The 144,179-nt window shown below is 36.4% G+C and overlaps 2 protein-coding genes across 5 annotated transcripts; one reads left to right on the forward strand and one right to left on the reverse strand.

The window, feature by feature from the left end:
• Positions 1–27,159: 27,159 nt before the first annotated feature.
• On the forward strand, positions 27,160–108,509 carry LOC142345726 (uncharacterized). Of its 4 annotated transcripts, none has more exons than XM_075398009.1 (10): positions 27,160–27,735; positions 46,328–46,488; positions 52,492–52,939; positions 80,526–80,689; positions 83,293–85,287; positions 91,575–91,718; positions 96,612–96,638; positions 102,038–102,052; positions 106,872–107,171; positions 107,696–108,509. In XM_075398009.1, exons 1-10 carry the CDS (start codon positions 27,195–27,197, stop codon positions 107,960–107,962), a joined length of 4,062 nt encoding a protein of 1,353 aa, XP_075254124.1. In that variant the 5' UTR covers positions 27,160–27,194; the 3' UTR covers positions 107,963–108,509. The 4 variants fall into 4 exon arrangements, with proteins under 4 accessions (XP_075254124.1, XP_075254127.1, XP_075254125.1 ...); XM_075398012.1 differs by having other exon boundaries at positions 80,577–80,689; XM_075398010.1 differs by lacking the exon at positions 102,038–102,052.
• Positions 108,510–133,409: 24,900 nt separating this feature from the next.
• Positions 133,410–134,705, reverse strand: LOC142346179 (uncharacterized protein F54H12.2-like). Its single transcript, XM_075398689.1, has one exon. It carries the CDS (start codon positions 134,703–134,705, stop codon positions 133,410–133,412), a length of 1,296 nt encoding a protein of 431 aa, XP_075254804.1.
• Between the last annotated feature and the right edge of the window lie 9,474 nt (positions 134,706–144,179).

The following is a 144,179-nucleotide window of genomic DNA, read 5'->3' on the forward strand; positions in this document are numbered from 1 at the left end:
TTCTTAGATGCAAGACCTCTTGATGCTAATAGACATACTCAAGAACATCTATGACGTTCATTGTGTTAATTGCGCAAGAATTATATGCGATGCGTACGACAACACAAATCAATTTTAAGTAGGTGAGCTGCCAACAGTATAAAACAGATTGATGAAGACAGACAAGAGGACTGCAGTGAGACTAACAATTCCACAGGGAAACTCTATTGCAGATGCTGAAACTGTAACACTTTTCACTAATTCCATTCAAACTAGACATTGAACAATAAAGAGGGAAAGTACCTTGAGCTCATGATCTGAAACCTACTCTACTACCACTATAATTATAGAAAAAAAACTTTTTAGCAAACTGACATAAGGCCATTATTGTTTGTTCGCAGTTGCCTTAGCAGCTACTATTATCCTAGTTTTATTCATGAGTTGTCCAAGCTGACGCCTGTGTTTCTCAAAGATATTGCAATGTTTAAGAAATTTTAGACATAAATTTTAACGTATGTAAACCATGTACAAGCAACAAAGGTGTCACTATTCATGTCTCGTACAAAAAATTAACTCGTCATTAGGTCCAATAAAATTGCTCATCTTACACTCCGAACAATCTTAGATTTTATGTACATTAGCTTTGCAAGTTTTATTCTTTGGAACTCACAGTTATTGCTCCTATATCATCAAAACCTCCAGTAAATTGAAAAAAAATCCAACAAAACTTCCCTGAAATGTGATTTTTCCTTTTTAATCTTATATTTGAACAAGGAGGCTCGTTAATGTGCGTTCGCACATGATGTTCCGACCCGAGCTCATCTACATTTTGACTTAATTGTGAACCAAAAGAAGAGATAAGAAAAATAGATGTTTTAGTTTAAAACAATCGTTACACAACCTATCTACTCATTGAATTACATAATGCCATGCCTCATTACAGCGGCAACGAGATCTGATATTAAAAAGACCACGAGACACAAAAAACAAACAACAAAAATAGCAAAAACAAAAACTTCAAAGCAAAAACTAAATATGTAAACTTAAAAGCACATAGTAACAACGTCAAAATGCAATAAAAAACCTTAACTACTCAAATATAATTTCTTCTAAACATACAGCAGATGAAAAGTGTTCTTAATTAGACTCTGTAATATGTCGACAAAGAGAACGCACAAGGAGGCGGAATTCAAAAATTAATCAACATTTTTTGAACAAAAATTTCAAAAGTCATTAAATCATTGACTATTAAAAACATTATATAATCCTTGATAAATAACTTAAAAAAGTCATTATAAAAACCAAACCAAAAAGGACTTGTCTTCTGTTAGACGAAGCCATAGAAACGAACTAATGAAAAACCTCAAAAATTACAAACGATTTGCGAAAACACAAATTATTTCTACCAATAAAATCATTAGCTATTATCTAAAAATTATGTATTTTTAAATCAATTTTTATTTCTACAAATTCAGCTGAAAAATTCATACTAAGATATAAAATAAGTTTATTTGGGCCACATCTGAAAACCATTGGGGTCTGTTATTACGCGATTGTTCTGAAAGAAGAGAAAAAGAGACCCAAAAATTGACCACTCAAAAACCATTTATAGAAACGCAAAAGTGTCCAACAAACAAAACAACAGTGACAAATAATATCAGTAGATATTATATTTTTTGAAATCCAAGAAACTGGATGGGACCTTTCATTGATGAAAACAAGTTAACAATTTGACGAAAAGAACAACAAAACTGAAAAGTTTGAAAAAAATTTGAAAATGTATGTCATAAACTTTACGACTATTCGCTATAAACTGACTGCTTCACGCAACATTATTCAGTGATTCCTCAATTACAAGCTTAGGATCCCTGTCAGCAACTTACGTCTATATAAACAAAAAAACCTGGCAAAAACAGCAAATTCGAGAAAAAAATTGAGCGAGTAAAATGTCGAAGGCACTAAAAAATTATTTTTTCACCAAAAATTTGTATTTGTTCAGTTGATTTTTCAAGACCGATTGGATTCCTCTTTTTAATCATTATGAATTCAAAGAATCAAATATGAACAAATACAGTAGAATTACGAAATTTTTGAGAAAACTCGTATCATTAAGGCCATTAAATTCATTAGCTTTTAACGGAAGCCAGTAAATACGTAAAATTATGCTTCGATAGGACATAAAAATTGTTTGTGAATCGTATTTCATCAATAGGACCTTACAAGAAGTTTTTGAAGATGAAAACAACAACAAAGACGGGTAAAAACCAAAAAATCAGTAGAAAATTTCCAGAAGAAATTGTCGAAGCAATTATAATCATAAGCTCTTCTCTGAAAAATTTATCTATGATCCCTTTTTCTAAACCCACGGATTTTATCAGTAATAGGATAATGTGATAACATTACAACAGGATCGAAAAAAAATAAGGAGTCGAAAATTAAAAAAAATAATAATAAATCTCGTGGAATTGAAGTTTTAAAAGTAACAGGTAGAAGATAAAACCGCTAACCAGACTAATTTTGGCTAGTAGTGCGTAAAAGGATTCTGTTAGTACTGTGACTGACTAACAGTTCACGAAAACAATGAGGATTGGTTAATGTTCAAAAAAAAAATTTCGAAAAATTGTTTTAAAAGTCTTAACTGACATTAAACTCAACAGCTTTCATTTGAGGACAAATACTACGCTTAGAAAAAACCAAATCGAATAATTTTTATGCATTGATAGTCAATAAGACATCACAAAAGGTCTTATGGCTGTGAAAACAAAAAAAATGGCGAAAACCAAAATTCAGTAGAAAAGTGCGAGAAGAAAATGTCGAAGCCATTTCAACCATTAGCTTTTCTGTGGAAACTTTATCTGTGATCCATTGAATGTCTTCTCCAAACCAATTAGATTAAAATATTTTATGGATAATGTGTATATTTGTTCCATAATGTGATAAGAGTTCAAAAGTAACCAACAATACGAAAACATGCAAAAAATTTTTTTACAAAAACTTTGAAATCTTGTGTCACTGAAGTCATATAACTGATAGTTAGAAGATAAAACCACTAACCAGATTTATATTATTTGCAGTATGTGTTTCCTGTCAATGCAGAGACTGACAAATAATTCACGGAAAAGTTTAAGGATAATTAAGGTTCAAAAAAAAATTTTCGAAAATTATATTTATATTCTCAACAGCCATTAAATTCAATAGCTTTCAACGGAAGTAAAAAAAACACTCAAAGATTCCTCCATGGGAGTGAAGGGCTGTTTGTCATGCATGGTTGATCTATTAGACATCACAACAAGTCTTATGATTATGAAAACAAAAACAAAATCAGGCAAAAACCAAAAACGCAGTAGAGAAGTGCGAGAAGAAGATGTCAAAGCCATTTGAACCATAATCTTTTCTCTGAAAATTTTACCTGAGAGCCTACTGAGAGTTTTCTTTAAGCCAATAGGAGCTATCATTTTTTGGATAATGTGATAAGATTTCAAAAGTAATTAATAATACGGAAATATCAAAAAAAAATAGAAAATTTTCGAAATCTTGTGTCATTGAAAACATATAACCAAAAGTTTGAAGATGATACCACTAGCCAAATAAAATTTGATTGCAGTAGGAAGGAGGGTGCTGTCATCACTGAGACTGACCTAAATTTCAAGATAATAAGTTTAAGATCGGTTAATGTTAAAATTGTTTTTCGAAAAATCATTTTTAAATTCTCAACAGCCATCAGTTGTGCACTGAAAGCTCTCGATAGGTTCACTAAATTCTTAATACACAACCTATTGCACTGTTAGTCGACGAGACTATGCCATAAGAATCTAAGAAATAAGCAAAACATCAAAAAGCAAATCAAAATTACATTTAAAATTTCGAAAACTCAGAGTCGAAGCCAAAAAAACATGAGCAATTCATTGAAAATGATTTTTGTGTTCAATGGGCTTCATTTTACTGTAAAGGAGGTTTGCATTAAAGGAACTTTGATATGAAAAGCGAAATGTCTCTTGGTGACTTAAAAAAGCGAAAAATATTTAAAAATTTTTATAAAAAAAGAGAGCTCTCAATTAGAATTACATTTTTTTTTGATAGTGAACATCCTTATGAGACTAGAACCAGTCTTTTTTTATCACCTTTAGTCTATTAAGAACACAATATTGATTCATTTTTTGGCGTGAAATTTAATTTTGAAGTACAATTTTTTATAGAAAAAATGTTAATTTGAAAAAATAAAAGTGAACAAATATCCAGTGTTCATACAAAACTTCAATTCTCAATAACTCCTCGAAGAAAATGAACATCAGAAAAATCTTTTTAATTTTGAATTCTACGCTGGACCAGCTTTTTAAGGATACCACTCACATTTCTCTGCGAGGAATATACCGATCGGCCAAAATTGTCTGAACAAAAAAACCCCATTGAGTATAAAATTCCTCCCCCACAAGTGGGATCGGAACAATTACTGCATCTATGATACAGCAGAGATATAGTGTCTGCATTATTCAGTTCTTTAATTGACAGAGTTTGAGACACGCACTACTTTTTTATTTTGTCAGTGTTCAGTATTTTTTCATACCTGCAATCGCAAGAGCCCCTGTTTAGTCTCCATGTGCATTGTCCGATGGGATTGACATCAATTGGAAGAATTTGAGACTGGTCAGTCTCTCTATATGCCGCTCTGGTGAAGTTGTTCGTGCACTTGCTCCTAAAAATGCTCCAATTATGTTTGCCAGTTTTCTTGTTCTTGTCCCACATTCACCTTCCTGTTTCTGCTTTTTGAGAAACCGATTACAGAAGAATATGGAGTTATTGAGTCCTTGAGATCTTTACAGTTCAAAGTATACAATCGTGAGTAGCTGAAACGGTTCCTAATTTAAACCGGAACCACTCAAGTGGTAAAAAATATACATATAATGTCAAAATGAGTTTGTTATCTAGTTGAGGGCACGCCCAGTGGAGTTGTTGCTCCTTGTCATTAATTGTCAAAGGCCCAATTTTTGTTGTCCCTGAAATCGCAGCAGCCACGGTATTGTCCCTAAGTGCATTGTTTGCCTGGAAGAAAAAAACTGATCAACCCTTACTTTGGACGGGTTGGTAAAATTTCTTGGAAGATTGTTCCTAGGTATAATTGAAGAAAAATTTAGAGCTAATGTCAATATTAATTATATATTTAAATGTGGACCCGCCCCGTGGAGTTGTAGTTTTCTGTCATCTGTTGTCAAGGTTCAGTTTCTTGTCGTATTTGAAATCGCAAGAGCTTCAGTACAGACTACAAGTGCATTGTTTGTCTTAAACGAACTTCAATTTGAAGAATTTGGTATCAGTCAGCCTCTCCTTTCTTCGGTTAGGTAAAAATTTTTAGACGGTTGCTCCCTGAGAAGTTTGCAAAGATATTTACCAGCTTCCTTCCCTTGTCCAAAAATCACCTTCTTTTTTCTGCTCATTAAAAACCCAATTACTTAAAAGTATGAATTTAGTAAATTAATTGAGCAGTTTACAATTCAACGTATACAATCATGAAGAATCATGAAGAGTTCAAATTTTAATGCAAAACTATTCAATTGGCGTGAATTAAATCTAATGGCTAAATTAGTTAGATAGTTTGTTAGTTTGTTGACCGGATTTAGGATAGTTGTAGTTCCCTTTCATTTGTTGTCAAAGTCCAGTTTTTTGTTACCTGAAACTGTAGCAGCCACAGTTTAGTCTCCAAGTGCATTGTCTTTCTGAATCAAAATTAAATTAGAACAATTTTAGATTGATTGGTTTACATTTCTGTCTGGCTGTAAGAATTTCTGGAACGCTTGCTCTTAGCAATGTTTCAATGATGTTTGCGATCTTTCTTTAATGCAGCTCCTTGTCTACAATTTATCTTACTGTTCTGCTTATTTTCAACCGTATTACTGAAGTTTATGAGTTTATAAAAAGTTGAGCTGCATTAAATTCAAAGCCCACAATTGTAAGTTATGTAAAAGAGTTCGTATACCAAACAAAAATTAATCAAGTGGTGAAAAAATAAAACTGGGTCTTTAATGACCGCTCCACTTTTTTGGGGTGTCTGTAAATTGTTACTTCTGTTTCATTCCAAATTAGCTATGAAAGTGTGGAAAAGTTTCTGTCAAAAGAAATAAAATTATCTTGCTGATCTGCATATCACGCTTCAATGGGAAAATAAAAGAATTTTTTGTAGTGTTCAAACTTTTCAACAGTGAAACACAAAAATTCAAAAAGTTAGAAGCAATTTTTTGGTGTATTTGAAAGAATTTAATGAAAATAGTAATTATGTATTTTTTTCAGGATATGGTAAATTTTGTAGAAGACGTGTAGAAGAAAGTGGTTCGTATCTTTTCTTTCTTTTTGTGAAGCGTCAATTCCCGTCACAACATTTCCTGGTGTGCGTTGAATCTTAAATGGTTTCTTGCAATATGAAGCGGTTCAAATATTAGTAGTTTGCCACTGAGGGTGCATTGTTTGAACTCTATTGCGGACCCTGTGAACGCAATCAAATGCTGCCCCCGTGTTTAATTATACGTCTGGTGTTCCGAAACCGTCGGTAAATGGAAGCTGCCTTCTAGGAGTTTCGGAAATTGGAAGATAGAATTCCCAATAATCCCAACTATATATTCGTGGTACTGAGATTCCGACCCAATTTATGAATAGTCTTAAAAACGCCCGATTTTATCAGTTCTCACCAGTTTTTGGCCCGAAAAACTCTGTGGACAGCGCCTTCAATGATGTTTTTCTGGTGCTCTATTGGTATACACTATCCATAGTTGAACTACTTTTTTTTAATCTTGTACCATTTACAACAAATTGTGTTTTCTTGTTTCACATTAGGAGTATTAATAAAATTTGATAAAAGTTCGATGTGTCACTCAAACCCAAATTTGGTCTACATCTTTGTTTGTTAGTCCGCACACAATATCTCTTTTACATGGATTGCAATTTCAAAATATACACACATTACGCCATGTGCATTTTTCATTGAAGTTAAATGAGGTTACGAAACGGAAGACTTGGGTAAGATTTGGGTATCATACTTTTGAAGAGATTGTTGCTAAATTTTGGTCTTCTAATTATAATGTTGTGAAGTAATTAAAAAGGAAAAAATGTTGTATTCTGGTTTTTGTGACCTGTTTTTTTATGTACAAGCACAAAATTTGAATCTCGTGTTCCTTTAGTCTTTCAAAGAATATCAAGTTTTTCTTCAAAATCCATTTATTTGCCCTCTTTTGCGGCCTTCATATTGTGTATTTGAGCGTGGTTTGGACTTCAAACGTGCAAACTAAATGTGGCAATTGGCAGAACGTAGCCCTATAAGCGTTTATCTTACTTACTTTTGAGTTTGGTTCTGATACAAAACTGCTATCTTTTTCCGAAAGCTTCCAAAGATTGAAAAGTAAGTTCAATTTACTAAATGTTGCTTCGTTGATTAAATTTCCAAAAAAATATTTGGCGGTAAGCGCGCTCTCCTTCTGAAATGGGACAGATATATTTGTATATAGCTGAATCGGCAACATTCAAAACTATCAGCCACAAAACAGCTAAGATCGTTTTTCATTTCCCTATAGGTTGTAAACGTTTTCTTTCTCCAGAGATGACAACAATTTTGAATTTTCAATACTATCCCAATGCTACAATGCAGTAATTTGTTTGGTTTTAATCTAAACGTTTTCTAAAAAAAACTGAGAGTTGAGCCATTTGTACCACTCTTTGATCTTAAGCGTTAAGGATTGAAAAATTCCTCAACAATGAAGAATAAAAAAAATCTATTTCAATCAGATTTGTTAAACACAAGTTTATGATTATTTCTAACTAATGCTTGGGTTTTATGTACACATTTTATATGCTTACAACGAGGTTGTGATCAAACTATTGTACACTAACTTGTTTTTGACTGCCTGGAATTAAATCTTGATTACAGTCCTTATTAAATTCATATCTATTTCCGAGAGCAATGTCTAATTTGGCATCAAAAAAATTGAGAGGCATTTTTCAACTGAAGTTTTTGAATTATTCGTTTCAAGTTGACTTGCAGACATCATTATCGTCCGACAGAAGCGGCTGAAATCAAAAACAATAGCCAAAATTATGGTGTTTGCTGCCAATTGTTGTTTGATGAAATACACTCCTCAGTATTTCATCAAAGTTGCAACTACTATATCCTCTTGCGGAGAGTGTTTACAATAAACAATATTACTCACTTTTTGAATGAGCAACTTAACGACGGTATATCAGGCCAACTTTAATTCGAGATCGATATTTTTTCTGGATTACTGAGTGTCTGATGACATTGTCCACTCCAACGAGCTTGTTCCTAATTTTTTAGAATCCCTGTCTCTAGTATATATAATACATTGGACGAAAATGAGCTTGATTTAGAATTTTGGATTTCCAGGTATCAACAAACCAGCTCTCAGTGAAGCAGACAAAATCGTATCTTTTGAGACTTATGATGATAGAAAGTTCAGTCCTCTATTTAAATCAATCAAACTGCTTACAATTCGTAATTCCTCAAATGCGTTGTGAACGTATGTTATGAAGTCAAGTGATTTAACAATATTTATGGAGAAAATTATTTTAGTTTGAAGCTTTTGGAGCTCATCGATTTGCAAACTAAGATCGTTGGCTTTAGTTTTCAGTCTTTCTTTTTTGTTGGTAGAAGCATTACAGATGTGGAGTAATTTTTGTCTAGATTGTTCAGGACATCAATTGAGCTTTTGTCGAATCCAGTTCACTCGGAGGCTAAATGCAATAGCTTGCTGCGAAAAATGAGTGGAAATTTGCCCCGTTCTTTTTTGCATCATAAGCATACCAGTTATCCGTATCTTGTTTTCTTTTATTATCAATGGAGCTCATTATTGGAAGTGTTCCGCATATAAAAATTGAAGAAGAAAGCTCCTTTGTCTTTTGCATCGAGGAAAGTAACTCCTTTGCCGATGTGTTTTTTTTTCTAAAACAGATTTATGTGCACAGATTTGTGTGAAATGAATGGGCTTTCTTCTGAAACTTCTTTGTTTTCGGCAGCCGATTAAATTATTCTAAAACAACTTTCTAAGGTTTGGGCAAGGTGGTGATTTCTGTTTTGTGGTGCTTTGACTGCAGAAGCCGGGTCGAGATCACAGCGTCGTTTCAGCGCATTATTTGGTAAAGATTGCTGTATGTGCTTAAATAATGTAAGAAATGAGCTGAATGCGCTCAAATGCGCCTAAATGAGTTGAAATGCGCTGATTGTTCAAATTTTAGCGCAAAAATTTTCCAGAATATCACGCTGAAGTGCGCTGAAGATTTATACGAAATGTATTCTATTTTCAGCGCATTTGTTACATTTAATTAGTTGACTTAAACGCTTTTTGACAAAGATTCTTCAACTTTGAGCCGTTTAAATTGCCCTCACGCTAAAGATTAATTTTTAATTTAAAAATCGCTAAAGTGCGATGAAAATATGTAAAAAATGCGTTGATTTTTCAGCGCAGTGGATTGAGTGAAGTCTACGGCACAGGAGCGCAGGTTTGGATTCTCAATGAGCCCTATTTTTTGAAAATTCATGAGTTTTCAGCGTGTTTCCTTCAAAGTTTCAGCGCGTTTGAGCACATTGCAGCAAACATTTATGGAAGGTTTTTGTTTTTGCGCTAAAATTTTTGAAAATTCATTGCAATTCATACATAATTTTTCTCGACACGGGAAGCGGTCACTTTAAATGCTTATTGTTCATTGGAAATTTGACAACGAGTATCATGATGACAATGTTTGCGTTACGCACACTATGCATATAATTCCTGCTTACTTCTTTTTTATGTCATAATTGTTCTTGGTGTTCTTGCTGAAAAATATTTGTCCATGGTTTATTTCTAAACCATTGTCCCATTAGTTCATGGATTGATTTCCAAATAGTTTCTTCCGATATAATTCCGGATGATTGACAAAACTTGTCTTTTCAGTTCAGTTTGATTTAAGATATCGATGTTGTTTCGTGTATTGTTTCTTTGTCCACATGTCTTGAAGATCAATTCACCCCGCATTTTTTCAGTTCTGGGTTTAGTTAGTTTGAAAATTTTACTATTACAAGGGGCGAGCGGAGTTTTTGGAGGTAGTGAGATGAACTGTAGTGGTGTGATCTGAAAGATGTCAGAGAGTAGAATTATATCGTTAATTTGTATGAACATCGGTAATAGTAATATAATGGTTAGCCGTGGGTTTTTTCTACAGGACTTATAAGAAGAACCAATAATCCACTTCACTGCTCGCTTCTGAAAAAATTTCTAGACTTTTCATCATTCCTCTTGAGACATCGGCGCAGAATTAGCCATAGAGCAGAACTAAGAGAAGTGGAATTTTATGGAGCCTAATTTCACAAAAGTTTCGACTTTATGAGCGACATTTCCGTTAGAAGAGTACAAAACCTTGTTTTCTTTTTCGAGACGTTGTGCGAAAAGACTATTCCAACTTAGGTCAGATGTAGTTTTTTTTCTCCTAGATCTTTGATGTTTTTCACGCTAAATAAAGTGAAGCTTGTGAGTGAGAGGCTCATGTTGTTGCCGCAGAGTTGTAGTTTAACGCCTTTGTCGATAGCAAATAACATTTTGTTTTCCGCAGACCGTCTTTCGAGGGCTATCAGGTCCGTCTCTATATCATGCTGGAACCTGTTTGCTGCCAAGATTTTTAGACCATCGGCAAAAATGAAATAGTCGTTTTTAAACTTACATAACAGGAGCGGGCATTGAATAGAGCCTTGCAGAGCACCATTTTCATTTGTGACGTTCATTCTGGTGGAGTTGCTATTGTCAGCGCGTACATCTTGAAATTGGTCCTCCAAGTAAATAGACAGAATCTCCAACATGCAGCCGCCAAGCTCCAACGCCAAGCGCATCATTCTTCTCGATAAGATCAATGTGTTGGAAACGGTCGAATGGTTTTGAAAAGTCGGTGTAAAAAGCCGCTGCATCCTCTTGCGAGTTAATATTCCTTGCAAAGTGGATACTCTGCAGAAGAGGGAGAAAGAGAGCATATTTGTCCGCAATGACCTGTTTTTCACAAACTCCAGTCGCTCTGAGGTCAAATGAAATGCATAGAATTTGTAGAGAATCGTAGATGCAGAGTTCGAAAACTTGTTTATCAATGTCGAATAAAACTACTGGACGGCTGTTGCTGACCAAGGTTTTGTCTTCTTTTCATACATTGGTACAACCAGTGCTTCCTTCTAAGCTTTGGGCAGTTTTCTTAGTCACTTAATGTTTTTAAAAACTATTCACGATGTTCATTATTTGTTGCCTGATAGAAGATGAGCGGAACGCTTGGACCCCTAGCCTTACTGGTCACGAACGCAAGGAGAGGTTCTCGGGTTTTGAATATGGAGGTGCTGAAAATTGAGATTTCGGGGTTGTCACACTTCAAGTCCTGCATGTTGAAGTTTTGCTTAGGCGACAATAGAGAAATGAAATTGCTGTTTAGCATGCTTGCCTTTTCTGCCTCTCTCTCTCTCTCTCTCTCTCTCTCTCTCTCTCTCTCTCTCTCTCTCTCTACTTTGTTGATCATTTGTCATTTTCTCCGGTATGGAAGCAATTTTTACCAAGTGTCTCAAAAATTTCTTGTTGCCAGAATAATTTTTTGTAATCAAATCTGTCCGACTCACAGAATTGTAAAACTAAACCTCGCATCTTCGCAACTGATCGTTCCCGGTGGGAAGTCCGTTTAGGGATGAGGAGTTTTTCTTGTGTCCGAAAATTTTTTGAGCAGATTAGACGTGGAAGGATCGATCCACGGTTGCACCTCCTGACGTTGTCTTGTCCTCGGGAAACATCTTGAGATGATTTCTTGGAAGTATTGTTCAAGTTCTTGATACATATTGTAGATATGAGGGAAGCACATATATAAAATTTGCAATCTTTTCATCAATTTGGTTTTTTGTCGTTAGTTTTATGAACGTTCCTTGCAGTGTCCACTACAGTATTCAACATATGGTATACTACCTCGAGGGCAACATTGAAAGCTCTTTGGTCAGTGCAGTCGTTTTTTTCGCAGAAGTTTTCATCAATATCAGCAAAGATATTGCGCCCTTTGTGATATACTGAGTCTAATAAGTTTGAGTGACATGTGGGAAATCTATGGCTTCTTCCAGCACTTGTTTGTCGAAAATCTCAAGGATTTACTCTTCTTCAGGGTCTTGTGTATCGCAAATGTTCCAATTGATGGAGACAGATTAAAGTCTCCACAAATCAGTTTTGGCCCAGTTTTGTCAGGCTAACGGTGATGCTTCTGTACTCCGTTGGAGGAGAGTTGTATCTACTAGCTTTGGGAGGACTATAGAAAAGAGCTAATTAGAATCCTTCACCACTAACACAGATTTTACAAACGACAAAGCCGTCTGGGAGAGAATAGCTGAATCTACGAAAATCAAGATGCTTTTTGACGCTAATAAGAGTCACTACATGTGTCGATGTATTCCCAGTGAGGAGTCTACCAACTGGGTAGATGTCGTAATCATCAAAACAAAATCTCCTTTTTTTCTATGTTCTAACGTTACCAAAATCAAAAGACGCAACATAGATTACTGTATTCTAAAAACATAAGAGCGTTAGATAATTAATCTCTTCTTTCATAATTCACGCAACTTCTACCATTCAGTAACAATATGTTTAGATAGAATAGTCTTCACTCTTTTCCTCGGCTTTGGAGTTTGGGTTATGTTTTACTAATCGGTTGTCATCGAATAGCTCAAAATTTTGAAATTTTAACTTCTCCCGAGGAACTCCGCTGTCAATCTCTTTTCTTATTTTTTCAGACATAGATTTTCTTTAATTGAATGGGCTTTGTTCAGAGCAGGTGAGAGATAAATACTAATGTTGTTGTTATTGTTGTGTAGTTCCCAGGGGTTTGACACCAGAGGAATTTCTCCCATAAATTCTGATTAAAACGATGTCCAAATGTTGCGACAGTAACAGCAGTCGCAACATAGTTGCCATGTGCAAGGGTTGGAATCAGAGAATCTGTTGTCGAAAAAATTTCACATCAGGTGGATTATTCGCAGTTTTAGACCGACAGGGTTGGCAAACTGAATTTTTTCGTTTATTCTGTGAATGACTCTGCATGTCCGAAAGACAATTTCTCCGTGAGTCTTTTCTTTCTCGCACTTCTTTAGCTTGAAAAACATCGTGGACCTACCAGATTCAGGGTTAAAAGTGGAAATGTTGATGTTCTGTTCTCCATCAACAAGTAGTTTGGACATGAGCAGAATGTCGTTGCATTGCATGGAGAGCAGAAGTGGTAGTATGTTGAGGAGAGGTAGCTGTTGGAGGTTGCTTCGATTGGAGTCATAGTAGACCCAGTTCAAGGCATGTTTCTGAAAGCTCTAAGTCTCTTTTTGAACCAGGGCTCAACCGTACGCAGTTCATTCCGTAGAGCAGTATTGGCAGAAGAATGGATTTATATAGTCCGAGTTTGACATTGACAAACACATTGACTTTCGGCGAAACGTTTCTTCGAAGCAGGTAAAGAGCCTTGTTGGCAATCTTGAGTCTATCGGAGATGGGTAGAGACCAGGTCATGTCTTTAGTTACAAAAACACCAAAATCTTTGATGGAGTTAGCGTTGTGCAGTTGACTTATGCCTAACATCAGTAACATCAGATCTCCGGAGTGGTGGTGGATCCCTTTTGTTGTTCTTTACCAGTGCTGAATGCTGTTCAGGTCTTCTTGGATTTGCCTGTCGGCTTTTCTCGTGAAAAGGAGCTTTAGGTTCTCTGCAAAGATGAATGGTTCGGTGAACTTCACCAAGTCAGGTAGGTCGTTGATGAAGATGCAAAATAATAGGGGCCCGAGCAGGGAGCCCTGCGGGACACCGCTTGTAACTCCGAGAGTTGCAGGGGAACAATTATTCGATCGAAAAAAACTGTTCACTTCCAAACAGTTAATCATGAAGGGTTTCGAGGAAGCAACCACCGACTTCAATTGAAGCACACTTCTCTAGTAATATACGGTGCTGTACACGGTCAAATGCCTTTGAGAAGTCGGAGTAAAAACGACTACATTTTCATCCTTGATAAACTCCAATGACTGATGCACTCTTTGAAAAAAGTTTTTTCATGTTGCTTAATATCGACCTTTTGCGAACAAAATCGTGCAGATGATCACTCATGGTTTGCACAAAATGAGTGTAGAGAGGCTTATACATGCATCTCTCAAAGCATTTGCTGTCTATGTTAAGGAGGGATATACCGCGATATACCGCGATGTTTATCAGTTTCCTGTTGCCTATTTTGTAGATGAGACTAACTGCGGCCACTTTCCACTTCTTGGTCAATCTTTTTAGTCTCTTGATGTTTTTGAAAACTTTGTGGAGTGTTGAACTCATCTGCTCGGACGTTCGCTGGTACATAATTAGTGGGATGCCAATGGGGCCTCGGGTGTTCGTTATAATTAATTCTATTAGGATGGACTTGATATTGGCTTTCGAGATGCTGAAATTTGTCAGCGTTGGATTCTCTACTTTAATATCTTCGATTCTGAAGGATTCTTTGTCTTAGAACACTGAGTTGATGAAAAGATTAAAAAGAGAGGCCTAGTTTTGGGTGGTATTTGTTGATGTTCTGTTTGCAGGTCTTGCAGTTGCGAGTCATCTTGATGTCGTGGAAATCTAACTGACCCTGGAATTAACCGGTTCAGAAAGATTTACACGATCACAAGATTGCAGGAAAGAAAAGAATAGACTACCTAGTTAACAGGTCTTGCTAAACGTCTTCGCTGGGTTGAAGATGCTTGTTTGTTTTTTCTCTTGAATCCAAGAAGATCATCTTCAACCCTCTTAACAAGAACCACGAATTTCAACTCTAGTGATGGGCAAATATGGAGAGCTTGCAATTGAGCTGCTATTGTAGTATATCTCTGCTTCCTTTTTGACAACAGATTTCTCGAAAGTTGAATGACAGGAACACCAGATTTAGTCGCTAGGTACTGGTAAAAAACAAGTGCACCGTTTCTTTGCACGTAAACAATTCCAGAAAAGTTGCGGATCTACAGAAATTCGAAGGTGAGTTCTTCCTTGGAGAGCAGGGCACATCTAATGCGGGGATGATGTTTAATCGAGTTGTTTATAACGTCGTGCCAGATGATAATGTTCTCGTCTTTGTGGACACGCGATCTCAGAGGGTTGAGAACTCTTTTTTCGGGGTCGGCTCTAGGGTTCAATCTGAGACCTGAGATTGATTTGACTCCTGGCTGTGATCGTGGTCTGATGTTCTCCTACTTTGCTAAAGCTCTATGAAGAGAGGAGGCAGAAACAATAACAACTGTTTACTGAAGTTGGGGGGCCACATTGGCTGACGCACAGATTTTTTTGTCTGAAGAAAACCATTTAACAACAACAACAACAACATATAGTATTAAAGGAGGAAACAGAAAATTAGCGTTTCTTCAATTGGTTTTTTCCATGTCTTTTTAATCATCTCGCTTTTCGAGACTCTTAGCTATCACCAGTCTGGCTTCGTGTTCGTTGTTCAGGGTCACTAGTACCGTTCGGGGCTTTGGTCTGTCCTTGGAAAACTTTTTGAGACTTTTTGGGTTGTATTTGCAGTACTGCCGTTGTACTCCATTTCAAATGGAAAGTTTGAATCCTTTGTCACGCTTTTGAGATGCTTAAAGATCAGTCCGGTTATTCGTGATCCTAGCAAACGATTCTGATATTTTTTAAGATCTTGTTCGATCAATTCAGATACCAAGTGTTGAAGTTCAGCTACGAACGCTTTTCGATAGCTTATGGGTCTCAAAACAAGCCTCCTTTTTAGGTCTCTAATTTTCGTAACAAATGCGACGTGCTTGGTTTGATCCAGGGAGGGAGACATTGACGGTGCCTAGTTCTCGATTAGACATTCCTGCGTATGAGGTTCGCCTTGTGTTCTTCGAGTCCATCGTAATAGTTGTCAATGTTAGTGAAACATGTTGGCAGGAAAAAAATTTGCTCCATCTCACTGGCTATTTTCTCAAAATCAGATGAACCAAAACTCGAATACAATTCTCTTGCACTACTTTGACCTATATCTTGTAATTAAATTCTGCTACTGATCCCAATGTGGTCAGAACAGTTGAAAACTTTCGTAAAGGCATCTGCATTCGTTGTAAACACGTTGCAATTTTGGTGGAATACGACATCAGGAACGTTTTCGCTACAGGATGGGAAGTCAATCGATTGACCGAAGAAACTGTTTTCGGAGAGTTCAATTACTGTTTATTCTTCAGAGTCAGTATTGGTCCAGTTTGTCCAATTCGTATTGGGGAAGTTCAAGTCTCCACAACCGAAGGCTATGCAGTCTTTTGGGATGCAAGATGAAATTTTCTCAAAGTCCTCGATTGATTATCGATAGGGGCTGGTCTTCGGGGGGTTGTAGAAGGAACAACAAAAAATTTTGTTCTTGTTTACTGAATTTCGCAGATAGCGCAACTGTCGACGTCATCCAGTGCCAATCGACGACAGTTGAGGGTACTTTGGATAGCAATGAGAGTGCTGCCATGTGGAATCTTGTCTTCAGTGGATTTTCTATCTGAGCAAACGATTAAGTAGTCATTCAACAGTAGTTCTCAATTGCGAATTTTGTTATTGAGCCATGTTTAACAGATACAAATCACGGCAGGCTGGTATAAAACTGATGGCATTTGATGGAAGGAAGGGTCTTCCGTAATTCACCAGGCTTCGTGCGCTGACCTGCAAAACACTCATGTGGTGCTGTCACGAACTTACTTCAGGACCTACGGAGTCTTTCGACTCAAGATCCACCTTGACGTTATTGCGACGTTAAAGTTTCTTATCTTAAGTTTCTCTCGATGCACACCGTTTGAGGTAGCTCCCTCCTGCGTTTGAGGCAGAGACTTTTTTCATTGGCTTCTTCTTAAGTTAATGCGTACGTGAGATAGACATTTTTGTCCACGAGTTTGTCTTGATTCTCAAAACTTTTTGCTAGGACCATTCTGCCTTCGTGTTCTGTTAGTGCGGTAAACAGAAGTGTTCTAGGTTTTGCACTTTCCATGCTAATTTTCCCGAGTTTCTTCATTTCCACTGTCTGAGGCTGGACGCCAATAACCTTCAGAACATCGTTAATTTTTTCAGTTGTGGTGACAAGGTTCTCACCACGTGATTTTTCGACATCTTCGTGGATACCTTGGATTCGGAAAATCTTCTTGATGTTGTGATTGTCTTATTTATTGTCTTTTTTTGAATTGCTTGTATCAATTTTTGCAAATCTCCGGGCAACAATTTTTGCATAGCTGTCTTCAACGTTTGCGGTAATGATTTTCATCGCTTTTTCAACTTTAATTTCTATTAACTCGGTCAAACTCGCCTTTAGCTGTTCCATTTTCGCCTCGAATTTGATTTGCTCAAATTTTTCTTGCAGTTTACCACTCGTTCTGCCCGTATGAAGGCCACGCATTTGTTGCAAAGGAGCATAGCGTCCATTCCAAGTTCTGCGATGCCGTTGACAGCAACTTGTGTCAGACCAATGCATACTGATGTCAAGTGTATGTGGCAATCGCAAGCGACACAGTGATAAGTTTTGTCGCTGGGATTGATGTTCTGTTTGCAGGTCTTGAAGTTGCGAGTCATCTTGATGTCGTGGAAATCTAACTGACCCTGGAATTAACTGGTTCAGAAAGATTTACACGATCTAGATTACATGAAAGAAAAGAATAGACTACCTAGTTAGCAGATCTTGCTAAGCGTCTTCGCTGGGTTGAAGATGCTTGTTTGCTTTTTCTCTTGAATCCAAGAAGATCATCTTTGACCCTCTTAGCAAGAACCACGAATTTCAACTCTAGTGATGGGCAAATATGGAGAGCTTGCATTTGAGCTGCTATTGTAGTATATCTCTGCTTCCTTTTTGACAACAGATTTCTCGAAAGTTGAATGACAGGAACACCAGATTTAGTCGCTAGGTACTGGTAAAAAACAAGTGCACCGTTTCTTTGCACGTAAACAATTCCAGAAAAGTTGCGGATCTACAGAAATTCGAAGGTGAGTTCTTCCTTGGAGAGCAGGGCACATCTAATACGGGGATGATGTTTAATCGAGTTGTTTATAACGTCGTTCCAGATGATAATGTTCTCGTCTTTGTGGACACGCGATCTCAGAGGGTTGAGAACTCTTTTTTCGGGGTCGGCTCTAGGGTTCAATCTGAGACCTGAGATTGATTTGACTCCTGGCTGTGATCGTGGTCTGATGTTCTCCTACTTTGCTAAAGCTCTATGAAGAGAGGAGGCAGCAACAATATCAACTGTTCACAGAAGTTGGAGGGCCACATCGGCTGACGCACAGATTTTTTTATCTGAAGAAAACCATTTAACAACAACAACAACAACATAAAGTATCAAAGGAGGAAACAGAAAATTAGCTTTTCTTCAATTGGTTTTTTCAATGTCTTTTTAATCATCTCGTTTTTCGACACTCTTAGCTATCACCAGTCTGGCTTCGTGTTCGTTGTTCAGGGTCACTAGTACCGTTCGGGGCTTTGGTCTGTCCTTGGAAAACTTTTTGAGACTTTTTGGGTTGTATTTGCAGTACTGCCATTCAACAGTAGTTCTCAATTGCGAATTTTGTTATTGAGCCATGTTTAACAGATACAAATCACGGCAGGCTGGCATAAAACTGATGGCATTTGATGGAAGGAAGGGTCTCCCTAATTCACCAGGCTTCAAGCGCTGACCTGCAAAACACTCATGTGGTGCTGTCACGAACTTACTTCAGGACCTACGGAGTCTTTCGACTCAAAATCCACCTTGACGTTATTGTTAAATAACTCAAACTTCTTATCTTCAGTTTCTCTCGATGCACACCGTTTGAGGTAGCTCCCTCCTGCGTTTGAGGCAGAGACTTTTTTCATTGGCTTCTTCTTAAGTTAATGCGTACGTGAGATAGACATTTTTGTCCACGAGTTTGTCTTGATTCTCAAAACTTTTTGCTAGGACCATTCTGCCTTCGTGTTCTGTTAGTGCGGTAAACAGAAGTGTTCTAGGTTTTGCACTTTCCATGCTAATTTTCCCGAGTTTCTTCATTTCCACTGTCTGAGGCTGGACGCCAATAACCTTCAGAACATCGTTAATTTTTTCCAGTTGTGGTGACAAGGTTCTCACCACGTGATTTTTCGACATCTTCGTGGATACCTTGGATTCGGAAAATCTTCTTGATGTTGTGATTGTCTTATTTACTTTTGATTGTCTTTTTTTGAACTGCTTGTATCTTTTTTTGCAATTCTCCGGGCAACAATTTTTGCATAGCTGTCTTCAACGTTTGCGGTAATGACGACAGTAGTTGTAGTTTGGTCTGTCCTTGGGAAACTTTTTGAGACTTTCAAGCTCCACGATTTTGCCTTGGACGCCATGAGCTTGTAGCATTGAGTTTATTTTCTCATTGGTAGGGAAATGTTTTAAGATTTTGATTTTTCTGGATCCTCAGGATTCTTTAGACGCTGATACTTTTTGTGATGCTATGGCAGCCACCCGTGCGCAATATTTATTATTTTTAGTAATTGAGCGTGGTACTTGTTCAAAAAACAAGGATTGAAGTTTAATCAATAAGTAGATAAAAGCTGAAGAGAATGATTTCAATTAAATGAAGATCTAATAGAGTGATCAACTCTGAAGGTAGGTTTGGTGTTCAATGAATGAGTTTTGACCTCAGTTTTGTCGGTACCCATTATCGGTTCTATCACCGTGGTAAATTAACCAAATAAATACTGATATGTCACAATTGTTAATATTGCTCGAAGCCCGCGCTTTGTCTATTTCAATTTGGCGACACCTATCAAGATTGTGTCAGTCATTAATCAGGTAATAAATTAAAATTTAAACTAAATCTTTGACCTTGAAACGCAAGGTTTTTAGTACACCTTTTTTTATATACGTGTGACACTCACACTGCCCCCCCCCCACCTCAATAAGAATAGAGTGTGCCACTCACTCACATAAAAATGAAAAGAAATTTACAGCTCTTGATGCATGAACGTTTTAAAATACGAAAAGTTTGTACTTTTCAAATAAAAAGTTTAGGTATCAGTTTTCGTCATTCATGACTTTTTCTGCCTCGTCCAGCCCGAAATTGTTGTACGCTTCTCACGCCCCATCCTTCATCAGTATTTGGTATGCTCGATTAATGGTCTTGAAAAACTCCTCATCTCCACCAGCACCAGGGTGCTTCAAGAAGCTCAATTTGTGGTAGTGTTTTTTTGATCTGATCTTTTGAAGCACTTTTGAAGCAGAACTTTTTACAAACAAAATCTTGTTCAAAGTCGCAGGCCGAATCAATACATTTTTATTCCGAATCTCGAATAAACACTATACTGTCGCCTTGGTTTTGGCCTTCTCGTTTTTCAAAGATTGTTATTGTCTACCGATTATAGTGTCTTTCCTTCGGCACTCACTCGCCAAGTACTGGTTATAGTTTTCCAACTGCCGAAGCTCTGACCTCAATTGATCATTCTCTTTCTCCACTTTCTCCATGGCTTCGCTCATTTTATCAGCATTGACTTTTAGATCGGCCAACTCCTGCTTAAGTAAGTCGATTGACTGCTCTTGTTCGGCATTTCTAGCTGCCACCGCCTTTAGGTTAACTCTTAGCGCCTCATACTCGGCGCTCAGTTTTCCCAATGCTTCTCTTGTTGCCTTTTTGGCTTTGTCGCAATGTTTGTCTGATTTTTGTCGAAGCTCGACAAGGTCCTTTTGGAGTAAAGAGTTTGTACTCTTCAGCTTCTCTAACTTCGCGCACTGGTTTTGCAGTTCCACTTCAGTCTGCAGAGCTCGGGACCGAATATTGGTGGGTGCCAGAAGTTCTAGTGTAGACACCTTCCGAGTCCGTGACAGACAAGATTCCACTCGGTACACTCCCGGGAAATTCTCCGAAATAACTTTCCACAACTCCGGCATATAGTACACATATTCACCAATTTGTGGGGTCTCGCTGCGTGCTATGTTTAAAAGAAACCATTTTTGCTTCTAAAGTTTCTCAAAATTTTCAGTCTTGATCTCAAGACTTTTCCTTTATTTTTATTGGTCTTGACCTCAGGACAACTCTTTTTCATTTTTTTTGGTCTTGAACTCAAGACAACTCATTTTCATTTTTTTTGGTATTGAACTCAAGACTGATAAGTTTATTTTTTTTTACACAACCGACTCTTTCAAGGACTCTTTCTCTTCAATCATTTTCTTTTGTTCTCGGCGCTCATTAATTAATTTTAGTAGTTGATTATACATACGTGTTCCCTTTACAGGGTCGAGATTCCGCAACAGTTGTGGCCAGGAAGCTCCATTAATGACTAATCCTAAAAAGATGAACAACTTAGGAAATTTTTTCACAAATTGGAATATGAGATAGACTGTTAAGACTGAAACAGCAATGTCCTTAGCTTTTAACCAAACGTATAAGCTTTCAGTTTTTAAGTTACGAAAAATTGTTATTTCCTTTGCTAAAAAAATTTCTTGTTGAAACTGGTTGTTCCAATGTACAAAATTGTCATGATTGTATTTTCGATCCAAGTCTAGGAACGCTTCTCGACTGATAATTCCTTTACTATTGTGGCGAATTGTTCGAGTGACTTGACTTTTTTAAAATCTGATGTGGAAAAAAAGGCTACGATGTAGATTTTGATCACTAGAATTCAAGTCATTATTCATCGGCCATCGATATATTTCATGATCGAATTTCTTCAGTGTTTCTCCATATTGTTGAAAACTGCCGTCTTCTAATTTGACGACATTCGGGTGCAGCGGGTTACATGCAGCGATTGTATAATTATGATACAAAATTTTGGTGAGGGGTTCCAATTACCTAATAGAAGAAAAATTTTGACCTTGTATTAACACCAGAACTTCCTCTGTACAAAAAGGAGGCTTAGTTATTGTTGCTGCCATCTTTGCACATTTAAGGACATACAAAACAGATCCTGCTCTTTCAACGTGAGTTCCTGGCTCGAAGAGAGTTACTGAAGGGCTCACAACGTTTTTGATAATTCGATCATAGTTTGAATTCTAAGTCGTTGAATTTCACATTGCAGCGTTCTTATTTTCATGAAAAAAAGTCCCCTCTCTTCGAATATTTCGAAGTTAAAGCTGTCGATAATGCTTGACAGAAACATTTCCCAGGTTACTTTTAGATTAACAGTTGTCAGTTCTGAACTTTTTTCGGAGTAAAAAGCACCTGAGACTCCGGTTACTTTTACCTGTTGTCCACACAAAATTGTTTTCTCCTCTAAAATTTCCAATGCAAAGTCTTCATATTTGTTTTTGTGTAAAATTTTTCCGCTCATAAATGTGGTCTTGTTTTTACCAAAAATTTTTGCAGGGACCTCCTTGTTAAATTGTTTAATAGTTTGACAAGTTTGCTTGCCTTGATTTTCGAAAAAAAATTTACTAAGTCATCTTCAAAATGTGTGGTTTTGATGAAAACAGTTTTTGAAAAATCTAGAGGATCCTTAAAGTATAAGAAGTTTCTTTTCTGCAGCTTTCCCCAAATTTTTTCTATTCAAAGTTTTGCATTGATCATCACATTTCCAATAAGTTTTACTCCTGTAGCTGAAACCCACTCTACAAGCTCAACATACATAGCACCTTGACGATTATTTTTTTCTTGAAGCCATGGCTATGCTCCTCAACATAAGTAGTTTCACTTGCTTGTTGTAAAATTTTTTCTGTTACTGAATTGTTGACGTTAAAGGTTTTAGCTCCAAAACCTGGTAAAGCAAAGTTTTTTTACCAAATGCTTCTACAGGTTCCCTCGTTTAATGGATATTTGGATTTTAGAACTCTTGAGTTTTTGGTAATAAAGACAACATCGTCATATACATTGCTCTTTTTAAGTGTAGACACACCATATGTCACTTCATTCATGCAAAACTTTAATTTTATCTCGGGCTGAACCTCAGCATATATCAAACTACCTTCTTCTATTGTTCTTGATACTCGAATTTTGTTATCACAGTTTGTACTGTGATCCAGAGAATATATCTTTGTTGATACGATATTGTAACAAATCATAGCCGTATAATTTAATACAAAGTGAAGGAGAAGCAGAAATGGCTATCATTGCCAGATACAAACATAGTGATACTCCATCACACGATGCTCCGGATGAACTTGCATTTCTTTTAGATTCCATTATTTCTTCCTGAATTTTCCTGAAACAAAAACATCATCAGCTTCCTCACTGCTAGAATACTCATCATCTTAATCAGTAAAATAATTCTTTGGTTTCTCAGGTACCGATTTTAATCGGCTGCTGGATCTTTTAGCCATTTTTGGTACATTTGGTTCACTATTAACCTTTTCCTCAGTACTTTTTTTACTACTACCTTCCAGTGGCTTTTTTCCGCTTTTGGAATTTTTGTTTGTGCTGATTTCCTTCCAGCTTTCTCTTTAGGTTCTGAGGAGGATTTACTTCTTCTTTCGGCAACTTTGTTTGCCTTCTCTTGCCCTTCTTGCTCTTGCTCTTTAGTTTCATTTTCAACCGTGTCATTTGTAAGATTTAGTGAATTGTTAACATTCTCAGCTTCAGATTGATTTTCTGAGTTCAGATTACTTTCATTGTCTGTGGATGATTCTAATTCAATTATATCATCGTCCTCTGAGCTGTCCAAAAAGATGTTTTTGTCCGCCTTAACTGTTGTTTTTTGTTTTGCCTGAGGCTCAAGCGTAAATGGTTTTTCTCGGGTTTTATATTTTTTAGTCGGTCAGAATGGATCTTAATAGTCTCCCTCGTCTTTTTAACTAACAACCTGAACTTCAAATCCTTTATGGATTCAACAATTGTGTATGGTCCTCTATAAAAAGAAGTTAATTTCCGTATTTCTCCCTTTTTTACCTTTGGGTTGAAAATTAACACTTCTTCTCCTACCTTATAGTTTGTTCCATACTTACTGCGATCGTAATAGGTCTTCTTGCGTTCTTGTTCGACATCCATACTTTCTCGCATCAGCTGATGCGTTTCCTGTAATTTTTGTTTCGTTGAGTAAACATAGTCACTTGGTGTTGCATATATTGCAGTTTGTGGTGTGCTATAGATGCAGTCTATAGGCAGTGATAGTGGAAAACCCAATACCACATACGCTGGGCTATATTTTGTTACACAATGGATTGATGATCGATAAGCCATCATTGCTAAATGTAGAAAATTTGTCCACTCGTGTTGGTATTGTCCTATATATTTGGAGAGGCATTGTTCTATTGTTCGATTTGTTCGTCCAATCATCGCGTTCCCTTGTTGGTGGTAGGATGTTGTTGATGTCCTCTGTATTCGTAGTTCACTTCAAAGACTACAAAACATTTTAGACATAAAGATTGAGCCTTGGTCACTGTGTAGGTTGACTGGACAGCCGAATCTCACTATCCAGTGCTCAACAAACGCTTTTGCCACAGTTTTTTCCTCTTGATTGTGTAACGCTACGGCTTCGTACCACTTACTGAATTGATCAACGATAAGCAAAAGGTAATTTTTTTCCTTGGGTCTCCGGAAGTGGACCCATGATATCCATTTTGGCAAGTTTCGCTCGATATCATGGGTCCAAATTTCTCTCGATATCATGGGTCCACTTCCGGAGTCCCACGGAAAAAAATACATTTTGCTTATCGTTGATTAATTTGGCAAGTTTTTCTCGATATCATGGGTCCACTTCCGGAGTCACAAGGAAACAGATACATTTTGCTTATCGTTAATCAATTCACCAATTTTCCATTTTATGAGTGAATGTCGTTGTTTCTGTTTAGTGCCTTTCCTTTTTAGGCACGCCTCACAGCTTTCTATCCAATTTCTTACGTCCCTTCTCATGCACGGCCAACAAAACCTTTCGCAAGCCCTTTTGTACGTTTTATTTATACCAAAATGTCCTGCGCTAGGCGAATCATGCAACAGCTCACGAACGTTGGACACTCTACCCCAGGGTACTAGCATTTGGTAAAGAGTTTCAAAGTTAGGTTCTGTTTGGTGTTTTCGATACAAAGTCCCTTCTATGAGACAAAGATTTTTATATTGAACCCAGTATTACCTTCGAATCTCCGTTTCTCATTTTTCGTTGTTCTGGTCTTTTTTTGTTTATGACCCATGAATATACTTCTTTGAGTATTTTGTCACTTTGATGCGAATCTCGCAGTTTTACTCTCTGTAGTCTGTGTAACTGCCAACCTCGACTACTATAGTCGGTATCATCTTGATCTACGTCTAGCGCAATAGCGTTAACGAAAGCTGTTTGTTCCTCATCTTCTGTGTTTATGCGCGAAAGACAGTCAACGTGTGGGATTTCTTTCCTGCTCTGTGCTTGATGTCAAAATTTAGTTGTCCAAGCTTCTCTATCCATCTTGCGACCATACCGTCTGGTTCTTTAAAACTATAGAGCCGATCCCTGTCGCCACTAGAGCAGCCAACCGTGAGCAATATTTTTTATCTTTAGTAATTGAGCGTGGTACTTGTTCAAAAAACAAGGATTGAAGTTTAATCAATAAGTAGATAAAAGCAGAAGAAAATGATTTCAAATAAATGAAGATCTAATAGAGTGATTAACTCTGAAGGAAGGTTTGGTGTTCAATGAATGAGTTTTATCCTCAGTTTTGTCGGTACCCATTATGGGTTCTATCACCGTGGTAAATTAACCAAATAAATACTGATACGTCACAATTGTTAACATTGCTCGAAGCCCGAGATTTGTCTATTTCAATCTGTCGACAACTATCAAGATTGTGTAAGTCATTAATCATGTAATAGAATAAAATTTAAACTAAATTTTTGACCTTGAAACCCAAGGTTTTTAGTACATCTTTTTTTATATACGCGTGACACTCAGAATGCCGAGATTCGTGCTGTTCTTCTGGTTGGTTGTTTTGGACGCTTGCACCGGGCGTGGCACAGTATCCTTCTTTATGTTCTTCAAGGCACCTGCGACAGTACTTTCTGCAATTTTCTCGCTAGATTTAAACATCTCTTCGTTTCTATTATTTCAGTTACTTTATTCTCATTTTTATCCGATTTTTTTCACAAATTCAGCTTTTCCATTTGTTCGTCAGCTCTAACAATGTTCTCTCTCTGATGAATTCCTCTGGTTCTTTATTTTCGATGCAGTCGTTGCTGATGATCATGCAGTTAAGACCTAGTTCTGTGATCCCTTCGACGGTGGCTAGTGTCAGCCCAGCACAGACTGGATCAAGATGGAGATTTGTGTTGCATGCTACACAAACGAATATTTTTGATTAGCAATCATGTTCTGTTTGCAAAATTTGGAAATTTTTCGCATGGCTACGGAAGGAGAAAATAATCAGTGACCATCCCTACAAACTACAGCTTGGGAAATTTGACAAACCTGAGAGGTTCAGTTACTTACTTTTTTTTAGGGCTGCTCTTTTCTTTTTTGAGGGGTTATTTCTTTTTCTTGATTGTTCGGAGGCAGTATTTGTATCAACTAACAGTTACGAGATTGTCTATTTCTAGCGTAGGTGGCTGATGTAGTCGCAGGTATTACCGCAAAAGTATTGTCCGTTTGCTTCCGTTCTGAGAGGTGTTTGAAAATGTTTAGAATGGGCAGGTTGAGGAGTTCAGAAGTTGAGGTTGGGAACACTTTTTCAGCACCAGTTCTCACACAGTATACAATGCCCATGATGGACGGAATAGATTTCAGTTCTGCGACTAGGTCACTTGCTGATAAGGGTTGGCGGTGATACTTTTGGTGACGCGATTTTCAGTTGCTAACCATATCGTGCCAAATGATAACTTGATCTTCTTTTGGGTAAAGTTTCTTCAGAATGTGCTGGACTGTTTTATTTTTGTTATATCAGGTGTTCAGATTTGCACCAGGAATGGCCAATACCTCCTGACCACACCGATTTTTGATGTTGGGCAACTTGTTGAGGACAATGTATAAAGAACTTGCTCCAAGAAGTAACACCAGCAGGGCATCACCACGGCTGTCCCGTATTTCATTGACATCTGAAAGTTTTGTGCGAAGTTTTGTGCAGCACATTTGCGAAGTCTTGTGCAGCAAAATTTTATCATCTGATTGAACGATTTCTTAAATTAGAGTGTCCTCAAAAGACAATTCAAATATCAGATTCGCCTCCAGCGATGCAACCATTGCCAATCCATCGTTATAATAACATAATTTGGAGCCCCTTAGTAATTCTGTCTGAGTAAGGTTAATTTAGGGTAATGTTAATTTAGGTCTTGGGTTCTAGATCTAGATCTTGGGTTCTGTAATTCTATGTTTATTGATTTCAGGCAAAATGTTCCCGCCGCCGCCGTCACGACAAATGGGTGGCGGCTGGAACTCAGGGCAATATAATACGTCATCGTTTTTGCAAGGCCCTTCTAGTCATCCAAGTTCCGGCTCTACCGACTGGAATAATCATTCTGTACAAAATGTAAATCTTGAGAATCATACCGTTGCTTCTAGTTTTAACCAAGTTCATTACTCATCAAATTTTGGAGCCCAACAAAATAGAGGCGTGGCGCAGCAAAGTGCTGTTGCTTCTCAGCAAAATCGGGGACCTCTTTCCTCGAACTTTATTGGGGGCAATGTGACTATTTTACCTGTAGGGGCAGCCTCTCATCCAACATATCACAACTATCAGCCTCAATCAAAAGATGCTTTTACTCCCACTGCAACCCAAATATCATATCCTCTTCCTCCAAATTTACCTGGTGCACTGTCAGATAGCAGTGGCAATGTGCAACTAACATCATCATATCCTCTGTGGACGAAACAAATCAACAGACTCCCTCCCATCTACAGAGATGTTATCAAGCACTCAATTTCGCCAAACGGTAAGCCGAATTGGAACGGTTGTCTGACTTAAACTGGGCAGAGTATTTTTCTGGGCGCTTTAGTCATTAGGGGGAAGAAAACATCGTTCATCTCTGTCAAAATTAGTAAATGAACGAGTTCTGAAGCAATTATTCGTACTTGCATCTTTTTTAATGCAAATTTTTGCTTTACGTCTTCTGTTTCAAAATGTTCTCTCACTAAATTGAATGATTCAACGTTTCGTCAAAAGCAACGGAATGCACTGGTAAAGCCCGAGGGCATTGAGCCTCCGTGTTGTTTGTTTCGATCTTTCGTAGGTTCTAAATATACGATTAACCACAGCTGCAGAGGAAACAGAAATTCATGGATAGAGCACTTTGAATAACCTTATCTTTAATATTTTGTTTCCAATGTATCTTCTTGAAACTGCTGCTTTTTGTTGTTTTACGTATATTGTCCCTTGCTTAAGTTGACTACTGTCATAATTTGTACAATTATATAGGAGTTGAGTTACTGCCCCGAGTTGAACGACCTGAAGGGGCCTTTCTTGTTGACCTTTTTTGTTTTAGGCATTGAATACTAGAGTTTGAGATGAAAATAAATGATCATGGTGTTTAACGAGAACAGTTCTGAGGCGCTTTCCTAGTTTTTGTAAACAAGCATTGAACAGAATACTATTCCGACAGACAACCATTCAGATACTCTTGAATACAGAAAAGGGGCTAATGACTACTGACACTGCTGAAAAGGATAGGCCAATCTTAGCAAATAAATCATGTGCCCGCATTAGCGTTTTCATAAAGTTTTCGTTCAAATGCGTGCATTCATTACTTGATGCGCTTACTTTTTTAGTAAAATTTTATTGCAGTTGGCAAGGACACGAGCGTTTCAGCGGCACTAAAAGATGTTAAAAGTTTAGAATTACTGAAAGACTAGAGCTAATCTATGCGAAATAATCGTTGCCAACTGATTAATCGAAGCTGCTGAGGAAACAGGAATTAAGAAGTAGTTTGCACTGCTCGCAACATGGATTCAGACGAAAGCGATCTGTCATCACTCAAATGCTATTCTTTCTTAACCAGCTCTATAATTACTACGACGGCAGCGAGAATGAACTGTGCGTGTTATACTTAGACTTTAGAAAAGCATTTGACAGCGTTCCTCATAGGCCACTGATAAATACAGGGATTTGGTATTGGAGGAAACGTAGAATATTTTCAAGTTACTTGAAAAACAGAAAGCAATATGTAAAAGTTAGTGAATTAAACTCGGAATCAACTGAAGTACCACGCGGCGTGCCCCAAGGATCGCTACTTAGGTCTTTACTTTTTATTATCTATATTAATGATCTACCGCAACAGGTAGAACAGTGGGGACCATATGACTACGCTGACTATTATAACTTTGTCGGAACCAATACAGCAAAACTCCCAGCCGATATTGACAGGATAAAAAAATTGTGTAGAGAACAAGATGACATTAAATGAACAAATGTTACCTTTTACCCATTAAAAAAACAACTGTAATCTTATTGCTGAACGGCAACCAACTCGAGTCGAAAAATGAACAGAAAGATTCAGGTGTGGTAATATCAACCAAACTCAACTGGAAATCTAATTGTGAAAAATGTGTTCGAAATCCTGGAAAACGTACTTTTACCTAAAACGAAACGTCCGTGGCAAGTCTAATTCTAAAACCAAATTATATACATATGTGGGCTATGTTGTACCAGTGATAGGCTACGCGTCCCAGGCCTGGTGTACAAATGAAACTGAAATAAAGGGTCTTGAAAAAGATCAGCGCAAAGCTACAATTTCGATTTTCGATAATTGGAGGGAGCAATAATAATAAGACCAGACTGCAAAGGCTCAAGATCTCACCACTTGCAATGTATTTCGAATTTCATGACCTCTTTCTTTTACTGTCTTTCTTCAAGGAATTTTGATATCGATCTATTAGTAAGAGTAAAATTAGAGAAGAATATAACAAAAACGAGACAACAGGATTTTATAGAACTACAAAAATTACTGGAAAATGGCTGACGAGAACTAGTGGACAGGATCTAGCCATGTTTTAAACACGGTTTCTAAACAGACATGTACATGAACAAGCAAAGTCAACAAATGTAATTGAACCAAGATCTACTGGATTACTTTTCATCAGTTGCCCAGACGTAAGTTCATGTTCGTGGACCTTCATGTGCAATTGCCGACATTGCAACCCAATCAAGAAATTACATGAACTTCGTGAAGTGACGGGCCCAAGCCTCGAATCAGACTGACTCATAGCCTAAACTACTAATACATGATATGAAGGGGAAATTTTCATCAAAATTTAGTGATCGCAAATACCTGACCACTAATATCCCGATTTCGCACACTTTTGCCTCCACTAAATAGTGCTCCCTTACGTCTGTTAGCTAACGTAAGTTAGCTAGAAGCGAAGTCAACCGCCGTTTGGTAGCAATTCATCAGAGTGTAGTCGGTCTTGTTTTAAAAAAGGTTTTACTGTTATGTGCCTTTTCACTTATGTGCATCTCCTTTCTAACATTTTCTCTATTTAGTTTAGTTTTCAATATAATTCAGTAAAAATTGATATTATTTTTTTTTGCATATCGCCCTTGTCAAAGGTGACTATTGTAATAATTTGTACCTTTATAGAAAGGATGTGCCATCTCCAAGTTGAGCATCTATCCTTCTATAGGAAGGGCCTTTTGTTTCATTTTTGATTGCTCCCAGACGAAGTTTGTAGCAATTATATTAGTATTGTCGGTCTTTCTTTATTGCGATTGTTCGCTTGGCCGATTTTTCTTCTGACGCTTCTGACTTTTCGTCCTCAAAAACGGGATAAACAGGTAGTGCCCAGCGGGAATTAAGTTCTCGTAGAGCCTTTCAGCTCTGTTCCAGCTCAAACTGTTTTGGAGACTTATACTTATGGTGTGAAGGGCGGTTCTTAGAGGTTGAAGACAGCCCACCCCCACTGTTGACCCCCCCCCCACTATTGCCCCCATCCCCCACCGCCGCTCTTGCCCACTATCCCAATGTTGCTTAACCCACCCCCTCCCCTTCAGCCCCCAGTGCACCCCCCGCTGGCTACTGACGAACAACCCATCGCTAAAAACGCGCAGTTTTATACTAATTTTCGCAATTTTCTTCAAGCTTTTTGAAAATTTTTGTCAGTTTTTGAGTTCTTTCAGCCCTGGGCGTCAAGAAACCTCCTCTAGGGTTTTATAGTAGGTTACTGCATAGTTTCTAATGGAAGTGCAATTGTTTCAACAATTTTAACATCACGAATTTTAGCATTTGACAAAACGTGCAAATTTTTTCAATTTTTTTCATTCATTTTTCATTATTCACGTCTTTCCGGACGCAAGGGGCAGAAAACTTCCTTAAGGGTTTGATAATAAGTTACTGAAACGTTTTTAATTGCCATGTCATAGCTTTAAATTTTTTATGACAAATTTAAGCAATTTTTTTAAATAAAACTTGCATTTTTTCATGTTTAAAAATTTTTTTGTTTTTTTTTAGGTTTTCCGGTCACAAGAGCCAACGAACCTCTTACAGGGTTTGGTAATAGGTTACTGCATTGCCTCTAGAGGTAATAGAAGGGTATTCAGCGTTTTAACATCACGAACTTTGGCAATTTTTTTATGAAACTTGCAATTTTTTTTCAAATTTATAAAATTTTTTAACCTTATCACGTTTTCCGAGACCCAGGAGCCATGAAGTCTCCTTTAGTTTTTGTTAATAGGGTATTAAAAGTTTTTATTGGCCATGGAATGGTTTTCATCATTTTATTATTACAAATTTTAGCAAAATTTTGATAAAACTTTCAATTTTCTTCAATTTTCTTCAACTTTTGTCAGTTTTTAGGTTTTTCCAACCTCAGGGGCCAACGAATCTCTTGCATGGTTTGATAAAAGGTTACTTCATAGCTTCTAGTGGTAATAGAAGGGTTTTCAACATTTTAACATTACGATTTTTAGCAATTTTTTTGATGAAACTTGCAATTTTTTCAATTTTTTAAAATATTTTTAGTTCTCTCCAACCTCAAGGGCCACCCAACCTCCACCAGGGTTTGATATAATGTTACTGCATAGTTTCTAGTGGTAATGGTTTGGTTTTTCAACATTTTATCTTCACGAATATTAGCATTTTTTGACAAAATCTGCAATTTTTCAAGTTTTTTGAAAGTTTTTCATTTTTTAAGTTTCTCCAACCTGAAGGGCCAGCGAATCTCCTTGAGCGTTTGATTATTACTGCATAGCTTCTAGATGTAATTGAATGGTTTTCAAGACTTTAAAAATCAACAATTTTTTAAAATATTTGCAATTTTTTTCAAGTTTTTTGAATCGTTTCGAATTTTTTATCATTTTTCCGGCACCAGGGTCCTAGTTCTCCTCCAAGGTTTGATGATAGGCCGTCGCATAGTTTCCGGAGTTAATGGAATGATTATCAATATTTTAATGACTCGAGCTTTAACTTTTTTCTAGCAATTTAATTTTTGTCAAACTTTCGGAAAATTGTTATGTTCCCAATTTATGGATCTTTGAGCCAGTGAACTATTTAAAGCTGAAATAGGGATACTGGATTGTCTTTTTGAGACAATAAAGTTTGAAGATTTTAATATTTTGAATTTTAGCACGATTTTGGTAAAATTGACGATTTTCAAATTTTTTGAATATTTTGGTCCTACGATTATTACTGGGCCAACGAAGCTTTTCAAGTCAAGCAGATGAGTTACTTGACATAAATCCAGAGAAAAAATAGTTTTGAACTTTCTGTCTGCAAAATCTGGAAGCTTTTTTAAAATTTTGCAATATTTTGCAGCTTTTTAAAATATCAGTTTTTTTGATTTAACTAAAATGGCTAGAAAACTAAAAGATACGGAGTCGAATCGAGCTAAAGCTAGCCTCACCTTTGAGAGCAATTCGCCCGACGTTAGTCGGTTATGTTTTTGTTTTACTTCATCGAATAAAAATGTGTTTCGCTTTACGTCATTTTGCCCCTTTTTGGCATTTTGCAAGAAATCGTCTTTAGGCTAGTTTCATTCTTGGCTTATTCTTAAAGTGGTTCTAAACGGCAGTTGCTAAGCAAAGCAATTTTCATCGAACAAAATTATTTCAAAAACTGAAATCATAGTTAGAAACTGAATAAATCCTGAAGGCTTAGTTGGATACCAGCTACTTGCGCTTTGTTTTTATAATTTCAATTACCATATCAAATGCTTATTGGTATTGATACTCTCACCTGTATCCTCTCATTAAGAAGTAACCGTATGTCTTTCAACAAAAATATATCAAAATTGTTCGTACTTTAAGAAAATGTTTTCAAGTTTTCTCTTTGAATCCTACTCAGGGTTATGGGATTCAATGGTGGCTATTTTCCGGCGATCTGCCAAAAATGTTCGAGTCTCATGATTGACAGTCTCTCACTTAATTTCTAACGAAGTGTACCGTGACCTACATTCTGTTTCCAGTTAACATTTTATGGTATTGATTACTTTGAAGCAATTAGTTTTTGAAAAATTTAGTGAACATTTGAGTTTTTACTGTAATTGTTGTTTTTGTTATTAGTTGTATCACAGTGTGGGCAATGAGGAGTCTCGCTGATTTCTAAAGTGTCATTAATGAACCTAAATATTGGTTGGAGTTCATCTTCATTAGTTCACGACTGTGACACTAATTGTTTAAAATGTATGCAATTTTTGTTTTTCTTACCGTTTTTGCTGATTTTTTTGCCTTCTCTTATATTCACTGTTTAAAGTCGTCATCGTTTTCTAATTTTTGTTTTGAGTTAAAACCTAATTAAATGCTGTTGAAATGTTTTTTAAGCATTGATCCACAAATAAATTTTTGAAAAAAGTTCTTCGCTCACTCGGTTTTGCCAAGGTGTCCCATGAAGCATCGTTCAAATTAGTTAGTGATTGTAGTTCTTAGCTTGCTATAGAAAATGCTATACTAACGGAATGCTACAGGTTTTTGAAAAATTTGATGTTTTCTCTGAATCTCGCTTTAAGTTATTCTTTTGCTTTGGTGTTAGTTCTGTCATTTTGTCTGGTATTGGAAATGTGAATTGAGGTGTGCTATTTTCAAATGTTGATAGTCTTAACATATTTTTTCCTTTTTTTTCAAAAACTTTTTTCAAAAACAAATTTTCAGAAATGATTTTGATTTCAAGTTTTCCTCATCGTCATTTTACTTGTGCTGAACTCCAAAAGCGCCTGTTTTGAATCTTTCCTAGAACCAAATTTTTGCGATGAACTTGGGTTCTCATTTTTCTGCACTTCTGTTTCTTTCCACATTTGTCGGTTTGTGTTATTTGACAAATTTTTTGCTAGATCAATCATTTGATCAGTCGCACACGCAATCATGACTCATTCAACTAATTACTAACTACGTCACTATCCTGATTATCCAGCTTAGGTGACCACTTGAATGATTCTCATGTGCATTCGCAAGTAAGATTTATAATTGTGTGCAAAGGTCAATTAATTGATTTCTGTTATGCTTCTCAATTCTGATTTTTGAATCCGATCGAAATTAAGTATAAGCCTCGCAGGCTTGAAAATAAGGACTTTGTTAACTAAACGGCATCGTTTTCTGGATTTCTTTTTTTGTTCATTAAAATTAGTTGTTATCAACAAAATTTCATTAGATTTGATTTCTTGTCTGTCACTTCGCTTGTTCTACTATACTAATGAAATAAAGAAGTTTTCATGCTTGCCTTTTTCTAGATACACTTCTGTCCTCTTTTGAGGAATCCCCCAAAATGTAAATGACACTCGCACCCAGTAGGGCTAGTTCTATGTTTAAGCTGACAACTAACAAAGTGAGTGCAATCGTAAGTTGGTTTTAAATTTTGTAGTTGTATTATCTAGCTAATGTTAGCCATCGGAAATTAGCAGCGACCAAAGAAAACCCCTCGCCTGTTGTGTGATAGCTTTTATTCCAACAGTATTTTGTACTTTAGCTTGCGTTATAGTATCATTGGCTTTTTTAATGATTATTACTTGTACATAGGATCTACCTTGCCGCCGCAAGTTGGTCGTCTAATTTTTTTAATTGACTAGAATTTGAGTTTTGGAAAACTAGTAATTGGATTTTTGAGATGAGCGCCGCATTGAACAGAATGATTTTCCAGACGTCGAAAAATAGTTAAATTCTCTTATGTTAGATAAAATTAAATACAGGAAAGGGGCTGATGATAATCGACACGGCTGAAAACTATTTGCCAATCTTAGCCATTTCTAAATGGTTTTCGTTTTCAAATAATTAGTTTGCCTTAGAATAATAGTAATTCAAGTTTTTGTATTCAAGTGCTCGTTCAGTATATTATGCTAATTTTTTGGTCTGTTGCTAACAGGGACAAAGACTGCAAATTTTAAGTTTATAGCTGACGAGGACAGGATCTCTTGAATCAACTAAATACGAGGGCTAATCTATGCGCATTATTGCTTAATCGCAATGCGCTCCTTTTTAAAAATTCGGATCCGACAAATTGACTCCAATTGCATGTGAGTTTTTGGTTCTTAAGATGTTTAGTTTTTACTCTTCTAGCTTTACAAAAACGATTGAGGTGATCAGTTTCCCAAAATAAGGAGTCGATTTTTAGGAATGAGGAGGATGTCATAATTGCTTTGTAACATGACTAATGTAATTCGAGCTATCGTTGAAAAAAGCGCCCTTTCCGAACAACAATTAGATTAATTTAATGAGCCGGAACTGATCGCTGTTCTTTCTTGCTAAGTGGTATCTAATGATCTGCTCAGGTGGAAAGTATTTTAAATGAGCTATCAGCGTCTTTCAATAGACAGAAATTTGGCACCTTGGAATTTTGGTGTTTTTTTTTGTTCAGGCACCACTTTTGTGAGGGGAGAAATTATATTATCAGCTCGTTTTTTTGGTTCAGTCAATTTCGTCTGATTGTTATATTTATCGTAGAGAAATGTGAGTGGTATCATCAGAAAGCTCCTCAAGCTCAATTGTGTTACTTATTTTATTATTTCAGCGCTCTAGTAGACGTGCGGTCTTTTTTCACGTGCGGCCTTTTGACTTCTGTTATAGCTTCTCTGTTGTTACGTTCTTTCAAAGTATAGTCAGGAAGCTGCAACTAATTTTGTATTGATGGCGAATAGATACTGCTTTCAGAAATGGTCTGTGGGCAACTGATGAACTTTTGATTTTGACACTAAATGTTTTCCCTAAAATTTTGTGATCTTTGACCACTTTGTTCTTCATGTTCTTGTCACTAATAGCTGCCCTCATCTCAGCAGTCTATTTTTGTGCTTCTATTTTATTTTTTTTTCATCGAATAAGACTGTGTTTCGCTTTACCTCATTTTACCGCAAAAGTGATTCTAAACAGCAGTTCCACAGCAAAGCATTTTTCAGTGAACAAAATTATCAAAAACTGAAATAAAATTTAAAAACTGGATAAATCCGGAAGGCCTGGTTTTGGATACCAGGTACTTGCGCTTTGTTCTTATAATTCTTAGTTACCATATCAAATGCTTTTGGTATTGATACTCTCACCTGTATGCTCTCATTAAGAAGTAACCGTATGTCTTTCAACAAAATGAAATCAAAACAGTTCGTACTTCAAGAAAATGTTTTCAAACACCGATTTTTAAAATAAAAATTTTCTCTTCCAATCCTACTCAGGTTATGGGATTCAATGACGACTATTTTCCGCCAATCTGCCGTAAATGTTTGAGTCTCATGGCTGACAGTCACTCACTGAATTTCTAACGAAGTGAACCGTGACCTACATTCTGTTTCCAGTTAACATTTTATGGTATTGTTTACTTTGAAGCAATTTTTCGAAAAATTTAATGAACATTTGACTTCTGACTATAATTGTTGTTTTTTGTTATTAGTTGTATCACAGTGTGGGCAATGAGGAGTCTCGCTGATTTCTAAGGTGTCATTAATGAACCTAAATATTGGTTGGAGTTAATCTTCATTCGTTCATGACTGTGACACTAATTGTTTTTAAGAAATTTATGAATGCATTTTTTGGTTTTCTGGCCGTTTTTACTGATTTTTTTGCCCTATCTCTTATATTCACTGTTTGATATTTTTGCCTTACCTTTTGTATTCTCTATTTGATGTCTGCATAGTTTTTTAGTGAAGCATTTGTGAACCTAATGTTTGTTTTGAGTTCATGCCTAATTAAATGCTGTTAATGTGTTTTAAACGTTGATTCGAAAAACGATTTTTGAAAGTTTGTTCATCACTTTGTTTTGCCTAGGTGTCCCATGAAGCATCATTCAATTTATTTAGTGATTTTAGGTCCTAGCTGGCTATAGAAATTGATATGCTGATGGAATGCTATAGGTTTTTGAACAGTTTACTGTTTTCTCTGAATCTCGCTTTAAATTATTGTTTTCTTGTCATTAATTGTTTTGTCATTTCGTCTGGTATTGGAGATGTGAATTGAGGTGTGCTCTTTTCAAATGTCATTAACTGGTAGGAAGCTGATAAATTTTTTTATCGTTTCCTTTTTGAAATACTGCGGCTAGTAATTTTCAGAAAGTTCTGGTTTTGATTTCTGTCAAATTTTTTTTATCATTTTACTTGTGCGTTCCAAAAATGCGGGAATTGAATCTTTCCTAGAACCAAAATTTTCCTCTGAAACTGAGTTTTCATTTTTCTGCACTTCTATTTCTTTCCACATTTGTCGGTTTAAGTTATTTGACAACTTTTTTGCTAGATCAATCGTTTGATCAGTCGCAATGATAATCATGACTCATCCAACTAATTACTTACTTCATTGTCCGGTTTAGGTGAACACTCTAATTAATTCGATCTTAATTTGCATTCGCAAGCAAGATTTATAATTGTGTGCAAAGGCAAATTGATTGATTTCTGTTATGCTTCTAAATTCCGAGTTTTGAATCCGATCGGAATTAAGTACAAGCCACCTAGGTTTGAAAATAATGACTTTTCAAACTAAACGTTATCTCTGTTGGGCTAAATGAGTTTTTTTGTTGATTTCTGAATTTTTCTTTGTTTATTAATCGCTCTCAAAGGAAGTTTAGCAATTTTATTAGTCCTCTTGGTCTTTTTTAATGCAATTTTTCGCTTGACTCATTTTCGTCTGACACTTGACTTTTACTCCTCAAAAACGGGATAAACAGGTAATGCCCAGCGGACATTAATTTTTCTTAGAGTCTTTCAGCTCGAACTGTTTTGGAGGCATATACTTATGGTGTAAAGGGTGGTTCTTAGAGGTTGAAGACACCCCCACTGCTGACCCCCCCAACTATTGTCCTCCCAACGCGCTATTCTCGCCTACTGTTGCGCACCTCTCCTCCCTCCCCGTCAGTCCCCTGATGCGCCTCCCCCCCCCCCCCCCCTCCGTAGCTACGTTCGAACAAACCATCGCTAAAAACACGCAATTTTATACTAATTTTCACAATTTTTTCTAGCTTTTTAAATTTTTTTGTCTTTTTTGAGTTCTTTTAGCCCTAGTTGTCAAGGAACCTCCTCTTAAGTTTCTCCAGCCTTAAGAGTCACATAATTTTTAGGTTTTGATTATAAGTTAATGCATAATCTCTGGGTTTAATGAACTATCTTTAAAGATTTTAATATCAGCAATGTTGGATTTTTTTGGATCTTTTTGAATTTAATCATTTTATCCGGCAACAGGGTCCTTGGAACCTCATCCAAGGTTTGATGATAAGCTGTCACATTGTTTCTAGAAATAATGGAGTGGTGATCAATATTTTAATGTTTCCAGCTTTAGCAATTTTTTGATGAAATTTGAGTTTTGCCTTTTATTGTTGTTTTTGTTATTAGTTGTATCACAGTGTGGGCAATGAGGAGTCCCGCTGATTTGTAAGGTGTCATTAATGAACCTAAAACACTAATTGTTTTTAAGAAATAAATGTATGCATTTTTTGGTTTTCTGACCGTTTTTACTGATTTTTTTTGCCTTCTCTTTTATTCACTGTTTGATATTTTTGCCTTACCTTTTGTGTTCTCTATTTGATGTCTTCATAGTTTTTTAGTGAAGCATTTGTGAACCTAATGTTTGTTTTGAGTTCATGCCTAATTAAATGCTGTTAATGTGTTTTAAACGTTGATTCGAAAAACGATTTTTGAAAAAAGTTTGTCCCTCACTTTGTTTTGCCTAGGTGTCCCATGAAGCATCATTCAAATTATTTAGTGATTGTAGGTCCTAGCTTGCTATAGAAAATAATGTGCTGATGGAATGCTATAGGTTTTTGAACATTTTGATGTTTTCTCTGAATCTCGCTTTAAATTATTCTTTTGCTTTGGTGTTAGTTTTGTCATTTCGTCTAGTATTGGAGAGGTGAATTGAGTTGTGCTCTTTTCAAATGTCATTAACTGGTAGGAAGCTGATAAAATTTTTATTTTATCGTTTCCTTTTTTAATACTGAGGCTATCAATTTTCAGAAAATTCTGATTTTGATTTCTGTCAAATTCTTTTTATAGTCATTTTACTTGTGCGTTCCAAAATTGCCGGAATTGAATCTTTCTTAGAACCAAAATTTTCCGCTGAAATTGAGTTCTTTTTTCTGCACTTCTTATTCTTTCCACATTTGTCTGTTTATGTTATTTGACAACTTTTTTGCTAGATCAATCGTTTGATCAGTCGCAATGATAATCATGACTCATCCAACTAATTACTTACTTCATTGTCCGGTTTAGGTGAACACTCTAATTAATTCGATCTTAATTTGCATTCGCAAGTAAGATTTATAATTGTGTGCAAAGGCCAATTGATTGATTTCTGTTATGCTTCTAAATTCCGAGTTTTGAATCCGATCGGAATTAAGTACAAGCCACGTAGGTTTGAAAATAATGACTTTTTTAACTAAACGTTATCTCTTGAGCTAAATAAGTTTTTTTGTTGATTTCTGAATTTTTCTTCGTTTATTAATCGCTCTCAAAGGAAGTTTAGCAATTTTATTAGTCCTGTCGGTCTTTTTTAATGCAATTTTTCGCTTGACTCATTTTCGTCTGACACTTGGACTTTTACTCCTCAAAAACGGGATAAACAGGTAACGCCCAGCGGACATTAATTTTTCTTAGAGTCTTTCAGCTCGAACTGTTTTGGAGGCATATACTTATGGTGTAAAGGGTGGTTCTTAGAGGTTGAAGACACCCCCACTGCTGACCCCCCAACTATTGTCCTCCCAACGCGCTATTCTCGCCTACTGTTGCGCACCCCTCCTCCCTCCCATCAGTCCCCTGATGCGCCCCCCCCCCCCTCCGTAGCTACGTTCGAACAAACCATCGCTAAAAACACGCAATTTTATACTAATTTTCACAATTTTTTCATGCTTTTTAAAATTTTTTGTCCTTTTTGAGTTCTTTTAGCCCTAGTTGTCAAGGAACCTCCTCTTAAGTTTCTCCAGCCTTAAGAGACATAATTTTTAGGGTTTGATTATAAGTTAATGCATAATCTCTAGATTTAATGAACTATCTTTAAAGATTTTAATATCAGCAATGTTGGATTTTTTTGGATCTTTTTGAATTTAATCATTTTTTCCGGCAACAGGGTCCTTGTAACCTCATCCAAGGTTTGATGATAAGCTGTCACATTGTTTCTAGAAATAATGGAGTGGTGATCAATATTTTAATGTTTCCAGCTTTAGCAATTTTTTGATGAAATTTGAGTTTTGCCTTTTATTGTTGTTTTTGTTATTAGTTGTATCACAGTGTGGGCAATGAGGAGTCCCGCTGATTTGTTAGGTGTCATTAATGAACCTAAAACACTAATTGTTTTTAAGAAATAAATGTATGCATTTTTTGGTTTTCTGACCGTTTTTACTGATTTTTTTTGCCTTCTCTTTTATTCACTGTCTGATATTTTTGCCTTACCTTTTGTGTTCTCTATTTGATGTCTTCATAGTTTTTTAGTGAAGCATTTGTGAACCTAATGTTTGTTTTGAGTTCATGCCTAATTAAATGCTGTTAATGTGTTTTAAACGTTGATTCGAAAAACGATTTTTGAAAAAAGTTTGTCCCTCACTTTGTTTTGCCTAGGTGTCCCATGAAGCATCATTCAAATTATTTAGTGATTGTAGGTCCTAGCTTGCTATAGAAAATAATGTGCTGATGGAATGCTATAGGTTTTTGAACAGTTTGATGTTTTCTCTGAATCTCGCTTTAAATTATTCTTTTGCTTTGGTGTTAGTTTTGTCATTTCGTCTAGTATTGGAGAGGTGAATTGAGGTGTGCTCTTTTCAAATGTCATTAACTGGTAGGAAGCTGATAAAATTTTAATTTATCGTTTCCTTTTTTTAATACTGAGGCTATCAATTTTCAGAAAATTCTGATTTTGATTTCTGTCAAATTCTTTTTATAGTAATTTTACTTGTGCGTTCCAAAATTGCTGGAATTGAATTTTTTTAGAACCAAAATTTTCCGCTGAAATTGAGTTCTTTTTTCTGCACTTCTGATTCTTTCCACATTTGTCTGTTTATGTTGTTTGACAACTTTTTTGCTAGACCAATCGTTTGATCAGTCGCTCACGCAATCATAACTCATCCAACTGTTTAACTACTTCATTATCCAGTTTAGGTGACCATTTTGATGAATTTGATTTTAATTTGAATTATTCGCAAGTAAGATTTATAATTGTGTGCAAAGGCCAATTGATTGATTTCTGTTATGCTTCTAAATTCCGAGTTTTGAATCCCCTCGGAATTAAGTACAAGCCACGCAGGCTTGAAAATATTGACTTTTTAGCTAAACGGCATCTCTGTTGAGTTAAATGAGTTTTTGTTGATTTTTGGATTTTTCTTTGTTTATTATTTGCTGTCTAAGGAAGACTCCGGCTTTAGCAATTTTTTGATAATTTTTTTTCAATTTTTCGGAAAATTATCATGTTCCAAGATTGGGATACTGGATAGTCTATTGTGACATTGAAATTGTTCTGAAGATGTTAATACCACGAATTTTTAGCAAAATTTTTAAAATTTGCAATTGTTTTAAAAATTTTTGAAAATTTTTGTCCTTTTCTGAGTTTAACGATCATTACTGTACAAAGAAGCTCTCAAGTCTTGCAGATTGGTTACTTGACATAACTCCAGAGACAAAAATAGTTTTAAACTTTTTCACTGCGAAATCTTGAAGCTTTTCTGTTAAATTTTGCAAATTTCTAAAAATATCAGTTTTATTTGATTTATTTCCTAACAAAGCTAGAAAACTAAAAGTTGCCGAGTCTAATCAAGCTAAAGCTAGCTTCCATAAACCTTGGCTAGCTATTGACGAAGCTAACCGCTCGCCGGTTGTTTGAGAGCAATTCACCCGGCGTCGGTCGGTTATGTTTAAAATTAATTGTTATCATCAAAAATTCATTAGATTTGAATTGTCTGTCATTTTGCTTGTTGTACTGTTTTTGCTAGTGAAATAAGGAAGTTTTCATCCTAGCCTTTTTCTGGATGCACTTTTGTCGTGTTTTTAGGAATCTATCAAAATATAAATGACACTCGCACCCATTCAGGCTAGTTCTATGTTTAAGCTGACAACTAACAAAGGGCAACAGTAAGTTGTTTTTGCAAAGTTTTCGTACTTTTTGTTTTTAAGAAGGCTAAATGGTTGGGCATTGCGTGCTGTGTTTTGATAATGTACTTCATTGGTTGCATCTGATCTAAAGTGTGTTTAGAAAGTTTGTCGAATGTTTGAGAAAGTTTGTTCTCAATTTTTGGTGACAAGTTACGTTGCTACGGTTGCTTTCTTCAGAAATTTATTAACTAGTTTGAAGAAACCCAGATGTTAATTTTTTCGTGTTAGGCAAATTGATGCTTTTTCTGCTGAGTAAGATGAAACAACGCCATTATCTAACAGTTAAGAACTGTATTTTAAAATCACCCGCTGCTAAGTCACCCGCTGATAGCACAAGAAAGTGTAAGTATCTAGCTTGGTTTTCTGAATGTTTGGGCAATTTTTGTCATTTTCGTAAATAACTTTTGGTCACTCATGATTTGCCTGTCTCAAATTGACTTTGCTTTCTATAATAACTAGATGATTTAAATAGGTATGTTCTAATTGAAGATTGTTTGAAGACATTACAGTACAAAACTATAAAGCAATTTCAGATAGCACTTGAAGCATCATTCAAATTATTTAGTGATTGTAGGTCCTAGCTTGCTATAGAAAATGATGTGCTGATGGAATGCTATAGGGTTTTGAACAGTTTGATGTTTTCTCTGAATCTCGCTTTAAATTATTCTTTTGCTTTGGTGTTAGTTTTGTCATTTCGTCTGGTATTGGAGAGGTGAATTGAGGTGTGCTCTTTTCAATTGTCATTAACTGGTAGGAAGCTGATAAAATTTTTATTTTTTCGTTTCCTTTTTTAAATACTGATGCTATCAATTTACAGAAAATTCTGATTGATTTCTGTCAAATTCTTTTTATAGTCATTTTACTTGTGCATTCCAAAATTGCCGGAATTGAATCTTTCTTAGAACCAAAATTTTCCGCTGAAATTGAGTTCTCTTTTTTCTGCACTTCTGATTCTTTCCACGTTTGTCGGTTTATGTTATTTGACAACTTTTTTGCTAGATCAATCGTTTGATCAGTCGCACACGCAATCATGACTCATCCAACTGTTTAACTACTTCATTATCCAGTTTAGGTGACCTTTTTGATGAATTTGATTTTAATTTGAATTATTCGCAAGTAAGATTTATGTGTGCAGAGGCCAATTGATTGATTTCTGTTATGCTTCTAAATTCCGAGTTTTTAATCCCCTCGGAATTAAGTACAAGCCACGCAGGCTTGAAAATATTGACTTTTTAGCTAAACGGCATCTCTGTTGAGTTAAATGAGTTTTTGTTGATTTTTGGATTTTTTTTTTGTTTATTATTTGCTCTCAAAGGAAGTTTAGCAATTATATTAGTCCTGTCGTTCTTTTTTAATGCAATTTTTCGCTTGACTGATTTTTCGTCTGACACTTTTGACTTTTGGTCCTCAAAAACGGGATAACAGGTAACGCCCAGCGGGCATTAATTGCTCTTAGAGTCTTTCAGCTCTGTTTCAGCTCGAACTGTTTTGGAGGCTTATACTTATGTTGTAAAGGGTGGTTCTTGGAAGTTGAAGACACCCCCACTGTTGACCCCCCCAACTATTGCCCTCACACCGCGCTATTCTCGTACCCTGTTGCGCACCCCTCCTCCCTCCCCATCAGTCCCCTGGTGCACCCCCATCCCTCCGTAGCTACGTTCGAACAAACCATCGTTAAAAACACGCAATCTTATACTAATTTTAACAAATTCTTCAGGCTTTTTAAAAATGTTTGTCATTTTTTGAGTTTTTTCAGCCGTAGGTGTCAAGGAACTTCATCTTAGGTTTCTCCAGCCTCAAGAGCCACATAATCTCCTCTAGGGTTTATTTATAAGTTAATGCATATTTTTTAGATGTAATGAACTGTTTTTAAAGATTTTAATATCAGCAATATTTTCAAGTTTTTGGATCTTTTCGAATTTATCTTTTTTTTCCGGCACCAGGGTCCTTGGAACCTCATCCAAGGTTTGATGATAAGCTGTCACATCGTTTCTAGAAATAATGGAATGGTGATCAATATTTTAATGACTCCGGCTTTGGCAATTTTTTGATAATTTTTTTCATTTTTTCGGAAAATTATCATGTTCCAAGATTGGGATACTGGATAGTCTATTGTGAAATTGAAATTGTTCTGAAGATGTTAATACCACGAATTTTTAGCAAAATTTTTAAAATTTGCAATTGTTTTAAAAATTTTTGAAAATTTTTGTCCTTTTCTGAGTTTAACGATCATTACTGTACAAATAAGCTTTTCAAGTCTTGCAGATGGGTTACTTGACATAACTCCAGAGACAAAAATAGTTTTAATTTTTTTCACTGCGAAATCTTGAAGCTTTTCTGTTAAATTTTGCAAATTTCTAAAAATATCAGTTTTGATTTATTTCCTAACAAGGCTAGAAAACTAAAAGTTGCCGAGTCTAATCAAGCTAAAGCTAGCTTCAATAAACCTTGGCTAGCTATTGACGAAGCTAACCGCTCGCCGGTGTTGTGAGAGCAATTCACCCGGCGTTGGTCGGTTATGTTTAAAATTAATTGTTATCATCAAAAATTCATTAGATTTGAATTCATGTCTGTCATTTTGCTTGTTGTACTGTTTTTGCTTGTGAAATAAGGAAGTTTTCATCCTAGCCTTTTTCTGGATGCACTTTTGTCGTGCCCTTTCAGGCTAGTTCTATGTTTAAGCTGACAACTAACAAAGGGCAACAGTAAGTTGTTTTTGCAAAGTTTTCGTACTTTTATTTTGAAGGCTAAATGGTTGGGCATTGCGTGCTGTGTTTTGATAATGTACTTCATTGGTTGCATCTGATCTAAAGTGTGTTTAGAAAGTTTGTCGAATGTTTGAGAAAGTTTGTTCTCAATTTTTGGTGACAAGTTACGTTGCTACGGTTGCTTTCTTCAGAAAGTTATTAACTAGTTTGAAGGAACCCAGATGTTAATTTTTTCGTATTAGGCAAATTGATGCTTTTTCTGCTGAGTAAGATGAAACAACGTCATTATCTAACAGTTAAGAACTGTATTTTAAAATCACCCGCTGCTAAATCACCCGCTGATAGCACAAGAAAGTGTAAGTATCTAGCTTGGTTTTCTGAATGTTTTTTTTTCAAATCTATTTTTAGGTAGTTTTTTTTACATAGTCATAGAAAATCTTGTCCTGGTGTTTTTTTATTTCTTTGTCATTGTTTTGTTTACCAATGGCGTCACTTCATACCTTTTTTCACGGCATTGCTCGTGTAACATCAATTTTGACACTTGTTTGGGCAATTTTTGTCATTTTCGTAAATTACTTTTGGTCACTCATGATTTGCCTGTCTCAAATTGACTTTGCTTTCTATAATAATTAGATGATTTAAATAGGTATGTTCTAATTGAAGGTTGTTTGAAGACATTACAGACAAAAGTATAAAGCAATTTCAGATAGCACATTAATTTGTAGAAAAAACAGTTGAAAGGTTTTATGGGAGCATTTTATGAATATTTCGAGTCACATGTCTAAAGCTATCGCAGCTGTTTTCTGGCCAGCTGTCATATATGTTGTCTTTTCGATTTAATTCAAAAGGTGTTTCACTCTTTTCTGTCTTTGTGTTGTGTAGTAATTGTGTTAAAAAGTTAAGTCTTATTTTGTTCCTATAATTCTCCGTTTTTGGAAGACCGTTTTACTGACGTCGCAAGAGAGTTTTATAAAATTTTTTGAAAAAATCAAATAAGTGGCTATCATTTTACCCTTTTTTTCCCTCGTTTTCGAAATTTTTAATGATCTTTATTGCGACTGTGATTTAGTGATGTAAATTGCCTTAATTTGAATAGTTGACAAGCTGAGCTAAGTTTGTTGCGCTAATTACAGTTGATTGACTAGAAATGGTCATCATTGATTGTTTCTCAATTCAGAAACCTCAATTTAGACGCCTAGACCTTAGCCAAACTAATGTCTAGTATTGAAAACAAATATCATTAAAGATTAAAGAACTAAAGCCTCGACTCGTGCTTTGGTTAATCGTTTTTTTTTCCAGTCAGGTGAATATTGATTCTGTATGTGCTCATTTTTATGATTTCTAGATTCTGTGGTTTATATAGGGCAACATCTGGACACTGGCCGTGTGTATAGTGTGCTGATGACGTCACAACTTCCTAAGCCAACTTTGGGACACTTGTGGTCTCTGGTGAATAGAGAGACTGTTGGCATCCTTTCTGTACCTGAAGGTCTCATGCTACTGGTGCTTGTTGCACTCACTCAGGTTGGATAGCTACTTAACTTAGCTTCGGTTCATTTTGCCACCAAAAAAATTGGAATTGTTTAGTATCTTGTCATAGTTACATCCATTGTTAAATCTCGATAAATTGATTTTGGTTTACTGAAGGATCAATGTTTCTCAAGGTTAGCGCAGGTTGCGCCCAGCGGGCATTAAGTGCTCCTATAGCCTTTCAGCTCACTAGTCTCCAAGTATGCGATTCACAGAAACTGTTTTGGAGACTTGTACCTATGGCGTGAAGGGCGGTTCTTAGAGGGTTGACCCCACAACCCCCCCCCCCCCCCCCCCCCCCACATCAGCCCCCCTCTCGCGTCAACCCCCCAATCCCCAGCAAGCACCTTTCAAGTCTGTAAGTTTCTTAAACGGACCCTAGAATTTTTGGATCTACTCTGTTTTGGCCCCCCCCCCAGCATACAGCATAAATTTTTTACGACCCCCAGGCGCACGTGCTATTTTCTTACATAGTAACGTGCTATATAACAACATATAATTTGTAACTGGGGGTCATAAAAACACTGGGGGGCCGAAACAGAATAGATCGGAATTCTGTATTTTTACGACACCCACGTCTATTTTGCAGCTATTCCGGCAATCTGCGGGCTATGTTCAATTGCTCTCAAACGAAGTTTGTAGCAATTATATTAGTCCTGTCGGTCTTTTTTATGCAGTTTTTCACTTGACAGTTTTTTCGTCTGACCCATTTGACTTTTTGTCCTCAAAAACGGGATGAACATGTAGTGCGCATCGGGCATTGAGTGCTCCTAGAGCCTTTCAGCTCACTAGTCTTCAAGTATGCAATTCACAGAAACTGTTTCGAAGACTCATACTTCACCCCCCTCCCCACGCACGAATCAGCCCACCAATCTCAATCTGCACTTCGTTCAGGCCGTAACGGCCCCGTGCAGCCAAATACCTCCCTCCCACCGTTGCCCCGTCAGCCCCCGGTGCACCGTGAAACCCCCGTTGCGCTTACCTCACGGCCCTTCAATCAAGCTAAAGCTAGCCTACTAAGCCGTCGCTAGCTACTGACAAAGCCAATCGCTCGCCGCTTGTTTGAGAGCAATTCGCTTGACGTTAGTCGGTTATGTTTAAATAATTAGAACTGCTAAAATTGCTTCTTCTCTTTAACGGGTTCTTGAAAGTACGCATACTTATGTCGAGTTAGGTGTTTTGTACTAAATAATAGCCACCATCTGCCTCTCAAATGGCTATTATTCAGGTGCTCTTTTTTTCACAATTCAAAAAATTTGAATTGTATTGGGGCGCTGTCTTTTTTTAAGATCGGTTTACACATTTTCATGATTTTTGAATTCAAGTTGGAAAGCTGATTTTGGTCACGCCGAAACAGGAAGTGGAGCGAAAAAGCGAGTAATTTTGCGGCGTGAATTGTTTTAATTTAAAAGTGGAGTGAAAAAATGGTGTTTGAATGAAAGTTCGCTTTCTCTCTATTGTTTTTTTGTTCACATGCGTGGCACTTTCACTTTGACTTCTACTGTTTTTTTCGATTTTTTGGAATGGTTTTTTTCTAAATGGTTTTCCCAATCCATTCATAGTTCATTCTAAGCCTAGTGTTTTGTTTCAACCGATTGTCCATTTCTCGCTAGTGGTTATAAAAAAGAAGAAAAAAAGCGCAATCTCAAAAAAAGCGCAATCTCTCTCAAAAAAAGCGTAATCTCTCGTTTCGAACAGTTGACCTTGCTTTGTTCATGTGTTCTTAAAGAAGAAAAAAGACAAATTGAAACAGAATTTTAGCTTTTCTTTATCTCGTTCTTAATTCTTTTAACTTTTATCTGATACTTTTAACAACTTTAATAGATCTTAATTATAAACATGATGAAGTAATTATCAACATGATGAACCAAGAGGAGTTCAATTCGCATAATAAAAATGAACTGTACCGAATTTATGTAGATTTATTTAAAAAAGTTGAAGAAAAAGACTCAATTATCAAAGAGTTTGTTATTTCAGCAAGTCAATTTATGCTAAAAAAGCAGTATCCAAAGGAATCAGGTAAAATCTCGAACCAATATAACCCCCCCCCCCCCCAATCATTCAAGAGGTTCGTGTAAGACGTTTTGAGCCAAAAGAGGTTCCCACAAAAACACAAAATCTTGTTATTGGAAGCAGTCTGGTGAAAAATTTGGTCGGGGATAGTGCTATACCAGAAGATATCTGCGTACATGATTATCGAGGCTCAACAACCTGTGAAAAAATTGAAGTTGTTAAACAATTGCCCAAAACAGTGATCAAAACAGTTCTCATTCAGGACGGGACGAATTCAATTCTGAAAGAAAAACAAAAAACATTGACGAGTTGTTTGAGAAATATACAGATTTGGTTGATTTAACAGGAAACACGCTATCTCCTGAGAGTATTGTACTAATGCAAGTGCCACCAATTCGTAATCTGCCAAAAAACGAACATATTAATGAGCGCATTAAACTTTTTAATGATAAAATAAATGCATTAGCAGGTGATGAAAATTATAAAGTTGCAAATGTGTACGACCTCATGAAAGCCATGCCGAGCTATGATAGTTTGTATTATGATGATTTGCATTTCCATTACAAACAAGGTGTCCCTTTTTTTAAAAAATTATGTGCTTTCTCAATTGCTTCCCACATCCAATAATTTAGTAGCTCTGAATAACCAACGTAATCGAAACCAATACCCAAAATACCGCAATCATTGGGGACAGAGTTACAATTATATGAGAGGTCAATACTAGTCGAGATAATTGTTTTGCTGAATATTCTTAGTTTCATTTGTCTTCTTTTATTTTTAATATATCAAAATGAAGCTTCAGTTCCACTTTATTCTGCTTCTTATTTTGTGTGTAATCACATCAAAAAGGAACTGGGTCTTCACTACACCAATAAATCCTGAGAGTGAGAGGATGTCATCGTGCATGTCTAATAATAATGCGTATCCAAAAAAAATCATTTTTACCTGCCTGTTAAGGAATTTTCTTTACTCCTTGGTTGTCATTAGATTTCTTTTGTTCTTATCAGGTGACGTAGAATTAAACCCAGGGCCACCTCTCAATTACACGCAGTTTACCACCTTAATGAAAAAATACAACGATCAAGTAAAGTTTCTACATCAAAATTGTCAAAGCGTGCTTGGACAAAGGTTGCTCCTTAAGAATTTTCTATCTGACCTAGGTGACAATTGTATTTCGGGCTTCTCAGAAACGTGGTTGAAATCAGTTAACGATATTCCGTTTTGGTCGATACACTCAGAATACTTAGTGTCCTTCAGATGCGACCGACGTACTGATCTTCAAGAGAAAAATAAAGGCGGTGGTATTCTTTTGTTCGTTCCGAAAAAATTTCATCCAAAAGCACGAAATGATCTAGAGACAATGTCAAAAGACTATTTTGAAAGTGTTTGGGTAGAGTGTAAAATAAATAAAAAGCCCTCGTTGATAAATTTAGCTTACTGTCCAAAAAAACAACTAATAAATTTGTTTTTGGAAGAGCTAGCCCTGGGTTTAGATAGAGCAGCGACGGAAAATAAAAAAAATTTCTAGGTGACTACAACCTTAATTACTTTAATTGCAATGATCTCAAGATCAAACACAAAATCTTACCAGTAGAATACCTCAGAAAGTATCGGGCTATTATATAATTTATAAAGCTTCTAAAAGCAGATCTACCAGCTTTCGATGAACTCAAGTTAGCCACCCTAAGTGCTAAAATGAATCACCGTACAAACAAGCTGTCATTTGGAGCAAACCAAAAAACAAATATATTATGCAAAACTGTTTTTCAAAAAAAGCAATTGACTGGTATAACGATTTGCCTCTCACCTTGAGGCGGAATATCCCTAAAAAGCGGGCTCTCAAAACTACAATAAAAAATCATTTCTGGAATGAGTTTCTAAAAGAACCAACGGTTTCTGAATTGAATTCTAATCTCAAATCTTTCAAGTTCAATCTTAATTTGGTTTAGTTTTAGGGCGTCTTTTAGTCTTCTATGAAATGTTAATTGGAAGATTAGCAATTTTTAAAATATTCTCTTTTCTCGAAAATGTTAATTGTAGAATTAGCATTTTTAATAATTTTTCTCAATTAAAATTCATCTCTCTTAATTTGTCGATATTTTAGCACATTGTAAATTTAATACAATTTTAAACTTTCACAGTATGTGACGTTTGTTTCATTTATACTTCTTAACACTACATTGCCTTTAAACTATGTTCTGTATTTTATAGTTCATACTCAAAGGAATTAACAATCTTTTTCTTTTTTTTCTTTTTTCTTTTATTTTCACATGCGGCATTTTGACATTGATTTTTCTGTTTTTTTTAAATCTAATTTTTCTATAGAAATGGTTTTCCCAGTTCACTTTTAGTTCGTTTCATGTCTAGTTTTTTGTTTAGTTAAGGAAAATTCTTTGAATTGTACGTCAGGATTTGTCCTTCTATGCTATGTTTTTACAATTCAAATCATTTGAATTGTATTGGGGAGCTGTCTTAAAATCTGTTCACACATTCTCATGATTGTTGAAGTCAAATTGGAGTAGTGATTTTGGTCACGCCAAAACAGGAAATGGAGCGAAAGAGCGAGTGGTTTTAAGGCTTGAAATTTCTCCGCTCTAATTTTAAAGTAGATTGAGGAAGCGGTACAGTGTTTGAACAAAAGTTCGCCTTCTCGCTAGTGGGTTTTTTTGTTCATATGCGGCACTTTGTTTGTTTTTTTTTGGTTTTTTACTGTTTTTGCAGGTTTTGGATTGTTTTTTTTTGTAAATGGTTTTCCCAATCCATTCACAGTTCATTTTAGGCCTAGTTTTTTGTTTAGTTAAGGAAAATTCTTTGAATTGTACGTCAGGATTTGTCCTTCTATGCTATGTTTTTACAATTCAAATCATTTGAATTGTATTGGGTAGCTGTCTTAAAATCTGTTCACACATTCTCATGATTGTTGAAGTCAAATTGGAGTAGTGATTTTGGTCACGCCAAAACAGGAAATGGAGCGAAAGAGCGAGTGGTTTTAAGGCTTGAAATTTCTCCGCTCTAATTTTAAAGTAGATTGAGGAAGCGGTACAGTGTTTGAACAAAAGTTCGCCTTCTCGCTAGTGGGTTTTTTTGTTCATATGCGGCACTTTGTTTGGTTTTTTGGTTTTTTACTGTTTTTGCAGGTTTTGGAATGGATTTTTTTTGTAAATGGTTTTCCCAATCCATTCACAGTTCATTTTAGGCCTAGTTTTTTGTTAGAATCAAATTACATTTCTCGCTAATGGTTTTTTTCTGGCTAGCGGCATTTTAATCAAATTACATTTCTCGCTAATGGTTTTTTTTCTGGCTAGCGGCATTTTACGTCGAGTTTCTGTTTTACTCTTTTGTTTTTTGATCTGATTTTTTAGAAATGATTTTCCCAATGCACTCATAATCCGTTTTTTATCTAGATTTTTGATTTTTTTTCAATGAATATTCTTTGAATTGTACGTCAGGACTTGTCCCGCTATGTTTTTTTTAATTCGCTTTACCTTTTGATCACGTTTTTCGTTTTAAGTCCCGACTTTCACGTTTGACTTCTGACTTACCTGGCTCCTTGTTTCAATAGATTGGTTTTTAAATCCATTCACTCACTGAATTACGCAAGATAGTGGATACAGTCAAAGTCAAAAGAGCAAAATCAAAAGAGACAGGATAAACCGATAAAGCCCGGTCATTAAGTCATTGACAATTAGGGTATCCAATTTCACTAGACTGTTTGCTAGCTAACATTGGTATTAATCTTGTTAGCTTTCAGTTTTGAAGTTTAATTACGTATAGTTTTAGAATCCAACTGAAACTGCACGCCGAATTAGAACACTTTTTGACACTGAAAAACAAACAGAAAAAAATTAGGTCAATTTATCTCTTCTTTTTTTCTTTTTCTGTTGCAATTCCGATCCGATGTGCATCAAGCGTGTCAACGGTGGTAATTTTCCGGCAATCTGCCGGCTATGTTCGAAGTTTTTGATGTTGTTCGACTTGTTTCAGAGCAATAGAATTGGCGTGAGTGCTCTACATGACATATCATTTCTGCATCAGCTTCCTCTTGACCCGTCATTCCCAAACCCATCTCTCGCAATCCCGCAGAATATGGCTTCTCAAGTTAACCCAGTTCTTAGCGCTCAGCCAAATCCTGTGGATACCTCCAATTGCATAGCGACACCACAGTCAAGTAAAATAACAACTGGTATTGTCGATAAAGGAGTGGCTGCTTCATTGTCCAATCACAGTGTAGGACGATCTCATACTGGCAGTCAATCAAATGTTAATACAGCTATTAATCAGCGACACGGTGCAACAAAGGGTCTTGCTGCGTTAGCTATTGGGGATATTTACGGTGTTCAGCAGTCTGGGGGTATCAGTGGAGGAATGGGAGAAGAAAACAGTAATGAGATTGATAGGCAGTCCAGTTTCACACGCTCAGAGCATCCTCATTGTTAGTAGTTGCCGATCCTTGGAAACCTAGCTAACATTCTAGTTTAACATTTGGCATGCTTTATAAAATTTCTTTATAAGTTGCCACTATAAAAACTTGAAAATTAAGCCAAATGAAGTATTTTTAGTTATGGTTAATAGCAGTGTCAACGATGCAGTCGCCACTAAAATTGCGCTCCTCTAATTTTTTTCTCGGCAATTAATATTTGTGTTCATATTAGCGTATTAGCAACGGTCTCTGTTTGTTCAACCTAAGTTCGGTTTCTTGGCTCTTTTTGTAAAATTTGCGTTTTTGGAGTAGTTGCTCAGTGGAAAAATCAAAAGCGTACGCAGTAAGGTCGAAAAAGGAAATTGAGATAAAAACTTTTATATAATTTGGTATACTTTTGTAGCCAATGTTTATATGCAACGCTGTCCTCTAATCAGCTCCTGGCTTTGAGGTTCATTTTTCTTTCACCAATCATTAGATAGAAGACGCTGCGAGCAAACATCTTTGCTATTTTCTGATCTATCGATTTTTTGTACTGGAAAAACTTTCGATCTTTGAGTAATTTTGTTGTTCATTTTTTCATTGCCTATTAAGTTGCTTATGAGGGTTTTTACTCTAAATAAATTACCTCTTACCTTGACACATGTTATATAGGCTGGAATGGAGAAAAATTTTTGGTAAATAGTCCCATGAAAGTCCCTCGGATCGCTAATTGCGGGATCAATAGATTAAGTGCGGATTAATTGCTCACAAAAGAAGTTTGTAGCAATTATTAATTTCTCTCCAACGAAGTTTGTAGCAATTATATTGGTCCTGTTGGTCTTTTTTATGCGATTTTTCGCTTGACCGATTTTTCGTCTGACACATTTAAGTTTTCGTCCTCAAAAACCTGACAAACAGCGCCCAACGGACATTAAGTGCTCTTAGAGCCTTTCAGCTCACTAGTATCCAAGTATGCGTTTCGCAGAAGCTGTTTCGAGGAATTATACTTATGGTGTGAAGGGCGGTTCTTGAGGTTAACCCCCCACAACCCCCCACTCATCAGCCCCCATCTCACTTCAACCCCCCCCCCCCCAATTCCCCCTGCACATCGTTCAGGTCGCAAGGGCCCGGTGCAGACAAAAACAAGCCTCCCACCGTTGCCCCTCCTCACTGTCCCCTCATACACACCCCCTGGTGCACCCCTCCCCCGCATCGATCTCTTCATGGCCCTTCAATTAAGCTGAAGCCCGTCTCACTAAAACTTGCCTAGCTACTGACAAAGTCAACTGCTCGCCGGTCAATTGAGAGCAATTTGCCCGACGCTAGTCGGTCATGTTATTTTATTAGTCCTGCGGTCTGTTTTATGCGAAATTTCCCCTGACCCTTTTGACTTATCGTCCTCAAAAACAGGATAACAGATAACGACCGGAAGGCATTAAGTTCTCTTAGAGCTTTTCGGCTCTCCTGACTCTAAGTATGCGACTCACTGAAACAGTTTTACAGACAAATTTTTTGCGCGATGTGCGGTTCATAGAATTTAACCCCCCCCCCCCACATCACCCACTGACAATGTCGTTGCCTCATTGGGGTCGGGGTGCCCGGTTGTGGGCGTCGACCTGCCTTTCTTCGTTGTCTGTCTTTTGGTGATGTTTCTTAAAACCTTTGTCAATTACCTTTGTTTCTTCGTTTCCATTTGTCTTTTTGACTCCAAAATCTTGTGTTTTTATTCAATTTTTTTATGTTTACACTGATTATGACATTTTGCAGTAAATGCTAGGCGCTAATGTATGAATTTTATTGTTATCGATAACATTTTCGGGGCCTACCTAACCAACTCTGGCTGGACTGGTTTTGGGAAAACATGTGCTAATTTCACAGCTAGGCAAGTTAAAAGATCTAGAGTGGCTTTTATTTCACAAGATCTAGCAGTTTGGTCGCGGCCGGTGAACGTCCATGTCACGCGTCTTTAAGGCCAAATTCCGCTCGGAGTTAACTCCCCAACTACCCAAACGATATCGTTGACTTCAAGTTTTGATTCTTGATTGGTCAATTTCTTTCGATTGTTCAGAGGAGGCAAGTATTCTTGGGCCACCCTCTTCCATATTGCTTCCTGTCGTTGTCTGATCTGTGTCCAAGTTTTTGTATTCAAAGAGCGGTTTTCGTTACATACACAGGCTGGTATGTAAGGGAAGTCTCGGACAATCTGCAAGTGATTTGGGATTAGTGGATCCTCGATTTCGTTGTCGCTTCGGACGTGCGTCAAAGAGTGCGCATTTACTGAGCATTCAGTTTCATTTAACAAGGTTGTGAAGATGTCACAAGTCGATTTGGCGGAGCCCAGACTAAAAAGAAGAGCTCATTTTACTATCTGTACGAGCCTCTCTAATGACAATGTCGTTGCCTCATGAGGGGTGCTCGGTTCCAGGCGTCAACTTGTTTTTCTTTGTGGTCTGTCCTTCGGTGATGTTTATCAGGAAATCTCAGTCGATTACCTTCTTTTCATCGTTTCCACCTGCCTTTTTGTTTCCGAAATGGTATGTTCTGAATCAATATTTTTCATGTTCACACTGACTTTTGCGGAAATTGCTTAGCGCCAATGTACGAATTTTGTCGGGAGAGACAACATAATTATAGTTTACCTAACATGACCTGGCTGGATTGGTATTGGGAAAATATTTGCTAATTTTACAGCTAGGCAATTTAAAAGATCTAGAGCGGCTTTGAATTTAAAAGGTCTGGTAGTTTGGTCGGGGCCGGTGAACGTCCATGCCACGCGTCCTAAAGGCCAAAATCCTCTCGGAGTCGACTCCTCCTCCAGTACCCAAACGACATCGTTCACTTCAAGCTTTGATTCTTGATTGTTCCATTCCTTCGGGCGTTCAGGGTAAACAAGTATTCATGGACCGGCTTCTTCCATTTTGCTTCCAGTCGTTTTCTGATCTGTCCAATTTTCGTCTTCAAAGAGAGTTCTCGTTGCACACACGGGCTGGTATGTTAGGGATGGCTCGCTCAATCTGAGAGTGATTTGGGGCTAGTGGATCCTCGTCTTCGTTGTCGCTTCTGACGTGCGTCAAATAACTAAATATTCAGATTTTGTTGTAATGGTTATGAAGACGTCTCGAGCCAACTTGGCGGAATCTAGATTCAAAGCAGGAGCTCGTTTTACCTGAAAGTCCTGACCACCCTCTTCCATATTGCTTCCTGTCGTTGTCTGATCTGTGTCCAAGTTTTCGTATTCAAAGAGCGGTTTTCGTTGCATACACAGGCTGGTATGTTAGGGAAGTCTCGGACGATCTGAAAGTGATTTGGGGTCAGTGGATTCTCATTTTTGTTGTCGCTTCTGACGTGCGTCAAAGGGTGCGCATTAACTAAGCATTCAGTTTCTGTTAACAAGGTTGTGAAGATGTCCCAAGATTCGGCGGAGCCCAGATTCAAAAGAAGAGCTCGTTCTACTATCTGTACTAGCCTCTCCTAATGACAATGTCGATGCCTCTTGAGGTGGCTCGGTTTGTGGCGTCGACTTGTTTTTCTTCGTGGTGTGTCCTTTTGTGATGTTCATCAGGAAATCTCAGTCGATTACTTTCTTTTAATCCTTTCCACGTTCCTTGTGGTTTCCAAAATCGTATGTTCTGAATCAATCTTTTTCATGTTTACACTCTCGTTTTTGCGAAGAATGCTGAGCATAAATGTATGAGTTTTATCGGTAGAGACAACATTTATATGGTCTACCTAACCTAACCTGGCTGGATTGGTTTTGGGAAAACATTTGCTAATTTTGCAGCTAGGCAAGATAAAAGATCTAGAGCAGCTTTTAATTCACAGGGTCTAGCAGTTTGGTCGGGGCCGGTGAACGTCTATGTCACGCGTTTTAAAGGCCAAAATCCTCTCGGAGTCGACTCCCCAACTACCCAAACGACATCGTTCACTTGAAGCTTTGATTCTGGATTGTTCCATTCCTTCGGGCGTTCAAAGTATACAATTATTCATGGACCATCGTCTTCCATTTTGCTTCCAGTCGTTTTCTAATCTGTGTCCAAGTTTTGGTCTTCTAAGAGGGTTCTCGTTGCACACACGGGCTGGTATATTAGGTAAGGCTTTGTCAATCTGAGAGTGATTTGGGGCTAATTGATCCTCGTCTTCGTTGACGCTTTTGACGTGCCTCAAAGGTGGCGCAATGACTAAATATTCAGCTTTCGTTGTATTGGTTGTGAAGACGTGCCGAGTCAAATTGGTGGAATCTAGATTCAAAACAGGAGCTCGTTTTACTATCTGTACGAGCCTCTTTATTTACAATGTCGGTGCCTTTTGAGGGGTACTTGGTTCGGGGCGTCGACTTGAATTTCTTCGTGGACTGTGTTTTGGTGATGTGCCTCAAGAAATCATACTCGATTACCTTTTTGTCGTTTCCACTTGCCTTTTTGTTTCCAAAATCGTGCGTTCTGCATCCATATTCTTTAAATGTTTTCAATGATTGCGAGATTTTTGCTGTAAATGCTTAGCGCCAATGTATGATTTTTATCGATGTTTATTACGTTATTGGGGCCTATCTAAGCTAATCTGGCTGGATTGGTCTTTGGAAAATATGTGCTAATTTCACTGCCAGGCAAGTTAAAAGATCTAGGGCGGCTTTAAACTCACAAGATCTAGCGGTTTGGTCGGGGCCGGTGAACGTCCATGTCACGCGTCCTTAAGGCCAAAATCCTCCTAGTGCACTCCTCCAGAACCCAATCGACATCGTTGACTTTGATTCTGTTATGGCCTGTTTCCATCGAGCGTTCAAGAGTAGGCAAGTATTCTAGGACCACCCTCTTTCATTGTTTCCTGTCGTTGTCCGAGTTTTCCTCTTCAGGTAAAATACAGGATGGTATTTTAGAGAAGGCTCGATCAATCAGTAATCTGGGGTTAGTGGATCCTTGTTTTTAATGTTGCTTCACCTGCGTCAAAGGGCGCACTTTAATTAAAGATTCCGTTTCTGTGATAATGGCTGTGAAGACATCCCAAGTCAAATTAGCGGAACCCAGATTCAAAAAAAGAGCTGGTTTTACTGTCTGTACGAGCTTCTAATGATAATGTGGATGCCTCTTGATGGGTTAGGGTGCTTGTTTTGCGGACGCAGACTGGCCTTACTTTGTGGTTTGTCTTTTGTAGATGTTTCTCAAGACATCTTAGTCGATTACCTTTATATCATCGTTTCCACGTGCCTTTGGTTCAAAGATCGTGTTTTGAATAATTTTTTTGTTTGCACTGGTTATGACATTTTGAGGTAAATGGTAAGTGCCAATGATTGAAGACTATTGATGTCGATAACATTCTCGTGGCGTGCTTAACCTAACCAGGCTGGATTAGTTTTGAGAGATCTTGTGCTAAATTCACATCTGGGCGAGTAAAGGACCTGGAGTGGTTTTACTTCAAAATAGCTATCAATTTGGCCGGGGCCTAACAACGTTAATGTCACGCGTCCTAAAGGCCAGATTCCTCTCGGAGTACAATCCTCCAGTACTCAAACGTCATTGTCCGTGTCCAAGTTTTCGTCTTCAAAGAAGGGTTCTCGTTGAATACACAGTCTGGTATGTAAGGAAAGGCTCGATAAATCATAGTTATTTGGGGTGAGTTGATCCTGGTTTTCGTTGTCGCTTCTGATGTGCGACCAGGGTCGCGCAATAACTAAACTTTCCGTTTCTGTGATAATGGTTGTGAAAACATCCAAATTCAACTTGATGGAACCCAGTTTCAAATGGAGCTCGTTTTATCTGTACAAGCCTCTAATGACAGTGACGATGCCTCTTGTGGGGTGCTGGGTTCGGGGCGTCGACTTGTATTTCTTCTTGGACTGTCCTTAGGTGATGTGTCTCAAGAAATCTTAGTCGATTACCTTTATTTCTTCGTTTCCACGTGCCTTTTTGTTTCCAAAATCGTGTGTTCTGCATCAATGTTTTTTAAATGTTTACAATGATTACGACATTTTTGCTGTAAATGCTTAGCGCCAATGTTTGAAGATTATTGATGTTGATAATGTTCTTGGGGCCTACCTAACCTAACCGGGCTGGATTTGTTTTGGAAAATATGTGCTAATTTCACTGCCAGGCAATTTAAAAGATCTAGAGTGGCTTTTATTTCACAAGATTTAGCAGTTTGGTCGCGGCCGGTGAGCGTCCATGTCACGCGTCTTAAAGGCCAATTTCCGCTCGGAGTTAACTCCTCAACTACCCAAACGACATCGTTCACTTCATGCTTTGATTCTGGATTGGTCCCTTTGCTTCGGGCGTTCAGAGTAGGCAAGTATTCTCAGACCAGTCTCTTCCATATTGCCTCCAGTCGTCTGATCTGAAGTTTTCGTCTTCCAAGAAGAGTTCTCGTTGAATACACAGTCTGGTATATTAGGGAAGGCTCAACCAATCAGTAAATGATTTGGGGTTAGAAGATCCTCGTCTTCGTTGTCGCTTCTGACGTGCGTCAAAGGGCGCGCATCAACTAAACATTCAGTTTCTGTGATAATGGTTGAGACCATGTCCCAAGTCAACCTGGCGGAACCCATATTCAAAAGGGAAGCTCGTTATACCATCTGTGCGAGCCTCAATGACAACGTCGATGCCTTTTTTGGGGGGCGTTGTCTTGCTTTTCTTCGTGTTTGTTTTTAGGAACGTTTGTTTTTAATATTTTTTAAATGTTTACAATGATTGACATTTTTGCGGTAAATGCTTAGCGGCAATGTGTGATTTTTATCGATGTCGATAAACATTCTTGGGGACTATCCAAACTAACCTTGGCTGGATTGATTTTGAGAAAACATGTGCTAATTTCTCTTCTGGGCGAGTTAAAAAACCTAGCGGTTTTTAGTTTACAAGATCTATGAGTTTGGTCGGGGCGTTGAACGTCCTTATCACCCGTCTTAAAGGCCCAATTCCGCTCGGAGTTCACTCCTCCTGTACCCAAACGACGTTCACTTCAGGCTTTGATTCTGGACTGGTCCCTTTCCTTCGGGCGTTCAGAGTATGCAAGTATTCTCGGACCAATCTCTTCCATATTGCCTCCAGTCGTCCGATCTGAAGTTTTCGTCTTCCAGGAAGAGTTCTCGTTGAATACACAGTCTGGTATATTAGGGAAGGCTCCACCAATCAGTAAATGATTTGGGGTTAGAAGATGCTCGTCTTCGTTGTCGCTTCTGACGTGCGTCAAAGGGCGCGCATCAACTAAACATTCAGTTTCTGTGATAATGGTTGAGGCCATGTCCCAAGTCAACCTGGCGGAACCCATATTCAAAAGTAAAGCTCGTTATACCATCTGTGCAAGCCTCAAGGACAACGTCGATGCCTTTTTTGGGGGGCGTTGTCTTGCTTTTCTTCGTGTTTGTTTTTAGGAACGTTTGTTTTTAATATTTTTCAAATGTTTACAATGATTGACATTTTTGCGGTAATTGCTTATCGCCAATGTGCGAATTTTATCGGTGTCTGGCTGGATTGGTTTTGAAAAAACGTGCGCTAATTTGTCTTCTGGGCGAAAGAAGACCTAGAGCGCTTTTTTATTCACGAGATCCTGCAATTTGACGGGGGCCTTCTGAACGTCAATGTTACGCGTCCTAAAAGCCGAATTCTTCTCCGAGACCAATCCTCCAGTACCCAAACGACATCGCTGACTTCGAACTTTATTTCTGGATTGTTCCATTTCCTCCGGGCATTCAAAGTAGGCAAGTATTCTGGGAGCAGCCTCTTCCATTATGCTTCCAGTCGTTTTTTGATCTGTCCAAATGTTCTTCTTCAAAGAAGGGTTCTCGTTGAATACACAGACTAGTATGTTAGGGAAGGCTCGCTCAATCAGATAGTGATTCGGGGTTAATTAATCCTCGTCTTCGTTGTCGCTTCTGACGTACGCCTTAACTAAACCTTTCGTTTCTGTGATAATGGTTGTGAAGAAATCCCAAGTCAACTTGGCGGAACCCAGATTCAAAAGAAGAACTAGTTTTACTATCTCTACGAGCCTATAATGACAATGTCGATGCCTCTTGGGGGTGCTCGGTTGGAGTCCTCGACTTGCTTTTCTTCGTCTGTCCTTCGGTTATGTTTCTCAAAAACCTTAGTCGATTACCTTTATTTCATCGTTTCCGCGTGCCTTTTTGGTTCCTCGTGTTTTGAATCCATATTTTTATGTTTACACTGATTGACCTTTTTGCGGTGATTGCTTAGCGCCAATGTATGAAGATTATCGATGTAGATAACCCCCCTTCACCGCCATCCCCTGCTCATCCTCCCACCCGTAACCCAGCGTTGTTGACCCCCGTGCCTCTCCCGCGCTCGCCACACGCCCCTTCTACTACTGACAAAGGCAACCGCGTGCAAGTCGTTTTAAAGCAATTCGCCCGACTTCAGTCCGTTATGTTTTTACGCTATTGTTGTTGTAGCCGTCCGGGGTCGATTTTGGCGTCAGTAGGTATGCCTTTTGAGCCCGAGCAAGGACGCGGCCTCGACAGGCAGCAACCATAAGCTGTCGATCGTGAGGTGGGTGGGTTTCTTCTTGCACTCGAATGGTTTTTTTTTATGTCATGCGGTCTCTTGGCAATCTGGGCAGACGTCACGCACTTCGGGGTCGATTCTTGACATGTACGAATTCAGTAACTTGCTATAGCCACTTCGTAGTTGGGCGAGCTTGACTCTGGTACTCCTGGGAAGCTTCTTCTCCGACTCGGAAATGGGGGGTGGCGGGGCATTCAGAACCTTGTTGTTGCGCATTTTTGAGATGGATTTCCTGACGAACTTGCTGTGAAGTATGATGTTGCCTGGCTTCAGCCATTTTGGTTGGCTTCTTTCCGTGGCACTTTCAACGTCGCTACCGAATTCTTCTGTCAGGGTCTTGCGCATGTCTCTTTCGCTAACTGAGTCCTTGATTCCATGGTTTGGATGGTGTGTCGACTGTGAGGCCAAGAGATGTTGTGCTGATAGAAGCTGGCAGTGGTCTCGCACGGGTAGAATCTTCGTCTCGTTGTGAAGATCGTCTTCCATTGTCATCCGCGTGCAGCCGGTGGCGATTCTCAGGGCAGAGTTCTGGCATCTCTGGATTTTCTGCCAGTGCGAATCGGCCAGACCAGGGGACCAAACGGGAGCCGCGTAGTTGATGATGGCTCTCCCTGTAGCCTTTACGCTATTGTCGCTGCCCGTGATGAAATTTGGCACCTTAAATAATAGCGGGAATTGGTGACAAATTATTGATTCTAATTGAAACCCAAAAGTGCGTAAGTTTCATGCGTAAGTTTTCAACAAATTTAATTACTTTTATGCGTGGCAGTTCGTATGGGCAGAGTGCTGAAACCTTATACATGTATCAGTTTCACTCGATTCCACAGTCTTGTGGCTATTTTCGTTCGGCTTTCTCTCGATCAATTTTTTTAATATTTTTCGGGAGCGCTGAAAAGCTCAAAATCGCAATTTTGTCCATCCTTTGATCCTTAGAAATTATCATCCGCGAGACGTCATGTTACACTCATTAGCAGGCTTTCCCCCCGAATTGCGTGATATGTATCATAAATTGCTGTCATACCCCAAATAACGCTTAACAGTATTGTCTTTTGAGCGCACACTCAAACCTTTCAAATTCATTGAAGGACTCCTATTGAATGGAGGCTGATAATCATACGGCTACGCGAGTAAAATGAAATGAGCAATTTGATTTTTTAAAAACGATGGTCTGTAAATAGTTATTAATTGCTCTCAAACGAAGTTTGTAGCAATTATATTAGTCCTGTAGGTCTTTTCTTATTTTTCGCCTGACCGATTTTTCGTCTGACTCATTTGACTTTTCGTCCTTAAAAACGGCATGAACAGGTAGCGCCCGGCTGGTATCAAATTTCGTTAGAGGCCCTTAGCCGCGTTTAGTATTCCTTCAAGTGCTAAGTGTAGTGAAACTACTGCGAAAGCCGTAGTTTAAGGTTGAAAGGTCATTTTTAGGAGTTTTTGAGCCCAAAATGTTGATAAATGTCTTTTGCAAGACGTTATTACTTTTTATGACCATTTTAAGAGCTAATGTTTTGGTACTCCAAACAAAACTCTCAAATTTATATTAATTTTCACAATTTTTTCTAGTTTTTTGAAAATTATAACTTTTTTGAGTTTTTTCAGCCCTAGTTGTCAAGGAACCTCCTCCAGAGTTCTATAAAAATTACTGCATAGTTTCTAGTGGTAGTGGAATGGTTTCAACTTCTTAAAATCGCAAATTTCAGCATTTTTTTGACAAAACGTGCAAATTTTTTCATTTTTTGACATTTTTTTCTTTATTCACGTCTTTCAACACGCAGGGGCCAGAAAACGTTCTTAGGGGTTTGACAATAAGGTACTGAAAAATTTTTATTGTCCATGGAATAATTTTCAACTTTTAAATATCACAAACATTAGCAATTTTTGGATAAAACGTTTTTCAATTTTTTGAACATCTTCGTCATTTTTTAGGCTTCTCAATCATCAAGAGCCATGGAACCTCCTCTAGGGTTTGATAATAGGTTGCTGCATGTTTTCCAGATGAAATGGAATGTTTTTCATGATTTTAACATCACGAATTTTGGCTTTTTTTTACAAAACTTGCAATTTTTTTCATTTTTTGACAGCCTCAGGGACACATTGGCAGCGGAATAGTTTTCAAATTTTTAATATGGCAACTTTTAATAAAACTTGCTATTTTCAGATTTTTTGTCGTTTTTTGGGTTCTCCGGCCTCAAGAGCCCAAGAACCTTCTCCAGGGTTTGATAACAAGTTACTGCAGAGCTTCTGGATGTAGTGGAATGTTCTTCAAGATTTTCATATCACAAATTTGGATAATTCTTAAAAATTATTTGCAATTTTTTTTAAGTTTTCAGAGTATTTTTATTTTTTTAAAAATTTTTTCCGGCATCAAGGGCCTCAGAATGGTTGATAACAGTTTCTGCATAGTTTCTAGAGTTAATGGAATGGTTATCAATATTTTAATGACTCGAGATTTAATAAATTTTTGATAAATTTTTCCAATCTTTCGGAAAATTATCATGTTTCAAAATATTGGATCTTTTTGAGCCAGTGATACTTTTAAAGGCTTGAAATAGGGATACTGTATAGCCTCGCGAGACAATGAAATGGTTCTGAAGATTTCAATATCGCGAATTTTTGCAAGATTTTCAAATTTGCAATTGTTTTCAAAATTTTCGAATATTTTTGTTCTTTTCTGAAATTAACGATGATTAGTGGCCAAGGAAACTTTTTCTCTTGCAGATGGGTTACATGGTTTTAAAGATTTTCTGCTTGTGAGATCTGGAAACTTTTGTGTTGAGTTTTGTACTTATCAGTTTTTTATTTAATTTTTTTCAATGCTAGAAAACTAGAAGTTGCGGTGTCGAATCTCATCCCGAAAAATACGCATATCTCTCTCTCTCTATCTCTCTGTTAGTTGGAGTTTTTTTCCTTCTCTTTTCTTTCGGGTTTCATCTCTCACTCTCTCTCTCTTTCCTTTATTTTTTGTTGATGCCGCACATCAGCTGCTGTTATGTGGTGAGATAGCATCTATTACCCTCACTAACGCTGAATTATAGTTGCAATGAATGTTATCATAAATGACATTTTTAGCATTTTTATGATATCATTGTTAATTTCTCTCAAACGAAGTTTTTGTCAATTATATTAACCCTCTTGGTCTTATTAGTTTTTTCGCTTGACCGATTTTTGGTATGACCTCTTTGACTTTTCGTCCTCAGAAACCGTATAAAGAAAAAGTTCCCAGTGGGCATTAAGTTCTCCTAGAGCCTTTCAGCTCACTAGTCTCCAAGTATGCGATTCACATAAACTATTTTGTGGACTTAAAATTATGGTGTGAAGGGCGGTTCTTAGAGATTGACACTACAACCCCCCAACAGCCCCCACCCCTGCACATCGTTCAGGCCGGAAGGGCCTCGTGCTGTCAATTATTCCCCGACCAACTGTTGACCTAATGCTGGTTCATTTTAGCTAAAGCTGTCCTCACTGAACCTTGGCTTGCTACTGACGAAGTCAACCGCTGGCCGGTTGTTTGAGGGCGATTGGCTCGACGTTAGTCCATCTGTATTTTTTGCTGGATAGTTTCCACGCATCGTTTGACTTTGTGCTGGGATAAAACTTTTCCCTCTACATTCCTTCTGTTTTAACTATTGTATTTAATTGCTCTCGAACAAAGTTTGAAGTATTTGGTATTCCTTCAAGTGCTAAGTGTAGTGAAACTACTGCGAAAGCTGTAGTTTTAGGTTGAAAGGTCATTTATAGGAATTTTTGAGCCCAAAATGTTGATAAATGTCTTTTGCAAGACGTTATTACTTTTTATGACCATTTTAAGAGCTAATGTTTTGGTACTCCAAACAAAACTCTCAAATTTATATTAATTTTCACAATTTTTTCTAGTTTTTTGAAAATTATAACTTTTTTGAGTTTTTTCAGCCCTAGTTGTCAAGGAACCTCCTCCAGAGTTCTATAAAAATTACTGCATAGTTTCTAGTGGTAGTGGAATGGTTTCAACTTCTTAAAATCGCAAATTTCAGCATTTTTTTGACAAAACGTGCAAATTTTTTCAATTTTTTGACATTTTTTTCTTTATTCACGTCTTTCAACACGCAGGGCCAGAAAACGTTCTTAGGGGTTTGACAAGGTACTGAAAAATTTTTATTGTCCATGGATCTTTATGAGCCAGTGAAACTTATAAAGGCTTGAAATAGGGAAACTGTATAGTCTCGCGAGACAATGAAATGGTTCTGAAGATTTCAATATCGCGAATTTTAGCAAGATTTTCAAATTTGCAATTGTTTTCAAAATTTTTGATTATTTTTTTTTCTGAGTTTAACGATCATTAGTGACCAAGGCAACTTTTTCTCTTGCAGATGGGTTACATGGTTTTAAATATTTTCTCCTTGTGAGATCTGGAAACTTTTATGTTGAATTTTGTACTTATCAGTTTTTTTATTTAATTTTTTTCATTGCTAGAAAACTAAAAGTTGCGGTGTCGAATCTCATCCTGAAAAATACGCTTATATATATATATATATATATATATCTTTCTCTCTCTCTCTGTGTTAGTTGGCGTTTTTTCCTTCTCTTTTCTTCCGGGTTTTATCTCTCTCTCTCTCTCTTTCCTTTACTTTTTGTTGATGCCGCACATCAGCTGCTGTTATGTGGCAAGATAGCATCTATTACCCTCACTAACGCTGAATTATAGTTGCAATGAATGTTATGATAAATGACATTTTTAGCATTTTTTTGATATCATTGTTAATTTCTCTCAAACGAAGTTTTTATCAATTATATTAACCCTCTTGGCCTTTTTATTAGTTTTTTCGCTTGACCGATTTTTGGTATGACCTCTTTGACTTATGGTCCTCAGAAACCGTATAAAGAAAAAGTTCCCATTGGGCATTAAGTTCTCCTAGAGCCTTTCAGCTCAGTAGTCTCCAAGTATGCGATTCACAAAAACTATTTTATGGACTTATAATTATGGTGTGAAGGGTGGTTCTTAGAGGTTGACACTACAACCCCCCATCAGCCCCCACCCCTGCACATCGTTCAGTCCGGAAGGGCCTCGTGCTGCCAAACATTTCCCCACCAACTGTTGACCTAACGCTGGTTCATTTTAGCTAAAGCTAGCCTCACTGAACCTTGGCTTGCTACTGACGAAGCCAACCGCTGGCCGTTTGTCTGAGGGCGATTCGCTCGACGTTATTCCATCTATGTATTTTTCAGCTCGATAGTTTCCAGGCATCGTTTGACTTTGTACTGGTATGAAACTTCTCCTTCTACATTCCTTCTGTTTTAACTATTGTATTTAATTGCTCTCGAACAAAGTTTGAAGCAGTTATTGTAAACGTGCTTTCTATGCAAACACGTTTCTTTCGGTTTCACTTCTCGTGTGATTTTTTTACGGTTGACTGTTGATTTTTTGAGTGATTTGTTTTGCATTCATTCAGAAAATAATTCCTGAAATGAAACGTATTGTGAGCGACGCTCATACATGATCCTTGTAGAGTAGAGATAAATGTCCGCGATTCTCATCCGAGAGATCTTAGTTAGAACCCCTCACCCGTCAAATTTTCACACTACGAAAGTTTCTCTTGCCTTTTTATCATTTGTTAGGCTTCTCAATCATTGAGAGCCATGGAACCAGCTCTAGGGTTTGATAGTAGGTTGCTGCATGCTTTCTAGATGAAACGGAATGTTTTTCAAGATTTTAACATACGATTTTTTGCTTTTTTTTTACAAAACTGGCATTTTTTTCCATTACTTTGACATGTTTTGACATTTGGTGTCACTATTCAGCTTTTTTCAGCGTCAGGGACACATATTGGCTGCGGAATAGTTTTCAACTTTTTAATATCGCAACTATTGATAAAACTTGCTATTTTCAGATTTTTTGTCGTTTTTCGTTTCTCCGGCCTCAAGAGCCAAGGAACTTTCTCCAGGGTTTGATAACAAGTTACTGCAGAGCTTCTGGATGTAGTGGAATGTTCTTCAAGATTTTCATATCACAAATTTAGATAATTCTAAAAAATTATTTGCAAGTTTTTCAAGTTTTTAGTATTTTTAATTTTATTTTTGTCCGGCACCAGGTGCCTCAGGGACCTCCTCCATTGTTTGATAATAGTTTCTGCGTAGTTTCAAGAGCTCATATTTTGGTTATCACTATTTTCATAACTAGAGATTTAACAAATTTTTGATAAAGTTCAAATTTTCAATTTTTTGGAAAATTATCATGTTTCACTGGATCTTTGAGCCAGTGAAAATTTTAGAGGCTTGAAATAGGGATACTGTATAGTCTCGCGAGACAATGAAATCTTTCTGAAGATTTTATTATCGCAAATTTTAGCAAGATTTTCAAATTTGCTATTGTTTTTAAAAATTTTGAATAATTTTGTTTTTTGAGTTTAACGATCAATTCTGGCCAAGGGAAATTTATAGGTCTTCCAGATGGGTTACATGGTTTTAAAATTATAAAACACTTAGCAGTTTTTTATATGATTCAGTTTTTATCAATGCTAGAAAACTAAAAGTTGCAGTGTCGAATCTCATCCTGAAAAATACTCATCTCTCTCTCTCTCTCTGTTAGTTGGAGTTTCTTTCCTTCTTTTTCTCTTTCAGGTTTTATCTCTTTCTCTTTCCTTTACTCATTGTTGATGCCGCACATCAGCTGCTGTTATGTGGCGAGATATCATTTATTACCCTCACTAACGCTGAATTATATTTGAAATAAATGTTATCATAAATGACATTTTTAGCATTTTTTTGATATCATTGTTAATTTCTCTCAAACGAAGTTTTTATCAATTATATTAACCCTCTTGGTCTTTTTATTAGTTTTTTCGCTTGACCGATTTTTGATATGACTTCTTTGACTTTTCGTCCTCAGAAACCGTATAAAGAGGAAGCTCCCAGTAGGCATTAAGTTCTCCTAGAGCCTTCGAGCTCACTAGTCTCCAAGTATGCGATTCACAAAAACTATTTTGTGGATTTATAATTATGGTGTGAAGGGCGGTTCTTAGAGGTTGACACTACAACCCCCCAACAGCCCCCACCCCTGCACATCGTTCAGGCCGGAAGGGCCTCGTGCTGTCAATTATTCCCCGACCAACTGTTGACCTAACGCTGGTTCATTTTAGCTAAAGCTAGCCTCACTGAACCTTGGCTTGCTACTGACGAAGCCAACCGCTGGCCGGTTGTTTGAGGGCGATTCGCTCGACGTTTGTCTATCTGTTATTTTTGCTGGATAGTTTCCACGCATCGTTTGACTTTGTACTGGGATAAAACTTTTCCCTCTACATTCCTTCTGTTTAAACTATTGTATTAAATTGCTCTCGAACAAAATTTGAAGTATTTAGTATTCCTTCAAGAGCTAAGTGTAGTGAAACTACTGCGAAAGCCGTAGTTTAAGGTTGAAAGGTCATTTTTAGGAGTTTTTGAGCCCAAAATGTTGATAAATGTCTTTTGCAAGACGTTATTAATTTTTATGACCATTTTAAGAGCTAATGTTTTGGTACCCCAAAAAAAGTCTCAAATTTATATAAATTTTCACAATTTTTTCTAGTTTTTGAAAATTATAACTTTTTATGAGTTCTTTCAGCCCTAGTTGTCAAGGAACCTCCTCCAGAGTTCTATTAAAATTACTGCATAGTTTCTAGTGGTAGTGGAATGGTTTCAACTTCTTAAAATCGCAAATTTCAGCATTTTTTTGACAAAACGTGCAAATTTTTTCAATTTTTTGACATTTTCTTTATTCACGTCTTTCAACACGCAGGGGCCAGAAAACGTTCTTAGGGGTTTGACAATAAGGTACTGAAAATTTTTTATTGTCCATGGATCTTTATGAGCCAGTGAAACTTTTAAAGGCTTGAAATAGGGATACTGTATAGTCTCGCGAGACAATGAAATGGTTCTGAAGATTTCAATATCGCGAATTTTAGCAAGATTTTCAAATTTGCAATTATTTTCAAAATTTTCGATTATTTTTTTTCTTTTCTGAGTTTAACGATCATTACTGGCCAAGGAAAATTTTTATGTCTTGCAGATGGGTTACATGGTTTTAAATATTTTCTCCTTGTGAGATCTGGAAACTTTTGTGTTGTTTTGGACTTATCAGTTTTTTATTCAATTTTTTTCAATGCTAGAAAACTAAGAGTTGCGATGTCGAATCTCATCCTGAAAAATACGTATATATATATATATATATATATATATATATATATATATATGTATTTATATATATATATATATATATATATATATATCTCTGTTTGTTGGAGTTTTTTTCCTTCTCTTTTCTTTCGGGTTTTATCTCTCGCTCTCTCTCTCTTTCCTTTACTTTTTGTTGATGCCGCACATCAGCTGCTGTTATGTGGCGAGATAGCATCTATTACCCTCACTAACGCTGAATTATAGTTGCAATGAATGTTATTACAAATGACATTTTAGCTTTTTTATGATATCTTTGTTAATTTCTCTCAAACGAAGTTTTATCAATTATATTAAGCCTCTTGGTCTTTTTATTAGTTTTTTCGCTTGACCGATTTTTTTGGTATGACCTCTTTGACTTTTCGTCCTCAGAAACCGTGTAAAGAAAAAATTCCCAGTGGGCATTAAGTTCTCCTAGAGCCTTTCAGCTCACTAGTCTCCAAGTATGCGATTCACAAAAACTATTTTGTGGACTTATAAATATGGTGTAAAGGGCGGTTCTTAGAGTTTGACACTACAACCCCCCACCCCATCAGCCCCCACCCCTGCACATCGTTCAGGCCGGAAGGGCCTCGTGCTGCCAAACATTCCCCCACCAACTGTTGACCTAACGCTGGTTCATTTTAGCTAAAGCTAGCCTCACTGAACCTTGGCTTGCTACTGACGAAGCCAACCGCTGGCCGGTTGTTTGAGGGTGGTTCGCTCGACGTTAGTCCATCTATGTATTTTTTGCTGGATAGTTTCAACGCTTCGTTCGACTTTGTACTGGGATAAAAACTTTTCCCTCTACATTCGTTCTGTTTTAACTATTGTATTTAATTGCTCTCGAACATAGTTTGAAGCAGTTATTGTAAACGTGCTTTCTATGCAAACACGTTTCTTTCGGTTTCACTTCTCGTGTGACTTTTTACGGTTGACTGTTGATTTTTTGAGTGATTTGTTTTGCAGTCATTCAGAAAATAATTCCTACTGAAATGAAACCGATTGTGAGCGACGCTCATACATGATCCTTGTAGAGTAGAGATAAATGTTCGCGATTCTCATCCGAGAGATCTTGGTTCGAACCCCTCACCCGTTAAATTTTAACACCAGGAAATTTTCTCTAGCCTTTTGTCATCTGTTAGGCTTCTCAACCATCAAGAGCCATGGAAGCACCTCTGGGTTTTGATAATATGTTGCTGCATGTTTTCTAGATGAAACGGAATGTTTTTCAAGATTTTAACATCACGAATTTTGGCTTTTTATTACAAAACTTGCAATTTTTTTTCTTTTTTTGACATTTGGTGTCACTATTTAGGTTTTTTCAGCCTCAGGGACACATATTGGCAGCGGAATAGTTTTCAACTTTTTAATATCGCAACTTTTGATAAAACTTGCTATTTATAGATTTTTTGTCGTTTTTTGGTTTCTCCTGCCTCAAGAGCCAATGAACCTCCTCCAGTGTTTGATAACAAGTTACTGCAGAGCTTCTATATGTATTGGAATTTTTTTCAAGATTTTCATAGCACAAAATTAAATAATTTTTAAATTTTTTTTAGGTTCAATTTCAAGTTTTTAGTGTTTTTAATATTTTGATTTTTTTTCCGGCACCAGGGACCTCCTCCGATGTTTGATAAAAGTTTTTGCATAGTTTCTAGAGTTAATGGAATGGTTATAAATATTTTAATGTCTCAAGTTTTAACAAATTTTTGATAAAATTTAAATTTTCAATTTTTCGGAAAATTGTCATGTTTCATGTTACTGGATCTTTGAGCCAGTGAAACTTTTAAAGGCTTGAAATAGGGATACTGTATGGTCTCGCGAGATGAAGATTTTAATATCGCGAATTTTAGCAAGATTTTCAATTTTGCATTTGTTTTAAAATTTTTTGAAGTTTTGTTTTTTTGAGTTTAACAATCATTTCTGGCCAAGGAAACTTTAAGTCTTGCAGATGGGTTACCTGGTTTTAAACATTTTAAACACTTATCAGTTTTATATATGATTTAATTTTTTTCAATGCTGGAAAACCAAAAGTTGCGATGTCGAATCTCATCCTGAAAAATACGCACATCTCTCTCTCTCTCTCTGTTAGTTAGTTTTTTTCCTTCTCTTTCTCTTCCGGGTTTTATCACTCTCTCTCTCTCTCTCTCTCTCTCTCTCTCTCTCTCTCTTTCCTTTACTTTTTGTTGATGCCGCACATCTGCTGCTGTTATGTGGCGAGATAGCATCTTTTACCCTCACTAACGCTCAATTATAGTTGCAATAAATGTTATCATAAATGACATTTTTAGCATTTTTATGATATCATTGTTAATTTCTCTCAAACGAAGTTTTATCATTTATATTAACCCTCTTGGTCTTTTTATTAGTTTTTTCGCTTGACCGATTTTTGATATGACTTCTTTGACTTTTCGTCCTCAGAAACCGTATAAAGAGGAAGCTCCCAGTAGGCATTAAGTTCTCCTAGAGCCTTCGAGCTCACTAGTCTCCAAGTATGCGATTCACAAAAACTATTTTTTGGACTTATAATTATGGTGTGAAGGGCGGTTCTTAGAGGTTGACACCACAACCCCCCATCGGCCCCCACCCCTGCACATCTTTCAGGCCGGAAGGGCCTCGTGCTGCCAAACATTCCCCCACCAACTGTTGACCTAACGCTGGTTCATTTTAGCTAAAGCTAGCCTCAATGAACCTTGGCTTGCTACTGACGAAGCCAACCGCTGGCCGGTTGTGTGAGGGCGATTCGCTCGACGTTATTCCATCTATGTATTTTTCCGCTGGATAGTTTCCACGCAACGTTTGACTTTGTACTGGGATAAAATTTCTCCTTATACATTCCTTCTGTTTTAACTATTGTATTTAATGGCTCTCGAACAAAGTTTGAAGCAGTTATCGTAAACGTGCTTTCTATGCAAACACGTTTCTTTCGGTTTCACTTCTCGTGTGTTTTTTACGGTTGACTGTTGATTTTTTGAGTGATTTGTTTTGCATTCATTCAGAAAATATTTCCTACTGAAATAAAACCGATTGTGAGCGACGCTCATACATGATCCTTGTAGAGTAGAGATAAATGTCCGCGATTCTCATCGGAGAGATCTTGGTTCGAACCCCTCACCCGTCAAATTTTCACACCACGAAAGCTTCTCTAGCCTTTTTATCATTTGTTAGGCTTCTCAATCATCGAGAGCCATGGAACAAGCTCTAGGGTTTGATAGTAGGGGGCTGCATGTTTTCTAGATGAAACGGAATGTTTTTCAAGATTTTAACATACGATTTTTTGCTTTTTTTTTTACAAAACTGGCATTTTTTTCCATTACTTTGACATGTTTTGACATTTGGTGTCACTATTCAGCTTTTTTCAGCGTCAGGGACACATATTGGCTGCGGAATAGTTTTCAACTTTTTAATATCGCAACTATTGATAAAACTTGCTATTTTCAGATTTTTTGTCGTTTTTGGTTTCTCCGGCCTCAAGAGCCAAGGAACCCCCTCCAGTGTTTGATAAGAAGTTACTTCAGAGCTCCTGGATGTAGTGGAATGTTTTTCAAGATTTTCATATCACAAATTTAGATAATTCTTAAAAATTATTTGCAATTTTTTCAAGTTTTCATTTTAATTTTTTTTTATTTTCGTCCGGCACCAGGTGCCCCAGAGACCTCCTCCATTGTTTGATAATAGTTTCTGCGTAGTTTCAAGAGCTCATAGTTTGGTTATCACTATTTTAATAACTAGAGATTTAACAAATTTTTGATAAAATTCAAATTTTCAATTTTTTGGAAAATTATCATGTTTCACTGGATCTTTGAGCCAGTGAAATTTTTAGACGCTTGAAATAGGGATACTGTATAGTCTCGCGAGACAATGAAATCTTTTTGAAGATTTTAATATCGCGAATTTTAGCAAGATTTTCAATTTTGCTTTTGTTTTAAAAATTTTTGAATAGTCTTGCAGATGGGTTACATGGTTTTAAACATTTTAAACACTTATCAATTTTTTATATGATTTAATTTTTTTCAATGCTAGAAAACTAAAAGTTGCGATGTCGAATCTCATCCTGAAAAATACGCACATTCTCTCTCTCTCTGTTAGTTAGAGTTTTTTTCCTTCTCTTTCTCTTCCGGGTTTTATCTCTCGCTCTCTCTCTCTCTCTCTCTCTCTCTCTCTCTCTTTCCTTTACTTTTTGTTGATGTCGCACATCAGCTGCTGTTATGTGTCGAGATAGCTTCTATTACCCTCACTAACGCTGAATTATTGTTGCAATAATGTTATCATAAATGACATTTTTAGCATTTTTTTGATATCATTGTTAATTTCTCTCAAACGAAGTTTTTATCAATTATATTAACCCTCTTGGTCTTTTTATTAGTTTTTCGCTTGACCGATTTTTGATATGACTTCTTTGACTTTTCGTCCTCAGAAACCGTACAAGGAGGAAGCTCCCAGTGGGTATTAAGCTCTCTTAGAGCCTTTCAGCTCACTAGTCTCCAAGTTTGTGATCCACAGAAACTGTTTTGTGGACTTATACTTATGATGTGAAGGGCGGTTCTTAGAGGTTGACACCACAACCCCCCCATCAGTCCGCCCAATCCCCACCCCTGCACATCGTTCAGCCAGGAAGGGCCTCGTGCTGCCAAACATTCCCCCACCCACCGTTGACCACACACTCCTTCATTTTAGCTAGAGCTAGCCTCACTGAACCGTGGCTAGCTACTGACGAAGTCAACTGCTGGCCGGTACTTTGAAAGCAATTTGCCCTGATGTTAGTCTATTTATGCATTTTTTGCTGGATAGTTTCCACGCATTGTTTGACTTTGTACTAGGATAAAAATTTTCCTTCTACATTCCTTCTCTTTTAACGATTGTATTTAATTACTCTCGAACAAAGTTTGAAGCAGTTATTGTAATTGTGTTTAATAACTAGAGATTTAACAAATTTTTGATAAAATTCAAATTTTCAATTTTTTGGAAAATTATGTTTCACTGGATCTTTGAGCCAGTGAAATTTTTAGACGCTTGAAATAGGGATACTGTATAGTCTCGCGAGACAATGAAATCTTTTTGAAGATTTTAATATCGCGAATTTTAGCAAGATTTTCAATTTTGCTTTTGTTTTAAAAATTTTTGAATAGTCTTGCAGATGGGTTACATGGTTTTAAACATTTTAAACACTTATCATTTTTTTATATGATTTAATTTTTTTCAATGCTAGAAAACTAAAAGTTGCGATGTCGAATCTCATCCTGAAAAATACGCACATTCTCTCTCTCTCTCTGTTAGTTAGAGTTTTTTTCCTTCTCTTTCTCTTCCGGGTTTTATCTCTCGCTCTCTCTCTCTCTCTCTCTCTCTCTCTCTCTCTCTCTGCCAAACATTCCCCCACCCACCGTTGACCACACACTCCTTCATTTTAGCTAGAGCTAGCCTCACTGAACCGTGGCTAGCTACTGACGAAGTCAACTGCTGGCCGGTACTTTGAAAGCAATTTGCCCTGATGTTAGTCTATTTATGCATTTTTTGCTGGATAGTTTCCACGCATTGTTTGACTTTGTACTAGGATAAAAATTTTCCTTCTACATTCCTTTTCTTTTAACGATTGTATTTAATTACTCTCGAACAAAGTTTGAAGCAGTTATTGTAATTGTGTTTTCAATGCAAACACGTTTCTTTCGGTTTCATTTCTCGTGCGAAGTTTTACGCTTGACTGTTGATTTTTTGAGTGATTTGTTTTGCTTTCATTCAGAAAATAATTCCTACTGAAATGAAACCGATTGTGAGCGACGCTCATACATGATCCTTGTAGAGTAGAGATAAATGTCCGCGATTCTCATCCAAGAGATCTTAGTTCGAACCCCTCACCCGTCAAATTTTTACACCACGAAAGTTTCTCTAGCCTTCTCATTTGTTAGGCTTCTCAACCATCAAGAGCCATGGAACCACCTCTAGGGTTTGATAATAGGTTGCTGCATGTTTTCTAGATGAAACGGAATGTTTTTCAAGATTTTAACATCACGAATTTTTGCTTTTTTTTACAAGACTTGCATTTTTTTCTTTTCTTTGACATGTTTTGACATTTTTTGTCACTATTCAGGTTTTTTCAGCCTCAGGAACACAAATTGGCAGCGGAATAGTTTTCATTTTTTAATATCGCAACTTTTGATAATACTTGCTATTTTCAGATTTTTTGTCGTTCTTTGGTTTCTCCGGCCTCAAGAGTCAAGGAACCTCCTCCATGGTTTGATAACAAGTTACTGCAGAGCTTCTGGATGTAGTGGAATGTTTTTCAAGATTTTCAAACACAAATTTGAATAATTTTTAAAATTATTTTTTAGGTTTTCAATTTTTTCAAGTTTTTTCCGATGTTTGACAATAGTTTTTGCATAGTTTCTAGAGTTAATGGAATGGTTATCAATATTTTAATGACACAAGTTTTAACAAATTTTTGATAAAATTTAAATTTTCAATTTTTCGGAAAATTATCATGTTTCAAGTTACTGGATCTTTGAGGCAGTGAAACTTTTAAAGGCTTGAAATAGGGATACTGTATAGTCTCGCGAGACAGTGAAATGGTTCTGAAGATTTTAATATCGCGAATTTTAGCAAGATTTTCAATTTTGTAATTGTTTTCAAAATTTTCGAATATTTTTGTTCTTTTATGAGTTTAACGATCATTACTGGCCAAGGAAACTTTTTATGTCTTGCAGATGGGTTACATGGTTTTAAATATTTTTTCCTTGTAAGATCTGGAAAGTTTTCTGTTGATTTTTGTACTTATCAGTTTTTCAACTTAATTTTTATCAATGCTAGAAGACTAAAAGTTAAGGTGTCGAATCTCATCCGGAAAAATACTCATAGCTATCTTCCTTTCTCTCTCTCTCTCTGTTGGTTAGAGTTGATTCCCTTCTCTTTCTTTTTCAGGTTTTATCTCTCTCTCTCTCTCTCTCTTTCCTTAACTCTTTGTTGATGGATAAAGAGGAAGGGCTCAGTGGGCATTAAGTTCTCTCAGAACCTTTTAGCTCACTAGTCTCCAAGTATGCGATTTACAGAAACTGTTTTGGGAACTTATAATTATGGTGTGAAGGGCGGTTCTTAGAGGTTGACACTACAACCCCCCCATCAGCCCCCACGCCTGCACATTTTTCAGGCCGGAAGGGCCTTGTGCTGCCAAACATTCTCCCACCAACCGTTGACCTCACGCTGGTTCATTTAAGCTAAAGCTAGCCTCACAACCGTGGATAGCTACTGACGAAGCCTACCGCTGGCCGGTCGTTTTAGGGGAATTCGCCCTGATGTTAGTCCATTTATGCATTTTTGCTGAATAGTTTCCACGCATCGTTTGACTTTGTACTAGGATAAAAATTTTCCTTCTACATTCCTTCTCTTTTAACGATTGTATCTAATTACTCTCGAACAAAGTTTGAATCACTTATTGTAAACGTGTTTTCTGTGCAAACACGTTTCTTTCGGTTTCACTTCTCGTGCGACTTTTTACGCTTGACTGTTGATCTTTTTGAGGGATTTGTTTTGCACTCATTCAGAAAATATTTCTTGCTGAACGTAAACCGCTTGTGAGCGAAGCCCGTACATGACCCGTGTAGAGTAGAGATGAATGTTATCGATTCTCGTCCGAGAGATCTTGGTTCGAACCCCTCCCCAGTGATATTTTTACACCTCGGAAGTTTCTCTGGCTTAATTCTTGGTCTGTCGTTCGAGAGCATTTCTTCCATCGTTAGTGGATTTGTTTTTCTTTTGAATTGGAGACTTGAACTTTTTTGAGCTATTTTTGCCATAGTATTTGGACTACAGTCGAAAATCTGGGTTGTTTTGGTTTTGTGTCTTCTTGCAATCTAAAGAATTTGCATTGATAGACTGCACTTGTATTTTTAAGTAACATCGTCTTCAAAGATTGTTAGTCTTATGGGAATTTAAATTTTTGGTCTTTCTTTGTAAGATACACTATGGTACCAAAAAGCTACGTATACCTAAAGATTTTTTGAAAAGCAATACAAACGTCAAATAATATAACGTTTTCAGTTGAAATTTTGTTCTCTAATGACGCGTCATTACACCTTTAGCTTTTTTGACGTCTCGCAGACGTTTGGTATTGTTTTCATACAGGTTTTCACGACGTCTGCATCAATTTCATTCCAAATTTCACAAACTTTTTTTTCTAAATTTTCCCAAAAAACTCTGTTTTCGTAATTGTTGCTTCAAAATCGCCCATAAATTTTCAATAGAATTCAGATATGGACTGTATGCTGGCCATTCCAGTACCTTTCACTCGTTTTCTTGGAAAAAATTGCCGATAATCGTCGATTTATGCAGAGGAGCATTATCTTGTTAAAAAATAATGTCCAGGAAATGAATTTTTCGTAAATTTTCGAAAATTACAAATAACCGACAGCGTTTAGCTTATTTCGAGACTTAACAAGCAATTTCCGTTCATCTGATTGTATTGTACCCCAAAACATAAGTGATCGTTTTTTCGAACTCAAATTTTTTGTGTTTTTTTTTTCAAGAAATCTCGTTCCATTTCTTCGAAGAACTAACAATTCCGTCGCTGGAGATGCGCACCCTTGTTTCATCAGTAAAAACAATGTTCTGCCAGAAGGGCAACGGCTTCTTAAGCATATTGATACACCATTTTGATCAAAAACACTTGCTTTTTTTCCAACTGACTTTTGCAGCCTTTCTTGAAAAAACGACCTATTTTTTGAGAATTCGTCTTACTGTACCTTTGGAAATTGTATCGTAGCAAGAGAAAGCGTAATGAGCCACTCTAATGCGCTCCAGTGAGGTTTTGGGATCTTTCTAAACATCAGTAACTAACTTTTTTGATATTTTTGACAAATTTTGGGGTCTTCTGCTCGACTTTTAGGCCTCGAAACCGTTATTTTTCAAGTAACGTTTGTATGCATATTGTGCACTGGATCTTGACTTCAAGTTGAGTTGCTTTTGTATTTTTAGACCATGAAAATCCTACATCTGGTGGCGTAACATTTTGGCAAACGGTGAAAGAACAAAGCAGTTTAACCATCTTTTCTGTTGAAGCGGAGAAAAGGAGAATGAAATTTCTAAAACTTTCAAATTTCACGCCTTTTTTCACGCCTTAGCGCAAATCATGTATTGCTTTCTTATTGATCATTGTTGAGGTTAATTAGAATGTGACGATTGGCGGTTGTATTCCACTGAGAGCAGTTAATGGAGCAAAAAATCGAGAAATAGATTTAGTCGTATATTTGTCGAACGTTTTTTAAGGTTTATTTTTTGACCTGTTCACCCTTTTTTTGATCTTTTCTAGCCAATAAGAAGTCATATTGCAGAGGTCTATTTAGTCACGCTGGAGTAGTAAGAAGAGCGAAAAGTGAGTATTTTGAGGGATGACTAGTTTACTTTAAGCTTTTTTAAAGTGAAGTGAAAAAAATGGTGTTTAAAACAGATTTTTGGTTTTCGATGGCGAATTTTTACCTGCCGTGATTCGACTTGTATTCTCATTGTTTTCTAAAGATTTCCTTAATCCATTTAAGGGTTTAAAGTTATTGTTGATGATTTTACACTATGATTTTGACACTATTTTTTAAAAATTTGTAGATTGCTGTTGACTTTAGTGTCCGTCTTTGTATATGAATCTTTATTAGTGGAGACTGTTGTTTTAAAGTTCATAGTAGTGTTTTTAATTTTTTCAATTCTTTGACTTGTAGCTCAGGATTAGTCCTGCAGTTTTTTTGTCTAACGCTGTTTTTTCGTTTTACATTTATTCTAGAAAACTGTTTCGATTGACTTCGTTCTTTACGTGACCTAAACTGCTCTGATTCAAAATATCTTGCTGAAATGAATTGCATTGTTATATAGTCAACCAAAGGGGCCTGGGTACCTAATGTTTAATGCTTCTATTTCAAACGGTGGAGATGGGTTCGATCCCTTTTTTCTTTTAGCCAAAAACGCTGTCACTGACAAACACTTTTTGAGTTTGTAAGTTTTTTATACGGACGCTAGAATTCTTTTTTCAACTCATTTGTGTTTCTTTCTAAATATCTGTATTTTTACAACACCCACGTCTATTTCTCAGCTATTCCGACAATCTGCGGGCTATGCTCAATTGTTCTCAATTGAAATAAGTTTTTTGCAAGTATATTAGTCCTGTGGTCTTTTTAGTACAATTTTTTGCTTGACCGTTTTTTTGTTTGACCCATATGATTTTTGTCCTCAAAAATGGAATAAGCATATAGCGCCCATTGGGCTTTAAATGCTCTTAGAGCCTTTCAGCTCACTAATTTTCAAGTATGCAATTCACAGAAACTGTTTTGAAGACTTGGTGTGAAGGGCTGTTGTTAGAAGTTGACCGCCCGTCCACACATCAGCCCCCTCGCACTTCACCCACCCCCCCCCCCCCAATCCTCAGCCCTGCACATCGTTCAGGCCGTAAGGACACCGTGCAGCCAGAAACCCCTTCCATCGTTGCCCCCCCCCCCCCCCCACTGTTGCCCCCCGCTACGCTCACCTGACACCCCTTCAATTCAGCTAAAGCTAGCCTCACTGAACCGTGGCTAGATACTGACGGAGCTAACTGCTCGCCGGTCTTTTGAGAGCAATTCGCACGACGTTAGTCGGTTATGTTATATTGTATCGGTAACTCCAGATCAGTTTTTCTGTTGCTATCCAATTTCTAGGACTTTCAAGCGTTCTGCAGAGGTTTTGGTGAGCTGTCCGCTATGTGCTAATTTCAATCCAGATTTTGGTCATTTGAATCAATCGTGGATTTTTTAGGAATCTGATAAAAATCTGCAAATTTATAAAATCTGAGAAAAGTCAACAAAACCTTTGTCGCGTTATTAGACAGTGTTCTCTATGTACCGCTGCTAGTCTAATCAATACTGATTTAATAGTGAGAATGGTTTCGAGTGGCTTTTGTGTGCGGGGAATCTTAAGTCTGTTGGAAAAGCTATTTGTAACAGGTAGCTGCATGGAATCTTCTTGCGATGGCTTCAACCCGGATATTACTGTAGGTGTGGAAGTGGGGGGCGAGTTTGACGTAGAGGATGATGGGGGAATTGTTTACATTGCAGAAGATATTCTCTACTCTGGAGGCGAGTCTGAGTCGCAAGCCGACTCTTATCAGGTAGGTTTTCATTTAGTATCGAAACACATCCGTGCATTTTTTTTAAATGCCAGATCTTTGAAATGCCCGATTTTCCCATATACAGTGCCATGTTTTAAACTAGCAAGTCGTGTTTGCAAGCAATGTTACGTGATTGTGCTAAAGCTACTTCGAAATGCCAGATTTTCTCAAGTGACTTTTTGTAACCTAAACGTCTGTTGCGCAGTCATCAGTCAATAATTGAAATCAAGAAAACTTTTTAGGTTTTTAGGACAGTTGCTTGAAGCTCGAGCTGCTTTGTGATGTATTAAGGAACTGACAGGAATCTGAACCTTTGTGCAATAATGAGGCAAATTTGATTTTGGTCATTTGCTCAATATTTTTCCAAAGAGACTAACTTTTATTAATTTCAGAATTTTAGCGAATGTGCATTTTCGCCATTGCTATGCAATCGATCGTTGGACGTAATGATTTTGCTTTCTTACTACTCGAAGAGAAGTATTGTTTTTCTTGTTTTTTTAAACAGGAAGTACTGTGTCCGGGAAAGTGAGTTAAATTGCCATGTGAACTTTTTTTTGCTGAGCGAGAGAAGTTATCGTTTACGCGCTGCATCGGTTGTTTGACTGTTTTTTTTGAAAGAGTGGTACTCACAGCTAACCGTTTTTAGCCGTCTTTTGGTCGATTTGGCTCATTGTTTTTTATTTATAGCCGCAAACCGATAGCTGAGGTTATTGTTGGTCATCTATTGTTTTAATAGCTGCCGTCAGCCTCTCAACGGCTATTACTTAGGCGCTCTCATCTTTTTTCGCTTTGCCTTTTGATTACGTTTTTCGTTTAACAGTTACGATTATCATGCTTGACTTCTGACTTGCCTCACTCTCTGTTTCAACTGAATAGATTCTGAATTCTTTCATGTATTGAAATACGTAATGGAGTGAATACGTCAAAGTCAAAAGAGCAAAATCAAAAGAAACGGGATAAACCGATAAACCAGGTCATTAAGTCTTTTTGCAATATGTTATCAAAGTTCATTAGAGCGATTGCTCGCTGACTTTATTATTAAGGTTACTAGCTTTCACTCTAGAAGATGAATTTAGTATAGTTTTAGAATCCAACTGAAACTACACCGAATTAGAATACCTTTTTGAAACTTAAGAAAAAAGGTCTGTCAATTTTTATCTCCTCTTCGCTTTCCGTATCAATCCCGATGTGCGTCAACGGCGGTTATTTTCGGGAAATTGGCCGACTGTGTCTAAATGTTGTCGTCATGATTTTTATTACGGACATATAGCGTCACGATCATTTTTGTTAATTCGTTCATGCAATTTCGAATGAGTTAATTTGTTCTTGCACTTCCATTTTTCATTGTTTTTGTAAAAATTGCTCACTCTGAAGAATACTTTCTTAATTTCAAACTGACTTCTTTAATTTATTTCAAGGAGATAATTTAACCGAATGTTTGTCATTTTTGTGGAAGGTTGTTTGGAGCGAGTAAGGGAAGCAGCAATTAGATATAAATGTTTCAAATCAAAATATAACATTTCAACAATTAAGAAAAAGAAGATAATATTATTTTTCTGTCTGTTTTTTTTGCTATCTTTTTGTGATAGCAGATCTAAAGCTATCGCGGATTGTTTTGTTTTTTTGACGTCAGCTGTTTTTTCATCTTTTTGCTTGATTCACCAGGATCAGTTTCATGTGCACTGTTGGGGTTTTATCTTTCGTGTTATTAGTTAAGGATAATTCTCAGGATAATTTATTTTTGCATAATTTATTTAGACAGGAATATAGATTCACTGCTTGCAACGTTTTGATGAAATTTCTGAAATTTACTTGTTTTTCTACTTTACGTTTTTCAATGTGAAGTTTTTAAAATCATAATAATGCATTCCTATGTTTCATACAAAGTGTTCATAAACGTTTAGTATTTGGCTTTGTGATTTTTCTTGGAAATATCTATGGTGACTTGCTGCCACAATCTATAGTTTTGTTTCCTCTCAAAAAATTCCAGGTTTTTGCCTTTTTTTCAATCAATTTTCAAGTGTGGTTTTCTAATTGTTCTCGAACGTTTGAAGTAATTTTTGTAAACGTTTTGGTTTACAAAAAAATTTTTGCATGGCCGTATTGACTTTTCGGGTGACTTTTGCGCACTTGATATTTTTGGTTTGCGTTATCTGAATTTCTCTCTCATTCACAAGTATCAGCAGCTAAACACAGGTGGCGTCAGCTCACTAGTAGAAGTCGAAGGAAAATTGCACCAAAAATTGGTTTAATTTTTGTCACCTTAAATTTTATAAGTGGTTATAGTGCTATATAATAACCTCTAATAACGTCATTTTAAGCTCCTTGTAAGTGAATTTAGTAACCCGCTTTGCTCCCGACTGAAGCAGGCTGTAATAGATTTGATCGTTCGAGAGCAGTTCTTCCGACGTTCTGAAAATTTTTGGTATTGCTATTAGGATGTTTATGACTGATCTTTACTGAAATTACTGATATTTATTTTTAGGATACGTTTTTGTTTTCTACATTTTTAAGAAGTTAATACATTTAGAAAATAATTTTTGAACTATATTTTTCAGAATAAATACTTCAACATTTTTTTTTGAATTCTAAATTTGTTCTAGTCAAGTTCCTGCTCCAGTCCTGGTCAAATGGCATCAGCATACAACAGTCCGAAGCACGTAGTATCCAATAATCAAACTCCAGTTGCAGTAGCCCCACCCTTTCAGCTACCTACTGAACCCTCCACCCCAGTCAACAGCCTAGCGCCAAAGATGCAACATAGCCAGCGATCAGCCACCAATTTTGACTATGTCACAACGTCGACAAGCACATCAAGTTTTGTTTGTAGAAACCAGGGCTACCCGGCACCTTTTCATAATCGCCAGAATAGTGGGAGCTCTCTAGGGTCCCCAAAAATTCCACTTTCGACTTTGGCGACATTTTCAGCGTCGTTTTCCCCAACCGGGAGTGGAAAAGAGGTCACCGATAAAGCGTTTGTAGGGAATAAAAGTGCAACAGAGTTTGAATCCCAATCTAATTCAAAGCAAGAAAGTGGTGATGATTTTGGTGACTTTGCCGACTTTGAATCAGCAACGCCTCAACCGTCGCTCAGTCCGTACTTAGCAAACATACTTAATAACCAGAAAACCTCTACTGGGAACAGCAAGGTCAATCTATCTGACACGGTTCCTAAGTCTTCATTACCAGCAGTGACTTCAGCATTGGAGGTAAAAACTAATTGGCCGCCGAGAGATAGAACAATATCATCCAGCTCAACTATCAGCTCTCATTCAATCAAGTTGCCATCTGTGCTTCAGAGCCCAGGCGGTGCCGTTTCTCCTAGCTTGCGAGTCGTTGCGGCTTCAGCGACCGCGAATCAAAATTTAAATCAACAGAAGCCATTTAATATTACTGCGATTTCGGTAGCTACAGGTCATGAACAGCAAAAGAACACAGAAAAAGACACATGGTTCCAGAAATTCCAGAACGTTCAGCCGGACGTCCGCACCAGCGTTACCGAGAATGAGGATGATGACTTTACAGATTTTCAGAACTTTACTGAGGCGGTAGGTGACGGAATTTCAGTTCCATTGGATGCAGCAACCATTAGCAATGAAGTGAAACCTGATAAATCAAATGTCCAGCCTTTTGACAAGTACGCCGTGTTTAGAGATCTAATGCCTGACTCAGCTGAGAATGATCAAAGCAACGAAAACAACTTGGTCAACATTGTAGACACTGCAGATAATGAAGATTCAAAAAGTAAATGTCAGTTGACTAATACTAAAGGGGAAAATTTTGATATGACAGAAGTTTTTGAGAAAAAACAAACGGATGCCTTGCAAATTGTTCCAAAAGAAAACGAGTCAGATTTTGCTGATTTCGCCTCCGCACAGTTTTCTATTGCGTCTCCTGAAGTTTTCCAATCAAACACCGTTAAAGATGGGCAGTTAATTTCTAATTCCGCTGTTGGTGATAATCCAATTGACTTGAATGTTCAAACGAGCTTTGGAAATATTACAGTTGAAGAAAGCGACTGGGCAAACTTTGACTCCGCTCCCGCAAATAAATCGGAATGGAATTACGAAAAACAACCCGATAACTACGTTTTGAATAACGGATTAGAAAGCCTAAATGTTGAAAGTAGCAGTGACACTGGGTTATTTCCACGGCCTTCCTCTGATTCAGTTTCTGAAAGTATAAATGAAGCGATTACGAAAAGAGGTGATGAGGAATCTAGTTGGGCAAATTTTGAAGCATTTGGCGTGCAGACGTCAAGCGAAGAGCCCAACAATGTCTCAGCAGCTGCATTCAACAGTGACATAATATCGAGAACTAACGAAACACAAGAAAACACAGAAGTCGAGGAAATTGTGAGCCAAGTGACACAAGATCATGTAACAGAAGCGGAGACAGTTGATGAGTGGACTGCATTTGGCGACGACGAGTCCTCGACCATGAATACTGGCGCTGACGTGTCTGGACTGATCTGGGCTAAACAACAGGTCTCTGCTGATGGATTGTACGACCGGATCAAACAGACCATTATGTCCGAAGAGGTCAAAAAGCCAGCTGCCTCAATGGCAACTGTTACAAGCACAGTCAGGAGCTTTGAGGTACCTTTACTTGGATTGCTGTTTACGTTAACCAGTCAAAACTGTAATTATTATGGTAATGAATTGGTTGGAATTGTTACGCATGTCCGCATGTCTTAAGAATTATCGGTAGTTCCTGGTACAGGATGAAAAGCTCAGAAAGAATTATTTTGTTCTTTTTATAGCGGCAAAGCTGTAAACTGCGCAAAGCTATTTTGCGGTGCTCCTGCTTTTTTTCAATTCAAAGAATTTTGAACAGCAAGAATTCAAAGAACTTTTGCTGTTCAAAAAATTTGAATTGTATTGGTGCGCCGTCTTTTCACGACTCGAAGAGGAGTATTGCTGAACTGTCTTTTTTGATCGATAATTTTTTGGAGTGTATATGAAATAGGATGTAAAAGTCAATGCCGCGCGTGAAAACTTAATAATTAGGTCCAGCGGCTGAACCAATTGAAGATCAGAGAGAAGAGAGTGATTTTCAGTTCATGCTGCATTTTTGAGAGAGCGAGAAAAGTAGGTGTAGCGAAATTTTTTGATCACGTCAGGCTTTTTCGAAGCAGTTTTTTAGTTTTTAACTTTACTTTTTCGGGTAAAGTGGTTGTTCTAAAACATATTAACAAGTAATTGTTTGTTTGAGAGTTCTCTGACCATCTAATTGTTTGTTTGGGAGTTCTCTGAGTTTTAAATGCAACTGTGCGACCAGAGTTTTTATGTGCAACATTTTAATTGCTCTCAAATGTAGTTTTTAGCAATTATATTAGTTCAGTGCCCTTTTCTCGCTTAAGTAATTGTTTGTTTGGGAGTTCTCTGACCATTTCAATAATAAATTTAGAGTTTTAAATGCAACTCTGTGACCAGATTTTTAATATACAACATAGGCTATTTTTAATTGCTCTCAAACGAAGTTTGTAGCAATTATTTTAGTTCAGTGCTTTTTGTATGCGTTTTTTTTGCTTGACCGATTTTTTGTCTGACCCATGTGAAAACGGAGATAAACAAGTAGCGCTCGGAGAGCATTAAGTTCTCTAACAGCCCTAAGCCTTACTAGTTTCTAAGTATGCGATTCACCAAAACTGTTTTGAGGAGACAATTTCAGGGTGTGAGGGGGCGGCTCTTAGTCTGAACCCAGGCAAATTTTAGGGCAAGCTAACCCCTGTCACCCGCCATCACCTCCCCCACCCACTCACCCCCACCGCCCCTGACACCACATCCACCCTCCTCCAAAATGGCGTTTTTGATTTTATTGTTGTAATTATCACTTAATATTTTTTCCAATTGATGAGAAGTCTAAATTTTAACAATTTTTCCGTTTTTAAAGTTTTTTTTAATCAATTACTGTTTTTCCGCCTTTATGAGTGTTCCCTTATTTTCATTTGCTTAATTCGGGTTCGTTGTAGGGTTATTGTCACTAAGTGACACTAATTAAAGGTTTGATAGTTCATATTTTTCTAAAAATAAATAAATCAGTTCTGTAGTTTGTTAGCATTTTTTACTTCTTACTGCTAAAGTGTCGTGCAACTGCTCGAAGAGTAAGCTTAAACTAGTCCCTAAAATTCTTTCCGAAAACATCCGTTGAGACTGTACAAGTTTCAGCAAATATTAAAAAAAAAACACGTTTCTTTTGTCCTTTAGTTTTTTCTCTCCTTTGCTTGGTTTTTTGAGATGAATCGCTTGTTACGTTTTTGAATATCCTCCTCATGTTCTCAGCCTGCTATCATAGCGGCACTATTTTTTGTTGGTCGACTAAAATTTGTTTCGCTCTGCACTTAGTTCTCAGATTGTTCATGTTCAACATTTTGCGTGAAATCTTTTTGATTATCTAGGCTATTTTCATTCTTTTTTCGTTCTGTTCAAAGTGCTTTTCAGCAGCAGTTGCTCTGAAGAAATTGCTCTGATCTAGAATTAACAAATTCAGTATTGAAAAAACCAATGAATAATAGAAAAAGCTCGGACCCATAAAACCTAATGTTAGTTGAAGTTTGTATTAAATTTTAATATCTCCAATGCTTATTTGTATTGATATAGCCTCTGTATCCCTTATCAGCGAAAAGGAGTTGGTCTAACTAGGGAGTGACATCAACATAATTCACTTAAGTTTCCTTGTACAAAAAATAGTTTTCATTTTTGCTTTTAATGCCAGTTGGGTTTATGGTAATCAATGGCGGCTGTTGCCAAGATGTTTTTTTTTATCTTTTTCTTTTCCTTTCTCTTTTTTTTTGCTGTATTTGTTTTTTTCCAAATTGAATGCTATAGTATTGAATGCCATTCTAGAGTTTTCCGGCTATTTTTTTGAGCTCTGGTCACACTTTTACCTTTTCTAGTCAATGAGAAGTCGAATTGAAAAGATCTTTTTAGTCACGCTGGAGTAGTAAGAGGAGCGAAAAGCAAATATTTCTTAGGGATGACTGTTTTCGAAAAGCTTTTTTTAAGTGAAGTGAGAAAATGGTGTTTAAAACAGGTTTTCAATGGCGAATTTTCACCTGCAGTGATTCGACTTCTATTCTCATTGTTTTCTGTGCGAGTACAAATTTAAGTGGTGGTTCATGTGTTTAAATAATGTGTGCTTGCAGTGTTTTAAGCCCCTTAAAAGGCAACTAATAGTGTTTCAAGAATTGGACGCTAATATCTACGTGAAAATGTGTTTTTTTGGGGAATTTTGCATGTTTTGTAGTTTTGTTTTTCAGTCTTTTTAATGATAGTCATCAATGATCGCTCTCATTTTTGCAATAGGGAAGAATCATTTAATCCATTTAAGGGCTTAAAATTATTGTTGATAATTTTAATGACTTTGACACTATTTTTTTCAAAAACTTTCAAATTTTAGATGCGTGTTTCAATGACGTAGTGCAACTTATCTTCATTGTCATCGCAAAAGCAGTTTCTGCTAAATGTTGTTTTTTTTTGTGTGTGATTTGACCTTGTCTCTCCGTGGTTGCTTACAGAGTTGGCGTTTGCGGTCATAAATCGCTTTGTGTAGAGGTCTTTCGAAGTTTACGTCTTTGGACATAATTCACACAAAATTTGTGTTTATATTATTGTAGTTTTCTGTTGACTTTCTTGTAGGTCTTTGAATATGATATCTTTGTTAGTGGAGACTGTTGTCTTAAGAAGCTTCATAGTAGTGTTTTTAGTTTGTTCAAATCTTTGAATTGTTGTTCAGGACTTGTCCTGCTGTTTTTTGTCGTCTAACGCTGTTTTTACGTATTACATTTGTTCTAGAAAATTGTTTCGATTGACTTCGTTCTTTACGTGACCTAAATTGCTGTGATTCAAAATTGATGTCTTGCTGAAACAAAGCGGATTGTTATATAGTCGACCACAAGGTCCTGGATACCGAATGTTTAATGTTTGTTTCGAACGCCGGGTATTAAGATTGGAATCTCCCTTTTTTCTTTGTGTACCCAAAAAAGCTGCCAATGACAGACACTAAGTTTCTTTTACGGACCCTAGATTTTTTCAACTCATTGCTTTGTCTGTTTCTATCTGTATTTTACGACACCCACGTCTATTTTGCAGCTATTCCGGCAATCTGCAGGCTATGTTCAATTTCTCTCAAACGAAGTTTGTAGCAATTATAGGCCTGTCGGTCTTTTTTATGCAATTTTTCTCTTGAGGGTTTTTTTCGTCTGACCCATTTGACTTTTTGTCCTGAAAAACGGGATAAACATGTAGTGCCCAGCGAGCATTTAGTGCTCCTTGTGCCTTTCAGCTCTCTAGTCTTCAAGTATGCAATTCACAGAAACTGTTTTGAAGACTTATACTGTCCCCCCCCCCTACCCACGCACGCATCAGCCCCCCAATCCCAAGCCTTGCACATCGTTCAGGCCGTAAGGGCACCGTGCAGCCAAACCCCCCTCCCACCGTTGCCCCCTTCCCCCTCTGTTGCGGCCATCAACCCCCGGCGCACCTCCCCCCACCGCCCCCCCCCCACCCCCCACCGCTGCGCTCACCTTACACTCCCTTCATTTCTGCTAAAACAGCTTCACTGAACCGTGGCTAGCTACTGATGAAGCCAACCGCTGGCCGGTCGTTTGAGGTCAGTTCCCCCGATGTCAGTCCATTTATGCATTTTTCTGCTGGATAGTTTTGACGCATCATTTGACTGTGTACTAGGATCAAAGTTTTTCTTTTTACTTTCTTTCCGTTTGAACGATTGTATTTAATTGCTCTCGAACAAAGTTTGAAGCAATTATTATATAAACTTGTTTTCTATGCAAAAGTTTTTCTTTGACTCCTTCGATTTCTCTTCTCGTGTTTTACGCTTGACTGTTGATTTTTTGAGTGATTTGAATTGCATTCATTCAGAAAATAATTATTACTAAAATAAAACCGATTGTGAGTGAAGCCCATTAATGACCCGTGTAGAGTAGAGATTAATGCCCGAGGTTCTCATCTGAGAGATTTTTGTTCGAACCCTTCCCCAATCAGAAGTTTTTACACCATGAAAGTTTCTCTAGCGTAATTCCTCGCCTGTCGTTCAAAAGCCATTCGTCCGACGCTAGTCGGTTTGTTTTTTCTTTCATTTGAGTTGGAGACTTGAACTTTTTTTGAGCCATGTTTTCCATTGTTTTTGGACTACAGTCCAAAAATATGGGTTGTTTTGGTTCTGCGTCTTCTTGCAATCTAAAGAATTTAGACTGATTTGCTGCTCTTGTATTTTTGAAAATATCGTCTTCAAAAATTGTAACTCTAATGGGAATTTAAATCTTTCGATCTTTCTTTGTAAGATATTGCTTTCATTTTGATCATTTTCGAGGTTAATTAGAAATTGAGGATTCGCGATTTTATTCAACTGAGAGCAGTGAAGGGAACAAAAAAGCAAGAAGGATATTTTAGGCGTATTTTAAACGTTTTTTAAGGTAGACTCATTTTCACTTTTCGAAAGAGATCTTTTTTCATATGCGTTTGACTTTTTTATTCCTCTCCAACGAAGTATGGATGAACTAATGCATTAATTACTCTCTTTTCTAATGCAAAGCGTTAATTGGACCATTTTTGACTGTTACGTTCACTACTTTATAAACTACATATCGTTTCATTTTAAGCAGCTGAACTCAAATGGAGGCAGGGTACTACTCAAAGTCAATTAAGAGTGTGCCTAAGTTGGTTTCTTCTGTTTTAACTTCTGTTTTTAACAACCTCTAATAGCGTTATAGGAAGCCCCTTAGTCATTTTATTGCCCCTGTACTACGAACCATCTCCCTGAAACTGGTGAACCAGGCTTTAATTTAGTCAAACACACCGCTATTCGTTCGAGAGCAATTCATCCGAATTTGTTCGTTATGTTCATTATTTTTATTTCACAATCGATTTTTTCTCAAATGCTATTAGAAATGATTGGTTTTAAAAGTCTTGTTTCATGCATTAAGAGTTTTCAGGCCACTTTCTAAAGATTATTGTTCAATTTTGATTATTGGTCTCATTTCTTGTGGAGACATGATTGTTTTGTCATCAAAATTTTCACTGATTTTGTTGATTTTAAACCCTAGGAGGACTCATTCGTTGTGGTCATTCTTGTCAGAGTTGTCGAATGGAACGATTAACAGTTGCGAAAGGTACCTTTTTGCAACTTCCTGTCTAATTGCTTACATTTCGATTTCTAGGATTATCTCAAAACGCAACGGTCGGGCGAGTTAAGTTTTTTCTCAAAGGGAAGATATTTTTAAGAGCATTTTTGTGACAAAAAATTAAGTGCGTTAAGACATTCGTCTAGGAGACGAACGCAGAAAGCTGACAGTTCTTGCAAGTTAATTGTTGGCTTTCAAATGCGGTTTTAATCTGACCGGTTTGAGTTTTTTCCAAGAAAAAGCGGATTATCCGTTTTGACGTTCCGATTAACTGATCAAGGTAAATTTTAAAAATTTTTAAAAATACTATTCAATAAAGTTTTAAGTTTTGTCTGTAAGTGGGACAGAAGGACAAAACTTGGGAACTGTAAGTTTTGTCCTTTTCGTGCACATTAGTAGTTTGGTAGTTAATAAATTGCACAAACGTCAAACATATCTTAACTCATATTTCGAGATTATTCGGGGTTTTAACTAATTGTATTATTTTAATAAAGCTCTGCCTGGCCAGTATGTGAAACTTTCAGTCAGATAAGTGCAAAATTTTTATGGAACGCCAGTGGAGATGCCCACTTGTTGGTACTTGCGCTTCTTGAACATTGAGAGACTTTCTCAAGTTAAACTAAATTGTGCAAAGATCCGTACACACTGTAACCTTTGAAGTACTTAAGCAATCTTTCACCCATTCTCGCTTATCGATAGTGTTGCCAGCGTTTAGAGATTGCTGTCTGTTTGTGTTACCAGAAGGGTGACAGTTCAGCTGTTGGGAATGAAGTTAGTGTCGGAGGATCGGAGGGTGCAGCTGAGCTGATTAACAGTGGCGCTACAAAGAAAAGCAGTGCCAAAGGACTCGCAACTGAACGCTATATGGGGCTGGAAAAAGAATTTGTGAGTAAAAATAACAGAGTTCACAAGCCAGTGTATAACATCGTTCTTATAGCTGCGAAGTAAATTGGCGAAGTAATATTGCGGTGCTCTTGACAGTTTGTACCTGAAGTACAGGTGCCGTTTATAATTGCTCTCAAACGAAGTTTGTAGCAATTATATTAGTCCTGTCGGTCTTTTTTAATGCGATTTTTTGTTTGAACGATTTTTCGTCCTACGCTTTTGACTTTTTGTCCTCAAAAACGGGATAAACAGGTAGCGCCCAGCGGGCATTAAGTGCTCTTAGAGCTTTTCAGCTCTGTTTCAGCTCAAACTGTTTTGGAGACTTATACTTATGGTGTGAAGGGCGGTTCTTAGTGGTTGAAGACACCCCCACTGTTGACCCCCCCCCCCCTATTGACCCCCCACCGCGCTGTTGCCCCCCCCTCCGCCACCCCAGTGTTGTCACCCCACCCCCCCCCCCCCCCATCAGCCCCGGAGGACTCCCCTCCCGTGGCTAGCTACTGACGAATAACCGCTACTATTTTGAATTTTTTTTCACGCTTTTTGAAAATTTTTGTTTTTATCAGCCCTAGGTGTCAAGGAACCTCCTCTAGAGTTTCATAATAGGTTACTGCATTGTTTCTAGTGGTAATGGAATGGTTTCAACATTTTAACATCACGAATTTTACCAATCGTTTGACAAAACGGTCAATTTCAACTTTTTTGACATTTATTTTTTCTGATTTGACATTTATTCTAGACCCATGGGCCAGAAAATCTCCTAAGGGGTTTGATAATGAGTTAATGACAAATTTTTATTGGCCATGGAATAGTTTTTCAACTTTTTGATGTCACAAGTTTTAGCAATTTTGTGATAAAACTTTTTATTTTTTAGGATTTTTTAGCCTCAAAAGCCAAGGAACCTCCTCTAGGGTTTGAAAACAGGGTATACTGAATAATTTCTAGCGTAAATGAAATGTCTTGCGAGATTTTAACATCACGAATTTTAGCATATTTTTGATATTTTTTTCCAATTGATTAACATTTATAGTCATTATTCAAGATTGTTTGAGCCTCAAGGGTCAAAAAGCCTCCGTTAGGGTTTGATATTAAATTACTGGAAAGTTTTTGTTGGTCAGCAGTTTTATAAAAAAAAGTTATTGCATAGTTTACTGGTAGTGGAATGGTTTCAACACCTTAAAATCACGAATTTCAGCGTTTTTTTGACAAAACGTGCAATTTTCTATTTTTTTGACAATTATTTTTCATTATTCGTGTCTTTCCTTACGCAGGGGCCAGAAAACGCCCTTGTGGGTTTGATAATAAGTTACTGAAAAGTTTTTATATGCCATGGATTAGCCTTCAGTTTTTTAATATAACTGATTTTAGCAAATTTTTTTTTTATAAAACTTGCATTTTTTTCAAGTTTTTTTGAAAATTTTTGTCGGTTTTTTAGGATTCTCCAGACTCAAGAGCTGAAGAATCTTCTCTAGGGTTTTACAATAGGTTACTGTAGTATTTTTAAATGTAATGGAATGTTTTTCAAGATTTCAACACCACGAATTTTAGCTTTTCAATTTTTTCGACATTTATTGTCATTTTTCAGGTTTTTCAGCCTAACAGAAAATCTCAATTAGGGTTTGTTCATAAGTTACTATAAAGTTCCGCCAAGGGTTAGTTTTGAACTTATCACAAATTTTAACAGTTTTTTATGCAACTTGCATTTTTTTCAAATTTTTTGAAATTTTGTCATTTTTTTAGGTTTCTTCAGCCTCAAGTGCCACATAACCTCTTCTCTTCTGGGGTTTGATTATAGGTTTTTGCATAGCTTCTAGATGTAATGCAATGTTTTTCAAGATTTTAGTATCAGCAATTTTAAAATGTTTGCAATTTTTTTCAAGGTTTTTGGAATCTTTTTGAATTTTTATCGTTTTTCCGGCACCAGGGTCCCAGCGACCTACTCCAAGGTTTGATTATAAACTGCTACATGGTTTTTCGAGTCAATAAAATGGTTATCAATATTTTAATGACTCCAGATTAAGCGTTTTTTAAAATTATTATTAATTTTTCTGAAAATTGTTATCATGTTCCAAGTTTCTGGATCTTTTTGAGCCAGTGAACTATTTTAAGCTTGAAATAGGGATATTGGATAGTCTCTTGAGACAGTGAATTGGTTTTGAAGATTTTAATATATCAAATTTTTGCAAGATTTTGTTAAAGTTTGCGGTTGTTTTCAAAGTTTTGCAAGATTTTGTTAAAGTTTGCGGTTGTTTTCAAAGTTTCAAAATTTTCACTGCGAAATCTGTGAGCTAGCTCTAGACGGAGTTTGAGAGTATTTCGCCCGACGTGAGTCGGTTATGTTTTTATCTACAAACGAAAGTGATCTAAATATCTCTTTTGCTGAGCGAGAAAACTTCAGGTACTGCGTTGAGCGAATGACTTTTTTACGACAGTTATTATTAGCCACCGTCAGGCTCCCAACGGCAATTATATATACGCTCTCTTTTTTTGCAATTCCAAGAATTTGAATTTTGATGGCGATGTCCTTTTTTAAGATCTGTGCACACGTTTTCATGATTTGTGAAGTCAAATTGGAGTAGTGATTTTGGTCACCCCGAAACAGGAAGTGGAGCGAAAAAGCAAGCGGCTTTGCGACTTGAAAATTTTTACCCTAATTTTGAAGTACAGTGAGAGAACGGTGTTCGAACAAAAGTAATTTTTAGTTTATGCGGCAATTTCACTTTGATTTTACTGTTTTGATTTTTTGGATCGGATTTTTTTCTTAATGATTTTTCAATCCATTCATTGTTCATTCTAGGCCTAGGTATTTTGTTTGAAACAATATTCTCTTTCTCGTTTCTCCCAAGTGGTTTTTGATCACATGCGGCGTTTTAACTTGATTTTCTGTTTTTTTCTTGATCTAATTTTTTTTTAAATGGTTTTCTCAATTCACTCATATTCCGTTCTAGTTCTAGTTTTTTGTTTAATCAATGAAAATTCTCCGAATTGTACGCAATTTTTCAAATTCGCTTTACCTCCTGATCACATTTAGTTTTACATAAGTCACGATTTTCATGCTTGACTTCTGACTTACCTAACTCACTGTTTCAGCTGCATGGATTTTAAATTTTTTCACGCATTGAATCACGCAATGTAGTGAATACGGTCAATGTCAAAGGAGTAAAACTAAAATAAACTGGATGAACCGATAAAGCCCGGTCATTATGTCATAGTGCATTAGGATATCAAAGTTCATTGTAGTGGTTGCTAGCTGACATCAGTATTAAGCTTAATAGCTTTCAGTTTAGAAGCTGAATTAACTGTAGTTCGAGAATGGAACTGAAATTGTACCCCAAATGAGAACACTTTTTGGACACTATAAAGTCGGTCAATTTCTATCTTTATTTCTTTTTCTGTTTCAATCCCAATGTGCATCAAGCGCGTGAACGGCTGCTATTTTCGGCCAATTTGTCAGCTTTGTTTTTTGAATTGGTCTCGGACAAAGTTTTCATGGTAACGAAGTTGCGATTGCTCTTGAGGCAGTTTCTGTAAACATGTTACTTTTATGCAAAATTTTTGCTTGACCATTCTTGCACTTTTGTCTTAGGGATGCTGGATAGTCCCTGGAGACAATGAAATGATTATGAAGATATTAATATCACGCATTTTAGCAAGACTTGTTTAAAATTGCAATTGTTTGTTTAAAATATTTGAATAGTTTTGACCTTTCCTGAGTATAACGATCATTGCTGCCTCACGAAACTTTTTAATTCTTGCAGATGGGGTACATGTCGGAACTCCAGAGACAAAAAAAGGTTTCGCTGCGAAAATATAACTCTTCTATTGATGCTGCACTTCATCTGCTGTAATGTGGCGTGATGTCATCATTTTTTACGCTCCCTAACACTGAATTTTAGTAGAAATGTTTAATCATATATGACTTAACTATTTTTTTGGGAAATTGTTAATTGCTCTCAAACGAAGTTAAGCAATTATATTAATCCTGATTGAGATTTTTTGCTTGACCGATTTTTGGTATGACCCATTTGTTTTTTTGTTCTTAGAAACCGGATAAAGAGGTAGCGCCCAGTGGGCATTAAGTTCTCTTAGAGCCTTTAAGCTCACTAGTTTCCAAGAATGTGATTCACAGAAACTGTTTTGGCGACTTATACTTATGGTGTGAAGGGCGGTTATCAGAAATTGATCCCACACCGCCCACCACATCAGCCCCCTAAATGCCCACCCCTGCGCATCGTTCACCCCGTGAAGCCAAGGACCCCCACCCACCGTTCCCCCTACCCCACCCCCACTGTTGCACTCCCCACTGCCCCGCCGCGGTGCACCCCCCCCCCCGCTGCGCTCATCTCACGCCCCTTCAGTTAAGCTGAAGCTAGCCTCACTAAACCGTGGCTAGCTTCTGACGAAGCCAACCGCTCGCTGTCGTTTGAGAGCAGTTCGCCCGACGTTATTTGGTTATGTTTATTATAATTACTAATATTCTGTTCTAAGAAAAGATCTCATGACCTCTTTAATGGAGGGTTGGCATTTCTGAATACAAAGTGAACCGGTGAATATTTATTTCAAGAGCATCTCCAAAATGTTTTTAGTTGCTACAATTGTTGTTTTTATAATTGAATGTTTAGTTGGATCCGTTTCCTTGTACACTGTGTACAAAATGTTAATTTTCCCAAGCTTGTGTCAACTAACTAAATCGTTTTCGGGTTGACATTGGTTTGTGTAACTTACAGAGATGGCACTCAGCATTACGATTGATTGACACTATTTAACGGGTGCGAAAAAAAATCAATTATTGATATCACGATCAAGCCCGGGTGAAGTTAGGAAACGGTTCACGTTCCTTTTGTTACTTTTTGTCCAATGCTGAGCGTCGAGTCATGATAGTTATGTTTCCAGAATTTCGCATTCGACAACGTCGATAAGGTAAATTGAATTTGCTGATCTTAATCATTACATTGCACTCATTTAGTCGTAATTGTGAGCTAGTTTGTCTTTATTTATTATGCTTCCTTATGTTTGCAATTGCATTAAAGTACAGTGCTCAAATTTGATTCATTTTTTGGTGATGTAAGCTACAGAAAGCAGCCAAAGTCCTTTAGTAATGTTATAGCCCCTGACTGCTGAAGTAGGCTTCAACCAACCCCGTCCTGCCTTAAAGAAACTTTAATTGAAACCCCCGTGCTTCTTTGGGCCGCAAAACCACGTTCCTTATTTCCCCAAAATGATTTACTATGTAAGGGCACCTGCTCAAGGGGGGGGGGGGGGGGGGGCATAGCGTATGGGACAAAAACCGAAAATATCGGGTTGTTAATCAAGCAATGTTTTGGCAAGTTTTGGACAAATTTCTGGCAAGTTTTTCTAATCTAATTACTGAGTTAAACAATTTCTGGAAAGAGCAGTTTTTTGTGCTTGCGTTCATTGAGTTTATGTCAAGTTCAATTAATGCTAAAGTAGTTTCAAGTCTATTTCGAGCGGCTTTTTGTAGCAAATTTTGCAGCTCTGATATTTTTTAATAGTTGCCATATCGAGCTATTATTGGCTTTCCCTTGGTTTCTTACAATGCAAAGAATTTGAATTGTATTTGGATGCTGTCTTTTTTTAAGATCTGTTGACACATTTTGATGATTTTGAATTCAAATTGGAGTAGTGTCGTTCCTAGTCATTTTTACTTCTATTTGTTTTGCGTAATAAAAATTGTTTGAATTGTAGGCCAGGACTTGTCCTGCTTCATTTTTTAATTGCTCTCAAACGAAGTTTGTAGCAATTATATTAGTCCTGTCGGTCTTTTTTATGCGATTTTTCGCTCGACCGATTTTTCGTCTGACGCTTTTGACTTTTCGTCCTCAAAAACGGGATAAACAGGTAGCGCCCAGCGGGCATTAAGTGCTCTCAGAGCCTTTCAGCTCTGTTTTAGCTCAAACTGTTTTGGAGACTTATACTTATGGTGTGAAGGGCGGTTCTTAGAGGTTGAGACCCCCACTATTGCCTCCACCCCCACCGCGCTGTTGCCCCCCAACCCACTGTTGCCCCCGGTGCACCCCCCTTCCCTCGCCGGTCGTTTGAGAACAATTCGACAGACATTAGTCGGTTATGTTCACAAATTTTTTCAAGCTTTTTGAAAATTTTTGTTATCTGTTGAGTTCTTTCAGCCCTACTTGTCAAGGAACCTCCTCCAGACTTTTACAAAAAGTTACGGCATAGTTTCTAGTGGTAGTGGAATGGTTTCAACATCTTAAAATCAGGAATTTCAGCATTTTTTCTTGACAAAACGTGCAAATTTTAAAAAATTTTAGTTTATTTTTCATTTCTCACATCTTTCCACACGCAGGGGCCAGAAAACGTCCTTATGGGTTTGAAAATAACTTACTGAAAAAATTTTGTTTGCCATGGTTTAGTTTTCAATTTTTGAATCACAAACTTTAGCAGTTTTTTGATAAAACTTGCGTTTTTTTCAATTTTTTTTTGCAATTTTTTTTTCAGTTTTTAGGTTTTTCTGGCCTGAAGGGCCGAGGAACCTCCTCTAGGGTTTGACAATAGGCTACTGTATAGTTTCTAATTGTAATGGAATCCTTTTCAAGATTTCAACACCTCGAATTTTAGCATTTTTATTTACAAAATTTGCCATCGTTTCGATATTTTGACTTTTATTGTCTTTATTCAGGTTTTTCAGATTAACAAGTCTCCGTTAGGGTTTGATAATAAGTTATGGGACAATCTTTTTAGGTCATGGATTAGTTTTTAACTTTTATTATCACAATTTTCAGCAGTTTTTTATGCAACTTGCAATTTTTTACGATTTTTTTTGTCATTTTTAGGCTTCTCTAGCCTCAAGAGCCACATAATCTCTTCTAGGAATTGCTTATAGGTTACTTCATGGCTTCTAACTTCAATGGGATGTTTTTCAATGGGATGTTTTTAGTATCAGCAATTTTTAGAAAATGTTTGCCCTCTCCAAGGCTTGATAATAAGCTGTCGCATAGTTTCTAGAACTAACAGAATGGGTATCAATCTTTTGATGACTCCACCTTTAGCAGTTTTTTGATAATTTTTATTTCAAATTTTTAAAATTATTATGTTCCAATTTATGGTTCTTTATGAGCCAGTGAAACTGTTAAAGGCTTGCAATAGGGATAATGGATAATCTCTTGAGAGAATGAATTGGTTTTGAAGATTTTAATATCTTGAATTTTAGCAACATTTTATTATTTGCAATTGTTTTCAAAATTTTTGACTTTTTGTCCTTTTCCGAGTCTAACGATCATTACTGGCCAACGAAGCTTTTCAAGTCTTTCAGATAGGTTACTTTACATAACTCCAGAGACATAAAATGGTTTTGAACATTTTCACTGCAAAATCTGGAAGCTTTTTGAAAAAAATTTTCAATATTTTGCAAATTTTTAAATTATCAGTTATTTGATTTATTTACTAACAAGGCTAGAAAACTTTGTTTGAAAACACTTATTGAGTTTGAAATTTTTTCAAATAAGAAATGGGCTGATTAACAAATGCCCTTTTCATTTTCTTTTGTAAGATTTATTTGGAAAGGTGAATGAATTTGAGAAAGCTGAACTCTTTTGTGAAGTTCTGATAAACTTTTTTGGGTGCTATATTTGCTCCTTTTCCTTTTTTTAAGTTGGATGACTGTAGTTACTGTTCCGACCCCACTTATGGGGGGAGAAACTATATACTCAAATGGGCTTTTTTTGTTCTGACAATTTTGGCGGATCGATATTTTCATCGTAGAGAAATGTGAGTGGTATCATTAAAAAGCTGGTTCAGCGTAGAATTCAAAATTAAAAAGATTTCTTTTGAATTTCGTTTTTTTTTCGAGGAGTTATCGAGGTTAAAAGTTTCATGTGATCACGGGATATTTGGTTCACTTTGTTCACTTTTAGCGTAATTTTTGTTCGAATTAACGTTTTTTCTATTAAAATTTTAATTTAAAATTACCTTTGACGGTTTTTGAAATGCATCATTTTGGCGTTGCCAATGGACGATTAAAAAGACTAGTAATGGTTTCGTAGGGAAATTTACTATACAAAAAATCGAATTCTATTTGAGAGCTGTTGTTGTTGAGAAAAATTTTCATAATTCTTTGTTCTTTTAAGACACTAAGAGAATAGTCACCTTTTATATCTAGTTTCCGTTAATGACAAACCTCATTCTAAGTCCAATGATGGCCATTGAAACAAAATTAGCTTTCAAGGAACCGCGCATATTTTATTTGGCTTCGACTCTGAGTGTTCGTTTTTTTATAGAAAGTTTGATTTTCTTTAAGATTTTACTGCATTTTTGAAGTCCTATGCCATAGACACGTTGACTAAAAGTGGAATAGTCTTCCTAGTGAGCATTAAGTGAACCTATCTAGTGCTTTGAGTGAACAGCTAATGGTTGTTGAGACCTAAAAATTAGTTTTTGGAAATTTTGTTTTGAACAGTAGCCGATCTTAAACTTATTTTTTGAACTCTAAGTCAGTCTCAGTAAAGACAGTACCCCCGTCTTTTCTACTTCAACCACAATTAATATGGTTAGCTGTTTTATTGGCCTTATGACTTCGATGCGGCGAGTTTTCATATATATTTTATTAGTTTTTGGACATTTTTTTGTCATAATTTTGTTTCCGTTTGGAATCTTATCACATTATCCTAATATTGTTAGTTACCATTGCCTCAAATAAGACGTTACAAAAATCATGGATAGAGTTTTCAATAGAAAAGCTTGAAGATTAAATTGGTTCGACACTTTCTTCTCGCACTTTTCTAATGAATTTTTGGTTTTTGCCTGTGTTTTGTATTGTTTTCTTAGTCATAAGACTTATTCTGATGTCTTATTGAAGACTGGTCAAATACAAAAAGCATTCACTTCCCTTCTTGGCATAAGGTAGCGTATTTGCTGACTTCGTTTGAAAACTATTGAAATTAATGTTGATACTACGGGTTTTATTAAAGATTTCGTGATTTTAAAGTTTTTGTTCATATTTGTTGATTTTTTGAAGTCTCATAGTTAAAGAAAAAAGAATCCTATTGTTTTCAAAAAAATCATTGTAAATAGAAACGTTTGTTCTGAAAAGTTCTTTTTTTAAGGGCTTCGAGACTTTTGTCTCATATTTTTAGAATTTGATGTTTCTTTTTTCTTTGTGTAGTCGTAAAATGCTGAGAGGTCTCATAAGCTTCTAATTGAAGATTGAATGAATGATATTACTCTATGCAGTCATTTCATTGTCATTGGTCTTAAAGTTTATGATATTATTCGTTTTCAAATTTTATTTTTTCGTTCTTTGTAATTTGTATAGTTATTTTGTAGTTTGTTTTTTTTCGTCAAATTTTTACTGTTGCTCATCATTGAGAAGTCCCATCAAACTCCTTGTGATTCAAAATTTAAACTTTCTGTTTTTATTTTGTCATAACTGAAGTATTGTTTGTGGACAATATGCGTTTTCATAAATGTTTTGTGAGTGTTCAATTTTTTTCTTTTACCTTATTCGCGTAATAACAGAGCACAATTATTTCCAACTGAGGCCCAAGTGAACTTGTTTAATTGTTCAATGTACTTTTAGCTCAATTAGTATTGATAACAATTGAATTTAAAAAATACATTTAGATAATAGCTGATGATTTTAATGGCTTCAACAATTTGTATTTTCGCAGATTATTTGTATTTTCTTGAGCTTTTCTTTATCTTTAGTCCGTTTCTATGGCTCAGTCTAACCAAAGACAAGCCCTGTCAGTTTCAAAATGACTTTTTAGTAAATTTGTCAAGAATTATTTTGTTAAAAGCTATTGATTTTTAAGAAAAAATGTTGATAGATTTTTGGATTTGGCCTCATTATTTTTTCCTTTTACTTGTTACTAATCTCATTAAGGAAAAATCAAATCTGCTGTATAGTTAAGATAAAAGAAAATTTGTGCAGTTAATGTTTTCATCGGATTTCAATTTGACGTTGTTTAATAGGTGCTTTTACTTTTAGGTATTGACTTTTTGCCGTTAATTTTTTTTAGTTTTGCTTATTTTGTTTGTTTTTTCTCGTAGTCTTCTTTTTGGTAGATCTCGTGAGCACTGTAATGAGGCATGGCATTGTGGAATTCAATTAGTAGTTTGGATTGCGAAACGATTTTTTAAAACCCAAACATCTGTTTTTGGTTCTCTTCATTTGGTTGACAATTAAGTCAAAAATGTAGATCAGCTCGGGTTGGAACCTAATGTGCGAACGCACATTAACGAGCCTCCTTGTTTGTTCTTTTTTCATCGGAATCATTTCAGAAATCCTCTTCAAACGCTTTTTGCTTCGTTACAAGTTTATTTTTGTTCACAATTTATTTTAGAGAATCCCTGGAAAAGTAAAGTTTTTCTATATACCATTTGAACTGCGTTTGTACTCATGAATTCATTTGTCTGATTTTTCACCAGTTTGTTACAACAAATTTGTAGTTCCAGTCACTATCATCGTACCTGGATCTGAAATTGACTGTAGTCGCGAAATCTTGGAAATTGCGGAGTTCTCATAAGCAACTCATACAACCCATCAAAATTCATTTCAATGCACACGATACTTTGATCAATCTTGAATCATTATAAGTGACTTCATCTCACTGTTTTGAATTTTGTAATTTAATTGTTCCGTCATGAATTTATCACATCACCTATTCACCACCGCTACAATTATGGCTAAGCTATTGTTTGATTGTTCCTAAGCCAAGTTTATTGCAATTATATTACTCTTGAAGTCTTTTAACTCCGATTTTTTCGCTTCGTCGATTTCTCGTTTAATTGCTCTCAAACGAAGTTTGTAGCAATTATATTAGTCCTGTCGGTCTTTTTTTATGCGATTTTTCGCTCGACCGATTTTTCGTCTGACGCTTTTGACTTTTCGTCCTCAAAAACGGGATAAACAGGTAGCGCCCAGCGGACATTATGTGCACTTAGCTACCCAGTGCAGCCCCCGGTGCACCCCCCCCCCCCCCCCGTGGCTAGCTACTGACCAAGCCAACCGCTCGCCGGTCGTTTGAGAGCAATTCGCCCGACGTTAGTCGGTTATGTTTAACGTTTTTAACTTTTGGTCCTCAAAAACGGAATTAACAGGTAAAGGCCGGAGGGCATAACTCGCTTGGCACCTCTCTTAGAGATGCGCTAGTCTATTAGTGTACAATTAATCAAAGCTGATGAGAAGACATAAAATCAAAGCAAATGATTTTGCGATTTGGACCCTCCTCACTCAAAAGCTTAATTGCTCTCGAACGAAGTTATTAATTGCTCTCAAACGAAGTTATTAATTGCTCTCGAACGAAGTTTGGAGCAATTTTTGTAAACGTGTTGATATTTTTATGCAAAATTTTTGCTCGACCATTTGCGGTTTTGTTCTAGAGCATTGTGACTTTTTCAAGCTTCATTCCTTCATTTTTGAGTGATTTCAATTGCTCTCTTTCTGAAATGAAGTTTTTTGCTAATATAAAAGTGATTGTTAGTGGTTGAGTAATAGCGCAGTTGTGGTTTAGTGGTTAAGATTTGTGACTGCTGTCCAGGAGGTCGCGGGGTTGAACACCTATCAGGTCCAAGTTTTTGCGCCCAACAAATTCTAAGCTCCATCCTTAAATTAAATCCCCCGCCTGTCGTTCGCGAGCATTTCATCCGACGTTAGTCGGTTTGTGTTTTTTCTTTTCAAGTGGCAGAAATTGGCGAGAAGTGGAAGTGAATGCTAAGGAGGATAATTTGTTGAAGGTCTTTGAGTTATTGCCCGATGACAAATAACTTAATGTGTAAAAATACCCAAAAGTTCACATTTATACTTACTTTGATACCAAGACTTACATCAGCAAATTATATTTCTTTATGTCATAATCGGATTATTGGAGACTAAGATCAGATTAAACCAAGTTCCTCAATGAGTGTTGTATTTTTGGGTGGTTGTGCGTGCACATTTTCTTATTTTGGCATTGGTTAAGTTGTCCTGTAACCGTTCAGTTGCATGAACACGGGTTGTTAGTTATGTCAATCTGAGTTCATTGAAAAATGTCAGTTTCTCACCAAAGCTCATTCTTATTGTTCCGACCCTCTTGAGGGGGGAGGAACTATATACTCAAATGGGTTTTTTTTTGTTCCGTGAATTTTCGCCGATCGATATATTCATCGTAGAGAGTTGAGAGTGGTATCATTAGAAAGCTCGTGCAGCGTAGAATATGGAATTAAAAAGATTTTTTTAATTTTCGTTTTCTACAGGGAGTTATCGAGGTTTAAACTTCTAAGAAAAGTAGAGTGAATTCACGTTGTTTTTATTCACTTTTTCCGGAATGTTTGCCTAAATTTTCGTAAATTTTGCTAAAATTTGTTATAATTTTTAAGAATAGTGTCGTTCATTTTATTTTTGAAGACGAACAAGCATTGTTGATTGTTTTGATTTAATTTTTTTGGTCAAAAAACCTGGATAAACATTTCAAAATTTAGCCTTTTTCATCAAAAACAGCACGAAATAAGCTACTTTAGTCCACTTTGATTAAATTTGCCGACAGTACACCCCCAAAACAACACTCATACAATCTTTGTAGACTCAGAGTGGGGCTATTTCTACTTCAGAGTTCGCTGAGAGTGCACTGTAGTTAAAACTTTGCCGTTTTTTGCTAACTTTACTCGTTGATTATCAAAAATGCAGAATTTATTTTGAGTTTTCAACTAACAAATTATCTATATCTACAACATTCGAAAAATCATTTGTTCCTAATGGACAATAAGTATTAGCAGGGCTAGTTTTGGGCCATTCTTGGACTGTTACAATCCAAAAAAATTGGTTTGTAATCAGTCGGTCTTTCTTTTTTTTTAAAAAAAGACTTTTTTTTAATAATAAAGAACAGAACATATCAAATCAAAGCTCAGGAGTGATAGGTCCAACCAATTCGCTTGCTAAGCAGCTCCAAACTTATGCATTTAATTTTTTAATTGAAAGTTTATGGTCGTTTCTATTTTTAAAAATAATTGACTTTTCAATAAATAATGGCTTAATTAACTTTTCCTCTATTTTTTTCTTAATTTGTTCAACTTCCAGCTTAGTGTCAGCAAAGAAAGACTGCTTCTTCTTTCTACTGATTTAACATTTATTATCGGTTGCAGTTTTAAGCCTGAAGTTATTGTTTTCTGGGTTTGATACTACAAGATTTCAGATTTTTGTTTGTTTTGATATTTGCCAGTTTTTCACGTTTTCTAATTTTGTCAAATTATCACATTATTGACAGTTCTCATGTCACCTTATTAGCATTCAGAATAAGGCACAATTGAACATATCAAAATCCTGAAAGATATACATCATCGTTTTAACGGCCTCGACGCCTCCTTCTTGAAGAAATCAATTGAATTTTTTAATTTTGTGTCCAACTGTCATTTATACTTTGTCGTTTCGGTCGTATGAAATTTCCTGTATAGTGATAGCTTTCATTGGCTTTTCATGGAAAAATAGAAGAACCGATAATAGATGAGTCGATAGTCTGATATTAGTAGATAGCTGATGGCTTTCATGACTTTGAAAACAATCGTTTTCCAAAATTAAAAAAAAACTTTTCAATTTCGAAATTTTGTTCTTTTTATGTTTCTTTTTGTTACCTAATCTCGTTAGTTAATTACAGGTCAAATATGACATTATGGGTGTCAAGGGAACAAAAGGGATTGTTGTCCCAAAATCTTTTTTTAAAGAATTTTTTATGACCTTACTGGCTTCGACACCGGTTTTTCACAAAAAAAAGTAAATTAATTTGATTTTTGTCATATTTGACGTTATTTTTGTAGATGCAAGAAATATTCTGGATAATTGCAGGTCTCGAGGGCTTCTTTTTCATGAATATACAACCCTATTTAACTAGTTCTTTTTGTAATTAATGCCTTTCATGACATTGAATGTAATTTTGTTTCGCAAAAAAAAATAAAAGTATTACTTTAGCACTTCGCTTTTTTGTCTACTTGTTACTTAGTCTTACTAATGAATGGCCACGTAATACATTATAGCTGTGTGAAGACGGCGCAATCGAATATATTTTGAGGGCCAAAATATGGCTTGACGGTTTAGACAGCGTTTTCTGGCAAGTTTCAATTGAAATTTTGTTTGTTTTTTTGTTGTTCTTTTTAGCCGCTTTAAAAAATGAATAAGGACAGGTCCTAATGCCCTTCTATAGAAACAGTGGTAATCGTAAATTTGTGGTAATATTAATTGATTCATAATGGTATTTATTACTTTGTAGTTAACTGTTTCAAAAAATAAGTTAATTTTTTTACTTTACTGTTTTTGTTCTTTTTTGTATAATTGTTACCAAACCTTTTTATGGACTGGTCGCATATGTTTTCTGGTGATTTATAAGTTATTTTTGTTTAGTTTTAGATTTATCTGACGGTATGTTGATTTTGTTATCAAATTTAGTTTTTAAGAGGGACAAATTTTTTGATGTAATTAATGTTTGTTGTTGTTGTTGTTTGATTTTGCTGTTCGTCTTGACTCGCTTTCTTAATATTGACATATTACAGCATTCTAATGCATCAATTTTCACTCCACTGAGTTATTTGCGTATTTATCTTAGCGTTCATACAGAATTTTTTGAAAAAGAATTGGACTTTTTTGGGATTCGCAAAAAATATTTTTGGGTTTTTCCATCTGTTTCTCATTTGGTAGACAATTATGCCAAAATTGTGGATGGGCGGGGTCGGAACCTTATGTGCCATCGCACATTACCGAGCCGCCTTGTTCATTTTATATTTTCAAATATGTTTTTAAATGCATACCGCATATTTGTTCAAATGTGCCGCAGAGAAACCCTTACTACTTTTTGATTTAATTTATCAGTTTGATTTAATATTTGCAATTTCTTTTTCTGCATTATTTCCCTGACCCTGTAGAAACAGAAAAACCATGGTGTGAAAAAATTTTTGTTCAGAGGTGTGATATTTGCAATTATTTTGAGCAAACATCAGCCGTAGATTGAAATTTGCTTAATTTTAATCTTTTTGATCTAATTTTTTATAATGTTCTTCTTCAGTATACCTATGTTGATATTGGGCGCACATCAATGTTCTAAGCCTTATAAGGTTGAGGTCCAAAACAAAATTAAATCCAATTTTTTGTTTCATGTTAAGCATGATACACGTTGTGGTGTATCAAAAGGTTTCTAATAGTTTCGTTTTGCGCAGGCGTTCAGTGACGGCACTCGGCAGAGAAAAGTATGGTTGAAACTTGTGACTGAATGTGAAGAGATTATGAGGTGTGGCCTTGAAGCGGTGCAACAGGAAGACAACGAACTTGTGAAAAGCGAAGTGATGAGCAGTAAACAGTGGAGTTCTTTCTGTACTGGGCTTTGTCTAGTGTATGGTGTTGTGGTGAGAATCAAACGATCATTCACCGTGGCAAAACTGTACGATGACGCTCTCACACAGATATTTGACAGAATTGCTCAAGCCTGGAGTGAGCTCAAACAGTTTTTCCCAGAAGAGGTAGGTGAAAATTTCTCATCGTCAAAAAGGGTCTAAATACTTTGAGCTTAACTGGGCTGCGCGTTATTGTACCAAGTTGGTCTATATATGTGATGAAGAATACATTAAAGGGAGAGTACTCGAGCGTCATTGTTGCGTAGTCCACTGGTTGTAGGAATGAATTTATGTGACTAGCAGTATGTTTGTAAGTGGCTATAAAAGTCTAGAATTATGCTCACCAGTTATACGTGTAGGCGTGATCCTCTTAGTGATTGTCATGAACGCTATACTGTCATAAATTGACGAGGAAAATCTATTCGCTGAGTTATTGTGAGCATTGTGTCTTCCGAGCAAAAAGCTCTTAGAGTGATTTGAATCAAAAAGACGTTTTCGCTGAATTTTCACTCAAGTTCAAAATCAATACCGTTGAAGTTTTCCATACTCATTTTCAAGTTTAGCATGGCTCTGGTTGGCCTTAGCGTAGTTCCTTTTATGAAGATTATGGTATTTGCAATTAAATATTCAGTTGGTGGTTTTATATCTAGGTGCTGACTTCATCAGTTTACTTGTCCTCAACCAACGAAGAATGCACACCCGCAACTGCAACCTTCGGAGCAGAAGCTTGCGGTGTATGTCTTCTAAGAGCAATCGAGGATGACAAAAGCAGTAAAGAAGAATCTAGCAGAAATGTGGATCGATCTCTCTATTGCTTGTCCTTTGGTGGACGAAAGTACCACGCTCCTTGTGCCAACTTGTGGGTCAATAAAGTGGACTTGGTGCTTCCCGCACTCCTGGTTATTGATGTTCTTTAATTGTTCCATGTTCCGTTTCTAAATTTCAACATCTTTACACGTTGTGATTATCATCGTTGTGATACATTGCCTTGAAACATGAAGTTGAAAATGGAAACTTCGATAACTGTAATAAAAAATGATTAAATATTTAAATTGACTTCAAGGTGGAAAGAATCAGACAAGACAGGTTACGATTAGTTTGGTTATAACTGATTATTTATATTCCGACAAAAGAAACGGGGGAAAGAAGTTGAATAAACAGTTGGAAACAGCTAGATTGTCTGATGAAGGCTCGATACGTTTAGACGGTAACTTAAATTGCTTCGCCTTGCTACTATGAATGATTTTCGTCTCTCTTGTTGATAGGCTCTAACACCCTTTGTTAAATTTGTTCTGCGCTAAGTTATTGTACAATTGGGTAAAGGTTTCTCTCAATAAAATATTTTTATGAATTGCAGCTAATGTGAATTATGGTCTATAAATTAATTTAAAAAGTAGATGTGAATATTTTTATGCCCTGTGCAACTGTACATACCACTGTTTGCCCAATTAATATACCCAATAATTGATCTTTTTCTTGGTAGTCGTGGCGATTGTATATAACTGCTTTTACCGTTTGTTATAACTGCGAAGCTGTAAGCTGAGCGAAGCTATATTGCGGTGCTCTTGGTTTTTTACAATTCAAAGAATTTGAATTGTATTGGGGCGCTGTCTTTTTTTTTAAGATCTGTTCACACATTTTCATGATTTTTGAAGTCAAATTGGAGTAGTGATTTTGGTCACGCCGAAACAGGAAGTGGAGCTAAAAAGCGAGTGGTTTTGCGGCGTGAATTTTTTACGCTCCAAATTTAAAGTAGAGTGAGAAAACGGTGTTTGAACAAAAATTCGCTTTCTCGCTAGTGGTTTTTTGTTCACATGCGGCAATTTGACTTTGATTTTTACTGTTTTTTCGTTTTTTTGGGTCGGATTTTTTTCTAAATGGTTTAACCAATCCATTCATAGTCCGTTCTAGGTCTAGTTTTCTGTTTAGTCAATGAAAATTCTTTGAATTGTACGTCAGGACTTGTCCTGCTATGTTTTTTTGTTTCGTCGTCTGACGCTCTTTTTTCGTTTTACATTTGTTCACACAGCAAAGCTGAAAAAGTCAAATTTTCTGAATTACTTCTTCCTCTCACTAACGGCATTTGCGCGCGTGACGTCATTTCTCGCTCGCTTTAGCAAAACTTTAGGTTATTTGCGTGATTAAATTTTGATCATACGTGACTTACCTCACTCAATAAAATGACTTTTGCGCTTTAAAACTTAAGTTTAAATTGGATTTGTTTAAGGACAAAGGAACTCATTTGTACAGTAAAGGTCCCTAATAAGAGGCTTCTGCGGAATGAATTTTAACAAGCTTTATTAATTTATCGCTGAATGTTTTTTACCTAGTTTTTTGAGCGGCGTCAATGTTTTTGTCAATTTAGATCTTTATCTGTTTCTATCTCTATTATATGGCACGCAGGTCTATTATTTCGCAGCTATTCCGGCAATCTGCCGGCTATGTTTTAATAGCCGCACAAAGATAGCTGGGGCTATTATATGTCTTCCCTTGGTTTTTTACAGTTCAAAGAATTTGAATTGTACTGGGGCGTTGTCTTGTTTACATAATTTCATGATTTTTGAAGTCAAATTGTAGTAGTGATTTTCGTCACGCCCAAACAGGAAGTGGAGCGAAAAAGCGCGTGGTTTGGCGCCGTTAAAATTTTTCATTCTAATTTTAATGTAGAGAGAAAACGGTGATCGAACAAAAATTTGCTTTCTAACTAGTAATTTTTGTTCACACGCGGCAATTTATTTCACTTTGATATTACTATTTTTTCAATTTTTTGGATTGGTTTTTTTTATAAATGGTTTTCCGTATTCGTTCATTGTTAATTCTAGGCCTAGTTTTGTTTGAAACAAATTTCTTTTTCTCGCTATTGGTTATTTGTTCACATGCGGTATTTTGACTTTGATTGTTTTTACATTTTTTTACCTAATTTTTTATTAAAATAGTTTTTCCAATTCACTCATAGTCTGCTTTAGGTCAATTTTTTTGTTTAGTCAATAAAAATTCTTTGAATTGTACGTCAGGACTTGTCCTGCTGTTTTTTATTTCGTGGTCAAGATTTTTGTTACAACCATACGACGTCACAATCACTATTTTTTGTTCAATCGTTCATGCAATTTTATTTGGAGTGCGTGTGTGACGTCATTTCTCACTCTTAGTGGAGCGAGTTTTTTGTTCATTCACGTGATTAAGTTTTTGGTGATACGTGACTTATCTCGCTCACAAAAATGACTTCCTCTTTCTGAAATTTGTTTTTCTTTACTGTAATTCAACGAGATGAGTTCAGGTGAATGTGTGTCCCTCTAATTGAATGTTATTAGAGAGCAGCTAATAGAGGCAGCAATAAATTATACAGATTCTTAATCAAAATAAAGCATCTCAGCCTTTAATGAAACTATTAATTTTTTTGTTCAGTTTGTTTTAAGTGTTTTTTTTAAGACTGGAGGTCTACGAAGTTATTGAGGCTATTTTCCAGCAATCTGCCAGCTATATTTTAGAAACTTTGCAATAGTTACGAATCTCTTTGCAATAGTACTATAAATTGGTTACTTTTTGCGAGAAGTACTTCCAAAAACTGCTATTAAATATATAACCTTGATAGCTTTTGAGGGATCAACTCAATAGAAGGTTAATTAACTGTCTAGAAGACGACAAAACTCGTGCAACGAAAAAGAAACCTTGCAATGACTGACGGATCGTGGTGGGTGCTTGATTTCTTATCAAATAGAACTTTCAACAAACATACCTCCGATTAATACTTTGAAGAATAGTTTTTATAGAGTGGCAAATGGAAATTGCTATCCTTGAAAATTTATACACCGTGTAATTGGATTTTTGAAAAAAACGGCATTTTCACTTGATCAAATTTTTCTGGTGGAGAGTTAAATCTCTAGACAAGAATCTTTTTTATTTTTTTTTGGATATTTGAAGCAGTCAAGTTTTTTGTCCGAGACGATTACCCAAAAAATGTATTTTTGGTTCAATAATATATTAGAGGCGTTTCTACGGGACGATGTATCAATTGGGCGGCAAAAATTTTGTTTTAAATGAACTGTTATCTTTCTAATTGCTCTCAAAGTGTTAAGCAATTATATTAGTCCTGTAATCTTAAATGCGATTTTTTGCAAGGCCGCGTTTTCATCTCACCCTCGTCCTCAGAAACGGGATAGACAGGTAAAACACAGTGGGCATTACGTGGCTAAGCAGCTCTTAGAGCCTTACAAGTATGCGATTCACCATGTTTTCAGACAATTTCTTGATGTGGAGGATGGTTTTTAATCTTGCAAGTTTTAACCCCCATTCGCCCCCTTCCACTCACCCCTACACCCCCACACTCCCCCTAACTCCCACCGTCCACCCTCCTCCACCTGGGAATTTGGACCCCCCGTCCAGCCCTCCGAATCCAACATCCCCGCCACTCAGCTCTCCTTTCTAATACAAGCCCTAATGCTAGCATCCCTAAGCCTCAGCTGGTTAATACAAAAGCCAACTGCTATGGTCGCTTGAGAGTAGTTCGCCCGACCTCACGCGGATATGTTTAAAAACAAAGTGACAATACCCTCGACAATGTTTCTAGTTAATGGACTGGGTGGAAACGGCCCGTTTGCAAATTCCCAAAGTGTGCGAGAGTAGTATAATTAGACAGCGGTCCACTATCGCTCACATGGTCTAGCTCCGCTTGATTATAGCCTAGTCTATATATTCTGAATATACGTGACTACCTTATTGGGAGTGTAGCAAGAAGCGACAACAATTTGAGAGCAATAAAGACTGCATGCAATTGTTAAATGAAACAAAATACTGCAAAAGTGTTGCACATTTGATTTGTTAATTTGAACGGCCCCCAAATATAGTATATAGTACTGATTTACCAAAAAGATAAATTTTGAGCTTCAGAAATCACATTTCAGCTCACATCTAGTTCCGAGGCTTTTGAGAAGGTTGCTCAATGTTTAAATTTCTTGCATTGGGAGCAATTTGATGTTTTGTAATAGTGGCAAAAGAAAAGATGCAAACAAATCAATTATCAAGACGTCTCGAAATCAGGTTTCAAAACAGGAAAAATTATTCTAAGCTCAGATCCAAAAACAGCGTAATTTATTTTGACTTAGTCGAAGCCTAGCAATCATCTATTTTTTCAAAAATTTATATCACATAATGGATGTAATGGTCGTAAAGTTTGAAATAGTTTCTTCCTGTGTAGGCACTTTGTTGCATCAACGCTAATAATTGGCATTTAACAGGCATGTACCCATAAGCAGGTGGTCTATTCTTTAAATTGCGTAACAATTTGAAATGGTCCTGGAGATAACAAATGGATTTTCAGTAAAGTGATATATGTTGTACTGGGAATTTGTTGTATGGAGTTTGTACTGGAAATTGGAACGACAAAACAACGTAAATGTTTGAAAACATGTGGGCTGGTAACTTCCGCTACAATTTGTTGCGGGAAAAAGTTACAATGATGAGTTATTGCATGCATATCTGTCAAGCTTAAGATTCGCTCAACCATCAAAGTTGCAATGATTGACTCCGGAAAGAACTGAAACACTGATGACGGAACCGAAGAGTGCGTCTTTGTTTTTAAATTACAATATCTGACTTATTTGCGAAAAATTGGTTCACAAAATAGCCAGCTTTGATGTATGTTAGCAAATAATAGGTTAAGAGGCTCCACAAACTAATTTTTTCCATCCTTTCATTGTTAATCTAAACAAGGCGGCCCGGTAATGTGCGATGGCACATAAGGTTCTGACCCCGCCCAACCAGAATTTTGGCATAATTGTCTACCAAATGAAGAATAGATAGAAAAACCCAAAAATTATCTTTTGGGAATCCCAAAAAAAAACAGAAAGCCCAAGTATTTTTCCAAAAAAATTGTATGAACCATAAGATAGCCTCCAAAGCAAATAACTCATTGGAGTAAAAGTTGATGCATTAGATTAATGTGATACGCCAATATTAAGAAAGCGAGTCAAGACGAACAGCAAAATCAAACAACAACAACAAACATTAATTACATCAAAAAATTTATGTCCGTTTTAAAAAACGAAATTTAATAACAAAGTCAACATACCATCAGATAAACCTAAAACTAAACAAAATAACTTATAAATCCCCAGAAAATATATGGGACCAGTCCATAAAAAGTTTTGGTAACAATTAGACAAAAAAGAACAAAAACAGGAAAGCTAAAAAAATCGCTTATTTTTTTTTGAAACAATTAACTTCAAAGTAATGAAAACCATTAGCAAGCAAGTAAAATATCACAAAGGTTTACCGTTACCATTGTTTCTACAGAGGGGCATTAGGACCTGTCCTTTTTCATTTTTTTAAGCGGCTAAAAGAACAACAAAAAAAAACAACAGACAAAAATTCAATTGAAACTTGCCAGAAAACGCTGTCAAAAACGTCAAGCCATATTTTGGCCCTCAAAATATATTCGATTGCTCCTTCTTCAAACAGCAATAATGTAGTATGTGGACATTCATTAGTGAGACTAGGTAACAAGTAGACAAAAAGGCGAAAGTCAAAAGTAAGTAATAATTTTGATTCTTTTTTCGGAACAAAATTACATCCAAAGTCATGAAAGACATTAATTACAAAAAGAACAATTTAAATAGGGTCGTTTATTCATGCAAAGGAAGCCGTTGAGACCTGGAACTATCCAGAATGTTTCTTGTGTTTATGAAAAGAACGTCAAATATGACAAAAATCAAATTAATTCTTTTTTTTGTGAAAAATCGGTATCGAAGCTAATAAGATCAAAACGAATTCTTTAAAAAATAGATTTTGTGACACAAATCTCTTTTGACACCTTCCCTTGACACCCATGATGTCATATTTGACCTGTACTTTACTAACAAGATTAGGTAACAAGATGAAAAACAAAAAGAATTGCGAAGTGAAAAAATTTTTTTAGTTTTGGAAAATGACTGTTTTGAAAGTTAAGAAAGCCATCAGCTATCTACTATTATCAGAATATCGGCTAATCTATTCTTCCATTAAACGCCAATGAAACTTATCACTATACAGGAAATCTCATACGACCGAAACGTTAAAGTAAAAATGAGAGTTAAAACAAAATTTAAAAAATCACAATTTTCAAGAAAGGTATCGAGGCCGTATCGTAAAACGATAATCGATATCTTTCAGGATTCTAAGATGTTGAATTGTGCCTCGTTTTGAACGCTAATAATGTGATATGAGAACTATCGATAATGTGACAAAACTAGAAAACGTGAAAAACTGGCAAATATCTAAAAACAAAAAAATCTGAAATCTATTAGTATCAAAGCCAGAAAAAAACGAATTCAGGCTTAAAACCGCAATCGAGACTAAAATTGTAATCAGTGGAGTGAAGAAGCATTCGTTCTTTGCTGACACTAAGCTAAAAGTTGAACAAATTAAGAAAAAATAGAGGAAGATTTAATTAGGCGACTATTTTTTTTAAAAATCAATTATTTTTAAAAGTCGAAACGACCATAAACTTTTAAGTAAAAAACTAAAAGCATTAGCTTGGAGCTGCTTAGAAAGCCAATTGGACCTATCACTCCAGAGCTTTGATTTGATATGTTCATATCTTTATTATTAAAACAAAAAAAGACCGACTAACTACAATCCGATTTCTTTTTGGATTGTAAGAGTCCAAGATTGGCCCAAAACTAGCCCTGCTAACGCTTACTGTCCGTTAGCAACAATTGATTTTTCGAATGTAGATATAGATAATTTGTTAGTTAAAAACTCAAACATAAATTCTGCTTTTTTGACAATAAACGAGTAAAGTTAGCAAACAACGGCGAAGTTTTAAATACAGAGCACTTTCAGCTGAAACTGAAGTAGAAATAGTCCCCCTCTGAGTCTACATAGATTGTATGAGTGTTGTTTTGGGGTGTACTGGCGGCAAATTTAATCAAAGTGGACTAAAGTAGCTTATTTCGTGCTGTTTTTGATAAAAAAAGGCTGAATTTTGAAATATTTATTCAGATTTTTTGACCAAAAAATTAAACCAAAACAATCAACAATGCTTATTTGTCTTTAAAAATAGAATCAACGACACTATTCATAAAAATTTTAACAAAATTTAGCAAAATTTACGAAAGTTTAGGTCTAAAATTCCGGAATATGTGAATAAAAACAACGTGAATTCACTCTACTTTTCTCAAAAGTTTTAACCTCGATAACTCCCCGTAGAAAACGAAAATTAAAAAAATATTCTTAATTTCATATTCTACGCTGGACGAGCTTTCTAATGATACCAGTCTCAACTCTCTACGATGAATATATCGATCGGCGAAAATTGGCTGAACAAAAAAAACCCATTTGAGTATATAGTTCCCCCCACCCTCAAGAGGGTCGGAACAATAAGAAAACCTGGGGCAATAAAATATAGATATTTTTTGAGTTCTGTCTGAAAAGCAAGACAATTGGAATATTAACAATAAAAGCTTTCAGGCAAAAGAAAAAAATTCTTTCTTAAATGGTCACTTTGACACCACGAAAATGTCAATTTGTTAACTAAAAAAATATATTACCTGAACAGGGATTTTTCAAAAAAATACTTATATAATCTATTTCAAAGGGTTTTTCAATGATATGACACATGCTTTTACCGGAAAAGTGAAAAAAACGAAAAAGTGAACAAAAACGCCAGAATGAGCACAAAATTTTGGAGCTCGATAACTCCCTGTAAAAAATGAATTTCGAAAAAATCTTTTTAATTCTATAATCTACGCTGGACGGGCTTTTTAATGATACCACTCATAAGTTTCTACGATGAATATATCGATCGGCGAAAATTCACGGAACAAAAAAACCCATTTGAGTAAATAGTTCCTCCCCCCATATGATGGGGTCGGAACAATCATGTGAGCGCACTGTCGAAATTTTGCTTTTTAAAATCGGTACTCGTTCAAATTTGTTGCCAATAATGACCGGACTCTGTGAGCACTTGTTAGTTGAATCAATGTGATCGCCACAACATAAAAGGGGCTCCAAATGTAGGTAAGTAATTGTGAGGTAAGTTCATTTTGATTTACACTTACGAAAACAATTGTGTTGTAGTATAATTTTTCTTACTTGTTAAAGAAAAACTTGTCTCCAGTTGTGGAAAAACAAAATTTTATCGCCGATGCAATTCGTGACCGTTTTTGCCATCATTGCCGTCCTGTTGCTCTCAAAGTTACATTGACTTCTACTCTGCAAGCGAACATTCAGAATGCTCAACTAAACTTGCTTGTTTTTATTCCAGTAGCAGCATCCGTTTCTTACCTTTTATTTGACAGACGTAAACGAATAGTCAAACTTGCAGAATTTAATGGTTAAGTTTATCACACTTAGGATTTTGAAAGCAAAAATTACGAGCTCAGATTTATAGAGTGACATAGACTTTCAGTACTGAATCATAATATCCTAATAGGAAATCCAGGATTCAGTGCTGTATCCGTGTAACCTGAGGGACCGTTTTTACAACATATGTGCAAATAGAACCTAGAGTACACCATTTTCTGAAATTCAGATAGACGTACTCCAACTACGTGAAAAAAGTATATAACAGATCGCCAGAGGAATGTAATACATTCATATCAAAAGTAATTTTTTATTTCTTAGAACCTAGTATAGGTTTCAAAAACGACTATGCATTTCCCATTATGCCACAGCAGCTAAAACTATAATTTTCTCACTCTCAATGAAAGAAAAACCATACCAGTTTCTACGTACTATTGCTATTACTGCTCTTTAGGAGATTTCGATAACATCTCTGTTTCGTTTTTTCAGTTTTGAGAACTGTTGTGAACTGTTCTTCCTAGTTGGGAAACAATCAGAATAGTTGAGGTGTATATAACCTTTGCAAGAATGCAAGTCAAACGACTTCAATAATCGCATTGTTTCTTATGCTTTCCAACGGGACTGGTTTCTTCCTATTTCATAATTTTCATTTGATCGCAGTGGAAAAAGTTTTGTTCATAACGAAAACATTCAACTAATGCAGTCAAACAGTAACCATTAATATTTGCAGTTTCAGTAAAAAAAATCTTGAACATATGTTTTTGACAACGAACTGCGGGCGTAAGTTTTGTAGCAGGTTGGCGATCATGGTAGTTGGCGAACATGGTGGTCGGCGAACATGGTCTCCGTGGTAGTAATCAACACAAAAACGAACTTTTTACCTTCCGATATTTAATACAATCGAAACCTATAACGTTACTATCTTCAACTTAAATGCGGCTGACATCTTTTTTGGAGACAAACAAAACAGTATGTTTGAAAAGCTATTGAAAAACTAAATCATGTTTGGTAGAAATTTTTTCCAGTCTTTCATGAAAAATAACTGAATTTGATTGCTTTAGAGTTTATGTATTTTGCTGTTTTTACTGCTTCATATACTTTTGGTGGTTGGAATGAGCTGAAGCATCTGGAAAAGAACAATAAAAAATAGAACTTAATCGGAACATTTACTTGAAGACAAATTGAACCAGAAAATGATTCCTTTGACATATTATTCTCCAAGATTTATTTCTTTCAAAATCTTTTTGCTCTATCCCTGAGAATGAAGCGTAATTTCTAGAAGTTACATGGTTTGAAATTTGTGGGAGAAACAGCCCATTCTAAAGAAAATAGAGCGCATAGAGAAGTCGGATGGAAATGAAGTCAGCAGAAAAGAGAAGAATAACATATTTAAACGGAATCAGAAATATAAACCTTATTTTTAAAGCTTTATATAGAACAAGGAGGCTCGGTAATGTGCGTACGCACATAATATTCCGACCCGGCTCATCCACTTTCTTGACTTAATTGGCTACCAAATGATGAAGAGATAGAAAACTTTCAAAAACATACAAATCGTTCAATAAACAACCATTGGAATACAATAATGCCACGCTAGAGGGCCGATAAAAGTGTTGATAATAGGACTTAGTGAGGACAAGAATAAAATGTCCTCAATGTGACTGGTTAACAGGTCGACCAAAAAGACAAAGAAATTCAAAAGTACGTTTCTTTTTTATTGAAAACAATTTATTTTACAGTGATTAATGCCTTTAGATATCAACTGTCATCACTAAAATGTTCATTTATATCTCCATTGGAAGAAATTGAGACATGTCAATAAGATCCAATTTTCAAAATTTCAAAGCCAGTGGGACCAACAATTAACGTTGTATTTAAAAAAAAATAAATCCCTTTGTACAAACAAATAAAAATCTCAAACATTTAAAGAAATCTCGTAGTAAAAAAGCCAAGAATCAAATCTTTGAAACCAAAATCGTTATGAAGATTAAACTTTAGCTCACTGGAAACGGGTTGTGACCTGTGCTTACAGAGACAGCTATAAACCGACCAAAAAAACTAGTTGAAAAAAGACGCAGCTCAAAAACCCAAATTTGTTTTTGAAAACAAATATTTTTAAACGTCATAAGTCTTAAGAGTTCAACAAAAAACAACAGACTTGGTGGCAACACCTCAGGAAGCCAATTGCACCTGTTCATAATGAAAGTAAGTCACGACCCCACAAATTAACAGCAAATACATAAAGAAGCCAAAATTTCAAACAATTTACGACACAACACTGGTCAAGGCGCAATAATTATAAGAAGTTACCTGCAGGAACTGTAAATCATTATTTTCAAATCATTTCAACATCAACGAGTCTTCTCTATAAAACGATAACATAGACATGAGAACAAAAAGAAACCAAAATTTGAAAAAAATAGAAATCTCGAAAATTTTATGAAATTAAACCGTCGAAGCAATCAGTCACAACGCATAACCTTGCGCGAAAAAATTGTTTGAATCAACAAAATTAATTAAGACTTCTACATAGTGAGATTGACTTACATGGCGACGAAAACGAAAGCAAAAAAGAGACAATTGAAAAAAATTTTTTTCTTTAATTTACGTTGAAGGTCTTTAAAACAAACAGCTTTAAACAGAAGTCTTTTACCAGGTTTTGAGTTTTGCGTCCTGGGGAAAAAAATTGAGGCCTATCGTAATCAGGTATATGGCGTAAAACAACGAAAAGAAAGAAATACATAAGCAAAAAACAAAAAAAACACCAAATTCTGATAGATAACTGTGTCTCAGCCAAGAAAGCATAAACTATTCAACAAATACAGTTAACATATCCAGATAAGCCTTTTTCCAACGCTGTCAAATTGGCATACTACGCTTTTGTTTCAATTGGTATTGTCAAAAATGTGATAATTCGACATGGAAAAAATGAAATCACAAAATATGTAATTAAGCTCAAAAATAAAAAAACGCGTAGTATCAAAACAAAGAGACCATTAGTTGAATATAAAACCGTTACCAACATTAATTTATTACTCACAGGAAATCGGTTTCTGCCTGTTTTTACTGAGACTGCGCTCGAAGTTGAGAGAAATAATATAAAATAATGGCAACGTTCAAAACACCACCGATAATTTCTGAAAACAAATATTTTCAAAGTCATAACAGACATTAGATAACAACTGAAAGTGTGGTCTAGGTTCATTATGTTTTCCGGAAAGCAAACTGGATCTTTGATTGGAGACACTAAGTCATTGGCTTCAAAAAATAACAAATGAAAGCAGAATTGAACAAGTCCATAACATTTTTACGAAAACTATATGTTAGAGTTATAAAAGCCCTTAGCTAACCTCTGAAACCATAAAATTTCGTTGAGCCTCGTTTAATGTAAATATTATCTGTTAATAATTGAGTCCTGATTCGAAATTCATGTTAATAATTTGCATCAAAAATATCTACAAAGCGGAAAAAAAGGTCGCGTCCCAAAAAAATCTAAAAACTTTTTTATCGTAAGGATCTATTCTGAGATCAATATCCGCACAGATATTCATGCGCCTTTCACAACACACTTTATTGTACAAATGGTTGCGAAATTGATCAATTGTGAAACAAAGTATCTCAGTGTGTCAAAAATTAACAATGCATTTTAGATAATCATCGAGTTTAATTTAGCAAAAACTGGCAGAACTATAATTCCAGACGACTCCTAAAGCCATCGGCAGTACAACTAGCGCCTTTTTGAGCTTAAAAATAATATGATTGCTGTTTTAAGGTGTCTACTTTCAGCAAATATAAAGCAAGTGGGCTAAGAAAAATGCAGATTTGGTCTCATTTTTGACGAAAGAAGTCTGAGTTTTGAAAAATTGAGCCTTAATTCCAGCCAAAAAGCTCGGATCGAGGAGTTCAGCAACTCTCCTTTAGCTTTAGAGAAGAAATCATTAATACTAGACATAACAATGTAACATATTCTAGCAAAATTGACAAAAATTTGGTCAAAAATTCCGAAAATGTGAATGAAAACAGCTGAATTACGTCTAATTTGCACGAAACTTTAACCCTAGATAACTCCCATTAAAAAAACGAAAATCTTCAATTCCATATTTTACGCTGGAGGGGCTTTCAAATGATACACTCACAACTCTCTACGATGATTATATCAATCGGCCAAAATTGTCTGAACCAAAAAAAAACCCATTTGAGTATATAGTTCCTCCTCCACTAAAGGGGTTCGGAACAATGATATCGATGATCATACAAAAGCCAAAATATCTGTCTAAAAAATTGAACTGCTAATAACAAACGCGTATAATTCAGCATTCTAGCATCGTTTAACTCTTTTTATTACACGTCCAACCCATAGAATCCTCGTGATTGTGGGAGGGCAAAGCTTTCAATCAATGTTTCAAATTTTAAATTTTGTCGACTTTTAGGAGACAAACAGTCATGTGGACGTTTTGGCTGCGAAATTTTTCGAATCTGGAATGTGTCCTTCTGTAGTTTTCATTTCAAAACTTTAGCAAGGCTGTGAGGTATAGAACTGACCTGCTCTGAAACTGAGAAGTTGCTTCTTTTTTTGCCGGCGATCAAAGAGGAATTCGAAAATGATCGAGATAACTTAACCCTAAAATTTAAACACGTCTAGTTTAATGGAGATACGATAAAGGTTTCAAATTAAATTTTCTGAATCGTCTTCTAGAAAATTGTCTTCTGAATCGCCTACTGTATCGACATTTTTAAGCGTTATAAAAATCACATCTTGAATTTTAATGCGTGTTTTACTACTAAATTGTATTTTTTTCGGGTGCTAAATACATGATTAATTGGCTATTTGCATTAGAATAGCAAGTGTGGTTTTTAAAAGCCGTCAGATACGAAGACACGGTACAAAATCAAAAGAGGAAAGTCAGACAACTTGTAAGAATAAATTACACATCCTAATATTTTCTTTCTGCGTCATTTTGATAATATGTGAAGTGAGTAGTACATGCTAGAGTCATGCACTTAATACAGGGGGGGGGGACATTTTGACTTTCTTAGCCTAAAGTATATTTACCCGAACATTTTTTTGTTTCATCCCAAATGCAAAGACTTATCCAAATTTCCAAATTTAGAATGGTTTGAATTTTTCGACCTGTAACTTTTCGGCTTGGTGGATGAGTGTTTTTTTCCAACGCGGAATTAGTTCAGATTATATTGTCTGTCTATAGAGTTATTAAGTAGATGACGCATTAGTCAGTTTATAACCGCAGACAGTGAGGTATAATAGTCTCGTTTAGTGTGTAATTGTTTTGTTCATATGTAGAAACTGGATTGTAATTAAAACGAATGCCTTCTAGGTTTATATTTAGCGTGTTGATGTCTAAAATCAAAATTTGCAATTTAATACCGTGCTTGTATTGAATAGTTCTTATTGTATTGGTTAATTCGGTGTTTTCAGACAACCAACTAACCCGTTTTCCAGGTTTTCAGACGAGGACTTCTGGTATTCGGCTCCTTCAGACGGCTACTACAGTTAGAGCCTATGAATAATTACACCTAACGAATCTAGGTTCTTTTTAATATTATTCATCATCTATTCTTATAAAATCTTGATTATAAACCAGTCACTACAAGCAATCTCCACTTTCTCAACTGTTCGTGCATCATTATAAACAAGATATTAAACTGGCAAACTTTTAGAAAAAAGCCTCTTTTAATTTTTCACACGAATAAAGTAAACAAATCACGGCTCCAAAATCTGCTAGAATTTTTGGTTTTTAAATTTTCAACGGAGTTTTCTATGATAAAAGTTCGCCAACAACCCATTCATCAGATTCTCAAAGTTTGAAAACTGAGGAAATGGACACAGAAATTGACGTTCAAATTGTTCAACTGGAATCAAGCGATGAGCTGTCGAGTTCTAGCAGTGGCGGGTATCCCGAGGAGTCAGACAATGCAGAGGAAAGTCGTGTTCTACAAATCTGCACCTGGACGACTAACAGAGACAGAGAAAGGGATCGAGGGTCAAGCTCAAAGACGGGAAACGACGATAGCGACATAGAAATCTTACCGCCACCAAAAATTCGCTTCAAGAATTTGTGGAGGGTAATTTCTTCTTATAAGTTTTCTGAAGTTGGTAACGGAGTTGATGATGTTCAAGATTAATGAGGGCAAATTTCCAAATCTTGATTTCGGGTTTTAGCAAAACAATCCGTCAGAGAGCTCTGACTGTTTGGTTGAGGAACAGTTGCCTTCATCCAATTGCCCTCATTCTGACACTGCTCACAGTTGTGCCTCTGAAGATAAGACGATTCGAGACATTGATCAAAGTTTTCCAGAAAACCTAGACATTGATCAAAGTTTTCCAGAAAACCTGGGGATAAGGTCAGTACCCCAACCGGCTGGAAACGAATCTCAATGCAGCAACTAAGTTTTTCAAGAAAATGCATCATCAAGCAAGAGTGTATTATCAGTCAGCGGCGTTGAAACTAAGCCAAGCCAAAGCTATGGAAAAACGAAGCGTTCGACGTATGGAGAAAGCGAAAAAATTTTACAAAGCGCGTTTCTTCAGAATTCCGCAAACTCCGGAAAATATGGTTGATAAAGAGAATATAGAAACTTTTCAACGAAAGGCCGCCTTAAGGGCTCGTGTAGCCCTAAAGACACAAAAAGACAGTAAATGTATTTGATAAATGACTCTCTGTTGTCATTGCTAATTCAACTGTTTGCGTTGTCTCTGTTTTAACTCTTTACTTTCAAGATTTTAAAATAGTAATACCAGTGTTTAGATCACAAGTAGAGTTTTACCTCTTCGAATACCTAAGCTACCTGCGGAGTTTCGAGTCGGTTTTAACTTCTACTAATAAAGAGTAATAGCAGTAATTTTTTGCGTATCGGTTCCTAAGCCGGCTGCCGCATACCTAATCAATTTTAACTTCTACCAATAAGGAGTAAGAACGAAAATAACTTGTGCATTGATACCTCAGCTACCTGCGGAGTATTTAGTCGGTTTTAACTTCTACCATTAACGAGTAATAGCAAAATTAACTTGTGTATTGGTTCCTAAGCCGGTTGCTGTATGCCTAATCAGTTTTAACTTCTACCAATAAGGAGTAATAGCAAAAATAACTTGTGTATTGGTTCCTAAGCCGGTTGCTGTATACCTAATCACCTTTAACTTCTACCAATAAAGAAAATTAGCAAAAATATTTTGCGTATTGGTTCCTAAGCCGGATGCTGCGTACCTAATCACCTTTAACTTCTACCAATAAAGAATATTAGCAAAAATATTTTGCGTATCGGTTCCTAAGCCGGCTGCTGCATACCTAATCAATTTTAACTTCTACCAATAAAGAATATTAGCAAAAATATTTTGCGTATCGGTTCCTAAGCCGGCTGCTGCATACCTAATCAATTTTAACTTCTACCAGTAAGGAGAAATAGCAAAAAAAACTTGTGTATTGGTACCTTAGCTACCTAGTGGATACCTAAGCGAGTTTTAACTTGTACATATCAGGGGTATTGGTGAAAAATAACTTGTGTATTGGATCCTTAGCTACCTAGTGGATACCTAAGCGAGTTTTAACTTGTACATATCAGGGGTATTGGTGAAAAATAACTTGTGTATTGGATCCTTAGCTACCTAGTGGATACCTAAGCGAGTTTTAACTTGTACATATTAAGGGTATTGGTGACATTTTTCTGGCTGAACAAAGTAGTGTGGAGAGCAAAAGGGAGTGCAAAGCGGAGAGCAAGGTGGAGAGCAACGAGGAGAGCCAGTTGGAAACCGACTACAGAAAAGGAATAATTCAGTTAGTCCTTTTAATTTTTACTTTTTGACCAGTTTTTGGGTTTTTTATTTCAAAACTCTCCTCTTTGTCTCATGACATTTTAGTTAATCACCAATTTCTGATGTTGCTCACCTTTATATTTTTGTTTGTTGATAAATTCTATATATTGGGAATTAATTTTAATATCTTTTCTGGAGTACAAAGTCTTGAGATAAACAGTCTGAAGAAAAGCAGGAAGTGTACTCGCTTGACGTCAGTAAACTCCTTGCCTTCTTAACTTTGGCAACCCCAACGATTGAGAAGCGGACCTTGCTGGTTTAGAGAAACCCCATTGCGAAAATTAGACGGCACCAGTTCACAAACTTTTAACACGCACCACCATTCACAAACACTCACTGAGTTCACTTAGACACTTAGATCAGTTGTAGGGTAGATTATGACAGATTGTTACAATCGACACAGATGATCTACGGAGGTAACTATGAACATGTTCCTAATTTTTTCGAGACAAAGGGGAATTTTTGTTTGGTAATATATACATCAGTTACTTTTTTCATTTTCATCTGATAGCGCGGAAGCTTTTTAAACGCTTATACTATAGATTGAAGGCACTGAGGATAAAAATGACTTAGATATAAATTGATCAACTGCTTATATGGGAGCTTTTAAAAGACTTATACAATGGATTGAAGGTACTGAGGATGAAAATGGCTTAGTTATTAATTGATCAACTGCTTATATGGGAGCTTTTAAAAGACTTATACAATGGATTGAAGGTACTGAGGATAAAAATGACTTAGATATAAATTGATCAGCTGCTTATATGGGAGCTTTTAAAAGACTTATACTATGGATTGAAGGCACTGAGGTTAAAAAAGACTTAGTTATTAATTGATCAGTTACTAGTATGGGAGCTTTTAAAAGACTTATACTATGGATTGAAGGCACTGAGGTTAAAAATGACTTAGTTATTAATTGATCAGCTACTAGTATGGGAGCTTTTAAAAGACTTATACAATGGATTGAAGGTACTGAGGATAAAAATGACTTAGATATAAATTGATCAGCTGCTTATATGGGAGCTTTTAAAAGACTTATACTATGGATTGAAGGCACTGAGGTTAAAAAAGACTTAGTTATTAATTGATCAGCTACTAGTATGGGAGCTTTTAAAAGACTTATCCTATGGATGACTTAGTTATTAATTGATCAGCTACTAGTATGGGAGCTTTTAAAAGACTTATACAATGGATTGAAGGTACTGAGGACAAAAATGACTTAGTTATTAATTGATCAACCGCTTATGGGGGAGCTTTTAAAAGACTTATACAATGGATTGAAGGTACTGAGGATAAAAATGACTTAGATATAAATTGATCAGCTGCTTATATGGGAGCTTTTAAAAGACTTATACTATGGATTGAAGGCACTGAGGTTAAAAAAGACTTGGTTATTAATTGATCAGCTACTAGTATGGGAGCTTTTAAAAGACTTATACTATGGATTGAAGGTACTGAGGATAAAAATGACTTAGATATAAATTGATCAGCTGCTTATATGGGAGCTTTTAAAAGACTTATACTATGGATTGAAGGTACTGAGGATGAAAATGACTTAGATATAAATTGATCAACTGCTTATATGGGAGCTTTTAAAAGACTTATACTATGGATTGAAGGTGCTGAGGATAAAAATGACTTAGATATAAATTGATCAGCTACTAGTATGGGAGCTTTTAAAAGACTTATACTATGGAGTGAAGGCACTGAGGATAAAAATGACTTCGTTATTAATTGATCAGCTGCTTATATGGGAGCTTTTAAAAGACTTATACTATGGATTGAAGGTACTGAGGATGAAAATGACTTTGATATAAATTGATCAACTGCTTATGGGGGAGCTTTTAAAAGACTTATACAATGGATTGAAGGTACTGAGGACAAAAATGACTTAGTTAATAATTGATCAACCGCTTATGAGGGAGCTTTTAAAAGACTTATACTATGGATTGAAGGTACTGAGGATAAAAATGACTTAGATATAAATTGATCAGCTACTAGTATGGGAGCTTTTAAAAGACTTATACTTTGGATTGAAGGCACTGAGTTTAAAAAAGACTTAGTTATTAATTGATCAGCTACTAGTATGGGAGCTTTTAAAAGACTTATACTATGGATTGAAGGCACTTAGGTTAAAAAAGACTTAGTTATTAATTGATCAGCTACTAGTATGGGAGCTTTTAAAAGACTTATACTATGGATTGAAGGTACTGAGGATAAAAATGACTTAGATATAAATTGATCAGCTGCTTATATGGGAGCTTTTAAAAGACTTATACTATGGATTGAAGGCACTGAGGTTAAAAAAGACTTAGTTATTAATTGATCAGCTACTAGTATGGGAGCTTTTAAAAGACTTATACTATGGATTGAAGGTACTGAGGATAAAAATGACTTAGATATAAATTGATCAGCTGCTTATATGGGAGCTTTTAAAAGACTTATACTATGGATTGAAGGCACTGAGGTTAAAAAAGACTTAGTTATTAATTGATCAGTTACTAGTATGGGAGCTTTTAAAAGACTTATACTATGGATTGAAGGCACTGAGGTTAAAAATGACTTAGATATAAATTGATCAGCTACTAGTATGGGAGCTTTTAAAAGACTTATACTATGGAGTGAAGGCACTGAGGATAAAAATGACTTCGTTATTAATTGATCAGCTGCTTATATGGGAGCTTTTAAAAGACTTATACTATGGATTGAAGGTACTGAGGATGAAAATGACTTTGATATAAATTGATCAACTGCTTATGGGGGAGCTTTTAAAAGACTTATACAATGGATTGAAGGTACTGAGGACAAAAATGACTTAGTTAATAATTGATCAACCGCTTATGAGGGAGCTTTTAAAAGACTTATACTATGGATTGAAGGTACTGAGGATAAAAATGACTTAGATATAAATTGATCAGCTACTAGTATGGGAGCTTTTAAAAGACTTATACTTTGGATTGAAGGCACTGAGTTTAAAAAAGACTTAGTTATTAATTGATCAGCTACTAGTATGGGAGCTTTTAAAAGACTTATACTATGGATTGAAGGCACTTAGGTTAAAAAAGACTTAGTTATTAATTGATCAGCTACTAGTATGGGAGCTTTTAAAAGACTTATACTATGGATTGAAGGTACTGAGGATAAAAATGACTTAGATATAAATTGATCAGCTGCTTATATGGGAGCTTTTAAAAGACTCATACTATGGATTGAAGGTACTGAGGATGAAAATGACTTAGATATAAATTGATCAACTGCTTATGGGGGAGCTTTTAAAAGACTTATACTATGGATTGAAGGTACTGAGGATAAAAATGACTTAGATATAAATTGATCAGCTACTAGTATGGGAGCTTTTAGAAGACTTATACTATGGATTGAAGGCACTGAGGTTAAAAAAGACTTAGTTATTAATTGATCAGCTACTAGTATGGGAGCTTTTAAAAAACTTATACTATGTATTGAAGGTACTGAGGATGAAAATGACTTAGATATAAATTGATCAACTGCTAATGGGGGAGCTGTTAAAAGACTTATACTATGGATTGAAAGTACTGAGGATAAAAATGACTTAGATATAAATTGATCAACTGCTTATATGGGAGCTTTTAAAAGACTTATACAATGGATTGAGGGTACTGAGGACAAAAATGACTCAGATATTAAATAATCAACTGCCTATGCGGGACCTTTTAAAAGACTTATACAGTACAATTTTTCTATAACTCGAGTTGGAAAGATTTTTTATTTCCATCAAACGGGGAAAACAAAACACAAGTCACGAAAACTAAAGCAGATTTATTTCACAGAAATTAATTGTCGTCACTATCAGTGTCAATTTGTACTACTCTCCATTTCTTTATTCTATCTACACTGATAGATTCTTTGTCTGATATCAGCTCCAGCGTTCATTTTGCGCACTTTTTCGTCCTTTTTGAGGGTCCGGGATGGTTGAAGGGTTGCTCTTGTGTTGAAGAGCTAGTAGAAAAATGATTGGGGGATACGGGTCTTAGATCTAGAAGACTAGGCGACGAACCTGATTCAGCAGCCTGATCGTCTATAAAGGAACATCTTTCAATTTCGTCCTCAATCACTTGTTCAGTCAGATTTGCAAAATCTGCAATGTCCGCTTCAATCTCATCGTCGCTGTACGCACGCTGGTTGAAACCGGGATCAGGAGGTGACCAAGATTCCTGTAGCTGTGTGTGTGGAGTCACTCTGCTCCATAGTCGATTCTGCAAAGTGTACATTGGTCTCTTCTTCATCGCTCGAACCCCAATCAGGATCACAGATCATATTACGCATAAACATTTCCTCTCGCAACGCATGATGGCCATATGGTAGAGTAGTGACTTTATCATGCATAATGTAACGTTTGTCATCATATCGGGACAACGATTTCTTGTTGCAAACAACTGTCATCAACTGATGTTTGCTAGAAGCAATTCTGGTGTTGACAAGTCGGACCGTCTCGCCACCAGTAAGCACTTGTTTGTACAGCTCATGGGTCATATTCCTCCTGGCATCTCTGGTGACAACCTTTGCTGATTGCTTTGAGAATCCTGAAGTTTTGTTTTAGCTTTTTGTTTAATGATTTTTGTTTTTCAACACTTTTTACCTTGTTTCCTGATTTTCAATGCGAAAACAATTTATTACTGGTCATACTTACCATCTGAGAGTTTGATGGAGTAAAGTTTTGGTTTGAGCCCCACAAATTCCGAGATGAGTTTGCCTCCCATTTCATCTTTAAACTTTAAAGTTACTCGTGCATTGCTGCCGTTGTATAGCTCATGTTCCGCGGGAAGGTTGGAGAAATCGAAGAGGTCCTTGATAGCTGGTTTTTTCTGCAAGTCGGCATAGAAATCGTTCGACCTGATTTCATAGACAAAGGAGTCGGTGTCCGAATACAACAAGTTACAAATGAAGTGCTTTTTCATGGTATTGTAGTGAAAGTCGAACATGAATTTCTTGGCTAGATCCAGAATGCATTCACCAACAATTGTTGGTTTGTCCCACACAATTTCTGTTTGATTCAAGCTTACAGTTGCAAGATCTTCTCCAATGATTTTGAACGACTTGAGCTCTGGAACGCTAGTCCACTTGAGAGCTTCCTCACTGCGGACCAGTTTCAATTTAATGCGGTAAAAGGGTTCTTTTCCCTTCACAAGTTTTACCGAACGCGCTGTTCACCATTAGTTTGTAAAAATTCTCTTCGAATTTGTTTTTTGCTTCCTTCCGTTTCTGTGTGTTGAGTTTCACATAAGGAGCCAGCCACTTCGACTGATTAAAAGCTAGCGCTCGATGTAGCTTTTCTACTTTCATTCCTAACTGTACATATAGCTTCAGCGTTTGATAATGTAAAATGTAATTTTTTTTGGAAATAGCGTCTGAATCAGTTTATTGGTTGAGGGAGGCGCGTTCATTTTCATATCACATAGGAGTTCTTCTTGATAATCGCCTAGCCAGCATGATTCAACTTTTTGTTTCATTGGCGCTAGGGGAAAATCTGAGTGTAGATCATGAAGCTCATCTGGATAAGACAAGTCGACTTCTACTATGTACCCAACGTTGCTTTCATCTGAAGTGTCAAGCACTTTCTGGATAAATTGGGGCTCAATTTCAGGCTCCCATTTTTGGTCTGTGAATTCAAAGTCGTTGAGAGGCAAAGGAAATTTTTCCATTATTCCCCCATACAGGTTGTTTGCGTCAATCATAACTATAAATGTTGAAGGCTGCTTCGGATCAAAATTCGGAAGATATTTGTTGTTGGCAACTGCGAGTCTCTTATTATAAATGGAGCTAACTCCACCCCGAATGAGCCCCTCAACCATATCCAATTGCTCTCTCTCTGCTAGAAGCTCAAGGGGTGCTTTGCATATTTTCAGCATAGCATCACCTGATAGATTTGAGGCTGTATAATACTGACAACAGTCAAGTCCGTTAGTCTGGTAGCATACCTTGCGGAAGCATAGTACGACTGAAGCCAAGAGAAAGACGTCCGTTTTCAGGTACAGGTTATAATACTCGCCAATTGTTTTACATTTGAAGGTTTCAAAAACGGTTAGCGCGTGCTTTTATTCATCCTCTGTTACGCTCACGTCGTACTGTTGAAGACTGTTTGTCCACTTTTCTCTTGGTGGTAATCGAGCCTCTCCTAGCTTTGAAAAATTTTCGATGTAGTTGTAAGGGAAGTGCCCTTTCTGCTTTAACATGTCTACAGAAGATTTTGACCAGTGGCTGAAGTAGTTTTCGAGATGGATGAACTCGTTTGCTGGAAGATTTTTGGCGAGAGCGTCTAACGATGAGGGCATAAATCGGAAGGAGTCGAGCAGTCTTATATGCTCATACACTGGTTTGTCAACTCCGTTCTTATTAGGACGCATTTTAATCAGGACTCCAATTTCCAAGGCTATAAATTTCTCATCAGTGCTTGGAATGATTGAAATAGTGTTCCGCATGTTGCTTCCTTGAAGAGCAAGAATGACATGATGAAGATCATAGTTGGAAAGATTGTGAGCAAACAGAGGCGTGTGATTGAGAAATTTCCGATTGATGTTGCAATTGTTGTGTGCTCATCCGAGAAACTGACCGGTGAAATGACAGTGGTCGAGCACTGTGGGATTTTCCACAGTGTTTTCCAGCGTTTCCTCACATATCCAACACTCTGTAACATCTTCTCGGGCAATGGGGGCTTCAGCAGAGAAGTATCTGTTTCGTTGCTTCACGCTGTATATTTTCCTAGCCAATTGTTCAAGAGATGCCACGAACTGTGACATTACATTTAGACCGCTCACACATTCGAAATGAAAAGGCTCTACCTCATCTTGAGCAACAAATAACAATGCGTAGCTGCAAGGCTTGTGAATTTCTATTATCCTTGTTTCTGCTTGTTTCGGATTGTTACCACACCCAGAGACTGATTCAATGATCGATTCCAAATCGAAAAACACAACTATTGGCGCGAACCACCTTGATTGGATTTTCTTATATTTGAAGGTACATTCCTGAGGCATTCTGACAACTGCTGGCCTGTTTTGTTGACAGAAACCAATGTGTTTGTCATACCGCTCTTTAGAGGAGCAAACGTGGAAGCAATTTCGACATAGATGGTTATCAGTCCTCAATACCCGCTCTCGCACTCTGTGCACCAGACTCCGCAAATTGCGTATCAAAACGTAATGATGCATTTGACCGTCACTTAGTAGAAGCAAATCCAAGTTGAAGTCGCAGTTGAGTTTTTTCGATACCCGGAATGGTGTTAATCCACTATCAGCATAGCTGAAACAGTTTTGATCTAATGAGTCTTGTTTGTGTTAAAGCTTTTTTGTTTAAACAGTTTGTTTTTCTCTTGATCTTTATCAGCTTTTACTTCTATTGGGTTAGCAATTTCAAGTTTTTCTTACCGAAACACGTTGACGCGAACATCGTTGAGGTCCTCAAATTTTGTCATCTGATGGAAGCCCATTGGCATGCTGAACACTCCATTTGCTTGTTTTGCGATTGGGTTAGTTGGTCCATATGTTGCCGGACTGGTTATTCTGCGTGAAGATGCACCGGCAGGGACAAGTCGGGGACCATATTTGAAATGGTATGCAGCTGTGAAGCAGTAGAGGAAGCAGTTTTCATCTTCCCTGTTTCGTATGTTTAGCAAGGCCATGGTGTTTGCTAGCTTAGCGGGAAGTGCCAAATATGAAGATGCGGTTATTGGCTTAGCTTTTGCTAGTCGGACTTCTATGTTGACAATCTGATCTAACGTCCAACCGCTACCGTGCGAAGCAAAGTTATTCAAAGATAGAAGCATCTGCTCTACCATTGCGTGGAAAGTTTTATCAGCAAGGCCCCCAAAATCAACCCGCTCCATTTTCGACTGTACATGTACTAAGATTTTATCTGGCTGGCTGGACGGTTCTTCATCATCATCTTTAGCTGGTTTTGTCAATTGTATTGTCGAACTGAATTGTACTTTTTGCGGATGCTGTTGAACGCTCATATGAACGATGTTTTCAATTTCTTGTCTCTTGACTTGCATAATATGGAAGAGGTCGAAGTCATGTGCGTCAACATTAATCTCGAAGGTTCTCAGAGTGTCGCCAAAAGCGCGTTCTGTCGGCAAAATTCCCGAATGTGGTAGATTTTCCACGTCAATGTTCCAAGCTGGCAAACCATGAACTGTATTCATGTGATCCAGGTAATCAGGGTCGAATGGGAAGCATATGTTACAGTACAAGCAGTAGCGGGGGTTCGGAGCATCATGCTGAACTGTCAAATGACCAGTTAGTTCGTAGAGACTTTTTGTAGAAAAACCACAGTCGTTGCATTCGAAAGAATTACTTTGCGGATAGATTTTATGAATGCTCTTTCGATGACGTCGAAGGCTTCTTTTGTCAGCCAAATGTTTTTGACAAATATCACACTTGACTTGAGGCATTTCAATGAAAACCGTTGCGAATCTGATGTTAGAAGTAAACGATCTGAGTGTTTTTGTTCAATAATAAGAAAAATGTTTATCAACTGATTGTAAGAGGAAAGGCAGAAAGCAATGAATAAGTTTCACGTCCCCGGGACCAGATTTAGTGAGGCTTGCTCAACCAATCAGATGCGAAAAAGTTGTTTATTTACTCATGTCTAGTCGAGTTGATGTCATGATGCGGTAATCTTAGTTATTTGTCCAACTAACATTCCAAAGTCTAGACAAAAATTTGAATTTGTTTACAAGCTATAAATGTTTCCTCTTCTAATCCAAGGTTCAAGATCTAATGAGTCATCAAACATTCTTGAAGTAAAACGGAAATTCTAGAATATTCACTTCATATGTTTAATGAATGATATAAGCTGAACTTCATTTATATCGGGAATGAATGGGAAACCATCATTGAGAAAATAGTGAGCTATATAAATACAGTAAAGTCCACACATTTCAGAGTTTTCGCTTTGCAAGGGTTTGTTTGAGTCACGTCGGTCTTCCATAAGTTCTACTATTATGCTATCAGTAGTGCTTTGTCGAAATCGGTCTGTTATGTGTTTATATGAATAAATGGGTAATGCCAGTGGGTCGGCAAAGTAAGTTATTGGGTAGCCATATCTCTTTCCGAGCACAACCCAATGAGATCCAGGTGAAGATGCTGGCGAAGCATTTACGATGGCAAATGAATTGGTTGGCATGTTCAAGGGGAAATTGTCAGCTGCATAAACACCGTTGAATTTGAACATCAAGTGCCCGCTTTGTTGGGTCAATTTGAATATTTTATCCTCATCCATTAGATTATAGGAAGAGCGTTTTTGGAAACGTTTCTCGAAGAATCGATATAAACTGTTGAACATTTCTCCCCGAGAAATAAAATTTCAATATTGCGCGGCAACGCTGCACCGAACTTGAGTTCCACAGATAATGAAGAGTTTGATAACTCGGGATGAATAAAATCATCAGTGGCTTCTTGAGTACTGGTGAGATCAAACACCATAATATAGTGATGGGGGAAGTCGGATAGAGATATTCCGTGACCATTTTCTACATAAGCTAGTGCAGCCATTGAATTGTAGTATAGTCGTTTATTATCGGTTGTTGACATTGGTGTACCAGCTGTGGCGAAACCATTACGGTAAATTATTATCTCATTCAAGTCAAACTTCCTGTATGAAAACGGATTGAGCGTATTGGTACCGATGAACGCATCGCCGCGACACATCGCAACTATCAGTCTACGAATGGGTTCTTTCGTGAAAATGTCCTCTTGCTTCCAGCTCTGTTGCCCAGCTGTTGCAAAGAAAGCTTTTGAAATCACTTCATTATAGCGGTACATTGCAGGTGTCTTGAGTAGTGTTTTCTCGATTGCACCCAGAACGTTATCTGAGACTGTCATTTTTCGCACGAACAAACTTGCTTCATCGATTTTTATTTTATAGTGTTTAGCTCCGTCTTCGCTCACAATCATAAAGTCATCCTGTGATCGTCTGAAAGAAATTCGCAGCGTTACTCCACTCGTTAGATGCTTCTCGCATGAAAAAAAATCGGTAGCAATTTTTCCGTACATTGTGAGTTGAGCTGATCTTCTCACAGTTTCTTGTCGAGCTGTGATTGTAGCGGCTGGGACGCCTGTTGGGTCTGCTTCATATTCATATCCCTGACATTTCAACCAAGTTTTTTTTGCGTCCGATCCATGAGAAAATTCTGTTTCAATGAAACTTTTGTGATCATTCGCAGAAGAAATTTTGATGCCGTTTGCTGACATTGTGCAATCGGCGAAAAGCGAATGTAAGGCGTTATTGACCAGATGTGGCGTGTCACTGTTGTTGGCATCTCCCTTGGTGAAGCGTAAATCGTTTCCATTATTTCGAACAACTCGAAATTTGATTTCCAGATAAATTTTCTGTAGGTCGATGAAGTTGTTTCTGTCACCGACTATTTCAAACTCTAACGAAGATCCAGTGGGCGAGTACAAAGGTCCTGTTTTTTGCTCGAACGATTGATCAAATGTTACAAGAAGGGGAGGTTTCTCGAAAAAGTCCAATGAGCTATGTGTTGCCTCTGTGGGAATAACAATGTTAGTACGCATTTTTTACTTTTGAGAAGAAATCTGATCGACTTCTTTGTGGCTTCGTTTTTCGCGAAATGATCTTTTTCTTTGATGGAGACTGCTTTTTGTATGCTTTGTTCTTCGACCTCTTTCGATAGATTGCTTTTCGTCCTCGTTGAAGTGCTCCTCCGATTTGTTTTCTCGCTGTTTTTGCAAATGTACTTTTCAGAGCTTGCTTCGCTGATTTCTTTTTTGTTGCAAATTCTAATAACTCTGGTGCACCTTGCACTAGCAATTCTCTTCCAATTGTTTTTGCTGCTGGCCAAATAAGTCGTCGGGCTAGGGGTAATGCAACACGACCAATGCCAGCAGCTAATGCGCCGAATCCACTTCCTCTTTGTCTATAATGTCCTGAGAAATGGGGCGTTGAATTGGATGCTTGATTATTATAATAGGCTTCCATCAGTTAGCGTGTTCTCTGGAATTTGAGACTTATAACAACTTTACCAATTCCATTGAAAGGGATCAATTTCCCAGTTTCACTTCTCAGCTCAACTTTGATGCTCTGGATATTGTTTGAAAGTAAACGCTTGTAGTCCAAGTTTGTATAGGTTTTATGGTAAATAGGTGCTACTGTGTTGAGGCTACCGTTTCTCAGACGTCTCTCCGATTCAATGATTTTTGAGATTGGGTGCACGTGAGTCACCCACATGTTGATACTCAATAATATCAAGGTACACAAAAATAAGCTGCGACCCACATGTTATATCAACAGGGAAAATACCAAAATGTCTGTTAGGAGTGTTCGGAGCCCCATTTTCGAAGTTTGTCTTGTAACCAATGTGAGCAAAACCACTGTGTGCAGGGTCCGGGGTCCCCTTGAAACCAAGAATGCTGGGAATTTCATCGTCTTGAAACGACAATCCTTCATTTTCCCCAAATGTTAACACGAGCTTTTGCGTTATCATGTCAAACTTTCGATCGAACTGTTTTAGTTTTGCAATGCGAACAATCTCCGAAACTAGATCTTCCCAGCTGTTGTAAATACCAGTCCGAATTTTTCTGAGTTGTCCTGATCGATTAATCGACTCATTTGGATTGGTCATTGAATTCTTGTAAACAACTATGTCTCCAGAGTTTACGTTGTTGATGTTCGATGGAAAAGATAGAGATGTCAATGCTACTTGCCATTCTCCCTGTAAGTGTATCGGTTGTGATAATTCGTTCCGAAATGATGCCACAGTATTTCCATTAAAAACGTCCATTGATGCATTTGATAACAAGTCAATTGTAAACTCATTGCTGTTGGAAATCATTGCTCCTCTTCACTGTTTACCACATCAACTTGTACTAATTCTGGTTCGTAAAACTTGCCTAGGATTTTAACGTTGTTTGCGTCAATCAGATTGTAGGTAGGTGGACTTGTTGTAGCCAATCGTAGTACTGTGAAAACTTCGTCTGTATAATTCTGAGTATAACCTTTTCTGAAGGTATCGTCTGGTTTTGCTATTCGTACCAGGTCCCCCTCTTCGAATCGTGGTTTATATTTATTGTTGTCCAAAGCAATCGAAATTAAAAATGGTTCAAGTTTTTTGAATACTTTATTTGGGGCCAACTTTGTAACGGGGTTAACACGACTGTTAATGAAATTTACGAAGTTGGGAAGCTCCTTTATATAGTTCCAAGTCCATTTTTCTTCCAAGTATCTGTATATAATGTTTTTAAGTGATCGAATATTTCTTTCCGCAAACGCAGATTTGGTTTCGTTTTTGGTTGTGTACAAATGAATCTTTTTGTTTTCACAGAATGTTTTGAACTCGCCCTTGAATTCGGTGCCTTTGTCTGTCCACACTTTCTCTGGTTGTTTCATCTTTATCATTCGTTTGAAGGCTTCAACGCAATCCTTTGAATACATCGTTCTGAGAGGTTGAACACGTGAATAGCGTGATAAAACGTCAACTGCAATCAATAGGTATTTGACCCCATTGTTTTGCTTGGCTATTTTGTCCACATAGGCTACATCCATGGACCAGATTTCGTTTATTCTGTAAGCAACTACCTTCAATCGTGGAAAACTTTTCCGGAATTGACGATATTTAGTGTGTGAGTTCTTCGATTGAAGGAATTTTTCATTTTTTTTTGTGGGAAAAGCCGCTTTCCTCTTTTATGTTAGCAACACTTCCAAATGCTGCTTTTCCTTTCGTGTAAACTTTATTTAGTTTTTTGATTTCCGCTGAATGGAGTTTTCCAGCCTGTTGGCGTTTTAATTTCTTCTTCCGCGTCTGCGAAGCCTTCCTCATCAAAGCTAGCACTCTCTGTTTTTTCTGCTCTCTCGATAGCAGGTTTCTGTTCACTGGCTGCTCCATCTGGAAACTGACGTAGTTTTTTCTCTTTCGGAATTTTTATGAACTTCTTTGCGTAAGTATTACAAGTGAGATGTGGCGCAAGGTTCAAATAATTCAATACTTGATAATCGTCAGGCAAAAGTTTGGATGATGTTTGTTGTAATGCGTAGAGGAAAGTTGATGCTGGAATGTCGGTGTTCCTTCCATTAATCAGTATTTTACCTTCAAAGTCCAGTGAAATAATGCGTGATCCGTTGATTTTCTTCAAAATTATTTTCGCTTTTCCAAATTTGTCTTTATCGAGAAAGTCTATATCATCGATCACACCCTGACTGATTTCATCAAACTCTTTCCGTTTAGTGTTGTCCGGGATACTTTGTCGCTTTTCTTCTTCATCCGAAACCATGACGTCATCTGTCTGTTGCTCTGTGTTCTGCTGTATTACCGCTTCTGGTGGCTCTTGTTTTGAAGTTCTCTGTAGAAGCGATAGTTGTTTCGACTTGTTTTTTGTTAATGGATTGTTTAATATTTGCGAAACTTGGGGTTGTTCAGTTGTAAACATGTTGCGAGGAATGAGCACAAATTCCTCAGTTGGCATTTTTCTGTAGATATTCTAGACAAGTTCTGGCAATTAGTTGAATCAGAGAATGCCCTCTCGTTGTCTGGAATAATTTACTTCTTTCTAGAGCACTAAAATATTTTTCAGAAAGTTGTCGTAGTTGAGGTTCAAATTGTTGTAGTTCTTTCTTGTTGATTGGGACAACACCAGAGAGCACGTTCATTACGCAATCGCTTAGGAACCAAAAGAATTCAATATCTTGGGCTAGAAAAATTCTCTTGCTTTTCGATTTGGGGTTGCTGTTAACGCACCAACGCTTCAGCATAAGCAAATGTCTCTTCTTCATTCGTAATTGGTGTAATAACAGCTTCCTCCGAAGGAATATAGAATATTGATGGTTCGGGACCAATGAGTTGAGAAGAAAATCGTAAGCCTTGACTTGTTTTAGGATCCAGGTCAATGATTAAATGTCCATAGGGTTGAGCTGTTGCTAATTTGTATGCGTCCTTGAGTAATTGGAGACAGTTTAACTGTTTTCCGAGGTATTCTATTTGTTGAATGTCACGCAATGATTTGAATAAAACTATATGAGTTGTGTTTAGATCAATTGTCCGCGACCATTTACTCTGTTGGAATAAGTTGTGTTTGACGTAGATCACATGAAGTTTTCTGTGTCTTCCTGACGTTGCAATTTTTACGAACTCTTTGTCGTTAAAAATTTCCTCGCATGAGTCATCATAAACGAGCAGACAATCTGAAAGTTTCTTTGTTATATCCAATCAGGAATACTTGATGAACTCAATTTGTTGTATTTTACGTTGCATAGCTGTAAATGTATCCTGGAACTCTTTGTAGAAGTAATAAATTTTGTGAAATTTTGGGTAAAACGACGAACTTTGCAACATACTGAATATTAGGTCGGTTTTCCCAGAACCACTCGGGTTTTCCAGGTGGTTTTCCCAGAACCACTACAACTGCCATGAAGATTCTATCGTTTGTAAGAATGACTTTGTTCATAGTTTAGGGTTTGGCAAAATATAACCAACTAGACTTGAAAGCAGCGCGATCCAAATTGACTTCTCCTCACAACTTTCCGATATCAAGAAAAGCATGGCGAAACAAAGACTAATCATGAGCACTATAATACTCACTTGAACAAAAAATATGATCTCTGATCGAGGGACCACAGTATTGGAACAGCAGCGCCATGGAGGTCTCTCTCGGTTTTCATCATCGAAAACTAAGTTTGTAATACCCCCATCAATTTCATCTCTTACAACGCGGTTTGTCATTCTGGTTTTTTGAATCAATTCTGAGCTACTGTTTGTTAACGTGTAAAACAGGAAAATGATCAAATTATCAGAGCTCGCTTCCCCATTGTAACTCAAATACGATTGATTTTCTCAATTGCATGATGTCCCTTTCATGTACTCATCGCGCGCAAAGGACCTTTTAGCTTTAATTATGAGGGGGCAGTATTTCTGAGTTTGAAATTTCAAAATGTCCCCCCCCCCTGTATTAGGTGCATGACTCTAGCATGTACTACTGAAGTGATTATTTGTTTGGGTTAAAATATCAAAGTTTTAAACTAAATTCAAAAATCAAAAAATTCAAATTCAAAAATACCTTAGTACCTAATTTTTGTTTTACAGACAAAATGTAGTAGTAGCGTAACTAAAGAAAAGTAATAATTATTCAACGGTAATAATTCTTTTTGTGCCTGGGACTTTGTCTGGGACTGTTTTGTCTGGGAATATTTCGCTATTCGGGACTGTTTTGTCCGGGACTGTTTTTTCTGTTCACCGTTATGTTCAATGGGTATAATAGTTAGCTTTGTTTTAATAGGGCCACCTCATCAAAGAACCGTGGATGAAAAGAATATTGATCTGTGCAATTTGAAGACTGGAACACTCTTGAAGACTCTATGTTCAAGAAAAGTTTGTTTGTTGAATTTTTTGTTCAAAAATCTTTTGATGTTCAAATGAGTTTTTTTAACGCTACGTCATCTTAAACCCTATAATTGGAAATTTGTTATTTTTGATGTTATTAAGACTAATACTATTCTAAGTTTCTTTCGTTTCAAATTGGAGTAAGTGAAGGTTTTAGATTGGAGCAAGAAGAGCTAACTCTTGTTTTATTTTTAATTGTACACTTAGAACTAACTCTCACTCTCAAAACCTGATACAGAAAACCCTGATCATTGGTACGACTACATTTGTGGGAGAATGAACTATATACTCAAAAGGGTTTTTTTGTTCAGTCAATTTTGGCCGATCGATATATTCATCGTAGAGAAATGTGAATGGTATCATTAAAAAGCTCGTCCAGCGTAGAATTCGAATTTAGAAAGATTTTTTTGGTTTTTTTTTCGAGGAGTTATCGAGGATTGAAAAGAACACATTTTGTGTGATCACGTCATATTTGGTATGATTTCGTTCACTTTTAATGTAATTTTTCTTCAAATTATGATCTTTTTTTAAAAAAATTTTCAATTCGAAATTGCATTTCACGCCACAAAATAATCAATTTCGTAATCCTAATACACAAAAGGTGATAAAAAAGACTAGTTCTGATCTCATAGGTAAGTTCGAATTCTAAAAAAACTTCGAATTCTCTTTTCAGAGCTATTTTTTTTTAGAAAACTTCATATTTTTTTTGGTCACCTAGAGACTGGTCACTTTTCATATCAATTTTTGGCTAATGATCAACTTGACTTACAGGAAAACGACGGCTAATAAACAAAAAGCACGTTTTCAATGAATCGCACAGGTTTTTTATGGCTTCGACCCTGAGCTTTTGTAATTTTTGATGAAAATTTGATTTTCTTTTGAGGTTTTACTGAACTTTTGGAGCCCTATGGCATAGAATCGTTGACTAAAGGTGCAAAGGGTTTCGTAATGAGCATTAGTGAAGCTATTCAGTGCTTTGATTTGACAGCTAATGACTGTTGAGACTTTATATATAATTTGAATTTTTTATAATTTTAACCGACCATAAACATATTTTTGTAAACTGTAAGTCAGTCTCAGTACTGACAGGATCCCCTTCCTCTTTACTCCAACCGAAACTAATCTTTTTAGCGGTTTTATCTTCTAATTATTGGTTTAATGACTTCGATGCCACAGGATTTCAAAAACAATTTTAAAATTTTTGGATATTTTCGTATATTTGAACAATTTTGAAATTTTATTACATTATTCTGATTTCGATAGCTCCCGTTGGCTTAGAGAAGACGTTCATTGGATCATAATTAAAACTTTCAGAGAAAAGTTTATGGTCTAATTTGCTTCGACACTTTCTTCTCGCACTTTTCTACTGATTTTTTGGTTTTTGCCTGTATTTGTTGTTGTTTTCATAGTCATTGTAAGACCTATTGTGATGTCTTTTTGATTACCCATGCATGACAAACATCTTTGCTTTTCTATTGAATCATGAATGAGCGTATTTATTGACTTCTGTTGAAAGCTATTGAACTTATTGTCTGTTAAGATTTTAAAAACAATTTTTCAAAAAAATTTTTGAACATTAACCAATTTTAAATTTCTTTTCATGATTTGTAAGAAATTCTTAGTAATGAACAGAACCCCTTCCTCTCTTTCTACAGCAATCTAAATTATTTTGGTTACCGTTTTTTTCTAACTCCTGGTTTTATGGCTTCTATGCTACAAGATTTCGAAAAAATTTTTAGATTTTTGGAAATTTTTGTATTTTTGGTTCCTCTTGAAATCTTATCAAATCATCCTATATTGAAAGCCTCCATTGGTTTTGAGAAGAATTAAATGGAGCATAGATAAAATTTTCAGATAAAGCGATATGGTTTAAATGGCTGCGACACTCTTCTCGCACTTTTCTAATGATTTATTGGTTTCTGTATTTGATTTGTTCCATAGTCATAAGACTTATTGTGATATCTCATTGGTTACCCATGCATGAAAACATCTCTGTCCTTCTATAGTTCATGACGGAGCGTATTTGTTGACTTCTGTTGAAAGTTATTGAATTTATTGGCTGTGAAGTCTCTATGTTCAAGAAACTGTTTGTTTGTTGAATTTTTTGTTCAAAAATGTTTTGATATTCATATGAATTTTTTTAACGCTACGTCATCTTAAACCCTATAAATGGAAATTTGTTAATTTTTGATGTTATTAAGACTAATACTATTCTAAGTTTATTTCGTTTCAAATTGGAGTAAGTGAAGGTCTTAGATTGGAGCACGAAGAGCTAACTCTTGTTTTATTTTTAATTGTACACTTAGAACTAACTCTCACTCTCAAAACCTGATACAGAAAACCCTGATCATTGGTACGACTACATTTGTGGGAGAATGAACTATATACTCAAAAGGGTTTTTTTGTTCAGTCAATTTTGGCCGATCGATATATTCATCGTAGAGAAATGTGAATGGTATCATTAAAAAGCTCGTCCAGCGTAGAATTCGAATTTAGAAAGATTTTTTTGGTTTTTTTTTCGAGGAGTTATCGAGGATTGAAAAGAACACATTTTGTGTGATCACGTCATATTTGGTATGATTTCGTTCACTTTTAATGTAATTTTTCTTCAAATTATGATCTTTTTTTAAAAAAATTTTCAATTCGAAATTGCATTTCACGCCACAAAATAATCAATTTCGTAATCCTAATACACAAAAGGTGATAAAAAAGACTAGTTCTGATCTCATAGGTAAGTTCGAATTCTAAAAAAACTTCGAATTCTCTTTTCAGAGCTATTTTTTTTTTAGAAAACTTCATATTTTTTTTGGTCACCTAGAGACTGGTCACTTTTCATATCAATTTTTGGCTAATGATCAACTTGACTTACAGGAAAACGACGGCTAATAAACAAAAAGCACGTTTTCAATGAATCGCACAGGTTTTTTATGGCTTCGACCCTGAGCTTTTGTAATTTTTGATGAAAATTTGATTTTCTTTTGAGGTTTTACTGAACTTTTGGAGCCCTATGGCATAGAATCGTTGACTAAAGGTGCAAAGGGTTTCGTAATGAGCATTAGTGAAGCTATTCAGTGCTTTGATTTGACAGCTAATGACTGTTGAGACTTTATATATAATTTGAATTTTTTATAATTTTAACCGACCATAAACATATTTTTGTAAACTGTAAGTCAGTCTCAGTACTGACAGGATCCCCTTCCTCTTTACTCCAACCGAAACTAATCTTTTTAGCGGTTTTATCTTCTAATTATTGGTTTAATGACTTCGATGCCACAGGATTTCAAAAACAATTTTAAAATTTTTGGATATTTTCGTATATTTGAACAATTTTGAAATTTTATTACATTATTCTAATTTGGATAGCTCATTCATTGGATCATAAATAAAGTTTTCAGAGAAAAGTTTATGGTCTAATTGGCTTCGACACTTTCTTCTCGCACTTTTCTACTGATTTTTTGGTTTTTGCCTGTATTTGTTGTTTTCATAGTCGTAAGACCTATTGTGATGTCTTTTTGATTACCCATGCATAACAAACATCTTTGCTTTTCTATTGAATCATGAATGAGCGTATTTATTGACTTCTGTTGAAAGCTATTGAACTTATTGTCTGTTAAGATTTTAAAAACAATTTTTCAAAAAAATTTTGAACATTAACCAATTTTAAATTTCTTTTCATGATTTGTAAGAAATTCTTAGTAATGAACAGAACCCCTTCCTCTCTTTCTACAGCAATCTAAATTATTTTGGTTACCGTTTTTTTCTAACTCCTGGTTTTATGGCTTCTATGCTACAAGATTTCGAAAAAATTTTTAGATTTTTGGAAATTTTTGTATTTTTGGTTCCTCTTGAAATCTTATCAAATCATCCTATATTGAAAGCCTCCATTGGTTTTGAGAAGAATTAAATGGAGCATAGATAAAATTTTCAGATAAAACGATATGGTTTAAATGGCTGCGACACTCTTCTCGCACTTTTCTAATGATTTACTGGTTTCTGTATTTGTTTTGTTCCATAGTCATAAGACTTATTGTGATATCTCATTGATTACCAATGCATGACAAACATCTCTGTCCTTCTATAGAGTCATGACGGAGCGTATTTGTTGACTTCTGCTGAAAGCTATTGAATTTATTGGCTGTTGAGTCTTCAAAAAGAATTTTTCGAAAATTTTTTTGAACATTAACCAATCGTAAACTTATCGTTGTGTACTGTACGAACGCCTCAGTAATTAGCGGATTTCTTTTTTCCTACTTCAACAGAAATAATCTAATTTGAGGCTCTATCTTCTAACTTTTGGTTTGATAAAATCGATGCGCGAGTTTTCATAATTTTTTGGACATTTGGAAAATTTTTGGAATTATTTGTAGTTCTTCTGGAATCTCATCACATTAACCTATTAGTGATAATTCCACTTGGTTCAAAAAGGATGTTCAATGGATCATGGATAGAGTGTTCAAAGAAAAGCTTATGGTTTAAATGGCTTCGACACTATCTTTTCGCTTTTTCCTACTGAATTTTTGGTTTTTGCCTGTATTTGTTATTGTTTTCTTAGTCAGTGACTTATTAAAAAGTCTTATCGTACCAATGACTTGTCAATGACAAACATTCTTGTCGTCCCATCGAGGCATAAATTTTATGCTCTAATCGAGCGCTTTTATTG

This window comes from Convolutriloba macropyga, chromosome 9 (assembly GCF_964194025.1).
Source record: "Convolutriloba macropyga chromosome 9, txConMacr16.3, whole genome shotgun sequence".
Classification (NCBI taxonomy): Eukaryota; Metazoa; Xenacoelomorpha; order Acoela; family Convolutidae; genus Convolutriloba; species Convolutriloba macropyga.

Coding starts and splice junctions, on each gene's coding strand:
- LOC142346179 (XM_075398689.1), bottom strand. CDS start 134,705: ATGCGTACTAACATTGTTATTCCCACAGAGGCAACACATAGCTCATTG.
- LOC142345726 (XM_075398009.1), top strand. CDS start 27,195: ATGTTCCCGCCGCCGCCGTCACGACAAATGGGTGGCGGCTGGAACTCA. Junction 80,690..83,292: donor CGCAAGCCGACTCTTATCAG/GTAGGTTTTCAT, acceptor AATTTGTTCTAG/TCAAGTTCCTGCTCCAGTCC. Junction 91,719..96,611: donor TGGGGCTGGAAAAAGAATTT/GTGAGTAAAAAT, acceptor TTATGTTTCCAG/AATTTCGCATTCGACAACGT.